General features: G+C 36.8%; 10 protein-coding genes, 2 long non-coding RNA genes and 1 other non-coding gene across 25 annotated transcripts; 5 read left to right on the plus strand and 8 right to left on the minus strand.

Annotated features, from left to right (window-relative positions):
• The first annotated feature begins 8,505 nt into the window (after positions 1-8,505).
• Positions 8,506-12,149, plus strand: LOC121988641 (neutral/alkaline invertase 1, mitochondrial-like). Its single transcript, XM_042542172.1, has 6 exons — positions 8,506-9,316; positions 9,656-9,821; positions 9,906-10,117; positions 10,562-11,055; positions 11,422-11,470; positions 11,561-12,149. Exons 1-6 carry the CDS (start codon positions 8,666-8,668, stop codon positions 11,885-11,887), a joined length of 1,899 nt encoding a protein of 632 aa, XP_042398106.1. The 5' UTR covers positions 8,506-8,665; the 3' UTR covers positions 11,888-12,149.
• Positions 12,150-12,797: 648 nt separating this feature from the next.
• On the minus strand, positions 12,798-16,641 carry LOC121988642 (gibberellin 2-beta-dioxygenase 1-like). The gene is made up of 3 exons (XM_042542173.1): positions 16,235-16,641; positions 13,599-13,992; positions 12,798-13,083 (listed from the first exon to the last, which is right to left on the minus strand). The coding sequence occupies exons 1-3, from the start codon at positions 16,615-16,617 to the stop codon at positions 12,808-12,810; spliced, it is 1,053 nt and encodes a 350-aa protein (XP_042398107.1). The 5' UTR covers positions 16,618-16,641; the 3' UTR covers positions 12,798-12,807.
• Positions 16,642-20,588: 3,947 nt separating this feature from the next.
• On the minus strand, positions 20,589-33,558 carry LOC121988643. 2 transcript variants are annotated; one of them, XR_006114064.1, is made up of 4 exons: positions 33,177-33,558; positions 31,645-33,064; positions 23,388-23,527; positions 20,589-22,040 (listed from the first exon to the last, which is right to left on the minus strand). It is a non-coding gene; the product is annotated as an uncharacterized LOC121988643 (long non-coding RNA). The 2 variants fall into 2 exon arrangements; XR_006114063.1 differs by having other exon boundaries at positions 31,645-33,558.
• Positions 33,559-34,064: 506 nt separating this feature from the next.
• On the minus strand, positions 34,065-37,474 carry LOC121988644 (pentatricopeptide repeat-containing protein At3g06430, chloroplastic-like). Of its 2 annotated transcripts, XM_042542176.1 has the most exons (3): positions 37,029-37,474; positions 36,835-36,911; positions 34,065-35,558 (listed from the first exon to the last, which is right to left on the minus strand). In XM_042542176.1, exons 1-3 carry the CDS (start codon positions 37,444-37,446, stop codon positions 34,449-34,451), a joined length of 1,605 nt encoding a protein of 534 aa, XP_042398110.1. In that variant the 5' UTR covers positions 37,447-37,474; the 3' UTR covers positions 34,065-34,448. The 2 variants fall into 2 exon arrangements, with proteins under 2 accessions (XP_042398110.1, XP_042398109.1); XM_042542175.1 differs by having other exon boundaries at positions 36,835-37,474.
• Positions 37,475-37,873: 399 nt separating this feature from the next.
• LOC121988645 (nuclear pore complex protein NUP98A-like) lies at positions 37,874-46,104 on the plus strand. 6 transcript variants are annotated; one of them, XM_042542177.1, is made up of 12 exons: positions 37,874-38,180; positions 38,677-38,958; positions 40,071-40,640; positions 40,850-41,077; positions 41,545-42,164; positions 42,249-42,336; positions 42,427-42,487; positions 43,387-43,525; positions 43,624-43,740; positions 43,866-44,040; positions 44,484-44,540; positions 45,201-46,104. In XM_042542177.1, the coding sequence occupies exons 1-12, from the start codon at positions 38,162-38,164 to the stop codon at positions 45,878-45,880; spliced, it is 3,036 nt and encodes a 1,011-aa protein (XP_042398111.1). In that variant the 5' UTR covers positions 37,874-38,161; the 3' UTR covers positions 45,881-46,104. The 6 variants fall into 6 exon arrangements, with proteins under 6 accessions (XP_042398111.1, XP_042398113.1, XP_042398112.1 ...); XM_042542179.1 differs by having other exon boundaries at positions 44,484-44,528; XM_042542178.1 differs by having other exon boundaries at positions 44,490-44,540.
• Positions 46,105-46,418: 314 nt separating this feature from the next.
• Positions 46,419-54,902, minus strand: LOC121990500 (TVP38/TMEM64 family membrane protein slr0305-like). The gene is made up of 9 exons (XM_042544618.1): positions 54,291-54,902; positions 53,267-53,328; positions 51,694-51,748; positions 51,332-51,430; positions 48,589-48,675; positions 48,088-48,204; positions 47,756-47,848; positions 47,108-47,138; positions 46,419-46,673 (listed from the first exon to the last, which is right to left on the minus strand). The coding sequence occupies exons 1-9, from the start codon at positions 54,384-54,386 to the stop codon at positions 46,501-46,503; spliced, it is 813 nt and encodes a 270-aa protein (XP_042400552.1). The 5' UTR covers positions 54,387-54,902; the 3' UTR covers positions 46,419-46,500.
• A 191-nt stretch (positions 54,903-55,093) lies between these two features.
• On the minus strand, positions 55,094-55,167 carry TRNAI-AAU. The gene has a single exon. It is a non-coding gene; the product is annotated as a tRNA-Ile (tRNA).
• A 229-nt stretch (positions 55,168-55,396) lies between these two features.
• On the plus strand, positions 55,397-59,923 carry LOC121988646 (U1 small nuclear ribonucleoprotein A-like). 2 transcript variants are annotated; one of them, XM_042542183.1, is made up of 5 exons: positions 55,397-55,579; positions 56,669-56,841; positions 57,777-57,870; positions 58,526-58,620; positions 59,463-59,923. In XM_042542183.1, the coding sequence occupies exons 1-5, from the start codon at positions 55,474-55,476 to the stop codon at positions 59,751-59,753; spliced, it is 759 nt and encodes a 252-aa protein (XP_042398117.1). In that variant the 5' UTR covers positions 55,397-55,473; the 3' UTR covers positions 59,754-59,923. The 2 variants fall into 2 exon arrangements, with proteins under 2 accessions (XP_042398117.1, XP_042398118.1); XM_042542184.1 differs by having other exon boundaries at positions 59,472-59,923.
• Positions 59,924-60,253: 330 nt separating this feature from the next.
• Positions 60,254-66,471, minus strand: LOC121988648 (DNA repair protein recA homolog 3, mitochondrial-like). Of its 4 annotated transcripts, none has more exons than XM_042542186.1 (10): positions 66,295-66,471; positions 65,448-65,505; positions 65,101-65,154; positions 64,757-64,810; positions 64,251-64,468; positions 63,869-63,956; positions 63,493-63,665; positions 62,142-62,288; positions 61,856-61,957; positions 60,254-60,935 (listed from the first exon to the last, which is right to left on the minus strand). In XM_042542186.1, the coding sequence occupies exons 1-10, from the start codon at positions 66,346-66,348 to the stop codon at positions 60,537-60,539; spliced, it is 1,347 nt and encodes a 448-aa protein (XP_042398120.1). In that variant the 5' UTR covers positions 66,349-66,471; the 3' UTR covers positions 60,254-60,536. The 4 variants fall into 4 exon arrangements, with proteins under 4 accessions (XP_042398120.1, XP_042398119.1, XP_042398122.1 ...); XM_042542185.1 differs by having other exon boundaries at positions 65,448-65,511; XM_042542188.1 differs by lacking the exon at positions 66,295-66,471 and having other exon boundaries at positions 64,757-64,861; positions 65,448-65,501.
• A 549-nt stretch (positions 66,472-67,020) lies between these two features.
• On the minus strand, positions 67,021-72,311 carry LOC121988649 (DNA repair protein recA homolog 3, mitochondrial-like). The gene is made up of 8 exons (XM_042542190.1): positions 72,124-72,311; positions 71,306-71,363; positions 70,804-71,021; positions 70,450-70,537; positions 70,080-70,252; positions 68,866-69,012; positions 68,534-68,668; positions 67,021-67,680 (listed from the first exon to the last, which is right to left on the minus strand). Exons 1-8 carry the CDS (start codon positions 72,175-72,177, stop codon positions 67,288-67,290), a joined length of 1,266 nt encoding a protein of 421 aa, XP_042398124.1. The 5' UTR covers positions 72,178-72,311; the 3' UTR covers positions 67,021-67,287.
• Positions 72,312-75,471: 3,160 nt separating this feature from the next.
• LOC121988650 lies at positions 75,472-79,713 on the plus strand. Of its 2 annotated transcripts, none has more exons than XR_006114066.1 (4): positions 75,472-76,086; positions 76,183-76,308; positions 76,530-76,593; positions 79,533-79,713. It is a non-coding gene; the product is annotated as an uncharacterized LOC121988650 (long non-coding RNA). The 2 variants fall into 2 exon arrangements; XR_006114065.1 differs by lacking the exon at positions 79,533-79,713 and adding an exon at positions 77,654-77,968.
• A 12,952-nt stretch (positions 79,714-92,665) lies between these two features.
• LOC121988651 (heparan-alpha-glucosaminide N-acetyltransferase-like) lies at positions 92,666-99,179 on the plus strand. Its single transcript, XM_042542191.1, has 13 exons — positions 92,666-92,928; positions 93,050-93,187; positions 93,388-93,469; positions 94,600-94,676; positions 95,386-95,492; positions 96,363-96,477; positions 96,714-96,830; positions 96,959-97,050; positions 97,258-97,324; positions 97,433-97,511; positions 97,586-97,677; positions 98,429-98,572; positions 98,921-99,179. The coding sequence occupies exons 1-13, from the start codon at positions 92,713-92,715 to the stop codon at positions 99,059-99,061; spliced, it is 1,467 nt and encodes a 488-aa protein (XP_042398125.1). The 5' UTR covers positions 92,666-92,712; the 3' UTR covers positions 99,062-99,179.
• A 910-nt stretch (positions 99,180-100,089) lies between these two features.
• Positions 100,090-107,351, minus strand: LOC121988652 (DNA replication licensing factor MCM7-like). The gene is made up of 15 exons (XM_042542192.1): positions 107,229-107,351; positions 107,070-107,137; positions 106,937-106,996; positions 106,634-106,863; positions 106,110-106,305; positions 105,329-105,451; positions 104,163-104,252; positions 103,873-104,015; positions 103,396-103,573; positions 102,906-103,097; positions 102,618-102,790; positions 102,333-102,536; positions 101,156-101,321; positions 100,814-101,035; positions 100,090-100,432 (listed from the first exon to the last, which is right to left on the minus strand). Exons 1-15 carry the CDS (start codon positions 107,266-107,268, stop codon positions 100,328-100,330), a joined length of 2,190 nt encoding a protein of 729 aa, XP_042398126.1. The 5' UTR covers positions 107,269-107,351; the 3' UTR covers positions 100,090-100,327.
• Positions 107,352-133,028: the final 25,677 nt, after the last annotated feature.

The raw sequence follows: 133,028 nt of genomic DNA on the forward strand, positions 1-133,028 counted from the left end.
GTGTATTGAGTAGGACCATTAGAGGTCGTTTCTTTTATACTGACTTTATAAAGAAACAAAGACCTCAGTTATTATGGAAGTGTGTGCTCTTAATCCTAATATAATAACAAGCACATATATTTGATATTTATTTCTTTAATTTATCAATGGGTGAGATTTAGTTCGATGAATCAATAAGCCCGATAAGTTGGGAAATGATATCACTTATAGTGTGTGTTGTTGATTATAGAAGGAAACTGTGTCTTAGTGATCTAGGTTGAGAATGTCCCCAAGAGGAGCTCATAAGGATTGTCATGTTAAACCCTGCAGGTGGACTTAGTCCGACATGACGATGAAGTTGAGTGGTACTACTCTTGGAGCTAGATATTAATTAAGTGAGTTGTCGGTAACTTACTTAATCAGTGGACATTGTTATCTTAAACACGGGAGATTAACACACTCATAATAAGAAGGAGCCCAAAATGTAATTTGGGATTGGTGCGGTAGTTCAATAATAGTTCTTTAGTGGAATGAATTATTATTGATGAAATTAAGTTATGTGTTCGGGGCGAACACGGGATGCTTAATTTCATCGGGAGACCAAAACCAATTCCTCCTCTCGGTCCCTATCGTAGCCTCTAGTATATAGAGATTTATACCCACCGCATACCCACCTTCTTACCCATCCAATGGGGCCGGCCAAGCTAGCTTGGAACCCAAGCTAGGGCCGGCCAAGACCAAGTGGATGGGCCATGTAGGTGGCCGGCCAAAGCTTGGGTCCCAAGCTTAGGTGGCCGGCCACTAGAATATTAAAAAGGATTTTTATTAAAATTATTTCTTATGTGGATATCATGATTTTAAAAGAGAGTTTAAAAATTAAAAATTTCCTTTTATAGCTTTCTACAAAAGATTAAGAGAAGAGATTAACCTCTTTCCTTATTTGTAGTTTAAAAGGATGGTTTTAATTTTTGGTAAAAACTTTCCTTATTTGAAAATCATCTACATGTTTAAAAGAAAGTTTAAAATTTGAAATCTTTCCTTATTTGTTGATTAAAGGAGGATTTTAAATTTTAAAAAAAACTTTCCTTTTTAACCATGTTCATGATTTAAAAGAAAGTTTAAAAATTAAATATTCTCTTTTATAAGTTTCTACAAGAGATTAAGAAAAGATTTGATATCTTTCCTTATTTGTAGATTAAAAGAGATTTTAATTTTTAGAGATAACTTTCTTTTTATCCACATGTTTAAAATAAAGATTTTAATTTATAAAATTTCCTTTTTATTAACCAATCATGAAGGGATTAAAATTATTGAAGAAATTTTTTATAAAATTTCCGGAAGCAAATAAGGAAGTTTTAATTTGTGTTTAAAATTTTTATTTGCTTGGAGAATAGGTGTGGCCGGCCATTATAATTGTGAGAAGAAAAATTATTTTTAATTAAATAAATTTTTCCTTTTCATGGCAAAAGAATTAAGGAAGTTTTTATTAAAATTTCCTTATTTGCCAAAACCAAGGATTATAAAGGAGGAGGTAGAGGAGCCTTCAAGAGGTGAACTTCTATTCTTTTTCTTTCCTCTCCTCTTTGGTTTTGGTGGCCGGCCCTATTTCTCTCCTCTCCTCTTGTTGGCCGAAACATATCTCTTGGTGGAGCTTTTGTTAGTGTCCGGATCAAGGAAGGAGAAGAAGGAGAGAAAGCAAGCCTTGTTTCTAGCATCCCTTGGAGCATGGTGGTGGTGGCCGAACCTCTTCATCCTAGAAGATGTTTTGATGGCCGAAACTTGTAAGGAAGAAGAAGGTGATTGGTGGTTTCTCATCTCGGAAGATCGTTGCCCACACAACGTCCGAGGTTAGAAGAGGAATACGGTAGAAGATCAAGAGGTCTTTCTAGAAGGTATAACTAGTAGTTTTTCCTTTTTCGCATCATACTAGTTATTTATGGAAATAATACCAAATACAAGAAGCATACGATTTTAGTGTTTCGAATTTATTTTCGATATAGTGTTCTTTTGTTTTTCTTTTCCTTGTGATTTGATTGTTCTTTTTGGTTGACCTAAAGTTATTTTAGGAAATTAAATATTAGCTTTCCATAAAAGGTTTTGTCTAGTCGGTGGTGGTTGCTCCCATATCCAAGAAGGCCATGTGCCTCGCCACGTCAGTACTGGGAACCAATTATGGAAATTAATATTTAATGGAATTAATAACTTAAGGTGATTTGGATCGAACGTGTTAAGTTCCGCAGGAGATCCAAGTCAAAACCTAAAAGAACAAATAGATTAAGTTTTGGATCAAACGTGTTAAGTTCCGCAGGCGATCCAAAATTTAATTTAAAAGAACACATTGTAGCTAGGAAAAGGTTCAGACCTTTGTACAAAATTTTTGTACAGTGGAACCTCTAGGCTTTCCGAGTAGCAACCAACAGCTCGAAGCCACATTTGTTGCACTTCGTGCTCCAAGAAGGCCAACCTCTGGCACATGGCCAGACTTTCGACCCAGAACTGTAATAAAAATAGGTTAAAGTGTGTCGGTCAGGAAATACTCAAGGAAACATAATGATCATATATATACCCAATGAACTTCTGAGTATATCCGTCTGAGAGCTCTCAAGGAGAAATGATCGTCGTGCAGGCCCGAGCGTCAACCCAGACTTATGCTAGCGGTCTTTGAATTTTGATCTGATGTTCGGGGGAGCATGACTCGACATTGTCAAGATGGCACCACTTATCCATTGGCAGGTGAATAATGGTCGTTATGTGCCTATGACTGCTCGGATCGGATGGCTCAGAAGTGACCTGTCCTTATGACTTAGGCATGGGGAGGAGCGGATAGTGGACACCTGGGTGGGTGGCAAGGACGACCGGGGTGGCATGTATATGACGGGCTACACGTATATGGTCGCCGACGGCAGAGCGAACAGTGAGCCTGCTTTTACCGCTCAACCGTGCCCTCAACGCCCTTGGTCAGATCGTCAAATTAGTTGATCGGAAATAGGCACCGACTTTCTAGCTCGGCAATACCTTTGGCATTAATCTCCGCGTCAACAAGCCTGCTTTTGCTGCTCAACCGTGCCTTCAATATGATTTAAACTACAAGAAAGGAGGAGAAATCGATTAGATTCAAAGATGGGGAGAAGAAAGAGCATACATAGGCTGAGGGGCAGCCGCATTCGGATCGGGCTCAATTCGAACACGTATAAGACACTCTCCAATATCAGCCAGTGTATGTGGTACTTCTAGCCGGCCAGACTAGAGGCTGCTTGGAGGTAGTCTGATCAACCTCGCTATCTTCCGAGTGATGGAGCCTTCATCACTTCCATCTGTCGGTCGGGAAGTCAGGTCAAGTGAAAAAATGAACAAAAACATAATGTTCTTTCCAGTGCTTATTGGAGGATGATATTTTATCAAAAAAGACGTCACCACTCGGGCTTGAAAGAGAAAGGTCCCCTGTTGGGATACTTTGGGATAATAAAAGTAATGGAACACCTGAGGTACTAAAGGGATGTTGTGCAGACGGAATAATACTACCACCCCGCACAACAACCTAAAGGAGTTGGACACTAGTTGGTGCAGGGAAATGTGAAAATATATACACACTTCGGAGAATAAAGGGTAAATGGAAAAGCGGAGGCCGACATAAAACTGGTCCTTAAAATGGATAAAAACTAGTGGGAGGCAAATGGGGTCAGTCGTAAGTAGAGAGATGACAATTTGATAGTCAGTGGGGAAATGATAAGTGAGTTTCATTTGATTGATTTCGTCACCATTGAACTTGGACCCGGTAGAAGTGTACCAAAGCCCGGAGATGAACTCAGGAGGCTAAAGAGACGAGACCATTGAAAATCGAGAAGGAAGAAGATTAAGAACTCGACGAGAGAAAGAAATAAAACGCTTACTAAGAAATATCGCCGGCGATGACAAGGAAGAAGAGAATCGACAGCAAGCGTGCGCAAGAGAGAAAGGGCGATGAGGAAGGGAAATGACGACGAATAAGTGCTTATAAACCCTGTGGACGGTCACTCTAAGCCGCCCGATCGAGGGTTATAGAAAACGAAGCCAAGATCTAGCTGTGAGATTCAAAACGATGCTTATCACATCAACCGCGGATATCCGCCTATCACATCAAGCGTGCGGTGGCAGAGAGCGAGACACGTGGCGGCTGGCAACAGGGAAGCATTAATGAGACTTAATTAAAAGACATGGGTGGCGTACTCAGCAATAATGACCAAAGATTTGCACGGTCTTCCAGAAATTAGGAGAATGTCAGCAACCATTAAAAGGCACTCGTCCTAGGAAGCAGTGAGAAGTGGAAAACTCGCTAAATGTCGTCGGCAATCATCCCGACCAGCGAAACTTGGGTCAGTGGCAGTAAGTGATAGTCGAGCGACGACTCTAAACCCATGGGAGAAAGCAGCTTCAACGTCTACCATAGTCGAGCGACGACTCTAAACTCAAGTCAATAACTAATATCCGAGCGGTGGCTCTAAACCCATGGTAGCAAGTGGTAGCCGAGCGATGACTCTAAAGCCTAGAATATCCGACCAACCATGAAGGTCACCGGAGACACTACTTGTACAGTCAGTTGGACTTATAGTATCCTTCGACTAGACTTGAGGGGAAAACTTGTGATGCGGTGGTAAAAGGTGTCTATCAAGTATAAGTCAAAGGCGAGACCAGCAGTCGACGTGGAGGTCAAAGTCAAGGCGGTCAACGTCAGAGAACCAACGAGCCTGCCAAGTTAGCTGAGCGAAAGTCGATGCCAATGTCTAATCAGTCAGGAGGCTCATCTGAGTAGATCGTTGTCCGACCGGGGTCACTACAGAGAGAACATCAGATGCTCATAACTGACCAAGCCGATCGGAGCGCATCTCCAGTCAAGCAAGAAACAATCTGCCAAATCGAGGTCCTACGGAGAAGAGTAGCTAAGATCGACCGGGTGGGGAATCCTGGCCGAGCGACTCCCCCACTCGGCTAAGCAGTGGGACCCTTCTCATATCTTGTAATATCCTTCTGGGAGATGATGTTGCTGACAATAGGGCATGGTCAACAGATAAATCGTACGATGAAAGTTTCTACTGTCATATCCTGGATTTGCATGTCCTGTTAAGGTATGGTGTCAGAGTCACTTTCTTGACAGGTTTTTTCAAGGACGGTTGGGAAACGTGCCCATATTTTGAGAAGTGTGCATGTCACCTACTGTAACACTATATAAAGGGGGGTTCATGCACCGGTGGAGATATCTGATATCTGTTATTTATGCTTGTGCTCTCATTGCTACTAGATTGTTTCATCGTCTTTCTACTGTTCTGATAACTGACTTGAGCGTCGGAGGGCCAACGCCAAGGACCCCTTCCTTGGCCTGGCACTGTTGTTTCTTGAGTTGCAGATCTGAGGGGAGTCTTCACGCGGTCAACTGAGGAACCACATCCCCAGCTAGTCTTTTTCAATGTTTTCGGACATGATCATGGAACAACCAACATTTTACCATGTCAATCTCACAACTCAACGAGTAATGATCATTGATCGATCATTGATGTTGCCCATTAGTCTGAGCTCCTATATAAGGAGGCTGTGATCATTAGATAAAAAGGTTACGCATACAAAAGTTGGAGCTTTCGACCTACGTTTCCCCTCCTCCTCTATAGTGCATCTCTTGCTCGACAGTATACCTGTGTAGCAGTCAGGCACCACCCAGTTCATCGTGACTATCAGTACTTGGTGTACACCACGGATAATCATTCTATCTTGGAAAACAGACAATCCGAGAAACTCTTAAAGCACAGCTATAGACGAGACGAATTTGTTTCAAGAAAACTGCATCCATCACAGCCTCGATTCATCTGCTCGCTCATCCACTCTGCTCGCTCATCCTCTCATCTGCTTATCCTCTACTCGCTCATCGACTCATCCAATGTGCTCATCCGCTCATCCGCTCTGCATGCTCTACCTGTTTAACCACTGAAATGTTTAAAAATATGATAGATATGTAATTTTGTTTTTGTTTAAAAAAACTAGATTTATTAAGTAAATTTATCAAAAAATAATAATAATCTAAGACAAGAAAAAAATCAACAAAACACGAACAATTCCAATATTTATTTTATATCAAATGATATGAAGAATCATGTAGCAGTAAAACTAAGGCTAATACGTGCCTTGACTCGTTATGATCTACGCAAGAATTATTTGGAGTCTCCTATGTTAAATCCAATTAATTTTATTGACTATTTTGATGATCAATTTTATTGACTATATTTGAAATGATGAATTTAATTTTATGAAAGTTTTTCGTCATTAAAATAAATTGAAAAGTACGCAAAGTCCAATATCTTTTGATCATGTAAGAAAAATTCTTATACATATATCATAGTTGTGAATCAAATCATGGATACCTAGATGATAACTTAAATATTTTATCATGGCATCATAACCCAAAGATCTATATTGGAAGTCTTATGATTATTATTGATTTATATTGTATCTGATGCATTGATAGTATAAATATATTTCTCATGTATAGATACACAGATGATAACTCTAGAGTCCGGATTTGATTCATATATGAGCACCGTCATTTGGTCCATAAAAAAGTTTACTAGAACCAACCCCACTTAGCAGAAGTAACCCCGATGAGATTATCTGCGCTTTCGCATATTTGTAGTGATCGATGACTGGATAGATATGGACGAATCTTTCAAAAATACAAAATAATAAAGCAAAATTATTTAAGGAAAAACTTATCGTTCAAGATGTCGTTCTCTGCCTTAAAAATGCAAAATGAGGAAAACATGATGGAAAAGTACATTGATATTCTCTCTTTCACAAAATGGGGAAGCATATGATTATTTATGAGTTCATTAGTAGAAAACTCCATGGCCTTGAATAATTCATGGCTGCCGCATAAAGATGACAAGAATCTATCAGATAGAATACAAAAACTAATTTTCAAAAAAAATAATAATAAAAGAAAGATTTTTTTTTCCCCTTTCCCTTCCTCTACTAAGTCATAGACCACAAAAAAAACTCAAAAGATAATGAGAAAAAAAAGCAAAATAAATGTCTTTTAAATATTAATATTTAACAAAAATATTTAAAGCATTTTTTGCAACGAAATAATAATTTTTCCCTCGATTTTAAGTTATTTGAGATATTTTATGATGAATTTAATTTCAAACACATGTTGCATGTGTATCAAACTATCACATAAATAGAAAGTAAATTTCAAAAGAAAAGAAACATATTCTTTCTTTCCCTATAAAATAATATATAGGCCAGAAATGTATCTATCTTTGGTGCGACCCAACACATCCCACACGGCAATGAGAAAAATGAGTACGGAAATCCCCTTTAAATATTTATTTTTTAATTAATACTAAGGGAGAGAAAATAGAAAATGAGCAATTTATTTGTCTAAATGTAAAACAAAATTCAATATAATTTTTATTTAATTGTAATTTTTTCTACTATCGACATATCACATATTGGTTGGTAAAGACTCAATTTATGACTTTCATTCAATCATTACAGGTTATATAATTGATGTTTGTGTTTATGGATAAAAGTCTTGTGATTTTTTTTAAAGCTCATATGTCGAAATATTTTTATTTATCATTCATTCATATGATCAGTCTGATTCTATAGCTTTTTTTATTGATGAATAAATTCGAGAAGTATACATGAACCCCATTATTTATGTTGAGTGGGAAATAAATAATATAATTGAACTCAAAAGAATTAATAACTTTTAAATTTTCATCATCTAGTTTTTTTTTTAAAAATCATAACTAATTGGTCAAAGTCCTTTTTTATTATCTCTAATTTATAAAAATATTAACATGCATAAAAATAACAAAATTTAATTTTCATATATATTGCTAAATTAATTAGTTTAATTGAGAAATATTGAGAACAAAAAGTTTGACACGCAAAGACTATTATAAAATTGGAAAAGTATACTCACGATTATAAAATAAGAAGAAAATAAATTAAAATGGCATGACCATTTTAAAAAATAAATACTCTTATCAATATAATTAAAAAGTGGGAAAAAGACATATTTTCTTCCTCTAATATTAAATTTTAATATGCAAAATTCTCAAAATTTATTCATTTCCAATATCTTCTTATCCAATCCAACTCATCGGTCCCCTTCCTTAACAGGGCCCCATTGCCAAAAATTGCTCTCCGCTCCCTTCCCGACTGCCACGTGGCGGACGCTTTTCCTTACCTAATCTCGCCGCCGCGTCAGTCGCGACGTGCTTATCCATTTCTCTCTACCCGTCCTGTGCTTCCACGTGTCTTTACTCGCCGCCGTCTGTTCTCGATCTGACGGCAGCAACGGTTTTATGGCCTTTATAAAATTCGTGGTCGGCGGCCAGTGTTCCCAGATTTTTCAGTCTTTCTTTTGTCATCTGCCGTCCGTTCTCAATCGGACGGGTAGGATCGTCTTCGGGGGCATGTGCTTCGTTTGCGCGTGGTCGGTGGTTCCTTTCTCCGCACGTTGTCTCCTTTGTTTCGCCTTATAAAACGAGGACGTAACCAACTCAAGTTACGCCTCTTTCTTCTCCGTTTGAATCCTGCGTTTTTACAGATCAGTTCATTTGTTTAAGTTTATTCTTGCATTTTGGTCCCTGTGGGCATTCAGTTGAGTCCTTGAAGTATTCGATATTTCGACTTCGGATCCTTCTCTTTGATGACTGCAACCGGCTCCATGGAGATCGCCGTCGCCGTGAGGCCCTTCGGCCGTCTCCTCGCCGCCCAGATCTTGCCTTCGTGTCCCCGGTTCCGTGCCCCCGCCGCGGTCGGCGCTTTCTTAGTCCACGGGCGCCGCTTCTCGAAGCGAACCGTCGGATCAGCCTCCTCCAGGATCCGCGCCGCCGTCGCCCCCGCGAAGGACGAGGCGGGGATCTCGGACTCGCGCCGGCTATCCACCGCGACAGGACCGTTGCAGCCCGGTGGCGATCGGGCCTTCGAGCGGATCTTCGTTCAGGGCCTCGCGGCCGTGAAGCCGCTGGTGATCGAGCTCGTGGAGCCGGAGAGGGAGCTTCTGGCGGAGGTGATGGTGGAAAAGGAGGAGGAGATTCTTGAGAGAGTAGTAGTGAAGGATGCCAAAGAGCGGAAAGAGACGGCGGATGAGAAGGAGGCTTGGAGGTTGCTGAAAGACGCGGTGGTGAGCTACTGCGGAAGCGCAGTCGGGACGGTGGCAGCCAACGACCCGGCAGCGGAAGCTCTCAATTACGATCAGGTTTTCATCCGGGACTTCGTCCCTTCAGCGCTCGCCTTCCTCCTCAAAGGGGAGACCGAGATTGTTCGAAATTTCCTCTTGCACACCTTGCAATTGCAGGTAATACCTATAAAAAAATCTGCTTTTCCATCTATTAATTACTCTATCGATCTCCTGGTACAACTTTATTCCTTTTCAAAGATTTCCTCAACTATTCCACCAATCCTATCTCCTTTATTGGCACTTTAACTCTTAATCAAGAAGAGACTCCTAGAAACAGCCTTGAATTGTGAAACTTGAAATTTTCATCTTCTTCAGCTATCTTGTTTCAATGATTTTAAGAAAGCCATGAAACTTTTCTTTTTCAATTTGAATGAATTAACATGGACGAATCTTTTTGGTATCCTTCTGATTTGAATGCAAACCATGTTTACTTTTGTGTATTTCCTTGATAAGTAGAGTTGGGAGAAGACTGTGGACTGTTACAGCCCTGGACAAGGGTTAATGCCCGCAAGCTTCAAGGTTCGAAGTGTGCCCATAGATGGAAGAAAGGATGAAGTCAAGGAGGTGCTGGACCCTGATTTCGGTGAATCAGCCATCGGACGAGTCGCTCCGGTAGATTCTGGTAGGTCAATTAATAAGAACTTTTACTCTCTAGAGAGATAAATGCTAGCAAATCGCTTTGAGGCACTGATTCCTTGTTTTACAGGGTTGTGGTGGATCATATTGCTAAGAGCCTATGGAAAGATTACAGGGGACTATACATTACAAGAGAGAGTGGATGTGCAGATTGGCATTCAATTGATCTTGAACTTGTGCTTATCTGATGGGTTCGATATGTTCCCTACTCTACTTGTTGCCGACGGCTCTTGCATGATAGACCGACGAATGGGCATCCATGGACATCCTCTCGAGATTCAGGTATATGAGTTTTAATGTTGTATCTTTTTTCAGTCGATCCTTAACACATTTATCATTCTAGTAATTTGCAACTGAAAGTTCTAAGTGAATTCGCTTATGGTTTCTACCTTAGATACTTTCCTCTTCTTGCTTTCTTCCAACTGATACTTCCAAGTTAAATTGACTGGCTAATCATTGAGGTTTAGATACAAGTAATGTATGTATGTTAGAAGCAATTTATTTTAACGGTGTAGGAAACTTATCAGTACTGAAATAAGATTATGTTTACAAGCTGAATTATTAATCGATGCATGGATTTAAGGTCAATTAAATAGTCCAAAGATTCTCTAAGCCTGGATGAACTTAAGTATACAAGAGTAATTAATCAGTTGTAGTATTGGCTAAGCTGATTCTGTGATGTTTATTTACATGACAATGTGTATTTGACAATTTTATATCATACAGGCTTTGTTCTACTGCGCTTTGCGTTGTTCACGTGAAATGATCGTCATTAATGACGGATCCAGGAGCTTGCTGAGTGCTGTTAACAAGAGGCTCACTGCTCTATCATTCCACATCAGAGAGTACTATTGGGTGGACATGAAAAAGATCAATGAGATCTATCGCTACAAGACAGAAGAATATTCTCAAGATGCTACTAACAAATTCAACATCTATCCGGAGCAAATTCCTAGCTGGCTAGTCGATTGGATTCCTGAAAAAGGCGGCTACTTGATCGGGAACCTTCAGCCAGCTCACATGGATTTTAGGTTCTTCTCACTTGGTAACCTATGGGCTATCATTTCTTCCTTAACGACTCCAAGGCAAGCTGAGGACATTCTAAACCTGATGGAGAACAAATGGGAGGATTTCGTAGGAACTATGCCTCTAAAGATATGTTATCCTGCATTAGAAAATGAAGAATGGCGCATAATTACTGGAAGTGATCCGAAAAATACGTAAGTTACAACAGCCCGATATTGCCTTCTATTTAATGAGAGTTTCAGTATTTACAGCTTAGAACTCGAATCAAATTCATATCATCCTTCATCTACAAGACATGTTGGTGATGTTGTGGATATTGAATACTACTAGTTATTCTTGAAGGAAAGATAACAAGCATCCATGAAGTCGAAAATTTTCTTTGATGATTGAATCATGATTGCCAAGTATCTTAATCTAATAACAGTCAGTAATTTGCAAATCAAATTTCTATCATCCTTCAGCAAGACTATGTTATCGATATCAAATATACTTGTTATCTGAAAGCAAAGACAACAAGCTTACATTTTCTTAATCTAATAACGGTGGTTGATAAATCGCAGGCCTTGGTCGTATCATAATGGTGGATCATGGCCTACTTTACTGTGGCAGGTACTGAAGTGTCCATCGATACTTCTCTATCATTCGTTCTCTTTCGCTTCCAATCATTTTTCTAACCGTATTGTCTTTGTGATGTTGCAGTTCACTTTGGCTTGCATCAAAATGGGCAGGCCTGAGTTAGCCCGAAAGGCTGTCGATGTAGCTGAGAAAAGGCTTTCAGACGATCAATGGCCTGAGTACTACGACACCCCAACAGCTAGATTCATCGGAAAGCAGTCGCGGCTGTACCAAACATGGACAATTGCTGGGTTTCTGGCATCAAAGTTGCTACTGCAGAATCCAGAAATGGCCTCCATATTCACATTTGAGGAAGATATGGAGTTACTGGAAGGCTGTGCCTGCAGTCTGATGAACCATCCTCGTGCCAAATGCTCGCGACGTGCTCTGAAACCGCAGGTCCTCATATAACTCGTCGAAAATACACAACCATTCTTTGATGCTTGTAGTATATATAGGAGAAAAAAAACCATACATGTAAGAGGGATCAACCTCCACACACCATTGTCTCCCCATTGAGGTATGCTCCTTTTTTGTTGAGCTACCATGATGGTGAAAAGATTTGGGCCTTGTAGTAAGAAATTAATATGTATATTTTGATAACAAAGTGATTCATATTTGCTATTCTACTAAATGTCAATAAAGCTCTGTATATTGTTGTTTTGTTTTTTTACTTCGTCCTGTTAATCATAACTTTCTATCATAATGTCACATCTAATCATTTCATGATTTCTCTTTGAGCATAAATTTCACATCTTGTCGACTAACTAAATGAGAGAAGATTCAAGCCTACTCTCATGGACTATTAAATCATGTTAAAATAGTGTTTGATTTAATAGTTTTAGTAATGTTGCTCTCTTTTGCATCAAATCATTCCACATCAAGTTATTGCTTTGGCAACAATGAAAGGCATTTAATGAGCCCACATGATATATTAATGCTTTATTGATCACTTAAATTAATGATGCATTAGTGAAGTTTATTGGATGATAGTGCACTTTAGAAAATGCAATCAAATTTCTCATTTAAAATACAAAAAAAAATACAACAATATAAACCACAAAAGAGATAAAAATATACACACCAATAAACAACACTCAATATTACAACAAAGGGTAAAAAAACATTGCACTAAAACATGGTAAGAACCACTCTTCATCTACTTCTAATTGCCAAAATTTCGGGTGATCTTAAAAGTGAGTCTTAGGGCATGCAACGCGATGTTTAGTCTCTCAAATAACAAAATAGTAATTATGCTTATACTATAATTTTCTTCCTCTAATATTCTATTTAGTCCTATAAATTGTTTTTTAGGGGAGCATTTCAAAGAGTTAAAGGAAATCTATATCTTCTTTGTCATCAGTTTCTGCAAGGAAGAGGTCAAGTCTATTATAGCCAAGCCTTAGGGTGTACATGGCTCTCTTGAACTCACCCCAAGTGAAGGATTTGTATCGCCTAGGCCAATGCGATTTATTAATCATCTCATAAAGTGGTGAAATTCTCGTCGATAGGGATGGTGCCGCGAAGAAGACGGTCGACATTCTCGATCTAGAGGAGTTGGCCAATGCTCTATGTCGAACACTTATTAGCCTTCCATTCGTCATAACCTTTAAAAAAAAAATCACACACAAATCACTATTAAAATTACAAAATTTGAAGCCAAAACAAGAATAGTAATATTGTCTTGTAATTCTTAAAAATCTCTTTTTAGGTGGATTGTAACCTTGCTTAAAGTTGATTATCCTACATCAGCAACCTTAAACCCCTAACCTATGAGGCCAGACAAAATGACCCCCGAGCAAGGAACAGTAGTACTCTGCCAACACATGCCCCTACTTTGCTATCCTGACAAGAACACCAAAAGGTGCATCACATTTCAGCATCCAACTCACAAACCCTAGTGTCGAATAAAGTTTTTAGGGTTCCAAAATCCAATCAATGCACACATGCACAAATTTAACCCCACATAGATGGAGTTCGCTGTCAAATTGCTAGCCAGATAGATTTTGTCATTTCGAAGCCCGAGCCCCTTTATTGAATGACCGCATTGAGATTTTGGGGTTTAGATTATTTTGGGGTTTGAGGTTTAGGGGTTAAAAAGGTAGAGAAAATATATACTAACCTGGAGAAGATCTCCAATGTTGACGTACAATGCGGTGGGGTCCGCTGGCACAGGGAGCCACTCCACCTCATGTTCGTCCGACGTGGAAGGCAGTCGGATCTGTAAGCCATCCACATCATTCGACCACAAGATGCTCAACAATTGCGGGTCGGAGTGCTCTCCGAACCCGACCCTCACGCTGCCCGTTCCGTTACCGACCTTATCGTCGTCCGCCGACCCGGGCAGGCAAGGGGGAGTTGGGTAATGGTTGAACCGGATCAAGGAGTCATTGTCCGTGTCATCGAGCATGCGGCTGAATACTCGGGTGTCTTGTAGCCCCAATCCCTCCGCGAGCATCTCCAGTAGCTCAATTGCAAGCTGCCTCACTTGCTTCACGTATTCATTCACCACCGCACTACAATTGTATCGTAAAAACAGTCAAGATCTTATTGAATTTTCAAAAAAAAAAACTGAAATTGTATTTTTTTTTAACCCAAAAGGTAGCCATAGTGTAGATGACAAACAACTTTAACTCAGATGTGGTGTACTTTCAGTGTGCCCTGTTTGCTCCCTCTCTCTACACTATTTCAGTGCTATAGATCATGCTATTATTATTATTATTATTATTATTATTATTATTTCAAAAATAAGAAAAATAATTAAAAAAATGTTTTTTAGGCATTGATGATTGATGATGGCTCAGCACTCACAGAAAAGGGAATAATTCTCTGATCTGTTCTTGTGTTTATTTTTGCCACTTTTGCCGAGTCATCATCATGCCAATTCGACTAGCAACATTGTGATGAAGAAAGATGGTTAGTTACAGTTCTCATTGAGATCCAAGTGCCAGTCGACCGCGGCGATTCGGCTGGCTTTCGAATGCCTCTCTAAACCCCCTAGGAATTCGATCACCTCTAACTCTAGACCGCCAATGCAAGTATCAGCCAATGCACTTCTCCAAGAAACAAGGAAACTAAACCCCATAACCCTGACGACCAATGCAAACGAAGCGAAATCACGACACAATGAGACATTGAATTGCATCGCGATGAACTAAAAGCATTGTGTAGCACACAATGGATCACATTTGGATCAAATAGACAGACAGATAGACAGACAAACAAACAAATGGATGCTAGATATTGCAAAAGGACTTCATCTCAACTCAACTCAGTGGTGGTCATATCTGCACACAACCAAGCCAGGCATGAACTCCACTAACCCTTGAAACTTTTATGTTCTTCTTTTTGATCTTTAATTTAATTTGATAGTGAATTATCTGAATAGGTTGGGATTGAGGTTTTGAGGCCCACAGTGTCCCCAAATCCGAATGATTCATGGCTCTTTAGACCAGTTGCAGCTTCTGTTGGGGTTTCCAATTTGATTTGGTTGGCAGTGAAGATGGAGAAAGGGTTGTGAGCTGTGGATTTGAGCCTCTCAACCCTTCCTTGTCTGTCCTCTCTCTGACAAGATATGACAACTTACCCCAACTCATTGTGTGTCTGCATGCCTTTTCTTAGACTCCCTCACCCACTTTCACTCTCTCTTTTGCTTCTTCTTCTTCTTCTTCATCTTCTTCTTTTTAAATTATAATATGTTATTTATAACAAAATGTTTAAAACCTAAACGGTTCGATCGAACCGGTACTATTGGTTTGCGACTCTCCCTTAGTCTAAATAAGTTTGAGGAAGGACTTAAAGTAGGGCACATCAACTTTTGTGACTATCCTTAGTTTGTAGACTAACCCTTATTTTTGATGTTCATGCCATTAAATTTATTTGTTTTCTTAATTATTGAATTATATATTGATAGTGTAGGAGTATTTAGTCAAATATGAGACGTAAAAACAGAGCATAATATATCTGACAATTTTTGTTTATAATAAATGAAAAACATTCTTTAATAAATCATTATAAATACAAATTTAAGAATCACCAACATTTATTTGTGTGGGATATATTTAGTAAATTTTATTTACACTTCAATTGGAAGATGAGTTAGGTGTTGTTCGACTTATGAAGCTAAGGCATGGAAGGCTTACCAAGCAACAACCCAAGGAAGGAAGATGGCATCACAAAACCTTTTTTTTTTTATTGTCGAAAATTAAATTAAAACAAAATAATCATAAATGTTATTCAAACCTTTTCTTGTTGGAATTTTATTTTTTGGAGGAAAAAAAAAAAGTATAGATGCTCTTCATGTTCAAATACCCACCTCCCTATTTTCTTTTCTTTTATTTGATAAGACTTCTCTTGCTCTCATCCATATGTCCATGTCAATGGGCATCAATATATCCATTCCTCTAGTAAATTATATATAAAACTTTCGCAATTTCAAGTATTTACTTAGTAGAACTTATCGGCCGGCCTTCCGCGGGGGTTCTATCGACTCCTATGTAAATCATACTCATTTCACATAGTGAACTTCGACCCTCTTGTTAGTTTTTGTTGATAGTGTGCTTAGAATTGTGCTAGAGAAGGAAAAGGAACTAGAAGTGTTATGTTTTGACTAGTTTACCTCTTGTTCTCCATTATTGAACCGACCGGACCGACTCAATTGGAGTTATAACTAGTTGATTATTATTGAATAAAGTATATTAAATCGATTTTTTTTAAATGGAAAAAGAAAATAATTTTAAGCTAAAGAAAAGTGAGGACCTGAAGTGGGAGGCGTTGAGGTTGGGGATGGAGTTCGCTTTCATGGCAACGTGGGCAGGGTGGGAGTGGAGGAGGAGGTACTCCAGCTCGCCCATGTCGCCGTTGAAGCCGATGTTGCGCACGCCGTAGCCGAGTGGTGACGGCGGCCCGGCGCCAAGTTTGTCGCCTGGAGGGAGGGCGAAGAAGCTGGCGGCGGCGGTTGCCATGGCGGCCGCCGAGGCCGCCACACCGTGGTTGACCACCTTGAAGAAGCCGAGGTCCTCGGCAGCACGGGTGAGGCGCTCCGCAGCACGTGTGCGGCGCCACGAGAGGTCGACGACCGGGAAGGGGAGGCAGGGCAGGAGCTTGTTGGCGGCGGGTAGGCGGGCAGAGGGAACGACCATGGCGCTGTTGCCGGAGGGAAGGGGAGGAGTAATGTCGTGGTGGTGGCGGAGGAGGAGGAGGAGGAGGAGAGGTGAAGGCTTTTGGGGGCTTATTTATAAGCGTTATTTTGTAATAATTTTACTATATATAGTAATATAAAAAAATAAATAAATAAACAAATTTGATTAAATAATATATATATATATATTATATGTGAAAAAAAATATAAATGTTAGAGAAGATTTGACTTATTTTGACTTTTTTAAATTATTATTATTATTGTTAATTTGACCGTATTGGATTTAAGAATTTCTGTAAATAGCGGATAAGATTTTCCCCTTCTTTTTAAATTCTTAGAAAGATTTTTTTTTTGAAGAAACATGCAAAAGACTAAAACCCAATTTAATTTAATTTAATTCAAAAAGGCTTTATAAAAGGATAAAAAAATCTATCCACGTGTATTTTGAAGTGATTAATTATATTTCAGTTAATTATCCAAGCCTTAAGCTAATTACTACAATATAGTAAAATATCTTGATCTTTCTTGTTGTTAGTTTATCACCAATTAAATTGTTGAGCCATTTCCTCATTTTTTTTAACGAACAAAATCTAATATTTATTTATTATTTATTGTTTATTTTTTAAGTTTTCAAAAATGACCTTTTAAGCATTGAAAGAAAAAAAATGATTTACTCATCTATTTTTCAATGGACAAATAATAACAACAACAATAATAAATTTATTTATTAAATATTTTTATTACTATGCATGCGTGACATTGCTTATCCACATCCACGAGGCCGACAAGAAGCCAATTCAAATTAGATTAAACCCATGATTAATTCATTATAAAATTTACTTAATTAAAATGCTTAAAAAATGACTCTCCGTTTAATAATAATAATAATCTAATCGTCGGCAAAAGCAATAGATTTAATTAGAAAAGAACTCATGTATCAAGTTTTGCTAATTGAGGAGAAACCATAGTTGAAGATTAAACCCTAATTCAAAACTTAATCGGGACCAAGCAATATTAATTAAATCTTAACACCAAAATTAATCCTCAATTAAAACTTATGGATTAAGGCAATGTCTTAAGCAACGTTACAAGCAATATTAATAGTCCATTCAATCCAATCGGTTCACTAAAAAATTAAACCATAATTTATATGATTTACACCGACCTCAAAATTAATTGACTATTTATTTTTTTTTACAATATTTATTTTAATTACTCATCAGAATATGTACTTCGAATTGATAGAAGTAAAATAAAGGGTTAATAACTTTAAGCCCCCTGAATTTTATAGCAAGTTATATTTTATCCCTCTCTATTTAAAAAACTACACTTAACCCCCCTTTGACATGAAGTAAAAAATGAAAAAAAATGTAAATGACCAAAATAACCCTAACCTAAATTAGACTTCTAAAAAAAAATTCCACAAGACCATTGAAAGCTTAACCTTAAACAAATATAATTTATATATAAGCCCAAAATTTTACTTGTTCCTAGAAAAAATATCTTCACAAAATTCATATATGCACAAATATAAACAATAGAAAGACAGCAACTCTGAAAGGAATAATTAGTCAAAAACTCATTTTATCAAATAAAAAAAATCAAAATTCTAAATTAATAAATCAAAATTAAATGAAGATGGAACAAAATTTATCATTAAAAATTAAAATGAAGACCCTTTGACGATTTAGAAAAAAAATCACCCTTTTAATTTTTGTCCAAAAGTAAATTTTCATTTCAAAACAGCTAAAAATACTTTTCGTTTCAAGAGGGTGTTGTTTTGAAATGAAAATTTACTTTTGGGCAAAAATTAAAAGGGTGATTTTTTTCTAAATAATAAATGGTCGTCATTTTGATTTTTAATGATAAATTTTATTCTATCTTCATTTAATTTTGATTCATTAATTTAGAATTTAGAGTTACTGTTTTTCTGTTGTTTATGCTAGTGCATATATGAATTTTCTGAGGATATTTTTTTTTAGGAATAAGTGAAATTTTGGACTTATATATAAATTAGATTGGGTTAAGGTTAAGCTTTCAACGATTTTGTGAGATTTTTTTATTTTTATTTTCAATTTCTTCTAGAAGTCTAATTTAGGTTAGGGATATTTTAGTCATTTACTTTTTTTTTTTCCTTTTTACTTCATGTCAAAGGGGGGTTGAGTGTAGTTTTTTAAATAGAGGGGGGCAAAATGTAACTTGCTATAAAATTCAGGGGGGCTTAAAGTTATTAACCCTAAAATAAATTGAAAAGAGAACTAAGATTTGTATTCATGATTGTTCAATATTTAAAAAATATATTATTTTAGTAAAATAAATTATAAGTAATTTTATTTATTAACTTATCTAAAATTAAACCATAGTCTTATTTTATATTGACATATATAATCAGATTTCTTAAATATGAGATAAATTTCTTAAACAAATTTTATAAGTTCTATTGACGAATTACATAAATTTAATTATAATAAAAAATAAAGATAAACAACGACCCTAATGCATATTAAATATGAGATACATGTCTTAATTAAATTTCATAAGTTAGCCACATAATTCATAAATCACATAAATTCAATCAAGAAAATATATGAATTATTATTTACCTCATAAATATTGTGAAAATTAATTATTTAATTGATTTACAACTTATCCACTTGTTGATTTAAGTGTCTCAATCTATAGATTCTCATTAGGATACTTAAGCATCAGCTCGTGGATGACATTTGTCACCTTCTAATTAAATTATAGTGCTAATCTAAATTCTTTTTGTCAACGTGACTCCTTACCTCATAATTAATTAGGTTAATCAATTAACAAGCCATGCAAACATCCATGATTAGGTATCTAAAGACTCTATTAGTAAATTAATAAATAAGATTCCAATTTGCTTTATCAATAAATTAACCAATTTATTCTAATAAAAACTGTTCCATTGATCATCATTTTTTACATCACACAAAACATGAATCACTTAGCATATTTTCTTCATAAACTAAAAACACAATATTAATGATGATGATAATGATTGTTCACCATAAGAATTCTTACTTATACTCAAAAAATAAAAAAGGCATAATAATTAGGTATTTGCTTCAAGAACTAAAATTGTATAACATGAGAATTAATAGAAAAATTGTTGATTATTAACGATCACTAATGATGATTGTTTATCATAATAATTTTATCTATATCCACAAGACCTAGAGATATGCCCTCCATATCCACAGAAACCTAGAGATATTCCCTCCGTAATTTATTCTTTTTTTTTAAAAAAAAAAAGAGAGACCAAATAGCACAAATAAGTCATTCGATACCTTTTTATCCTCTTTATATTAAACAATCCTACAGCATCCCCACTCCTTGATTAACTACTTAAATAATCATGGCTCCAATACTTAATTTACAACAATGAAACATTGAGGACCACTTCGACTTCAATTGGTATCGATCCATCACAATAAACAAATAACCACAATAAACAAAAAACCACAATAGAGTTCTTGTTTCTATAGTTATCTCCTAGTGGTCTCAACCTATGTCCGCAAGAAACTCCTTGTCATCTTATACATATCGGTAGCTGAAATCCACATGCCTTATTGTCGATATCGCCATAGTCAAAATCGCTTTTGATTGTAGTTGTTGATGCTCCTAGTTCGAGGGCGCCTAAAGGGGACAAGGAGGAAGGAAACAAGGAGAACAACAACAAGAAGAAAAAGGGAATATTAAGTTGTAGTAGTGTCTGGAAAGTAGAGGTAAGCTAAAATTGATTTATAGGAAATATGTTCATGGTTAGTGAGAATATCTTGTAAAGAATTAGTTGGATGATAATGGAATCCACTTTAGAGTTTACCTAGAATTTAGGAACATGACCTTGTATTATTGTAATAAATTAGACAAGGCAAAAGTTCTTAAATTTATTAGATTATTTGTAAAATAAATATCAAACTTTAAAATTATATAAACATACGGAACAATAAATTGAACTGAATGAAACCTGAGGCAAAACCTATGTTGGTAAAAAGATAAATGTTCAATAAACTTTAGGTTTTTTGGATTTGTCATGGAGTGAGTTTGAAGTGAACTAATTTGAGAAAATATTTTTAATTTTGACTATGTCATCCTAAATAATCAATAATGATGGACTAAATAAATGTAACTTTTATACTTACATTATGCAAGCAAATATCTCTTTCATTCTATCTCATTAAAAAAATGATTAAGTAGGTCTAACGTCAAATCTGGGATGATCGGTCCAGCCCCACGAAATTTCTCACCGGACACCTGGATAAATCGGGAAAGTGCACATGGAAGCCCATCCTGAAAGCCAACATTCTCAGATCTACTATCCATTAAGGAAAAAATCTTTCTTTCTATCTCATCCTTTTGTATAAAGGACATACAGTTGAAAATTGAGTACATGATTGAAGTAGGGTTTCTTCAAAGTGGACGAGATGAACAAAATCAAACAAATGAATCTAGACATCCATATGTTGCTAGATTTGATCTTGGTCCTCTAGGAACATAATCAATCAATGATTTGTTCCATCATATATTTATCTATTTTATTTGTACTAAATCAACTTTCCAACCTATTTTTTTTCCTTCCTAACTGCTAACTTTTTTTTTTTTTTGGTAGTGATTGGTTTGTACTCACCAATTTATTATTAAAACATAATCATGTTGTGTCCATGCCAAATGAGGTAAAATAATAATTCTTGTTATAGTTGCTGCAATAAAAAGTGATTATGCTCATCCCATGCGCCCTTCACAACTTGTTCCCAAATTATGTGAAGGAAAGTAAATCACGAGATCAACTTATAATAAACTGGCAAGTGACTAGAGGGTGGAAGAAGTTTTTCGCCAATAGCATGCACCTGCTGAGAATTAATCCGTTCCCTTGTAGCAAATATATCACCCTCTAGCCAACTAGGCACCCCTATGGGGACAATAAATTTTTTTATAGTTGAAAGTTATTTACTTCATTCAGGGAAATAATATTCTACAATTCGATTTACTGTTTCAAAATCTAAAGGTGAGCAAGAGATTGTGGACATATGAGTGTATTGAATACTCTTTACCACGACTCATTGTAGAGATACCAAACACTTAAGGTTGCACTAATCCAAATCCATCTGTCAAGTTTTGAAGTCATTAAATTAGTATTATTCCAGGATGTTCTTATAACAATAAACTATCCAGAATCAAGATCTAGAAGTTAGTAATTGAAGCAGAAGAAAATTAAGAACCAAGAAAGACAGCAACAAAGAAATTTTCAATAATACAAAAAAGAAGAAAATGGAAAATATTACTTTACCCCTATGATTTTGAAATTGTCATTTGTTCCCTAGACTGCAAAATATTATGTGTCGCCCAGTAATACCATACCGTCAGCTCCTCAGTAGCAGCAAAGGCACAGGAGAGTTCCTGCATTATAAAGATACATGTGAAGTGGATATGTTGAGCCTGAACCATACATGTGAAGGAAGAACATGTTGCAGCAATTAGGAACCTCATTGCATGAGATGCTTTGGAAGAGTTTTTGAGTCTCTAAGAGCTGAGAGACATTTAGTAGTAATGCCACATAACTACACTGAAATGGCTACGTTTACTCAGCAATGCTTCCATGGGAGAATTAAAAATGAACAGTTGGTAGTTTGAAAGCATTTCAGTCACAATGGCAAATCACACAACTCAAGTTTTCCAGTGGACCTTGTTTTCTGCCTGAAGTTTCAAGATTCAACTAAAAAAATATTATAGAACACCTAATTTAGTAGTGAGTGGTATAAAAGAACCAACTGGAGTTCCATGATTACCAAGAGTTGTGAGAAATACTAAGACTTTTTAATGGCTGTTACAAGCAGCAAAGTTTCTGAGCATGAACATTGTGCATTAAAGATAAGGAAATGCTAAGAGTTGATCGTTTGATTAAGAAGAGTGATCTGATGCAGCCATTTATTTCCCACTCCCAGATTTACCAACTTACAGAAAACAAGAAATTAGGAAGGATGAAAACTGCTGAATAATGGTAATTAATGATTCCCCGAGGATATAAAATAAATTTAAGGAATGAGTTTGCTATTTGACACAAAGTAGCATGCGACGTCACAACATATGGTACATATGGTTTTGCATCTTAAATGTCTGCTTGGTTCAACTGTACAATGGAGTGGTTATGTTGGATGACCACATTCAACTGATAATGATTTTGAAAAATGTAATTGAAGACCACATGGAGCCAATAAATACCCTTTATGCAAAACCATATGGAGATGTACTTAGATGGTGAATAAAAATACCGTAATTAGGCGATGTGAAATTATGACAAATACACACATCAAATAAGGAAGAAGAAAACCAAAAAGACGGGGTTAGCAACAATAAAACAAGATAAAATTATTTAAATATATATGATAATATAGTAACGGATAAAGCGCAATAACATAGAAGGCTCTATACAGCGGCCTCACCTAGTGGAATAAGAATTGATAGTTGTTATTGCATAAAACCCCCTTATTCTTACCAAACAAGAAAATATTACAGTTCCTAATGGGCCTTTTTTTTCAGTTTATCTCCAATGTTTGAAAAGTGTCATTCTGTTTTTAATAAAACATTACAGTTGCCATTATGGCTTGGTTTGGATCTTGAAGTTAAATACCATCTATCAGCTAAGCCGGAATATGAGAAGAATTGACATTTTAAAAAAAAATCAGAACCAAATAGCGATAAAAAGCAAAACTTGGGAAAACTTGGAAAAGGAAAACGAAAATTCACCTATAAAAGAATAAGCTAAAAAAACACTCTTGATGGTTTGAACTTAGGCGATGATTAACTCTTTTTCATCACTGCAAGCTGGCTTCCCCTAATCCCTGCCCAATGATGGTTTGACTCTCCAATGAGATAGCTGCTTGGATCTGAAAAGAACAACAGACCATGAAAATGTGTAAAGGTAGACACACCTAATCCAAGTGAAAACTCTATAAATTCATCTAGCCAACCATTTGGCTCCAAAACCTATTCGCAGGGAACAAACACAAGGTATTGTAACACAGCAGAAAAGTTCTTTACATTTCATAACTACTACACTAAATACCACCCATTTATATGTTAATAACATGTAGTCATACAACAACAACAACAATCAAACCTTATCTCACTAGGTGTGATCGGCTATATGGATCCTTTTACGTCATTGAGCTCTATCTCCTACTATATCATCATCTATACTTAAATAAATGTTATCTTGTTTTATTGCTGCTGACTAAGTTTTTTTTGTCTTTCTCTTTCTCGTTTGATATGTGTGTTTGTCATAGTTTCACATCGCTAATTGGAGCATTTATTGGTCATCTAAGTACATGCCCGTATTATCTTAAACGTGTCTCTCATAGTTTTTGCTCAATAGATGCATCTGACTTTTTCTCTAATGCTCTCATTTTTTATTATGTCTATCCTCGTATGTCCATACTATTGGTGCAATTTGTATTAATGATCTAACTCATGTTTTGATAACTGATAAGTGGATTAAAATTAGAGTGTTTTGTGATATAATTGTTTTACCAAGTGTGCTGGAGTTGATGGTTGACTTGACACCAGGCTAAAATCTAGCTAGGTCCACGGGACCAGATAGCTGGTGGGAAGTCCAGATAGGTTCGTGGGGCCCGATATCTGGCGGGAAATTCAATTGGGTCTGCGGGGCCTAACAATCAGCCGAAGTCTAGTTGGATCCGCGAGACCTGACAATTAGCTGGAAGACTTGGTGGGTCAAAGGCAAGTCAAACGATTACAAGTGATAAGTGAAGGTAAGCAACTGGAGGAGAGATCTAGTGAGGATGTGTTCCCGGTTGAGGGAACTATAAGCGTCGATCCAACTTAGGTCTATTTGAGAAACCTACATTGAGACCTTGACTAGATCTTGGTCTCGAGGAGACAAGATCTAATTACTACTCATATTTTATTACTGTGGTGCTTACAGGAGAAATATATTTTTATTTGTCTGGACTAACTCCTTTTTGCGGGAATTCAAAGGCTGAAAAAGGGAGTCTGGGCGCTCGGAGTTTGGGAGCCCGGATCAGTGTTGCCCGGGCAGGTGCCGCAGGCACCCGGGAGATCCGAACGCCCGGACCAGAAAAGTTACCCTGAAGCTGAGTTGGAGCGTGACGACTGGTCGAACCCACGTCAACAGTTCAAGCGCCCGGAAGTGGATAAACTTCGCGGATGAAGTTTCGATGAGAGTTCGCCACGTTAGCAACGGTCTAGGCGCCCGGAGGGGTTCCAAGAGCACGGAATGAGCTTATATAAGGGCCTTCGACCAGCAGCTTCAGAACATCATCTGCTACAACTTTCATATTCAAGTGCTGCTCCGAAAAGGCTCCGATGACACCGAAAGGCTGCTCCGAAGTTTGGGGAACGAGAGACTTCATTTTCCTTTCTGTTTGTCGGTAACAAGTTTTATTTTCAGTTCTTGTACTCAATCTTTGTAATCCATTTACGAACTGATAATGATTGCCCAGCGAAAGCGATCGACGATCACGAGCCTTGGAGTAGAAGTCGTCACAGGCTCTGAACTAAGTAAAACTTGACATTGTTAGCGTTGTTTTTTTATTTCCCCTTTCCACTGCGTAATTGTTTTTAACTCATAATTTTCGACGAATGCTATTCACCCCCTCTAGCGTATTTACGATCCTACACACACATCCATTTTAAGATCCTCATCTCTACAACTCTCATCTTCTGCTTATGTGCTTGAATCATAACCCAACATTTGGCTGCATATAACATAGTAAATCTAATTGCAATTTTGTAGAACTTTTCTTTAAGCTTTAGAAGTACTTTGCGGTCACATAATGTAAGTATCTCGGGTAAGTTTTGATCTGATCAACCATGTTAAGTAAGATCTTGTTGTATATAATCCTTGTGTCTAAGTGTGTAGGAATTTAGGAACATAAGAAGTCGAGCGGAAGACGCAGCTAGCGAGAAGGATGACACGGGAAGCAAGCCGGCGGGCTTGGTGCATCCGAGGGATGAGGTGCCGCGGAAGAATACACCGGCAGACGAGGACACGTGTGACACTTCCGAGGAACAAGATGCCGGAGTGAAAGATTGCTCGAGGAGAGAAGATCAGAGTTGGGTTAGGATGAACTCAACTCTGGATGGCTGGAGCATCACCCAAGCGACCGGAGCGAAAGACCGGACAAGTCAACACTGTGTTGACTTGTCCAGGCGTTTGAACTCTAGGCGCCTTGATCCCTTGGCACCGCAGGGGCGCCTCGGGGGCTATTGTTGCGGATGACGTTGAATAGCCACATCAGCAACACTCCAGGTGCTCGGACTAGTACAGGCACCCAGGCAAGGATAAAGTTTTATCCTCAGACCGTTGCGTAGCTGTTGTGAGCAGATCAGGTGCACCGCGGGGGCGCCCGGACCGAGTCTAGGCGCATGGAGATGTCACGTCAATAAAACGACTAGCTCGACCAACATGCTATAAATAGAACTGTGGTCTTCTTCATTCAAAACACCACACACTCGTACTTCTCTTGTAATTTTATTTTAAAGTGTTCGTACTTTTATTTTTGTAAGAGGTTTTTCTACCTGCATTAAAGGAGAACTTTGTTAATGCTTTCAATGCCTTGAATTAAGAGCATCCTCGGTTGTAATAGTAAAATCTCTGTCTCTGCCTTTCTTTTATGTTAACTTATTTTTGTTTAATTAACGTGTGTTATCTTTGCTGAAAAGAAAGCAAAAGATTGTAAATTCTAACCTGCAAGACAATTCACTCCCTTATTGGCCGCACCGGGACCTTCAATTGGTAATTTGTTATCAGAGCGCAGACCGCTCTAGAAGGACTAGTCGCCTGCTAAAGCAAGGAGACGAGCAAGGAGACGATGGCTGGACCAAGCATCTACCCGCCAAAGTTCGAGGGAGAGTTTATACTTTGGAAATGTCGAATGGAGGAATTTTTAAAAACCAACTTTGAAATTCTTTTAATAATCAAATACGATTTTGTAGTACCCAAAGATCAACCAGGAGAAGAAAAAGAAGAATATCTTTGGATCAAGGAGTAAAACGACTTCGTAGCCTACTGCCTCAGAAAGTTAACCGCATCGGAAGCTATACCTTGGCCAAAAACTTGTAGGAAAAGTTCCTGGAGCTTCACGAAGGCACATTAGAAGCAAAGCTAGCAAGACGAAACATCCTTCGAAGTCAGTTGACAAACCTCCAAATGGAAAAAGGAGAGACGGTGGCTCAACTACATGCGAAGATCAAGGAGCTAATCACTGGACTTATCAACTTCGGCAAATCAATAACAAATCGAGACTCAGTTCGTTATGCACTTAATATTTTTCCTAGAATTCTAGAATAAACTTCAACAGTAGATGCCTACTATATTTCAAAGAATCTAGAGGTAAGTACTTTAGAAGATTTATTCTCTGCATTAAAATTACACGATCTAGATATGCCGGTACAAGAAAAGAGAAAGAGCCAAGTCAGAACTTGGCATTAAAAGCCAACAAAAAGGACGAACCAAAGTCAGATTCTTCACTCGAAGATGAAGCGGCTTTCATGGTAAGAAATTTTTTTAAGTCTAACAGTTTTAACAAGCCAAGAAGCATCTTAGAAACAAGAGGATTAAATGCTACAACTGTGATGAAAAATGGCACATCAAGGACAACCGCCCAAAACTGAAGGAGAAGGAGAAGAACAAAAGACCAACACGAACGAAGAACAAAAATCTAAAGGCGACATGGGACGAATCGTCGTCATCTGAATCAAAGATTGAAGCCTACGCCGGACTTGCACTTATGACAAGTCACCAAGAAGACGACGAGACTTCATCAGATATGAGCATCGACGAAGGGGGAGACACTTCAGAAGAAAGCAGCGATAAAGGAAGAGCGTCTACAAAGAAACTGACTCGATAAGTGAGGTACGTTCTCTACCTTCCGATAAATTATATAAATTTATTAAAATATTTTCTAAAAGTTCTTGTAAATTAAGCAGAAAATGAAAAATTCAAAAAAGAAATTTAGAATTAAAAGTAACCTTAGTAAAATCATGTCAATTAGAAAATTTTGACAAAGTAAAAGTTGAAAATGAAAAATTAAAGGATCAAATAGAAAAACTGAAAAAGAATCATTCATACACACATGTTCAAAATTCTAAAAATTTTCAAAGGCTTAACTATATTTTAGATATCACAAAGGTCAAATTAAAAAAGTGACAAGAAATCCAGAAGGTAGAAATCTATATTGGGTTCTAAAATCATGTCTGGATTTAATTGTCCCTAATTTAATGTTTTGCTAGGTTAGAATATTCTGTTTGAAAAATATATTTTGTGTAAACTTTCTGTTAGAATTTTTTATTCAAAATTTTTAAAATAATAAGACAGTAGATATTATGTTCGAATAAATTTTTTTTAAATTATCTTTTACCGTTATCTGATTTATTTTGAATTATTTATCGAAAATAATATTTTTATAATTACAAATTATCGAGATATTATTTTTTGAGAATTTTAATTTTTATGTGGATAAACATTAAATTTTAAATATTCAAAAAAAAATTATCATGATTTTTAGCCATCAAATTCTATTTTTAAAACATTTAACTTCGAAAAATATTATTTCTGATTAAATATTCATATTGGTTAAAATAAATATTTATTTTTTGTAAATATTTTTAATCTGATCATTCTGTTTCTGGTTCACGTTAGTAAAACTTTTTGGAATTTTTCAAAATTTAAAACAAAATTTTAAATTATTCTTGACAAATCTGGTATTTAATTTTTAGAAATTCAAATATTCAAAAATAATTCTTGAATTTTTTTCTCAAAATGGGACATTGTGCATTCACCCTTAGAGATTTTTTCGATATTTACCCCTAATTTTTTATGTAATCAAAGGAGGAGAGAAATTTAGGGGGTTAAGGGATAATTAATTAATTTGCAACATTTTAGTAGTACTTAAAAAATTCATGTTTTAAAATGTCAATTTATTTTTTCAAATAAATTTTATATTTATTTTACCCTAACTTTAACTTGAGTTGATGCACATCAAAAAAGAGAAAACTGTAAGTACTCCGTGTAAGTTTTGATGTAATCAATCAAATTAAATTACGTTCTGTTGTACTTGATTCTTGAGCGGAAGACACAGCTAGTGAGAAAGATAACACGGGAAGTGAGTCGTTGGACTCGGTGCATCCGAGGGACGAGGTGCTGCAGAAGAGTATACCGGCGGACGAGAAAAGCGCGCACGGTGCTTCCGAGGAACGAGAAGCCTGAGCGGAAGACTGCTCAAGGAGAGAAGGTCGGAGTTGGGTTAGGGTGAGCTCAACTCTGGATGGTCAGAGCATCACCCAAACGACCGGAATCGAAGAGCAGACACGTCAATACTGTGTTGACTTGTCTAGGCGCTTGGACCATGTCCAAGCATCCAAACTTCAGGCGCTTGGACCCCCGAGCACTATAGGGGCGCCTCGGCGGGCCGTTGCTGCGGATGACGTCGAATGCCCACGTTAGCAACACTCTAGGCACCAGATCGGTCCAGGAGCCAGGGCAAGGATAAAGTTTTATCCTTAAACCGTTGCGTAGCCGTTGCGAGCAAATCAAGTGCACCGCTGGGTGCCCAGACCAGGTCCAGGCGTCCGGAGATGTCACGTCAGCAAAACGGCTAGTTCGACTAACAGGCTATAAATAGAGGTATGATCTTCTTCATTCAGAACAACACAAACTCGTAATTCTGTTTTAAAGTGTTCATACTTTCATTTTTGTAACAGGTTTCTCTGCTTACATCAAAGGAGAACTTCGTTAGTGCTTTCAAATACCTTAGATTAACAATCTCTCTGGTTGTAACCAAGTAAATCTCCGCCTCTTTCTTTCTTTTATGTTAACTTATTTTTGTTTAATTAACGTGTGTTGTCTTTGCTGAAAAGAAAGCAAAAGATTGCAAATTCTAACTTGCATATTCACGCCCCTCTTGCTGATTGTATCAGAACCTTCACATAAAACACCCGATGCTCTCCTTCATTTCAATCATCCTACTTGTATTCTATGTAACACATCTCTCTCAAAACCTCCATCATTTTTCAAAAATAATCCTAAATATTTAAAACTCTCGGTTCCAGACAACTTATCATCTCCTATCTTAACAATTGTCTCATTACGTCTAATATTGCTAAACTTAAATTTCATATATTCTGTCTTTATTCTACTAAGCCTAAAACCTTTCCCTTCTAGTATTTTCTGAGAAGATTCTAGTGTAGCCTTTACTCCTTCACGTGTCTTATCTACCAAAACAATATCATCTACAAACAACATGCACTACGGTAGTGTCTTGAATGTGTGCAGTGAGTTCGTCCATAATTAGTGTAAAAAGATAGAGACTTAGAGTTGATTCTTGATGTAACCCTATCATTATTGGAAATGTTTCAGTTACTCTGCTCGTACATATTTTTAATTAATTCAATATATGTTATACTAACACTTCTTTTTTCTAGAATTCTCCATATAATTTCTTTTAAGACTCCATCATAAGTTTCTTCTAAGTCAATGAGTACCATATGTAGATCTTTATTTTTGCTCCTGATATTTTTCAATTAATTATCTAATAAGATGTATAACTTTTATTGTAACTTTCCAGACATGAACCCAAATTGATTTTCAATCACCGAGATCTCCTTCCTTAATCTATTTTGTATTATTTTTTCCTAAATTTTCATGGTATGACTCATTAGTTTAATACCCGAATAGTTTGTACAATTTTGTACGTCTCCCTTGTTCTTATATAAGGGAACTAGAGTACTTATCCTCTATTGATTTGACATTTTTTTATTTTCAATATCATGTTAAATAATTTTATAAGTCATTCAACACCTTGTTTCCCTAGACACTTTCATACCTCTATTGGAATATCATTTGGTTCAACGACTTTTCTATTGTGCATCTCATTTAAAACTTGTTCTACTTCTGAAATTTAAATTCCACGATAAAAATTTAAATTTTTATGCTCATTTGACCTACTTAAATTATCTAAGTTAAGTTGGTCACCTAAACCTTCATCCTTTAATGAACTATTATCTTAAGGGTTATAATTCTATCCTCATTTCTAACTACTCCTACAACTTCATCCTTTAACAAACTATCTACAACAATACACACTCCATTTCTTGCTTTACTTTTTCCGGTGTATCATAACTTAAAACCCGAGTTCTCTATCATCTTTGTCTTCTTGCCTACCCATTTTATCTTTTGTACACATAAAATACTAATTCTTCTCCTAATCATTGTATCTACTACCTCCATTAATTTACTAGTGAGGGTTCCTATATTCCATGTTTCAAATATTAGATTATTAGTTCTCCTATCATGTTTGTTCTTATCCAACCTATGGTGTGAGAACTTTTGTCTAATTAACGTCACACCCAAGTTCTCATGGAGATACAGCGGTCCTTATCGATACAGTCGAACCCTGCAACATGAACTCTTGCATATTTAGCACTATACCCAAGTTCTGGAGATGTAGCAATCTTTACCAAGACGTTACAGTCGGACCCTGTAACGCGTTCCTTCAAGGGAACAACCTAGCATTAGCACAATAGTTTAATGGATCAATTCATTAATATTTATCAAAGTTTTAACGCTGACTGACAACCTAATGCAACTCTCCTCCTTTATTCGGGCTTAGGACCAACCATGCTTAGTTCGTCATAGGCGAAGTTAATAACATGTAGACATAGATGAAAGTAAAATGAATTCAAGTCCATAAGTATACTAAGTTCCCTATTAATATAAAAAAGTGTATTGCCAACGAAGTATGATCATTAGAAGTACAATTGACAAGATTGATATAAGTTATGGTAACTGCAGAAAATTAGTCAAGTTTAGCTTAGAAAATACATGTATCATGCATGTAAAAAAGAGTAAATAAATTGCAAGTAACATTTATTCATCTGGATGAAATTTTAGAATTAAGAACAATCCACACATACAAATGAAGAGGAATGCAGAATTTTTGTGAAGAAGTGAAGGAGGACCAACCTTTGAATGGGATCTTCAAAGATCAAAATCTGTTCCAAATGCACAACACTGATTACATTACTGAACAAATTGCTTTGTGCATTTGAACTGGTCCAATGTGAACATATGAAGCTTTGATATATAGATATCTGCAAGTCAATGTCAATCATTAGGGAGCCCATTAATTACATATGAATGTTTCTTGGCCAAAGCTGTATATATCACAGGACTAGGAAAACACTTCATTCCTCCATCATAGTCAAACAATCAGAGCACAAATCAAGATGACCTTTCTCAAGTAAAGTGTCAATGAGAATTTTCCATGCAATTTCATCGCACCTATAACCCTTCAAAAGAAAGCTAGTGAAAACTGATTTAACTTCATCAAAGCTTCCTTCTTCACAATGTCCAGAATGCTCAATGCAGTAGCTGATAAGATGCAAGATATGGCAGATGACCACATGAAACCATGGAATCAAAAAATGATAGAGCTTCTAAATACTTGTTTAGTCTACAGCAACAAATAATTAGAGGTGTATATGTATCTGCATTAGGAAGTTTAGAGGCTTCTTGCATGTGGAAGAGCAAAGCCTTAGCTTCCACCAAGCGATGCACCTTGCAAAAAGCTTCAACAAAAACTGTAAGATTTTACTATTGGGTTGCAACCTTGTTCAGAATCTTGTAAACAGCTTTGAGACTATATCGATACCCACTTTTCCCCACATATCAGCATCATCTATGAAGGTAACATCAGCTTATTTCTTTTTCAATAGGATTTCAGCAATAGGAAGTAAGTTTCATCATTGGGCTCACATGCATCTTTTATCATAATATAGAACTAGACAAAGCTTGACCAAAAAAACTCACATTTATCAATCCATCAATATATGGATTGTCAACTCTATTTCTCTTCATTTCAGTTATCATGGGAAATAAGCCTCACTTCTCCATCAAATGCAGCAACCTAAATCCAATTTTTTGTGTCACTTTCCATATAGTATCCCTGAACCAATGTAGTGTAATTGACATGGTTAGTACTGCATCCTTAAGCATCTTAGTTAATAATGTCATTGCCTTGTGCATCTTCATCTGAAGAAAAGCCCACAAACTAATTCAGTATAAGTCCTCACATTTGGCTTACACCCTCTGGACTTCCTCAAATCCAATACATGGAATGGAAGGTGTGATCAACCTTCCTAATTTTGCAGTAGCCATCAATCAAAACATTGTAAAGTAACAACATTTGGGACCAGACCCTGCTCCAAATCATCATCTGCACAATAGACCAAGATGAATGAGCTGTATGTGTGAGTATCTGGATCTAATTCATCGATAACTTTCCCTTTCTTGCAATTTGCATTGATCATTGTATTGTAGATATGAAGATTGGGAAATATATCATCTTTTTTGCATTTGTTCGTATAAGTCCTTCATATTAGCCCTGCAAGAGCCATCAGCATTAAATTACAGCTTTGGATAAACTGCGTGAAACCCGTCAGATGCAAGGATTTGAAGTTTCAAGAACCGAGTCAATTTCAGCGGTGGAGCATGACCTAATCACGGAGACAACGATCTCCTCGGCGGGGCGGTGGAGGCCGAATCTGGCAACGATTTGAAGCAGGGAAGAACAGGAATCGAAGGTGTGAAGGAAACATGAGTGTCGTTCGATCCAGCGGAAAAAGTCCGGAGCAACGCGGGGATCGAGAGGGCAGGATCGCATGAGGGTGGCGACATGGAGAGGCGTCCGGTGGGGATATGGGTGGCGGCGAAAAGGCGCTGTTTAATGGAGGCCAAGAATCGTACCATAGTGGAGAAGTACTGAGCGCCGCGCCATCCAATTAGGGATCCCCGTCGGAGGCGGTGGGACGCGCGCCGACGGAGAGAGATGGAGCAGTGGCGGCGAGAGAACGTGAAAGAACTCACAACTGCTCTGGTTTTTTTACATCATGTTGGACAGAAATACCCTTGAGAAAGTTTCAAAGGCCTTTTGTTGCACGTATATAACTATATATTTAAGATAATAAAAATAATTGGGTATATAAATATTTAAAAAATAGGTATTTTTTAAAGTAAAATTTAAACTACTGCACTTTTTAAGTATGTAATAAACTTAGATAGGTCTTTTAGTAATTGTATCAGCAGGTATTTTCTTTTGCACCCATTGCCCATAATTATCAATGGCATGGCAGTGATATGTTTATATTTTCTTTTGCAATTATTACAGTTTCTAATCATTAATGACTTACCTTATAATTTACTTGAAAAAGTATATATATGTATGATTATGAAAGCACACAAGCTTAAAAGTAGATTATTGTTAACTAAAATTATTTTTTTTACTATTATAAGAAAAATACAAGTACATTAAAAAAAAGGACATTTGCAAATTTAAATTTGAAGTGATAAATCCATTTAAATTTGCTAAATACAAACAGTCTCACTACACAAAACAATCTTTTCCATTAGAGGTCAATGAATCACCTCAAAATTTCTTTTACCAAAAAACTAAACAAGAGCATCCCAACTCTCAATGCTGTAAGCTTGTAACTAAAGATAACAACAAACAACACACCAGCATAATCTTTCAAAAAAAGTACTAGTTAGCCGCCGCAGGCATTGATTCCATTTGCTACCCCTTCTGACAGTTTATACATCTTGCCTTTTGGTTTTCTGCTTTGGCATGGCAAATTAAGGTTCTACCAAGAAAACCTGTTCTTTGTATCGAGAAGTAACTTCTCGACCGATATCAGTTAGTCATCACTTGGTCACAACCAACAAAAGCATTTCTAATTCCCTGACAGCCTGCCTGCATCCTGAAGCATTTTTCATGGAGTCACAAGCTTAGCTTCAAACTTTCCTGGATTCTCTTGCTCCAAATCGTAAATTTTATCCGTCATCCCTTCCTTTCTGTATGCTTCAACCAAGATACCAAATGTAATGGAATCTGGAGTGCATTCCCCATCTTTCATATGCTTGAAAACTCTCTCCATCTCCAGCAGATCGTCTGCTTTAGCACAGGCTGAGATCAAGGCATTATAAAAGAATGTGTTCCGCCGTACCTCCAGTCTTTCTGCAAGTTGAACAGTACTGATTACCTTGTGAAATTGGCCGGCATTACTATAACCATTGAGCAGACAACAGAAAGTCTTGGTATCAGATTTCATCCCCTCTGCTCGCATCTGATTGAAAGCACACTCCATGTTTTTTGCATCCCCGACCTCTGCAAAGGCTTCAATTATGTTGTTGTAAGTGGAGGTGGTCCATGGGAATTCCAACTTTCGCATGTATTCCATCACTGCAGTCATTTTGTCGTACATCCGTTTCTTCCCATAGGCACCAATTAAAATGTTAAAGGTTCGCGTTTCTGGTTCAATTCCATAGGCACGGAACCTTTCATACCACTTCTCCATTGCGTCAACTTGACTCATGTTTCCAAATAGGCTTAGGATGATATTCATGGTCCAGACATCAGGTTTGCAAGTAGAACTCTCCAGCATTCCCGAGAGAACTTTCTCCATCTCATCAAATTTGCCAGCCTTTCCATAGCCACTGAGAACTATGTTTTGTGTGACAGTATTCGGAGATATCATACGCTCGGACATGTCTTGATACAGTGAATCAACTAGATCAAATCTTGATGCTTCGGTGCAAGCCTTGAGAAGTGTGCTGTATGTATAGACGTCAGGTTGACAAAGAGGTAAGGTCTTCATTTTCTCTAGGATGGAAAATGCTTCATCGAGGAGGTTGCTTCTACAGTACGCTGCTAACAATGCAGTGTATAATTCAGGATTGGGTTGGCATCCTTCTTCCATCATATCATCAAAGAGTTGATGGGCTCGTATAGCTTGACCAGATTTTCCTAGAAGTATAAGGAGTTTCATATAGGTGCCTTCTTTTGGAGAATAGAATGGTTGTTCCTTCAACATATCAAAAACCTAAAAACTTATAATGTAAGTTGCAATTTTTAGAAATAATACTGTAAAAAGGAAGATGTCAATAAACTGATAATCAAATTTTAGTTTGGAGGATGCAAAAAGATAAAAGCTGAATACTTATGAAACTACAAAATTAACAATGATCTACTTGAACCAAAACTTTCAATAAGTCTTTTAACCATGGGCATATCATGGTAGATCATATAATAATACATGTACACGTTAGGATTCTCAACCCTGGTTGCAATGGTTTTGATGATATTAGCAAAGGGTTTAAGTTAACTTTGTGGTTATCTGATGTGTGCACTAATTGTGCAGGGTCTATTAACTTTCATTACTCTTTACTTTTGTTGTATTTCCTTAGCTGGTTGTAAGAGGTCAGTGATTTACTGAAGAGGAAAAAAGTAATAATGGACCACGGGTGCTTAGGCCTTAGACATAGAAATCTTGGGGGTCGTGAACCAAGTAAATCAAAAGTGTTCCAATGGAGTGCTTGGCTGAATTTCTTTAATTTCCATTGCTTATTATATTATCTCTAGAAAACTAACACTGCAGGCGAAGAGTAATATCCACCCTCTACCATACCAGCATCCAACGATCCAACAATACAAACATCACGATCAACAAATGTTATGATGTGTTCAAATTAGCAACTTAGTATGTTCTAGTTAAAATTGCTTGTACATACAGATCTCCTGGAATCAAAACTTTGAAACGTCGATAGTTATTCTAACCATGCACACATCACAATAGATGATACCATAATACATGCATAAACATCGCAATCCACAAATGTTATAACATGTTCAAGTCAACCAACTTAGCATGTTCTAATCAACATTGATTGTACATACAATTGTAGTCAACTAATACAATAATAACTTAGCTCAGATGAGCTCCAAGACGACCGCAGCAAAGGTACCTAGACCAGAAAATGGTCCATACGAGGAGCTAGATTACTGAAATATGTAGAATCTTGTTAGAGATGACATTTGAATTTTCTTTAAAAAAGTCAAGCAAACTCAATGTCTGTTTCACGTAACTATAAAAGTTTCGTACTTATCAAACTTTCTGTTCCCCAAACCATTCGTAAATTCTTCCTAAGTAACAGGAAGTTTTCCCGAGACCATATTGAGTTGTGCTAGCAATTCTTAAAAACTAGACTCGGCAAGGTTCTTTCAGTTGGTTTTCTAGTAAAGTTAAGATATTTGGAAGTGAAAGAAACAACTATTGAAATAGGAGGTGAAGCAGGAATGAGTAGCAGGAGTGGTAGTACCTTGAGCGCCTCCTGCCACTGCCTCTTCTGGATCCGGTCAGCGAGCGCCTCGGTGACGGTGCACACCCAGGCCTTGGCGGCAGCGCGGTCATCCATCTTCTTCTTGATGTTCTTGATGGGCGTCCGCGGCCGCCGCGACGGAAAGCTCTCCGACGCCCCCGGGAACTCCCCCTCCTTCCAGTGCCGCTTCTTGGGTGGAGAACTAGCAGGGGCAGAAGACCGTGGCAAAGTCGAAGAAGAAGAATAAGAAGGGCCCTCCTTCCAGTGCCGGTTATTGGGAGGAGAACGAGCAGGAGCAGAAGACCGTGGCAAAGTTGAAGAAGAAGAAGGGCCCTCCTTCCAGTGCCGCTGCTTCGGAGGAGAACGAGAACCAGCAGAAGACCGTGGCAAAGTCGAAGGAGATGAAGAAGAAGGGCGAGGGGTTCCCGATGCCCTCCTGGGCCGTGAACCTAGCGCGCACCTCAAAACCCTTGCGGAGCCATCGGCGTCGGAGGATGTCCCAGTCGTCGGTCTCCACGACGCTCTTCGATGATTCCTTCTGAGGTCGAATGGAGAGGCCGAGTGGAGCAAAGGAGAAGAAGAGGAAGAGATGAAGGAAGACGATAAGGCCATGACCACCGACGAGCTCAGCGCTGGCGCCGTCAGTGGAGCAAAGATAAAAAATGTTGCTTTTGTAATTACTCAATGGGCCAAGGCCATTGGCATGGACCGGACCGTTTCTCTCCGGTTCGGCCCACGGAGACAACACCGTGGCGTGGGAGAATAATTTCTCCAGGAATTTCGAATTTTCTATCCGCTACACGCTCCCAGATAGCAAACTTACTCCTACGGTATATACGCTCACCCACGTGTCATATTCAGTGGCCCCTATTAGTTCCCATTGGCAGGTCAGTTACTCCTGCGCCACATGTGATCATTACGTGTCACATCCACTTGGCCCGCGAGATTCCAACACTGACGTGGCCGTGTTGCGCTTCGCGTTCTCCTCACGCTCTCTCTTCGACATATAACGCTCGGATGCCCTAAAAAGCCCACCACTCCCCGTCTCTCTTGGCCCGCAAACTTCCCGTAGATATTGGTTTCATGATCCGATCGAGCGAGGGCGAGAGGAGCGGATCGCGGTTCCTCGCTCGTCTTGGTCCTTGATTTTTTTTTTCCTCTGGTATTATTGATCTCTGACGCTTGATCCTTACTGCGTTGGTCCCAAGCTAAACTGAAGACTCGAGCAATTTCTTGGCGATTTTTATAAGCTGCGCTCGCGCTGTTGCTGTTGCTGGAATCCTAATTGTTATCCCGGTTGTCAGGGAGATCTTGTCACTCGGCGGACATGTTCGGTTCCAGCAGTCGTATGCTTCGCCTCCTCGTTGCTTGCTGATAGGATTTTCTCTGCGTATTCTGTTTGGGCTTTGACGGTTTCTGATGGTGATCTTGTTTTATTGTAGAATTGACGTCTTTGATTTACCCGGATTTGGGATTATCGCATGGTGTTTCAGTGGGCGGGATATGATGTCTATATTAGTTCTTTCGTGGCATTGAGCCTTGGAGTGTTGTATGTCGTTGGCCGCTAATGTTTATTTTGTGTTATTTGGCGGCAAGATTTTAGTTTGTTTACAATATGAGTGGTTTTTTTTTATCCTTCGATTTGTATACTGACTAGAAATTAGATTCTTGCTTTTACTTACGCAGAAGATTGATGCTCTTCTCTGGACCTTAAGCCTTTTTTTTTTTTTTTGACTCGAGTGATATCATGTTTCTTTGAGCTTTATTTCACTTATTCCAGAATTTCTGTGTTCATCTTTTTTTTTTTTCTTTTGTAATTCTCCTCCCTAATTGGATATGCAGCTTTTGGTCAATCTTCAACTAGTCCGTTTGGTGCCCAGCCAATGTTTGGTCAAACAAGCTCTAGTGCTAGTAATCCATTTGCGCCTAAACCCTTTGGAAGTCCGAGTCCTTTTGGCACCCAGAGTGGGAGTTCTATTTTTGGAGGCACATCTACTGGTGTCTTTGGACAACAATCAACACCTGCCTTTGGTGCTTCATCAGCTCCGGCTTTTGGGAGTTCCATGCCTGCCTTTGGGGCATCATCAACTCCTGCATTTGGCAGTGCTTCGTCTTCATTCGGTGGTACACTCTTAATTGTAGCTAATTGTTAGATTGCAGTAAATGGTTTGGTTATTAGCTGGAGAAGGACTTCATATCCCATTAATTTTTGCTAATTTTGTGTTTATTTGTAATTGAAGTATTATCATTTTTTAAATTTGACTCATTCTTTCACATGCTGCTTTAGTATCCCTCAAGTATCGAAAGGATAATGTAAATCATTTCTGCAATACAATTAAGGAGTAATTTATTCATTTTGTTTAAAAGGTATTATGATACAACTAATAGTAGTTGCTTGGTTAGGATATTATGCTCCTCCCACCTTTTAGTCAGTTGGCAGTTGGCTATAAGTTGATCCGTGATTTACCTCCCTTCACATAACTTGAGAACGGGGTAATCACCCTTTTGTTGCAATTGGTTAGGATATTATGATTCAACTTGTAGCAGTTGCTTTGATTAGCGTAATTTGTTTTTAGAATTCAAAACTTATCATAGTTTTGTCCAATTATGGATGAGGATGGAATGGGATTCTAGCTCCAGTGAGAACTAGATCATGCATCTCCAAGTTGTATGATTATTGTGCTTAATTCTTTTTTGCATGAAATTTAAATTCTAATCGAAACTCTTATGACATTTTAATATCTCGTTAGAATTATTGTATCTTGTTTCACTGTGAAGATTTTCTGATTTGGACTATTACTGCATAACAGAGTTGCATTTATTTGATGTTCTGATTATTCTTTTTATGAGATGCTGTGATAATGATGGTTTTGTGTTGCAATTACTATCAAATTTATATCTTTGTTACTAAACACTACTTCTCAAACATGATATATCTTTATTAGGCGATGTGAAACTATGACAAACATGCATATCAAACGAGGAAGAGGAAGATCAAAAAAGATTTGGTTAACAACAAGAAAACAAGATAAAATTTATTTAAATATAGACGATGATATAGTAAGAGATAGAGCTCAATGACGTAAATGATACATATAGCCGACCCCACCTAGTGGGATAAGGCTTGGTTGTTGTTGTTGTATAGTTTTTTTTGGTGCTTCCATGTGTTTTTATATTGTTGTCGTCTTGTTAGTTCGAGAAATTCCTTGATGCGGAAAGGATTTTCTTGTTTGTAGGATCTTCTTTGTTTGGGCAGAAGCCAGCCTTTGGATCATTTGGTTCATCTCCCAGCCAATCAAGTCCATTTGGCAGTACGTTTCAGCAAACACAACCAGCATTTGGGAGTGGCCTCTTTGGTTCCACAACCCCATTTGGTCAATCAAGTCAACCTGCATTTGGTGCTACTACCACTCCAGCTTTTGGCTCTACAGGCACCCCAGCATTTGGTGCCACAAGCACTCCAGCATTTGGTGCCACAACTACACCAGCATTTGGTTCAGCAGCAACGTCCCTTTTTGGTTCCACAGGAACTTCCTTTGGGGTTTCAAGTTCTCCAGCGTTTGGCTCAACAGCAACACCATCGTTTGGTACTCCAACCACCTCCATTTATGGTTCTTCAAGTACGCCAGCATTTGGTGCATCTAGTGCCCCCACGTTCAGCTCTCCAACTGTTTCTGCTTTTGGCACATCAAATACTCCTTTCAATTTTAGTTCCACCCCAGCATTTGGTCAGTCGACATCTGCATTTGGTAGTACACCTTTTGGAGCATCACCATCTCCTTTTGGTGGTCAGAGTTCCCCATTTGGTAAGTTATTTTAACTTTTTTTCCAGAATCTATTTTCTTGACAAAATATTGTTTATCGATTTTCATATTTCTATATTAATATATTGTAGTGCTCTTAGGAGGGCTATATGTTGCTCTTGAACTTTTTGCATGCCTTTCTGCTAGTTGAGCTTTTCATTAATAATATTTCTAAGGTTTTATTTTCCTGTCCATATATTGATATCTTGCAGGTGCTCAGGCAACAACACCATCCTTTGGTAGCCCAGGTTTTGGACAATCAGCTTTTGGGGCTCAACCTGGAGGAACAAGAGTTGCATCATATAGCCCAACACCTGAAGCTGATGGTGGCACTAGTAGTCAGCCTGCTGGCAAGCTGGAATCCATAAGTGCCATGCCTGTGTATAAAGACAAGAGCCATGAGGAATTGAGATGGGAGGATTATCAACGTGGTGATAAAGGTAAATGTCAACTAGTTAGGGGTGCTTGCATGGTCATTTCTTAAGTATCTTATCCTTTGGAACTTGCATTTTCAATTTATCAATTGTTTTTAAAAGAATTTCACAACCCCAAAATTATGTTGAACATGTTATATTTGCATGTGCTATTTAAAAAGGCAGGAGAAGTGTTTTTACATTAAGAATAGTTCCTTATCTTAGCGATCCTGTATTGCTTTGAGTTGGATGTATATTTCCTACTGATGTCCCTGAGTAAAGGAATAACATCATATTATGGACTTTGGTGTCTTATTATAATGTACTCTTTATTGTTTATCCTGTTCAACTATTGATCTATGTTCTCAAGTATGTTTCAGATAGTGTATGCTATTTTTACCTGTCATAGCTTTCTTGCAGCTTTGTTTTCTATTATTTCTTTTTCTCATACATTAAATTTTCTGCTTCTACTAATGGAAATATCATTCTATCAGGGGGATCCAATCAATCTGGACAGCTTGCTGGAGCAACAAATTTTTTGGCTCCATCTCAACCCAGTCCTTTTGGTGCTACAGGCACATTTGGTCAATCTTCTGCAAACCCTTTTTCTTCTACCACACCTGCGAATCCCTTTGCTCTTAAATCTCCAAGTTTTGGTTCTTCTGGTTTTGGTTCCACATCTACATCACTTTTCAGCTCCCCATTCTCTGCTTCTTCATCAAGTCCGTTTGGTTCAACTTCTACAGCTTCCATATTTGGTGCTTCCAGCAGTTCTACATTTGGTTCAAGTTCATCACCCTCACTTTTTGGTGGGTCAGCTGCACCTGCTTTTGGATCTTCTACATCACTCTTTGGCAATTCATTGGCAGGGTCAAATTCTGCTTTTGGATCTGGCCTGGCATTTGGCAATAATCAAGCTTCTGGGCTGTTCCAGTCCTCACCTTCACCTTTTGGGCAAACATCAACTGCTTTTGGACAGCCAACTAGTGGAACCACTTCTGCTTTTGGATCAAATCTATTTAGCACTCCATCTACTGGTTTTGGTGGGAGTTTATTCAGCAGTTCAACTCCATCACTCTTTCCTTCAAGTACTCCAGTTGGATATAATATGACTGTATGTAACACCTACTTAATGTATTCATATTTCATTTTTATTATTTAGGTGCATTTTTATGATAATTATGGCTCATCTGCCCAGCCTTCAGCACTGACACCCTTCCAACCAGCTCCAGCACTCCAGACATCAAGCACATTCTCATTTGCAAATTTTGGACAGGCACAACCAGGTTTGTCTGATGAATTTCCTGTCCCTTATTAGCTTTTATAATTATTTTCTCAGACTTGATTATTCATGTTTCTTCACATTGAAAATTCAGCCTCTTCTGGTGGCTTTGGTGGTATGCCCAACATCTTCACTCAAAGCACCTTTGGACAGCCGTATGTTCCTTTTCTTTGTCATCGTGTTTTTCCGCAAGCATTTTTTTATTTCTATTTTTGCTAAGCTACTGCTTGAGCTATTGGTTCCTCGCAATATTCTGTGAATTTAGCATCCTGCCATGTGACGACTGAGCTTAGTTTTATTAAAGAAACAAGGTACTAAATGCACTAACCAATTATCCTAGTTATTTTGTCACATTCCACATCCTTGATGTTGTTCTTCTCATGTTTTTTTTTTTTTGTATCACAAGGCATGTATTTGCATTGAAGAAATAACAATAACCTCTGATTGTGGCAAAAATCGTTGTATTCATACTAACTGCAGTGATATAATAATAAGCATCTCATGCTCCATGAAAAGGAATGTTTTTGACTAAGGAAGCTTCTTGATCAGGATCATGTTTTGGCAAGTTAATGAACCAATTGAGTTAGAACTTAGTCTGATGGTTTTTGTAAGTGATTCAACTTGAAATAAATTTTTGCTCACTTAGTTGTGAATCAAGATGATCATATTTAATACTAAGAAGGAATGCAATAGGTGGCCTACTTTACCACAATAGACCACCTATTGCATTCCTTCTTAGTATTAAATATGATAAACTATTCACTGTTCAATGACTAAATAATTTTCATTATCACTTCTGTAGTCCGTGTTTGGAGGTCAATCTGATATTATCTTGTCAACGAGGAACAGGATTGTCAACATCATAGTTTTTCATGCTCTTGCTTTAAGTTCTGGGCCTGGCATAATTTCTTTAACTCTTAGGCAGCCCCTTGTTGGAATTTTAGTTTAAATTTAATAGAAGGCTAGAATGTGAGGCTTCATAAGAATGGCTGTTTTTTGTTTTCATTTCTTTATTTATTAAATTGGTAGCCTCTCCTATATGTCCATGGTTCAGTGCTGCTGGCCAGGCCAATGTGGTCATGCAACCAGTTCCTGTTGCAAACCCCTTTGGGACACTTCCGGCAATGCCTCAGATGTCAATTGGTCGTGTAGGCTCTACCCCCTCAATTCAGTATGGAATTTCGAGCATGCCGGTAAGTCCTACTTTCTTCAAAATGAGATATATATGATATGAATTGTGATTGGAAATACCATTATCATGTTCCCTTGTGGTTTTCTTTGCTGTTAACAGGTTTCTGATAAGCCTATTCCTGCAAGGACTTCACCATTACTAGTTCCACGAATTTCCTCTCAGAGAAGGATTAGACTGCCTCCAAGGAAGTACTCCCCTAAAACTGATGGTCCAAAGGTGAGAAATTAATGAGGGAAACATGCTATTTGGTAATTTGGTTGCAAGTTAGAGAAGTATAATTTACAAAAAAATCTGTTACCGTCCATAGTAACACCTCATTTGCTATATCTTTCCATCTGCAGTTGCCCTTTTTCGCTGATGATGAAACACCTTCTACACCAAAGGCGGATGCACTTTTCATTCCCAGAGAGAATCCTAGGGCTCTGGTTATACGTCCAGTTGAGGAATGGCCTCCTCGAAGTACTCTGGAAAAGGGTAGTATCTCCAAGTATGGAACAAAGTCAGCTGATGAAAATGGTAAGATAATTCTTTTTCTATTGTATTGTGTTGGAAAATGATCAACATCTCAATGGCCATGGAAAACTAAGAACTGGTTGTAATGAGGTTAAATAAACTTAAACAAAAATGTATTTAGGTAAAAATATAGATTTCGATGATATGCTATTGAAGTTTGGAAGAGTTTAGTAGGAGGTCATAGGTACAAGGCATGGAGATATCCGTGTTCTGAGTTCAAAATATATAGGGATCAAGTTGATGAGTTATTCCCTGGAAATAAACTATTCTGAAAATGAATCTGGTTGTATGCCCCCAGAAGATCGACCAAAAACATTATTTATTTAATAGACACAAAAATTTGAATATAGAGAGAAAAGGAAATATTTGTGTATGATTTTTATTGACTTAGAATTCATTAAATTTATCTTAATCAGTATACCTGATAGCCTTTTGTTCTGGTAAAGCTGTAGGAATGCCTTCTGCTCCAGCTTATAAGGAACTTGATGAAGGTAATCATGATGGTAAACTTTCTTTTAAGAGTTTGTATTAAGTAGTATTTTCATGATCGTATTACTGAGTCAGCACCAGAAATGTCCTTTTCAGGTTTCTTATAAATTACTGGATATTGCGCCATTCATGATGCATTTTGACCTGCCAAATGACCTTTTTTTTGGCAATTTTTCTTGTGTCTCAATTGAATACAGATAATTTCATTGTTTCTAGAATTATTGCTGCTAAAATATTCCAAATAGAAAACTATGTTAGTTGCAAGATTACTATCATGTGACTCTTAGATCCGCGCTAGATTGATTGCATTAGAACATATGTTTTATTTGAGAATTTAATGGTTAAGCTATTTATTGATTTTTCATATGTACTCAATATAAAAGATTTAGAGGAATGAAGTTTATCTGAAGGCAACTGATAGTGAACTACTTTTAATTGATAGCATTAGAACATAAGTTTTGTTTGAGAATGTAACGGTTAAGATAACTATTGATTTTGCATATGTACTCGATATAAAAGATTTAGAGGAATAAAGTTTAATTGAAGGCAACTTATAGTGAACTACTTTTATTTCCTATTTGGCATTTCTTGTAGTCCAGTTGAGCTTTCCTCTAATATTCCTGGAAGTAGATCGTTTTTGGGTTCTTATTCCGTGGTTATTGAAAATTATGCAGAACCTGTCACTGAAAATGGACACACGAGGGATCATTCTAGCCCAACCGCATCACCCTCTAAAGCTATACATAAAGCGAACGGCACAACTGATGATGATCATATGCAAAAAGCTACAGACTCTTATGTGAAAATATCCGGACACAGGGCAGGCAAGGCTGCAATTGTGTATGAGCATGGTCCAAGCATAGAAGCATTGATGCCCAAGCTCCGCCGAGATGACTACTATACTATACCTCGGATCCAGGAGTTGGCTGCAAAAGAGCGTGCAGAGCCAGGCTTTTGCAGGCGCGTCAAAGATTTTGTGGTCGGCCGGCATGGTTACGGCAGCATCAAGTTCTATGGGGAGACCGATGTCCGGGTGCTCGACCTGGAGTCGATTGTACAATTCAACAACCGTGAAGTGATCGTTTACAATGATGACGACAAGAAGCCTCCGGTCGGGCAAGGGCTGAACAAGCCTGCAGAGGTGACACTCCTCAACATCAAATGCATTGACAAGAAGACAGGAGAGCAGTTAACAGAAGGTCCAAGGGTGGAAAGGTACAAGGAGATGTTGGCGCGGAAGGTGAAGGAGCAAGGGGCGGAATTCATTGCCTATGATCCTGTCAAGGCGGAGTGGAAGTTCAAGGTGAAGCACTTTAGCAGGTATAGGTTTGTGGACATGGATCTGATGGTTTGAGAAGTCTAAAAAACTCGAGGGGTCTGTGATGGTGAAGCCTTGAATTCTTTCAAGTTTCCAAGTTTTGTGTTTTGTATAGGATTTCAACTTCGGGTAGTAGTGAAGTACAGGGACACTACTGTTTGGTGCTGTTCTTATGCCAAACTCTTTTTGTTCTTTTTTTTTTAAAACATGATTCTTTTGAGCTGTGACTGAAATGGCTTTGAAGTATCCATTTTGCTCTATAAGTTTACCTTTTTAAAAAATTCTTTTGAAGTTTAAAATTTGTAATGGCAATGGCCAGACATGAAATATTGTGTTTGAAAATTTATGAAAAAAATAATAACTTTTGATAATTCTAGAGTTCTATGTAGTTTTATTTAAAAATATTATATGCAATTAAGATTCTTCTCATTCAACTTTCTCAACACCACGTAAATGATATTAAAAAAAAAAAAAACCTTTTCTAAAATTTCTCATCAAACGAAGAATAAAAAGCTTGATGCAATATTGATTTATAGATGACATTTATACAAAAAAGAACCTAAACAATGGAATTTAGAGCCACAATCTATGACCAACAAAATTGGTGGCAAGGGATTTACAGATCGAAATAAGAAATTGATTTTCTTGTCGATGTCTCAAGTCTCGATCTTGATCATAAGAGGTTGCCTTAGATCTGAAGAAGGTTGCAACAAGGATGGTAGCCACGGCGATGGCGACATGATGAGGATGTCCTCAGCCTCTAAGTTCTCAGCTAAAGCCTTTTGAAGAGCAGCCTTTGCTTCTCTTGTCACGCAGACCATAAGGATGGCTGGAAAAAGAAAACACTTGGTCTGAGATGACATTATTGATCTTGAAAATTCAAATTAAAAGTTAAATTTTCAGAAAACCACGACTTGATAACCCTTCTCATTAGGGAATAGTCTCTCTATAAATAATGACTCGATCAAACTCCAATTAGGGTGCATTGAACAAAAACTGGATAATCTCGTCAACAAACATTTTGCGAAAACAAAGCATCTTAAGCAGTCTGAAAATGGGCAACCTAAGGAAACAATTACTATCTACGCAAAATCTCCAATCAAGTCTAGTGTATCCAAGACAAATGAATTGTTAAATTCACTAGCTCTGTGGATCAGTAGGTCTAGGCGAACTCAGTGTCGATCAGTAGTCATAGATACAGTTACATCGTAACACTCGAACAGTGAAATAATACTACAGGCATGGCTGAGAAAGGTTGCTTACCAGATATCACTAATCCAGCTACCATAGTTCCCTGCATCCATTTCAAACCAAAAGATGTCACAAAACAGAAAGAAATCCAGATAACTTAATAAGGCTGCATGTATAAATAACTCGCTTATGTGTTTGTTTATAGGAAGGGGAGCCTTGGCGTAGTGGTAAAATTACTATTTGCTATCATGAACCTTGAGGTCACGGGTTTGAGTCATGGAAACAACCTCTAGCAAAAAGACAAGGTAAGACTGCGTACAATTGACCCAATGTGTTCCGATCCTTCTCCGGAACTCTGCACTGGCGAGAGCTTTGTGTATCAGACTGCCCTTTTATGTGTTTGTTTATATGTATTCACCACTTGTAAGAAAACTAACACGTGGATTCAAGCTAGCATGTAAGCAACTCAAATAACAATTATGTCAATCTGCGATATAAAAGGATGTTTATTTTTATTATTATTATTTTTTTTGTTTCCAATCCAGATTTTGATAATGTATCCACAGTAACATTATATGCCGAGTAGTTATGAAAAAAAATGATTGTCAAAACAAGTGATATTTCATAGTTGCAACTTCGTGTCAGATTGCATACTGATAATAACAGGATGGGAATTAACTCATGATAATCGACAAATGAGATAGACAGCGATAAACATACCCAGTGAGCAGTTGAAGCCTCACTCCATCCATGTGTAACATCAGCTAGGTCATCCAAAGTAGTACCGACATACACCAGGACAAGAGTAATTGGCTACAAATAAGTCAAAAAAGGAAAACAAAACACTGTTTAATATTTCAGAGAAAACTATGTATAAAAGTAAAGAAGGGTAAACAAGCTAGTAATTTGAAAGTCTAAACGAGACAAAATTCAATTCCAATGTGAGCGAATGAGTGCCTCAAAATAGCCAGCACTGTCAGAAAGTCACTAGTTCAGGTGTTTCTGCACCATTAAAACAGAGGGTTCAAAAAGCTCTAGTAGGATAATTATACCATCATTCCTAGCCAAGAAGCCATTGTGTATTCTGCAAGGCCGATCGGTGTAACAGATAGGAAGTAATTCAACAAGCAAAATGGAATCAAAGGTGCCAGCCTAAGTAGCAACACAATCTGGAGAAGAAAAGACACGGATTAAAATCCTTGTTAAGCAACTCACACTATTGTCATTTATCATAAAGGCAATATGAATCAGCAATATGTTGAAATGAGGATATGCAATGTTTCATCCATAGAAAAAAATAGGTTCTTATACATTACTATCGAAAAGCCTATATGAATGCACTACGTTGCAAACATAGAACTACTCTCTCTCTCTCTCTCTCTCCATATTAAAAACAAGTACAATTTTTTTTCCTTCTTTATTCTCTGATGTTATGTTTCACTCAATTTAGCAAGTTTTTGATCAGTGAATAATAATCATATAAGGAACAACAGCTATCATATATGACATAAATTAAGATATATGGGAAAATTCTTTAAGAGTTTGGATAAAACCTTAAAGCCAGATCTCTCAATTGCTACTGCAACAGCTTGGAAATCAGGATAGTCATTCATTTTGGAGATGACGTAGGGCCTTCCTAACTGCGAAATGATATCAAAAGAGATGTTTTAACAGTGCTTTATAGTAATATAAGAAATATCAAAATTTCCATTTAACTTTAAGATTTAAAAACTTCGCAAGTAGGAATAGGCATTGGAATTCAGAAATGTAGACCGCATCATTGCAAGCATAGTTAGTACATGAGAGCAGTAAACCTACCACTAAGTAGTCCTGGATGATAAGAACAACGATTAGCATCAACGAATTAAATTCCCTCAACTCTCACTATCCTAAAAAAGAGCAGCTTAATCCATCTGAATTTGTCATCTAACCTGTTTTGGTTCCCCTTCCACTTGCAACCGATAACTATGTTAAATTTTAATTGGATCTTCTGTTGGCATCATGAACAATAACATGGATTCTCTTTAAACCTTGTCTCTTCTTTCCTCACTTTGTTATATTTCTTAAGATAGCATCATTGTTACTATGACCTAGGCTGTAACTCCAAATTATCAAACCTCCAATGTTTCCAAGGCAGGTAGAAAAGTCTCCATTATCAGAGTAAAAAAAAAAAAGGGCAGTCCGGTTCACGAAGCTCTCGCCATACGGGGTCCCGGGGAAGGATCCATTGTACGCAGCCTTACCCTATTTTTTTGCAAGTGATTGCTTCCAGGATTCGAACTCGTGACCCTTTGGTCACATGACAACAACTTTACTATTGCACCAAGGCTCCTAGTATCAGAGTAAATACTGGTAATTAGTAAATAGCAACTTCACTGAACAAGTCATGCAGTTTGAATGGTTTTTAGTCCATCGAAACAAAGTTTAGATCTGAGATTCAATTCCATGCAGACTCTACTTATGCAAAAATGGTTTGATATATATATATATATATATAATTGGGTTTTCTTTAGAAAATAGTGAGACAATCAATGACTTGGTGGACCTTGAGACCTCTAAACCATTCAATTGGAACCTCCAATTAGATTATCACTAAGGCTACGTTTGGTTGGGTGTAATGTAATATAGCTTGTAATGTAATCAAATTTGTAATGTAATATAATGTAATCTTGATTACATTACTACATTTGGAAATGTAATGTATGTAATATTTGATTACAAGGATTATTACATTCTTTTGTTTGGTATCTATTATTTTTTATCAGGAATGTAATTTGTATTATTACAAAATGACAAAAATGTCCTATGACCTCTACTAACGGTCGCCGCACTTCTGCCGGAGCTTGCGGCAGCTATCGGCCGTCGCCGCCGCCGACCATCGCCACCGCCCGCCGACCGCCGCCGCCGACCATTGCTGACCGCCGGTCGCCGACCGGTCGGCGGTCGGCCGCTCCGGGCTGGTTGGCGGCGATACCGTCAACGCGACCCAGCGCTTCGACAGCCGCCATGCCGGCAGCCGTCTGTTGCAGGTGGCCGATGGCTGGACGATCAATGACGGCAATGGCGGCGGCAACTACACCATCGTCAAGGTCGATGCAGCGGGGACGATCGATCGGAAGCGTCTGAGCGGCGCGCTGGTTGGCACGGTCAGCAAGGTCTATGACGGCACGACCACGGCCGCCCTGGCAGGGGCCAATCTGACTGGCGACGACGGTCGGCGGCCGGCGACGACGGTCGGCGGCCGGCGACGACGGTCGGCGGCCGGCGACGACGGTCGGCGGCCGGCGGCGGCGGTGGGGGTCGGGGGGCGACGGTGGACTAAGGGTATATTCGGTATTTAAATTTTGGTGGAACGATGACCTCGTAATGTAATCGGATTACATAGCATTTGCTTTGTAATCCAGATTACAAAACTTCACTACATTTTGTAATCTAGATTACATTACATTACAAGTTTAAAAGTGAAACAAACAAAATAATCTGCATTACATTACAAGGCAGATTACGGCCACGTTTGGTTGGGTGTAATGTAATCTAGCTTGTAATGTAATCAAATTTGAAATGTAATGTAATGTAATGTAATCTTGATTACATTACTACGTTTGGAAATGTAATGTATGTAATATTTGATTACAAGGATGATTACATTCTTTTGTTTGGTATCTATTATTTTTTATCAGGAATGTAATTTGTATTATTACAAAATGACAAAAATGTCCTATGACCTCTACTGACGGTCGCCGCACTTCTGCCGGAGCTTGCGGCAGCTATCGGCCGTCGCCGCCGCCGACCATCGCCGCCGCCCGCCGGCCGCCGACCGGTCGACGGACGGCCGGCGGTCGGCGGTCGGCGGCGGTGGGGGCAGCGGCCGACGGTGGGCTAAGGGTATATCGGTATTTAAATTTGGTGGACGGTGACCTCCGGCGACCGGCGGAGGCGGTCGGCGGCAGGTGGCGGCGGTCGGCGACCGGCGGTCGGCGGCGGTCGGCGGCGGTGGGGGTCGGGGGGCGACGGTGGACTAAGGGTATATTCGGTATTTAAATTTTGGTGGGACGATGACCTCGTAATGTAATCGGATTACATAGCATTTGCTTTGTAATCCAGATTACAAAACTTCACTACATTTTATAATCTAGATTACATTACATTACAAGTTTAAAAGTGAAACAAACAAAATAATCTGCCTTGTAATGTAATCAGGATTACATTACAAGGCAGATTACGGCCTACCAAACGTAGCCTAAATGCAAAGCAAAATTACTTCTGCACATCTCAACAGCAACTAAGGAAACTTACAGTTCTACCAAGCAAAAATGCAGCCACAGAACCAAGTGTTCCTCCAATTGAATCAGCAAGAAAGCCTATCGGCAACCCAAATAGATATCCACCACCAAGCTGCAAATGAGAAATCGATTATTTTTTTATCATCACTCACCAACAAGATTCAATGCTAGCTAAACAAAACAAAAGTCACCATAAATGTTTTTCTCGTTAAGTACCTACCAAAGAAAAGAGTAAATAATGAACATATAGAAAATTATTTAGCTACATTAGAGGTGCAGAGACTTGGAGACTCATGAACAAATGAACATGTACTATAACAAAAATTAACAAATCTAAGCTAGACTTTTACATCATCAAGAGAACTCTATGCTTACACTAAGTACTGCAGCTGGAACAGCAAGTATAGTTAAAGGAATATAAGCAACGGCCCTGCTTACAGAAATTTAAAAAGTTCAGTGTTAAGGATAAAGAATGTTGAGAATGACATCAAATAGAAATTTCACAAAAGAAAATCAAATTATCAACAGCATGTCAAGCAAAAGAATATGTGCGATTATTAAAGAAAAAGAGGAAGGCACAAAAACCAAGGTATGCACTTGCAATTATCCTATTAATGCTGTAATAACAAAATTGTCTTGCAATGCTTCACTCCCAACCTATGCAAACAAATGCTCCAATACAAACAATTAATGTGCTTGCACCATAACGAAGAGCATATCCATGCTTTCAACACCTAGTGAACAACTTAGATTCCTCAAACCCATCCTGGTTAAAGAGGGCAGCAGGATCATTATCCATATGCCAATCCTTGGGAAACAATAAGTCTACTGGGTGATCGTCATCTCTGCTAAACACAATCATGCTCTCTTAACTCTATCTAAGGTCAGTTTTATCAACAAATTGTTTAATTTTTAGATTCTGAAAAGACCAAAATTACAGAGTTGTCAAGTCTGACATCATCATCTCTTGATCCTCTTCTATAGAGCATATCTCTCTTGTTCTCTCCCAAACCTGGTCTAATATGCCCAGGAATTTATATAGTTAATGAGTCTCTCTCACATCCTGGATCCTGCCTCTTCTTCTCTTTTCCTACTTTTTCTTATTCCCTCTTATGCAAGGTCCAGTTGCAATATGTCTAGGCATTGATATGGTTAGTGAACCTCCATCACATACCCGGCTCTTGCTTCTTTTTTCTCTTTCCCTAGTTCTTCTCTTTCCAATCATGTTCGTTTCTTTATGGTCCTTTTCTAATCTTTGTTTCAACTTGACAAAATAACAGCTTGAGCACCACTTATTCATGTGTGCTGAGGAGAATGAAAGGGGAACAAAAAAAACAAATAATATGCTCAACCTGCTATCAAAATATTCAAACAATGATGTCATGCAAAGAGGGATTTTTGAACCACATTCCACGTGAATCCTCCTCCTCATATCATCAAAACCTATTTATCTCAGTTGAGCGAAATCCGTGGCTATATAACTAACAATATTCAAATTAAGTCAACTGTTTATTTTTTGTTACTTTAACTATAATTTCCTTAGCCTCCCTCCACCCCCTACACCTTCCACTCTAATTGAGTCAAATCTCCTAACTATAGAAACTATTGGATGTTTTAGAATGTGTCCAGATCATCTGTCTCTCCCATTTTACCATTTATTCAGACATATGAATACCATCTTCAAAAATATTTCACGCCTGCCACCATGCCAAGTGAATGCAAAAAAAAAAAAAAAAATGTGACATACACAACTGCTCCATTCTCCATTCTATACATGAAAAACTTTGTTGTAATTTGACAAGATATACTTAGGAAGATAGAATATTTATGTAAAACTTGTAGACTTTAGTCACTGAGGATTGTGCTAGTTAAAAATGTGGGCTAAAGAACGAAAAGGTTGAAACAAAAAAGAAATCAAGGAGTCAATGCTAAATACTAGTGGACTTACAACATAGCAGGTCCCCATAGACCAAGATTCTGCTTTATCCAGACCAAGAACTCCCTCAGAATCTGGAGGCATAATTAATTACAGACGTTAATGGATTGCAGAGATGAACATGGTCTAGAGTAAAATATTGCATTGTGGTTTCCATAATGCCAAAATGTGCATAGAAAAGCAGAGGTAATATTATGCCTACTGAGTAAAAAAAGCATCTTAGAATTGGCAACTTCAAATAATTTTAAATTCTTAGTCAAGTATCATAAGGTTGATCTGCTTGGATGTTTCAGCACAGGAAAAATATGTATCTACAAATAAGGTTTCAGCATCGGTGATGGAGATGTATTTTGTGTAGCATGGCATGCAATCCAAACAAGATCAAGAATGAAATATCAAAGAACTTCATCATCTAATCAAATTGTTCTATCAACGCCAACAAACTCATCTTCCAGTCCTTCCGCACAGCTGTTTGGTTCAATACATGTAAAGACCTTTCAGAAAATCTCAGTCTTTTTTAGATTAACATGATGAAGTTTAGTTTGGACCAAAATTGTCATGTAAATCGAAAGGCGTTTAGATATGAATCCTTCATAGGGTATTGGTTAATTAATATGAGATCAACAGGTAATGTCAAACTTAAGAAAGGAAATGGTAGTGCTAATCTTATTCCGACTCTTAAAACTGTTCTCAAGACCTTGTTCGTGCTTGATACTAAATTCAATCTATAGGCAAAAGAATTTCTTCCCCGAATTAGTTTCAGGACTGTTCCTGACTACCAAAGATACTTATTGGATTGTTGTTGCTGGAGAACTGTTAAATACTGTGATGGAGTGAGCTAGTTTCTAAATACCATCGCAATCTTGAGAGGAACAGTTTTTGAAAATATATTTGGCCATCCAAAGTCTGCCAAAAAATAATGAATTGAGAACGACGAGACACAAATGTTCGAATCACAGAGCATTCAGACCATTAAACACGAAGAATCAATCAATAACACGACTTTAATATTAGAGAGCACGGGTAAAAAGGTTACCTTTTCGACAGGAAGCGTAAAGAAGGCGGCAGCGGTAGCAACAGCGAGGAGCACGAGGAGGGTAATCCTGACGGCGGAGAACCAGGAGACCGCCATTGATGACGACAACGACCGCCTCTTGCCTCAGATCCCGCCGCTCCTCCTCCTCTGTCGCACAATCTTCCCTTTCTTCGCCACCAAAACACAAAGCGAAGGCCACAAGCCGAACCAATCGATCCCCATTTCTCTCTCTAAACTGGCACCTATTATTAACAAGAAACTGAAAAGATGCGCCTTTTTCGCTGGCTCTCGTCTTCGGTCATCGATTTCTTTTTATTATATTTACCGAAATGATATGTAAAGATCATCGCGCTGTATTTTCGTTGTCTACTGTGATTCCACCTTCCTTAAATAGAACAATCGAGACCGAAAAATGATGGGAAAGTCTTCTCGTGTCTCCCACCGACCTTGAAGCATCGGTTTCCGTCTCCGAGTTCAGCATGCGAAGAATACAAAAGACATTTCCTTTCCAGTCTCCTTCCTCCGCAATGTGCCGTGGAAGAAGGCCGCGCCACTGTTTGTCTATGGTGGCGCCGTCGTGTCAGCGGCGGAGAATGGACGTATACAGGAGGCGGCGCCTTCGCCAAAAAAGTATCACTATAAATGTCAATCTCGCATCAAAATAATTGGGCTCTATAAGTAAACTTTATTTGAAGGCCCATTAATGATCGTGTACGAAATATTTGGGGGAAATGGACCGATAAAGTCCAGAAGAGGCCCATTATTGATTTTTTAAATAAACAAAATGATAAAATATAAACATGTGGCCCATGCAGGTTTCGAACCTGCGACCTTCGCGTTATTAGCACGACGCTCTAACCAACTGAGCTAATAGGCCAGTTGATTCAGGAACCACTAATAATTTAAATATTATAAGTATTTTATTTATCCTTTAGATTTTTTAAAAATTTTGATCCAAAAAATTGAGAGAAAAAAAAAATAAAAAATTGGATTCATGATTTTATTTTTAGGGTGAATTTTCTAATTTTTTTTTAAAAAAAAAGAAAGAAGAAATATTGAATCATGTGATGAGTCGGGCTGAGTTATTAGATGGCAGGCCGGTTCGGGCTTTCTTAACCGGTTCAAAACCTGAATTGAGCTCACGCGGCCATCATTTCTTGCTCGAGAAGATTGATCGAGAGAGATGAGCACCGATGGCGGCGCCGCCGGTGCCGGCAGTGACGCTCCGTCAGTCCCAGCCAATATGACAATCTACATCAACAATCTCAACGAGAAGATTAAACTAGACGGTGAGCTTCTCGCTCTGATGTGTTAGACCTCCACTTTCTGGTCTCATGAACCCTAGAAAGATCAAGATCAATTTTCGCCTAATGCTATCCAGTTCTCTCATTTTTATCTTCTTTCCAAATCTCTATCATATATCGTCGAGATTTTGGCTTGTGGTTTTTTCGGTTTTCGTCTTATAAACGTTAATGTTCGAATTTTTTTTTCCATTTGTTGTTTGATGTTTGTGCATAAAAACCTGTTTAATTTTATTCTTCTGTTATATATGCCTGGAAAGGATGATTATTTTCATGCCTGCAACTTTAAATGCACGTTCAATTTTCGTTCCTACTTTTTCTTCGCTGATTAGCGCAAATGAAATTGATGCAAAGTTCACTATTTTTCTCCCTTTCTTGAGTTTATGCTTTATGATACCTCCATATTTTAGCAGTGTCTTTCTAGTTTTTCTTGCGTTTTTGTGTTGGCAAGGATTCTTTACTTGGTTGATTTATATGATTTAAGCTGCAAATGGGATTTTTGCATACGCCGGATTGACCACAGCGTGAAGATGCGGATAACACAGTTCAGTGTGTTGGACATTGATTCAACATGTTGTCAGTAGTAATAGCTTTGCAATCACTCTTATAAAATTGTTTCATGTCATGCATTCACATGCTGTGGGTGGTCTTGGGGCGCTAAACCCTAAGGCCCCTTATATACACCCCTTGCGCAAGGGGCACATTTGAGTCAGTGTATTGTTGTCCCCTATCACACCACCTCTGGGAAGTACTTTGGGATCTTCAATTTGCAACCTTACTCCGATATTATTTATCAATGAAGATGGTTATCATTCTTCTTAATAACCTGGAGAAATAGTTTGTAAAATACTTTCTTATTATATTTCTGTAATTGTTGTATAATCAACAGCAGCCTTTTGATTTCAATTATGAAATACCCACTCATATAACTTGTCTGTTCAGCATGCTTTTTTGGCTTGGTTACACAATAGCTTTATCCTATGTCATGGGAATATAATATTAAACTTGTCTTTCCTATTTTTTTCTTTGTTATTTATTTTAGTGCTTCACCAGAACTAACATATGTTTCTATTTTAGAACTCAAGAAGTCCTTGCGCGCAGTTTTTTCTCAATTTGGCAAGATATTAGAGGTCCTTGCTTTTAAGACATTGAAACACAAGGGACAGGCATGGGTAATCTTTGAGGATGTATCATCAGCTACTGAGGCACTTAAAAGGATGCAAGGATTTCCATTCTACGACAAGCCCATGGTAAGACAGTTTAATGGTTACTATCCACACATGGAAACTATTTTAAGTCTTGAGTGCACATTTGGAATTTCTTATTACTCGTGCCTTTGAAAGCTTTATATGATTTCCTGAATCTTTGACAAATGGTTAGATCTAATTCTTCAACATCTACAATTTCTATCACAAGTTTTGGAAACATCATATTATTAATGTTGTGAAATTATGATGCAGGCACAGTGACACTCTTTTTGTGGTGGATATCATGTTTGTATTATAGACATTCAATGCTATTTCTGCAATATATTAACCATTGCTGAAAAGAGAATGATAGGCTATTGATGTTCTAGATTAAAAACAAGTGTTTCTTCATGACTGCAACTGTACATTTGTTGGTGGCATTGGAAGTCTACAACTTGTTATAATAATCAGATACACCAGTTTGAATTTTCTTTGCAACTATAGTAGTATTGGAGGTAGCTATTTCTTGAATTTGCTGCATTTTTTAGCCATCATGCATTCTCAAAGGGTTGCATAAGTTCTTTCGAGGTCATGACTGACTATTTGTTAGAATTTTCATGTTGTAATGGATAAATTGATAGAACACAACTGTATATATATACATACACATCAGTTGTACATTTGGTATCACATTTTATATACCAGGCATTAGTATTGGAGGTAGCTATTTTGTTAGAATTTGCTGTTTGTTTTAGCCATCATTTTCAGTTTGAATTTGCTGTTTGTTTTAGCTATTTCTTGAATTTGCTGTTTTATATACCATTTGTTAGGATTTTCTTGTTTGTAATGGATAAATTAATAGAACATGACTAGATTTACACAGTCTAATTGTGTACTTCATTAGTTTGGCATGGATTAGCTTATTAATGTCAAAGGTATAGCTTTCTCATTAATTACAACATAGTCCCTCATTAATGACAACATTTTCGGTTATCCAGAGAATTCAGTATGCAAAGACCAAGTCCGACATAATTGCAAAGGCTGATGGAACATTTGTCCCTCGTGAAAGAAGGAAGAGACATGATGACAGAGGTAGGATAGGTCTTATATTCTATTTTCATTTAACATGTTTTCATGTTTGTTGATTCTGGAGTTTTTATCTCCATAAAATAGTTACTGAGTTTATGCTTTTAAGAGTTTAAACATAGATGATTAAAAAAGAGTTTAAACATAGATGATTAAAAAAGTGTCATTCCCACTGAGTTAAAAATGGTTCTATAGAGGTGGACACCTTAAATTCACAAACAATGGTATGCACACATCTGCATTTTGTGGCATGTACATACATTTATACATGCTTATGTGATCATATGTGCTTGCAAGAGTGAATTAGTTAAACCACTGTGGGTTTGCACACTACTTGAATGGGTGGTTGCTCCAATAGATCTTGCGGTCAATTCCCAATGGATGCAAAATGTCATGCAAAGTTAGGGAAAAAATGTCTCCTGTGATTTACCTACCTATAGGTACTGGGCCACCTGGGTGAGCGTTATTACTTTTTCTCCAATCAGTAAATCAGTTGACCTGTAGATATAGATTTGTCAAGGATCATACATGCAATTTGTTCCTAAATTAATAAATAATGTGAAACATGGTGTTATTTATGTAATTATTCATGATTTCTAATGGTTTTTTATGTTGAGGCTTGAGGTTGAGATTCGATATGTCTTGGTATTTGGTGATGCAGCTGAAAGAAAGAAGCGTGACCCACACCATGATTCTAAGCAAGCTGGGGCAGGATTGAATTCTGCTTATTCTGGTGCCTATGGAGCTGTACCACCTGTAAGCTTATTCAACTTTCTATTTTTATTGGTTATTATTTTTTTCACCAGACATAAAATATGTTCTCTAGATCTGACTTGACACGTCAATCTTCATCATCGCAAATCAAGTTGCATTTATGAATTACGATGATAGGCATAGGTGTTATGCTTATAGTGCACGATTTTTTCTCTTACCGAGTGATGGTAAACCCTTCCCATTCATGTTCGTGAGATAGCTTTGCGTGAGCAGCCATAAAATATATTCACTGAGCATTAGCAGGAAACTAATCCCATTCATCTTCTCGCCTGTCTGATCAAATGTTTTTATGTATCCATATATTCTTCAGCCACGCTCAATAAAATGTCATGCAATGTTACATTAGTATAGCACATAGACACATGCTTTTATGTCTGTAAAAGATGCTAGTAAATAAAATGCATGTGTGAGATTTGAGTTCCCTTCGATTTAAGATGTGTAGTCTAGGGAAGCAAGATTTTGATACCAACTCCATTCCATAGAGTAGATTATATGATTTAATTATGTTGTTCCTTTAATGAGATGGGGAGTTCATTATTGCGGTATATTTGTATGAAACTAAAAGTATTATGAAGGAAAAAAGAATGGTATGGTGATAATCTGCGATTGGATGTGAAATGCTTACTCATTTTTCTCATGGAAGGTATATACCTTGATGAAAATCATTGTGCAATCTTCAAGGTTGATCCATTATTATCGGTAACGCCATATGTTTTCAATTCTCTCTTGGTTATCACTGTATTGAAACGTAGAATTGAATTTGTTGAGTTAGTCATGTTTGCAATTCCTCTGGAACATCGTTTTTCTTGTCAAACTTTTTTCAGCTTTCGCAGTTGCCCTATGGCGGAGGGTCCAAGTCGATGCTACCAGAAGCACCAGCCTTGCCAAACAACATTCTCTTCGTTCAGAACCTTCCGCACGAGACTACCCCGATGATGCTGCAGATGTTCTTCTGCCAGTATCCGGGTTTCAAAGAGGTTAGGATGGTCGAAGCAAAGCCAGGGATCGCCTTTGTGGAGTATGGAGACGAGATGCAGTCGACAGTGGCAATGCAAGGGCTTCAGGGTTTCAAGATCACACAGAATCCTATGCTCATCACCTATGCCAAGAAGTAGACATGTCTTTTTTCAACCAACTGGAGGTGTTCTCACCAGCGTCTGTAGCTGAGACGCCTGCTGTCCAGTTTGAGCATAATGATTACGTTAACTCTTGTTTCGTTTTCCACTTTGTATCAACTTTAATTGTGGTTAATGCTGATGTACAATTGACTTGTAGGGGTGTTTAATCTGTCTACCAAAATCTGTTAAACTCTTTTGTTTTTTCTTTTTTGCTATATATATATATATCTTACTCATAATTAATTAGGTTAGATGACGTCAAACTTAAGATGACCAGTTTAGTTTCATAAAAATTATTAAAATAAATCAGGAAGTACTTGGGACAAATGATTTAAAAGTTCAGTATCTTTTAATTGTAAGTCATATTTGGAAATTGAACTGTAAAAGTTGAGAGACATCGGCGCACCTTTACTATTAAATTATAATCCGGCCTCTTTACTTTCCCATAAAGCTACACTTGTTATATGTACCAAATGAGCTAGTACATGAATCAAATGATGAATAAAACTAATTTCAATTTCCAAGGGAAAAAAACAAAAGAAATATTGGTGTCACAACGATTCAATACATATGAATGAGTAATGCATTGTACTTGTTATACATTTGGGGTCAACGTTCGAGAAACTTTGAGAACGCTAATCCCATTCATGCTTCGCGATAGAATGCTAGGTATGTATCCACCCGAAGTACATAAATCACCCCAGAAACTTGAAGGCTTCACCATAATACCTTTCAGCTCCTGGTAAAGTTTCTTGGGTTCCCAAGCAGAGAATTGATACATCAACCTAAGGCGGCAATAAGTTCCTCATCAGTTGTATCGGACATGATTAGCTCTTCAGATACTTCCTCATTTGTGTCGTCATCGTTCTGTGAGTCCAATTTATTGTCATCGTCATTGTTGTATAATATCTTCTGCCTCAGTTTTGTTGCTAACTCTTCTTTTACCCAGTCATTCTTAATAAGATAGTGCTTGATAGCATCTTTCCCTCTGAAGCTTTGCTCATTGAAACTATACATAGCACCACCACCTTTAGTAATGAGCTTGTGTTTCAAACCAAGATCTATTAGCTCAAATTCCCGGGAGAACCCCTTGCCGTGCTCAAGCCCCAATCGCACTGTCCTAAATGCAGGAGCATGCTTATTCTTGACAATTTTCACCGACACTTGATTCCCTAAAGTCTGCAAGATCTCAATGATATTAAGATTGTTGTCCAGATTAGGCACGTTTGGATTTTCGTTAGTTAAGAAGATCAAATATGCTTCAGAAAGCGAAAAAGAACGAAATAAATCCATCATGAATCTCTCCTCATTTCGAACCATCCCTCTGAAAAGGAGATCATGTAGTAACTCAATTGCATGGAAGTAAGTGATAAATCAGTCAGACCTATCGTGGAGTCAATTGTTTCCATCAACTTTTTGATATAGTTATGATGAATTGTAGATCAACTGAGACATCAACCCAGACAAGCTATTTTGAGAGACTTGCCCAAATTAATCTTATAGTTGCATATTAATCTCATCTATTTAAGATTAATTCTGCTGAAATCATACTTATGAAAAATCATAACTGCACAAAAACTATTTTACTAGCAAACATGAAATAAGTAGTGTTATAGGAAAAACAATAACCAACTTGCAGTTACTTTTTAAATGGAAGATTCGAGTGTTTTTATGGATGTAATTATTCTTAGCGTAGGTCAAAAATATTAAAAATAAATGTTTTCCTGCAAAAAATTAATTATGTCAAATTTTGAGTTAACATTTTTGACATTTCAAGCCATAAAAGAAAACTTGGCCAGTTTTGCGGAAAACGAGCAGGTCCTTTTGTGTGTGGGTGCGTGCGCGAAAATCAGTCAGTTTTGCATATCCAATTCGTGAACTATCAGAAACCTCAGAAGTATCCACTTTTTGTTTTTCTGATCGAAGTGGCAGTTCAATCATATTTTAGTACTAAGTTTGTCAGATCTAATTTTAGAAACGTGAATAGCAAATATGTGATAATACTCTACTCAAACTTCAGAGCTAATTTTTCATAGAAATACTTAACAGAAACGTAACAAAAAAATTAACTACAACTAAATATTGTATAATTTATTTACCTCTTGACCCATTTTAATGAAGCCAATTCGTCTGATGTTCAAGCGAACGGATGCATAAAACTTCAAGGCATTGCCGCCTGAGGCCACTTGCTTTGCTCTAACCTGCATAAGCAGCTGGATGAGTAGAAAGCAAATAGTGGAAATGTATGACAATTACTTTTTGGAATAAAAGAAAACTGGAGTGACTTAACAATGAAATCACATTTGATGTTCCATGGATGGAAACCTAATTCATTATTTTGTGAATCAAGCAGAACTTTCAATATGTTACTTTGCAAAACGGTACCTGATTAATAAACAGCAAAATTGTCTGTGACATTGATAATGAATGAGTCAACTTGCGCAAAGCTTGGCTCATCAACCTTGCTCGAAGAGCCATATGGTCATCTCCGATCTCACCATCAGGTTCACTTTTAGGCACAAGGGCAGAAACCTAGAGTAAAAAGAAAATTAGTTGGGTAATTGTCCAATTTTAATGCTAATGCAGTATCTGACATTAATTTTTAGAAAAGATTAAATATTAAGCATAGTTGAGAACAGTTTAGTGGATAATTAATTAAAGATATTACCTACAACTGCAAGATTGTTCCCAAAACAATAATGATCATAGGTATAGTACAAGAACAGGACTAGACCTGAAACGGCCTCCGTTTTGAATACCCTCAAAAGTTAATCTGTCAAGTCTCAACATTAAGTATTCATCCAATTTGATCTAGAAATGAAAACCGTGTTCAAAAGATAATAATATTATCAGCACATATGAACCATGGAAAGGCAATCTTAGGAAGTTAATCCAGGAAGTTCATATTTGAGAAACATTAAGTGTCCTAAATTCTCTTCAATAACACTGGTTCAATTTCAATACAGTGAACCTAACTGGACAGGAAATTAAGTTTAAATCAAGTGGCAAGACTGCAACCTATAAAGAACATTATGAACTAAGTTTTTGGCTTCTTCTAGAGTTTTGCACTGTGTAGAAAAAAAAACGTAGGATCCAATCGCATACGCTGCATTATGCCCACAAATCTTACATATTTCCATTTTGTCTATAGAGGTATAGTCCCAAATAGGAATGCTTGCCATCAAAATTTCTCAAATGTTGCATTGGTGTGTAACCTTCCTGATCTTTGTACCTTTGCGATTTCATTCTCTTTGTAGAATTCTTTTTGCTTTCTGTAAGACTAACAAGTTAGACATTGATCAACATCTATGCTTCAGTTTAACGAGTGCTAGAATATATAGATTTAGTCCCGCATGGCATATAATTTCATTAGGCATTGAGTTGGGATAAGAAAATCTAAAACATATTTGCTAATGAACACTTTTTTAGTTGGATACTATTCCTCTATTACAACTTAATTGTATCAAAAGTATGTCACAATCACTTTTTTGAATAAATCAGACACATAACATACTCGCTACCTGTGATTTATTTGTCTGAGATCCTATCATAGTGAGCATATAAGTCATATAGGCTATTGAAAATTTGTACAAAGTTGATGAAGGTGTCAACAAATAAAGATCAAGCATGTGAAGCGGAGAATCACATAAGTAGGAAAAATATAATTTAACACAAGAATGAAACAGATGAAATATACAAAGAATTTCACATATCATGAAAGCTCTTCTCAACTTACACTGTCGACAACCACAACATCAACTGAACCACTCCTAATTAGATTGTCAATGAGACTAAGTGCCTGCTCCCCACTATCTGGCTGTGACAAGAATAAATTATCCATTTTGACACCAATAGACTTAACCAATGCTGAATCCAGAGCACGTTCACCATCTACAAAAGCACAAGAACCTGTAACAACCAAATAATTAGTGAAAATGATAGAGAAAATCACAATTTTTTTACAAGAATAATAGAGTTCATTATCTATGCTATTTTAATTGTAAACAAATTACAAAGACATGCAGACAAGCAAAATATGAATTACAAACCATGAGATATCATTCTTATAAATGCTAATGAACGATATAATAATTAGCCAAATTAAACATTACCCCCATTCCTTTGAGACTCTGCAATAACATGAAGAGCAAGTGCAGTTTTTCCTGAAGCCTCTGGACCGTATATTTCCACAACATGCCCCTGTCAGAGACAGAAGTTAAGTATATTGATTAGTCCGGCTGAAAAATAAATTAGAATAATACAGGTCTACTTGAATATAACTGTTTTTGCATGCTACATCATTTCTTATATGCATTTCTTGTAATTGCATTTTAAAAAAAAAAAACTGTAAAACAAAGATAACTAATAAGTTAATGTTGACAACAGAATAATTATTAAAGCCCCTTCCCTAATATGTTCAAGACTTCCTTTCAGTTTTTCATCAGTGACCACTAAAGAAGCTTAAATGTTATCCAATTACACTTGTGAAGATACCTTTGGAAGGCCACCAATTCCCAATGCCATATCCAATGCAATAGATCCTGTAGATACAACAGGGACTTCCCTAGGAGCATGAGCACGACCAAGCCACATGATTGAGCCCTTCCCAAATGAATCGGTAATCTTGTCCAAGGCCTGCTGTAAAGCAATATCTTTCTTAGATAGATTTTCCTTACCAGATTCCGATCCATCTGACTTGGGCAATCTTTTAGCTACAATGGCAACATTGAAAATAAGATACAATCCGTAAGCATTAGCAAACTTTCAGGCAATCAAAGAGCACATGATTATGCAACAGTACTGTTTGCAGTAAAAGAAGATAATAAAATGCATGTTTAACAAATAATGAAGTCCAAGAGATTGATTCGAATGATTATTATTCATGCACTAATCCTCGATCAGTAGGATGGATGGCATATTAGATATTGCATGAAGAGCAATAGCTTATACAGGAACACATTCGAAATATACATAAAACCTGGAAGGAAAGCATGTATTACCTTTGGAAGAAAAGTTATCCGATCCAGATCCATCTGACTTGGACTTTCTTTTAGCTACAGTAGCAAGCATTAAAATTAAGATTCAATCCATAAGCCATCAGCAAACTGTCAGGCAATTAAAGAGCACATGCTTATACAAGAGTAATACTTGCACTAAATGAAGAAGAAATGTGTGTTTAACAAATAATGAAATCTAAGAGATTGACTCAAATGGATTATTCTCCATGCATTAATCCCTAGTGGGTAACATGGATGACATATTAAATATCATGTGAAAAGAGCAATAGTTTATACAGGAACACATTTGAAGTACACATAAAACATGGATTGAAAGCTTATAATACCTTTGGAAGAAAAGTAACCAGATTCAGATCCATCTGACTTGGACTTTGTTTTAGCTACAATGGCAAGCATTGAAAATAACATTCAATCAGAAAAACCAACAATAAACATTCATGCAATCAAAGAGTGCGTAATTATACAAGAGAAATACTTGCAGTAAATGAAGATGATGAAATGAATGTTTAACAAATAATGAAGTCAAAGAGATTGATCCTAATGATTATTCTTCATGCATTAATGCTCTGTAGGTAAGATGGATGGCATATTAAATATCTCATGAAAATAGCAACAGCTTATACAGGAACAAATTTGAGGTATACATAAAACATGGAATGAAAGTTTATATAACCTTTGGAAGAAAAGTTACAAAATTGAAATGCAGGTGCTGGGATTCCTTCTCCATATTTCTGAAACTAGAAACAAGCTAAAGATATCAGTTAGGATACAAGAATGAGAGAAGTGACATTATAGACTAGCCAGTGTTGTTTGATCTAGATGAATAATCCTTCTCCGTATTTCTGAAACTATTTCTGATTGGTATATTACTCAGAAATAGACAGCTAAGCTCTGAAACCTCAGCTTCTTGATCAGGAACTAATTTTCTTCTAGAATCAACAATGAAAATTTGTCAATTATGTTTCCTATTATGAGTAGCATTCCTCCAAATAAATTTTCTTAAAAACAAAACTAAAACCTTGCAAAGGAGAGAGAGAGAGAGAAATCTAATATGTTTTTTAATTTCATACGCTATCTATACCAACTTCTGTTTCTACAAAATTTTATGCACATTTCCAGAAAGCAAAAGAAAACTCCCAACTCTATTCAATTTGCCACGCATGCTTTTGATATGACGTGAAAGACGTAGCGCATTCCGATAGGTTACAAATAAGCCGCACGTGCTTTGGATCTATAAGCCCCATAATCATTTCTTTAGTACAGATTACCGTTGCCAAAGACGGTCAAGCAAAGTCGTCAACCAAACAACATGAAAAAAGATTCTCATCCCCTCCTTCCATTACATGTAGGGCTTATATCTACATCGTCGTCGCTAGTAACGACTGCTTCAAGGCTACCGTAGCATCAGAGCAGAATAACAAGAAGCAATTTCAACACACACACACTTCCGAATGCAAAAAAATTCAACCTTTGGCGTGAAACGAACTAGGAAAACGAAGAATCCAAATCAGGAATAGAACCTGTGAAGCATAAAGTGCTGCTCTTAAAGAAGCCCGCAGAAGAAGCCTCGCCATGTCCGTCGACCGCTGAGAGACCGAGCTCCGTGATTGACAAAAGAGGCGCAAGCAACCGATGGAGATGCTCACAAGTTCGTCGCCATCGATGGGCTGGGAAGGGAAGGGTTTAGGGTTTTAAGAGGTGTCATCAGAAGGCGGGAAGGGTGCGGCTTGACATGGGGCGAACCCAAGCGGCCGCTACAGCCGAAACGACATACGCAAGACCGTTACGGGCTGAAGAAAAACAATTGAAAAACAAAAAAAAAAAACAATCGTCCACTTTCTTTTTGAAAAAAACTATCAAAATCATAAAAACATTTTTTAATTTTTAAATTTATTTGTTAATTATTTGTTATGATAAGATGGCACCTAAGATGTTAAAAAAAAGTACAGATAAAGATTTATTTATAAAAAAATTCTATTTCAACGGCAAATATTTTTTATTTTATTTAATTGGTATCATACATCCATTTTAACTAATATTTGACCCATTTAAAATTTTTTCACTATCAGAATAAATTAAAAAGTTCTCACAATAAATAACTCATCAATTATTCTCAGATAATCATCCATTAAAAAAATTCATTAATTAATTCACTAAAACTAAGACTAAGCAAACATTTAAACTTATAGCAAAAAAAAAAACACAAGTACTATAGTAGAACATTTTAGCTAATTGAAGTATCGGGCTAAAAAGCACAAGTTCTTCCATACTCTCAATTTCCAAGAACAAACCAAATATTGGTGTCACTGAAATTCAATACATATTAATGAGTAGTTGATTGCATAAACTCACAGGAACTTTGGCAGCCCTAATCCAATCCCATTGATCGATCACGATAGGTATACATACGACGTACATTAAATGACCCACAAAACTTGAAGGCTTCACCAAAATAGTACTTCTCAGCTTCTGGTAAAAGTTTTTTGGGGGTTATCAAGCAGAAAAGTGATGCATCAAGCTGAGGCAGTAAGTTCCTCATCGGTTGTATCAGATGTAATTGAATCTTCAGATACTTCGTCATTTGGGTCATCACTTTCGGAGTTAGCTTTATTGTCCTTGTCATTGATTGATAATATCATCTGCCTCAGCTTTGTTGCTAGCTCTTCTCGTACCAACTCATTATCAATGAGAAATCGCTTGATTGCATCTTTCCCTCTAAAGTTTTGTCCATTGAAACTATACATAGCACCACCGCCTTTTATAACGAGCTTGTGTTTCAATCCAAGATTTATCAGCTCAGATTCCCGGCAGATCCCCTTCCCAAACTCGAGCTCAAATTGCGCTGTCCTAAATGGAGGAGCATGCTTATTCTTCACAATTTTCACCGACACTTCGTTCCCTATAATCTGCAAGATGTCAATGATGTTAAGATTGTTATCCAGATTTGGAGGATTTGAGTTTTTCATTAGTTAAGAAGATCAAATACGCTTCAGAAAGAGCAAAGAACAAAGTAATCCATCATGAAACTCTTGCTTCTCATTTCTAACAATTCCCTCAAAAAAGGAGATCGTGTAGTAACTCGATTACACGAACGCAAGTAGCATACATGACATCCTATCCTAGAGTTAGAGTCCATCAACTTCTTGATATAGTTATAAAACATTGTAGATCAACTAAGACATCAACCCACACAAATATTTTGTCAGATTTCTCCAAATTAACATTATAGCAGTATATTAATCAAATCCATTTAAGAGATAATCTACTAAAATTCTACTTATGAAAATAAAAATTATACATAAACTAACCTACCACAATTGATTTACTAGCAAACAAAAAATAAGAAGTGATATAGGAATGGAATGATAATAACCAACTTGAAGTTAGTTTTAAAATGGAAAATTCTACAGTTTTATGAATGTAATTATCATTAGAGTAGGTTAAAAATATGAAAAAGAAACATTTTCCTGCCCAAATTTAATTATGTCAAATTTTGAGTTAGCATTTTTTACATCCCAAGAGGGAAAAAAGAACAGTATCAAATAATTGTTTTTCTGATCTAACAGTCAGTTCAATCCAGGTTTTAAAACTATGCCTGTTGGACCCAAATTGACGTGCCACAATTCAAAACTTTGAATAGCAAATATGCAAAAAAACTCTACTCAAACTTCAGAGCCGCTTTTATGTAAAACGTTCATACAAAAACTACAGCAATGTAATGAACTATTAATTAAACTAAATATTGCATGATTTATTTACCTCTTCACCCTTTTTAACGAAGGCTATACGTCTGATGTTCAAGCGAACAGATGCATAGAACTTCAAAGCATTGCCGCCTGAGGTCACTTCTGTAGGTCCACCAAACCCACCAAATGTGGTCAGCTTTGCTCTAACCTGCACAAGTAGAAAGATAGTCACGATTAATTACTTATCCGAATAAAAGAAATCTGGAGTGACTTGAACAATGAAATCACATTTGATCTTCAATGGGATGGAGATCCAAGTCCTATTTTGTAAAGATGCTGATTTCATTTTGATTCATGATGTTATGAATCAAGTAGAGCTTAAACCTGTTACTTTGCAAAACGTACCTGATTAATAAACAGCAAAATTGTCTGTGACATTGCCAATGAATGAGTCAACTTGCGCAATGCTTGGCTCATCAACCTTGCTTGAAGAGCAACATGGGCATCACCCATCTCGCCGTGAAGTTCACTTTTAGGTACAAGGGCAGCAACCTAGAGTGTAGAAAGAAAATTAGTAGGGTAATTATCCAATTTTAATGCAGTATCTGACTCATTAATTTTGAGAAAGATTTAATATTACTTGTAGTTGAGAACACTTTAGTGGATAATTCAACAAAGATAATACTTCAACTGCAAGATTGTTTCCAAAACAATAATGATCATAGGTATAGTACATGAACAGGACCGGATCTGAAATCCGTGTGTCAGAAGTTCACAAAAGATAGGTTCATAGTCATCATATGAATCATTATTGTCAGTGGATGGATGTGCTACCGGATACTGGTTTCTAATACCCTCAAAAGTTAACTTCTCAAGTTTCATTACCAAGTATTCTTCCAATATGATTAGTGAATTTAGAAATGAAAACTGTGCTCAAAAGATAATCAAATTATCAACACATGAACCCTGAAAACACAATCTTAGGAAGTTAATACAGAATTTGAAGTTCATACTTCATGTCCTAAGTTCTCTTCAACACTGATTCAATTTCAATACAGTTAAACTTGTTTAAATCAGGTGGCAAGACTGCAACCTAGAAAGAACATTATGAACTAAGTTTCAGGCTTCTTCCCGTGTTTTGCACTGTGCAGAAATCAACTTAGGATCCAATCTACTATCCCACATCATGCCCACACACCTTACATGTCACCACATTAAAAACATAGGTACAACATAATCTAAAACATAGGTACAAATGCTCACTTTTGTTTATTGGATAGTATTTCTCCACACAATCTGTACCTCAGATTCATTTGTCTGAGATCCTATGATCGTGTATAATTTAGGAGGTTATACATCTTTTGATGGTATAAACTTATCATACAGACGATTGAAAATCTGTACAAGGTTCAGAAAAGCATCATCACATAGTGATCAAGTGCGTGAAGCAGAGAATCACATAGGTAAGAAGAATTATAATTTCACACAAAAATGGAACAAATGAAATATATAAAGAATTTCACATATGATGAAATCACTGAATTGAAGGTCCTAAAGTTCATAGGGTAAAGAATAGTGTCAGAAATTCTTGCAGCATAATAAAAAACTTCTCAACTTACACTGTCGACAACCACAACATCTACTGAACCACTCCTAATTAGAGTGTCAATGAGACTAAGTGCCTGCTCACCACAATCTGGCTGTGAAAAGAGTAAATTATCAGTTTTTACACCAATAGACTGAGCCAATGCTGGATCCAGAGCATGTTCTGCATCTACAAAAGCACAATAACCTGTAGCAACCAAATAATTAGTGAAAATGATGGAGAAAATTGCAAAATTACAAGAATAATATAATTCATTATCTAAGTTATTTTAATAGTAAACAAACTATAAAGACATGAAAACAACCAAAATATGAATTGTGATCCATAAGATATCATTCTTATAAATGTTAATGCATAATAGGATAATTAGCCTTAAACATTACCTCCATTCTTTTGAGATTCTGCAATCACATGAAGAGCAAGTGTAGTTTTTCCTGATGCCTCTGGACCATATATCTCCACGATGCGCCCCTGCCAGAGACAAAAAAAAAAGTATTACAATTAATCCGGCTGAAAAATAAAGATGAATAATAGAGGTTTATTTGAATATAACTATTTTTGCATGCTACATCATTATCTTATATGTACTTCTTGTAAAATTTATAAAAACTAACTGTAAAAACAAAGATAACTAATAAGTTAATACTTCAAGTAATATGTCCAAGACTTCCTTTCTTGTTTCCATCAAGTATCATTGAAGAAGCTTAACAGTTATCCAATTACACTTCTGAAAATACCTTTGGAATACCACCAATTCCCAATGCCATATCCAATGCAAAAGATCCTGTAGATACAACAGGGACATCCCTAGGAGCCTGAGCACGACCAAGCCACATGATTGATCCTTTCCCAAATGCATCAGTAATCTGGTCCATGGCTTGTTGTAAAGCAAGATCCCTCTTTGATAGATTTTCTTCACTAGATTCAGATCCATCTGACTTGGACTTTTTTTTAGCTACAATAGCAACATTGAAAATAAGATACAATCCATAACCATCAGCAAACTTTCAGGCAATCAAAGCGCACATGATTATGAAAGAGTAATATTTGCAGTAAAAGAAGATGATGAAATGCATGTTTACCAAATAATGAAGTCTAAGAGATCAATTCTAATGAAAAGAGCAGGTGCCATGCATGTTTAGCAAACAATGCTTTGTGCGTAAGATGCTTGGCATGTTAAATATCGCATGAAAAGAGCAATAACTTATACATAAAACATGGAACAAAAGTTTGTATTACCTTTGGAAGAAAAGTTACAAACTTGAACTGCAGGTGCCATGATTCCTTCTCCATACTTCTGAAGGAAGAAACACGCTAAAGATATGAGTTAGGATACAAAAATGAGAAAAGTAACATGACAGACTAGCCAGTCCTTATTTAATCTAGATGAATAATCTTTTTGATTGGTATATTACTCAGAAACAGACATCTAAAATTCTGAAACTTCAGCTTCCTGACCAGGAACTAATTTTAGTCTAGAAAAAATAAAGAAAGATTTGTCAAATATGTTCCCTATTATGTGTAAAATTCTCCCAAATAAACTTTCTTCAAAATAAAATAAAAAACTTGTGAACCAACAAAAAAAAAAGAGATGAATCTTATATACCAACTTCTGGTTCTAAAAAATTTTATGAACATTTCCAGAAAACAAAGTGAAAACTCCCACCTAAATACTACATCTTTCGGACATGCTTTTGACATGACATGAAAAACGTAGCACATTTTGGTAGGTTATAAATAAGCTGCACGTGCTTTGGATCTGGAAACCCTAAATAAACATTCCTTTAGAGCAGATTAGCGTTGTCAAAGACCGTCAACCAAAGAAAATAAACAAAAATAAAATAAAATTGTTCCCTTCCTCCCTTACATGTAGGGCTTATATCATAACGTCGTCGCTAGTACTGACTGTTTTAAGGTACTGTAATATCAGGGTAGAAAAAAAAATCCATTTCAGCACTCACACTCACACACACACACACAAAACTTTAAAGTGTAAAAATCCAACCTTGGCTGTGAAAGGAAGTAAGAAAACGAAAAATCTAAATCAGGAGCAGGACCTGCGAAGCATAAAGTGCTGGCCTTAAAGAAGCCAAACGGAGAAGCCTCGCCATGTCCGTCGACTACTGAGAGGGCGCAACTCGCGATAGACAAAAGTAGCGCGAGAAAGAGACGGAGATGCTCACAAGTTTGCTGCCGTCGATGAGCTAGGAATCAAAGGGTTTAGGGTTTTAACTTTTTAAGAGGTGCCATTGGAAAGCGGGACCGGAAGATTTAACATAGGGTGCGCCGCACGGAAGCGACCGCTACAGCCGAAATGATAAATGCTACAACGGAAACGATATATGCAAGAACGTTATATTCCACAAATGTAGGGAGAAAATTAAACCTAAAAAAAATGTTTTTTTAAAATAAATGAACTCATTGTTAAAAATTAATTAATTCAGATTAATTTTAAAAAATATATACATATAATATTTTTTATATTAAAAATTATAAAATTATTGAAAATATTTAAATTTATTAAAATTATTTTAGTATGGTCAAATTTATATTAAAATAATAATAATCATAATCATTAATTAGGTATTACAATGTTGATTAACTGCTATAATACTATACGCTCATTAACAGCTGTTGTATATTTTATAATATATATATATATATATATACACGTGGGATAAAAATTTATAAATGGTAATATTATTATTCAATGAAATAATATTAAAATAAAAAAATATAGAATGAAACAGGTAGAATTAGGAATGATAATGAGTCAGATTTGGATTAGATTTTATATCTTTCGTCCTCGTATCTATTGAGGATCGAATATTCATCCTCATACATATAATATTAGAAGATGGAATATCTTCTATATTAATACTTTCTAAAAATGTCAATCATATATATGATTGGTTAAAATTAAGAAGGTAATATATGTCTTTAATTTTGAAACAATTATCATTTGTCACGTCTTTATTTAAATAATATAGGTAGAAAAAATATATATATACAACTTTATTTAAATGTGAATATTTTAATTGTTTGAAAAAATATATATTAAATAAATGATTTGTCAAAAATAATTTCTTCAAAATTAATTATACCAAAATATCCACTACACCACGTTACAAAAAAAAAAATCTAGGTCTCTCGGGACACAGTGCAGCAATAAGATACTTAGTAGATAGTCAAGAGCATCACATTTCGATTCTTAGTTAAAGTATAAGTTCGGATATGCTCTCCTGAACTCACATGTCCCCTCGTCAATCAGACAATCATGGTATCCTTGAGATATGTGTAATATCCTTGTGATGTACACGATATCCTTGAGATGTGATATGGTCCATGTGGCAAGCGATGCAAAGTACGATTGCCCAAGTAGGCTCGGACAGCCCCCGCTTGATCAAACGGTCGTGTTTACAATTATAGCCACAATTCTAATATATAAGTGGAGCATGGCAGCCTACGACAATGGGTCAATTGTGGAGGTTGGCTGCCAGTTATCTTCAATGTAAGCACTTTATGAATTTATACTAGTAGTCAGTGGAAAATTTCTATGGAACCGAAACGATCACCTTCAAAATTAGTAAGTTTGAAACATTAAAATCTTGGACTTTTTTTTAAACTAACAACAAAGGCATTATGGAGATAAATTGAGGAATATGCGTCAACATTAAATTTGGTGGAAAACTCAGGCTCGGCGGCTGTGGATAATACTCATGGGCGAAAAAAAAATTCACAAGTTTACCTTCACGAGCAAAGTATTGTGTTCGAATGGTCTTGCCGGGATGGTGAAAGCTACGAAAGTGGGCAGAAAAAGTCTACGCATTTATCTTCATGAGTAAAGTATTGTGTTCGAATGATCTTATAGGGACGATGAAGATTGCGAAGGTTGATTGCTAGCGCATTTACTGATGTTGACTATGTTGGTACGGTCTTACCAAGACCAATTGTTGAGGCATATTTCCTAAATCAAACATTTCGCTTCAATACAACAATAATAATAATAACTGAGTCTTATCCCGCTAGATAGGATCAGTAATATGGATTTTTTTACGCCTTTGGATTCTATCCCTTAGTATATCATCATCTATATTTAAATAAATTCTAACTTATTTTTATTATTGCTAACTAAATATTTTTTAGTGTTTGTTTGCCTCGTTTGATACGCGTGTTTATCATATTTCACACGCCTAACTGAGGTATTTGTTGGTCTTCTAAGTATATGCTCATATCATCTTAAACATGTCTCTTAGAATTTTTTTCTCAATAAATACAATTTAGTTTGATTTTTTCTAATGTTCTAATTTCTTATTTCGTTTATCATCATATATCCATACATTCACTTTAATATCCTCATTTATGCAACTATCATCTTCTACTGATGTGCTTGAGTCATAGTCCAACATTCAACTCCATATAATATAGTAGGTCTAACTGTGATTTTGTAAAATTTTCTTTTAAGTTTTAGATGTATTTTACGATCACATAAAACACTCAACGCTCTCATCTATTTCAACCATCATGTATGTATTTTATATAAGACATATCTCTTAATTCCTTTATCATTTAAAAAAATGATCATAAATATTTGAAGCTCTCGATTTCAGTTAACTCATCATCTCATATCTTAATAATCTCTCATTACATTTAATATTGCTAAACTTAAATTTAAAGTGGTGCATAATCTCGATGTGTTTGGTTCTTGAATGATGTACTAAATTTTTTGTTAGATTAATTGAACTAATATTGTCAATCATTACTTTTGTATTTCTTAAGTTTAAGTTAAAATCTTGTAGAGCGTGCATCGTCCATAATAGTTGTGCAACACATTCTCCAATTATTATATATTTTGCCTCAGTAGTGGATAAGGCAACGCAGTGTTGCTTTCTACTAAACCAACTAACAAGTGATGGGTCAAGTAACTGACATCCACCACTTGTACTTTTACGATCTAGTTTACAACCAGCATAGTCTGGGTCAGAGTAACCTATGAGTTCAAAATTGAGTATTCTAGGATACCAAATTCTTACATTGGAAGTTCCTTTTATATATCTGAAGATTCTTTTTTACGTTAGTTAAGTGGGATTCTTTAGTACAAGTTTGGTATCTAGTAGACATGTTAACTACAAATAAAATGTCAAGTCGACTTGCAGTTAAGTATAGCAGGCTACCTATGGCACTTCTGTAAAATACTGAACAAATAATAATTAAATAACAATGTTATTTGAGGAAATAATCTTATTGGAATTTTTTTTAAAAAAATTAGAAATTTTCTGGGATTTAATCGGAGCTCGTATGACGTATTTGGAGGGGATACATTTATGGGCTTGAGAAAAACCTGTTTGGAATACCAATAAAGAGGGAGTTGATTCAGAAACTAACCTTAGGTTTAATTAAAAATACCTAAGTTTATAACCTTTTGTTTCTTTTCTCACACGTGCCCTAGCCATTCTCACCGCCGAACCCATCTCCCTTCTCCCCTCTCGCGCGAAGCCGAGCCACAACCGCCCCAACCCAACGCCGACGGTCTCTTCATCTTCCCAACCGGCGCCGCCCTCCCGACGCCTCGCTTCCTCTCCCGACTCTTCTTCCTCAATCTGACGCCTCCCTTCCTCTCATCCGCCTCGATCTGTGTCGACTCCCCCTACACATCGCTCAACACCGACGCCACTGCCACCACCCTCTCTGACCACCGTCTTCCTCCTTTAAGTGGACACTCAAGGCTTACAAGAGCCCTAGATCTGATCACTGTGTGCCGCCGTCCTTGTCGCCACCTTGTGCCCTAGATTGGGTCTCTCACCACTGCACCTCTGCACGGGTTGATCTTCGGTCGAGAGCAAGGTTCCAAGCCCTACCTCTTTTTTGGTAGGTGTTGGTACTATCGAGCCTTAGCCTCGTAATTCTTTTGATCTCGTCTTCTCCTCACCACTGTTGCCAGCAGCTAGCCGTCGACAGCCAGTCCCGATCAATGTCACAGTAAACCACCGGAAAGGAAAGAGGTCAGCGACTGATTTGGGGTAAGTTATGGTTGATATCAGATTAATAGGAATTGGAGTTGCATTTTCTGTATAGGGTTGCAGAGATTTGGGTTTGATTTCAATTGTGCTAACTAGGAGTGATCGTTCCGGCAGTAGGATTGTGGTAGCTCAGGGCACAGAGCTCCGGTAGCAGGCACCTTCAATTAGCATTTTCTAGCAGTCACTCTCTAACCATGGTCAACAGGGAAGTCTCCGACTTGGGTGAGTTTAGGATTGATTGTGCTTAGTAAATCCTATTAGAAGAAGAAATGATTAGGGTTGCATAATCTGAATTTATTAGCTGGTTTCTCTAGTTGGATTAACTATGAAAGAAGGATAAGGTTATTAAATGGGATTGGACCATAGTGTCCTAATCGGATTAGGATTATGATTAGTATTTGATTTATAATAAAACTTAGCTATACTATGCATACTATGTGCAGGACTGTGATTGAGACAGTTGTCGTGACAGGGCGTCATTTGGTTCAGACTACATATTAAAGACGGGTACCTCTGACTTATCTCCTTGATATGGTCATTTTTGATATGTATAGTAGTTTATAGCTAGTAGTAATGATTGTGTTTACTTCTACCTTGGTATGTCACTTCTTGGTTCTTGTAGTCTGCCTATATTCTTATCTGTTATGCATTCATACTTATATTCTCTTGTTTGTTGACATATTTACTCCTGTTCATAGAAATAGTGACATACATTGTCCTACTGTGTAGTAGTCTAGTTATTTGACATATCTGACTTGTGTACCTAGTTTATTGTTACCTAGATCATTGTATGGATTTATTTCCTTTTTGGTACATATTATATAAAGGTGTATACTGTCAGGATCTACATGCTTAGTGTCATGCACCATCTTGCATGATTGTATGTTGAGCGATTGCCGGCTCAATTATTGTTGAGCACATCGTAGTTACATGATATGCACACAACCACTCATGGATTAGTGGTATATCAGTCAAGGTGTGTATAGTTTGCTCTGTCAAGACTCCACTGATCCGCTCATGGGTAACGATGACTGCAACGTGTAGCGGACAGAAATCCCTCCCCTTGATTATGATACAGGGAGATGAGAGCTTAGGCTCCCCCACTATGTTTGGGGTAGGAGGATACGTGTAATCCGACAGCATCCTGTCCACTCGACCACTCAGGAGCAGTGATGACAGAGTGCATAGTTGTCATAGCCCTACCCACTCGGTCTCACCATCGCGTGTGAGTTGGCTGACTGGCGTCAGTGGTGACCATGTCATTTTTGTATCATATGCATGGAGTGTATTTATTTTTTGTGCTTGCTGCATTATGTGTGTTGCATTTTGGTAGTTACATATGATTGACATACATACAGGTGACATTTTGTATCTGGTCTAATGACCCTTATTTCCATATAGGAGGTTCTGGCGAGTACAGTTCTTCAGCCTTTTCAGTCTGCATTTCCTACTTTTGTTTAGGAAATTATACCGCATGATTATTACTGTTAGTTATATCTTATTATGCATGTCTATCCTGTATCCACTGAGTTGTTGAACTCACACGATTGATTTATTCCTATTTCAGGTTGAAGTTGTCAGGAGGTTCCAGTTAGTAGTCCCCTTGTCACAAGAGTTTACATATTAGTCTTTTGGTATTTTGTTTATTTGCTTAGAGTTGTGTTTCAGACTTGTATTGGTTTTGCACCCTGGATTTTGTATGATTTTTCTTAAGGCATTGTAATGGTTGGTCTTTTGCTTGATTGGTGGGTTTCTATTTGATATGTTTTGCTACTCGCCTGTCGGACGACAGAAGATGTGAGTTTGGATGTTGTTTTCGATTTCTTTTCGTATTGTGATGACAACCAGAGGCTGATATATTATAACTACGTGGATTGTTTCATTTTTGTATGATATATATTCCAGCCGTGTTGGTTGATCATTGTGAGCACTGAGGGCTATGTAGATAAGTTTCATATTATCACTCGTACAAGGTAGATGCTGTCGAAATTTCTTCTGGCAGAGATTTCCCCGGGGCGTGACAACTTCTATAGTATTTTAGGTCAACTGATTTTCCATTTGGATCATTATCTAAGGTTATGTTAGTTGTCATTGGAATTTTTATTTCTTTGGTATTTTTTATTCCAAATTTTTTAAGTAATTTCTTAATATATTTTTGTTGATAGACATAATTTTCTTCATTAGTTTGTTTAATTTGTAGACCTAAAAAGTAAGGCTATTTTCGACGATTTTGGAGGTTATTTTTAAGGTTGTTTTGGATTGTTTCTAAGCAATTTACAGTCCTGATTGTTAGGTTTCTTACTTTATTTTGATTCTCTGTTAATAAATTTTATTGTGTACAAGTAGCTGAATTATTAAAGCTGACATTATGCTTAAAACCATAATGATTCTATTGCTGAATTTCCAGTTTGCTCATCTATACTAAGCTAGCTTATCAATTCGTTAGTATGATAGTTGTAAGGAATTAATTTCAAAATAATTTTTTTAAGCACTGTTTTTATTTTTCCAGTGGCTCGTGTTGGAAATTAGGATATTATTTGTAACCATTATGCATGTCAAGTTTGCCAGACAATGTGTATGCATCGTGTCATAATCCGGATGTAGTTCACTTGCATACACTCTTTAAAACCTTGCAACTAGCATGTTTTGTTTACTTCATGTTGATTATCTTCTTGTAATTTAAGTGAGGCAACTTTCTTTAAAGTTATAACAAGGACATTGGTTTACCTAGAGAAGCTATTTGTCTGTCCTTTCATCCACAAGTATTGGTGAATTTGTTCTCGCTTCCTTGTTTCACCGTGATGGTTTTGCTGAAATAAGAGCTAGAGGTAGAAATCAGAATATGTGATCCTAGATAATGTTCTGTACAAATTTCTATCCAACTTAGTTTGTTGGAAGGTTAGCTTCTCCTGATTATAAATGTATCGTCTGCTAATTGCAAGTCATGCATTTGACCCCTCAGAAGAAATGTGCAAGCACATGAGAGGAGAATAAAAATGTAAGGTGAAAGATAATTTCTTTTTCAAATCCCGGTTTTGCAACTAAACCGCCTATCGTATGAATAAGTATTTGCTATAATAGTCATTTAACTTGCTCCAAGTGAAAGTGAAAGGTTTTTTTTCACAACCCCACAGTAGTAGCTTGATAGACAAAATGATTTCACTCATATCTTCTGGAAGGTTCTTATCAATTGTTTGCTGATTTAATTTTCTTTTTTAAAAAAAGAAAAAAGACAGCCTTGGCTTCTTATTTGCTGCTTGGATGTAACTAATACTTGATTTTTCTTTGCTACATGAATCCAATTGGTAGTATATGCATTAAAGCCTATTTCTACTTGGTGCACTTCCTTGCATTTGAATTTTAATAGATGTGCTTGTTTATTCCTTTTTTTTATACTATTATTGTTGTTGAATTGGATTAAAATCATTTGATTTTTGTTTTTACAGGCAGTAAATGATATCTTATAAGATGCACAAGTAAACAAATTTGATCCAATAATATAAGATATTTTGAAATTCATATGTATAATTCTCTATCTGTTGTGGGTACTATTTAATTTTTTAAACTTGACTCAGAAGTTTGTGAAATGTATCTACATATTTTTTTTTATTTAATTGTTGGTAGATTATGAATCTATTTCCATTGTTACTTATGCATATATCTTCTTAATCAATGATACTTTGATGATGTTCGAATTGATTTTATATAAGATTTTGATTGATATATAGTTCAAAATGTGTTAGTCCAAAATTTTATAATTACTTAAATCATTTAACTTGTAAATGGAAGACAACGATTTTGTAAATGTATTATTTAAATAAAACAACGATTTTAAAATGATACAAAACACCATCAAAGATAACAATTTTAAATTACTATCAAACTATTACTTTTAATTAAAAAATCAACGATTTAAAGTCATTGTTAAATTATTACTGATCGTGCTAAAAGATAATGGTCAAATCGTTGTTGTTGACTAAAAGACAACATAAAACATTTCTTTTAACAATAGTTTTTTTTAACGTATAAAGATAGGAAATTATATATATATATATATATATATATATATATATATATATATATATATATATGTTAATGTTTTTTAAATTAGTTATCAAACAGGCATAAATTAAGAAATATTCGTGTAAAAAGATAATATTATTATTGTATTTCTGTAACTCAACTTTTAAAAATTCATTAAATACTCTTTGCATCTAGATTTTTAAAATACTGAAATTACTCGTTACTTTTTAAATTATTAAATCACGTACGTGCTTATTTTCTAAAATCCTTGTTTTTTCGTTCCCTTGTTACCCTCTATTCAACGAGGCTAATAGGCAATCGATAAGTTCCCACGGCCCATGGTATAAGCGAGTTGGAGCAATCAATTCAGTCACAAAAATATGATTAAACCAATGAAGTGATCACTTGATCATAATTTCATGGGACTAAGTTATGATTATTAATTAGTCTTGATCGTTTGCATTAGCTCGACAGTGAATTTTCACAACCACTTGGCCGTAAAAATCTCAATTGCATGGTCGAGTGATTGCCTTCGTGCCAACTCGGCCGCCTATCTACAAGTTTGAAAGTCACGGAGGAAGATAAATAGCATAGGGTTAAATCATATTATTGAGGGGTATTTTAGAAAATTAATTTATAATTTGATAATTTAAAAAGTCAAATATACAATTTAGACATTTGAAAACACATGGTGGTAAATTGTCAAACTTATTTTCACGACTAATGCTTTATTCGGACATTAAGGCTACGTTTGGTTGGGTGTAATGTAATTTAGTTTGTAATGTAATCAAATTTGTAATGTAATGTAATGTAATCTTGATTACATTACTACGTTTGGAAATGTAATGTATGTAATATTTGATTACAAGGATGATTACATTCTTTTGTTTGGTATCTATTATTTTTTATCAGTAATGTAATTTGTATTATTATAAAATGACAAAAATGTCCTACGACCTCTACTGACGATCGCCGCACTTCTGCCGGAGCTTGCGGCAGCTACCGGCCGCCGACGGTGGACTAAGGGTATATTCGGTATTTAAATTTTGATGGGATGGTGACCTCGTAATATAATCAGATTACATAGCATTTGCTTTGTAATCCAGATTACAAAACTTCACTACATTTTGTAATACAGATTACATTACATTACATTACAAGTTTAAAAGTGAAACAAACAAAATAATCTACCTTGTAATATAATCAGGATTACATTACAAGGCAGATTACGCCCTACCAAACGCAACCTAACTTGGTAATAGGTAGGACGAGAATGAAGTTCGAAATACACGTAAGTACTTTATAATATTTGAATCACTCGTAATTTAAGTCGTGATTTAAGGTATTCCATCATGACACTTATATGAAATTTTTTTATAGAACTGAATTCATGGCTTTAATCAGTCATTGAAAAAGTATTAAAAAAAAATACAACTGCATGTGCATATAAAAATATAAGACATTTTGAATCTATCATCTCTTAGTTTTTTAGTGGGCACAAACTCCAGAATTAGCGGCCAATTTAAATTATTTATTATTAATATTATTATTCTGTAAATGTCCTATTATTTATTCCTTTATACAGAGTTTGAGATTGCGAAACTAAGATAGAGAATTTCACTTCTTACTCCAATTTTATTTATTTATTTATTTATTTATTATTATTATATTATATTTTATTTTTTTTACAAACTGAGTACTCTCGGTGATCTGATTTAAAGATAATATTTTACTTTAGAACAAATCGAAAGGTGCTCATAATAATCTATTAGGATTGTTAATTTGGATGAATCGGGTGAGTTTAGGTTGGATCAAAATAAGGATATTATAAAAAAATCTTAATTCGAACATAACACAATTCAAAAATCTTAAATCTAAATTCGGATAACACAACTAGCTCGACTGACCCGATAATTTTTTTTTACTATTTTTTTATAATTTTTTATTTTTATTTCAATAATTCATCACCATCATACTAACTTTCTACTATTTATTTAAAATATTTTAATTTTCAAAATAAAATTTAATATAACCCTACAAAAATCTTAAATCATAAATTCAAATCAACTACTCAGATGAACCGAATCCAACCCGATACTAACATAGCTCAAAAATTCTCAATCCTAATTCGTTATTTTTCAGATCGGTTCATTTTTTTTATACTCCCATGATTTATCTATATGACCCGCTTTCTCATGTCCCTTAGCCATCAAAAGTGATGGAATTTTATTCGATTGTTAATTTAGCGATCAAAAATTTATTCTGTCATTAATTAATAATCAAAGTTTTTCAATCATTAATTAGTAATCAAAATTTTATTTTGATGCTAATTTATGATCAAAAATTTTATTCGATCGAATAAAATTTTGATCACTAGTGGATAGTTTTATTAGTGAGAATTGAATATAAAACAAATATGATATCTAAACCAGGTCTTTGACTATCCTCTGAATACAATGAGAACTTTAACATTCGCATCAAGCGTAATAATTCATCCACAACGCTTTGAGCTACCCAAAATCGAATCCTAACTAAAGTTTGTAAAAACTTGGTCTATAACCCAGTTATTTTAGGAAAATTTCAGAATGTTAGAAGAAAATAAAAGTGCAAACAAGAGAAAAAGTTAGGGGATTTGAGAACTTTTATTATGTTATCTTAAAATGGATATTCAGATGATACTGATTAATGTCTCATGGTTGTGTAAGAACGTGGAGAATTTGATATGGCTTTTTCTTGGCAGATGTTGGAATATGCAGTGGTGATGTAACACAATCCAACCATTTCCTAACATAATCCAATAGCCAAACCCAATTTCAAGCTGAAAATTTTCAATTCTAACTCAATATTTTTGGAGTACTTAAGTCAGATTGACGACCAAATTTTATTCAGTTATTAAATAACAGTTAAATTTTTAGTTTAATTTGAAATCAAAAATTATATTTGGTCTTTAATTTAGTTATAAAAATTTATTCTGTTGTTAATTAGCTATCAAAATTTTATTTAGTCGTTAATTAATAACTGAATTTTTATTAGATTGCTAATTTACCATCGAAAATTTTATTTGATCATTAAATAGTCAACCAATAAAATTTCAATTACTAATTTAAATGACATATAAACTAGATCTGTGATGATTCTCCTAATACAATAATAATTTTAACATTTTCATTAAAGCATGTCGAGTTCGAACAAAGATTCAACTATTATGGAAAAAAATTAGAATGTTATATAAATATATATTAAAATGGATATTTGGTCCATAAAATTTTAGAATGTATAAATGACAGCTATTTACATGGAAATAATAATATCATGGAAAAAATGGATATTGTAATTAAATAAAACTAAGTAAAAATATAATTCAAATTTTAACATGATTTATTTATTTATTTATTTTTTGCTAACCGATTAATCTTAGAGTTGAACAGTTCAATTCTATAGAAGTTTCTCATCGGCACGATGATCTACTAGAAATGTCAATTTAGATAGGTTGGATGACTTCTAGTTGGAGCAAAGCAAGGATATTACAAACAAATTTTAATCAGAATTCGACCCGAATTCAAACATAAACATAATAAAAAATCTTAAATCTAAACTCCAACCTAGATAACCTGAATAATCGATCTGACTAATTTTTTTATTATTTTCTCTATAAATTTTTAATTTTATCTCAACATTTAAACATTATTATACTAATATTTTACTATTATGTATATAAAATATTTTTTTTTAAAAAAAAATTGATTTAACTCCTAAAAATCTTAAATTCACATCAATTTCAATCCAATCTAATCTTAAAAATCTAATACAAGTACAAAAATTTCCAATCCTAATCCGAAATTTTTTGGGTCAACTCAGGACGTATTAATTTTTAAACCCTATGGTCTATCTAGACAGTTCACTTTCGTAAACTTGCTACCTACAAGAAGAGACAGAATTTTATTCGGTCGTTAAATAACGATCAAAATTTTATTCAGTCGGTAATTTACAATCGGAGATTTTATTTAGCTGCTAATTTAATGACCAAAAGATTATTATAATTAATAATAGAAATTTTATTTAGTCGTTAATTAACAACTCAATTTTTATTAGATTGCTAAATTGTGATCAAAAAATTAATTCGGTTGTTAAATAGTTACCAAATAAAATTTTAATCGTTAATTTGATAGTTTTCTTAGAATAAGAATTGAATATATAAAAATCATAGATGACATATCTATGAAGAATACAATGAGAATTTTGACATTTGCATGCTTCATCCACATTGCGCCTCTAACTATACAGCATCTGAAAACCGAAGCATACCTAAAGCCCGCGGAGCTCGAACAAGGACTCAGCTATTATAAAAAAAAATCCCAAAATGTTAGGTAGAAGAAAACATAATAGGTGTTAAAAACAGAAAAAAATTAGGGGTTGTAAGATTGTGGAGCATTTGATCTGGTTTTCTTTTTTGATAGATGCTGCAATATGTAATGGTGATGTAATATATATAAATGAGAGACACTTATATGAAAATAATAATATTATGGAAAGAAAATTGATTGAAATTAAATGAAAATAGAATTCAAATTTTCACATGATTTTTTTTTTAAAAAATACAAATACCAATCACTTACATTGAAATGATAATATTTTGTCGCTATATTTACTAAAAAATTAAGTATGTTTGTTTTTTGAAATTTTATTCTCAGAAGTTGAAATATAACTTTATTTAAATATGAATATTTGGACTATTTTTAAAAATAAAATGTACAGTAGATAAATGGTTGGTGTAAAATGATTTCCTTAAATTTATTATGCCAAAATATCCCCTACACCACGATGAAAAATATAGAAAAACATTGATAGCATATACAAATATAATCTCGTATGGAGATTTATGCTGGGTCTCTAATTTTATAGGGGCCCCTAATTTATAATTTTTTAATATTAATTATATTATTTTTTAAAAGTTTATTTTTTATTTTTAATTATCTTTAACTATGTTCATTTTTAATTATTTTAATTTTATTCATTATTTTTTAAATTGTATATTTTTTAAACTTAATTGACTTTTACTTTTCTGTATTGATTTATCAAAAATGTGTACACTCATAACCACGGGTAATCTCATTCCCTCTCTTATCATTGTTCCGGGCTCTTTTCCTCCTCGCATAGTAATTTTATTTCTTTCTCCTCCCTGCCGATGGTGCTCTCAAATGGCATCTTTTGTTCTCTCTTTTCCTCAGTTTTTTTCTTAATAAGAAGGAAAGGTAGAATTCCTAATTCATTCAACTCAAAACAAATTTTTATAATATAAATATATAAAAATTGTTATTGCACTGGATCAGTTTTAATTCACATTTGTTGTGATTTCTGTTCAAAAATAATTACAAATGAAAGTAATATAAAATAAAAATTTTAGAAAAAAAATATAATTAAAAGAAACAAACAATTCCATGAGAATAAACTAATGAGATAAAATTTTCATTTAAGAATCCTTTAAAATTAATTATTTCAATTATATGATTATTATTTCTTCACTTCGTTTAAATAATTTAAAATATAGAAGATAATTTTGTTTTTTTTCATGACATATAAAAAGTTAAAATTATTTTCTGTTTTTTCAAAAAGAAAAATCTTTGAATTTTATTTTATTTTATTTTTTAAATATGAAATGTTATATGTTATTGATGATTTAGATTTATTTTTATAATTAAAAGTTTTAAAATAAATTATAAACTCAAATTACAAAATATCTAAATTTTATTAAAAAAAATCCCAATACATATATAACTTATAAAGATTTTTATTTTAAAATAAAGTAAGATTAAATAATTTAAAATTTTTATCAATTAAAAAAGATTTATTATGTGAATTCAAATATAAAATTTTAATTAGTAATTTTGCATGTTAAAAAAAGTAAATATTGTATAAAAACTTATTTTATAAAATTATTTTGTTTTTTCATAAAAAAAATATTATTAATTTTAGCTAAGGCATGGTCTCCGTAATAATTGAGACGTCCTTGAATATAACTCCCATATCTCTATAAAATTATGTTGACTTTAGGACAGATTGACGGGGGCACTGGGACGAGTGTATTTATCTTTTGCCATCATGTCTCCATAAAATTAGGAGATCTTGAAGTTGAGATGTCCCTTGGACGATTTAATGGTTAGATCTGGGGTTCGAATTTCAGTATAGCCAATATAAATAACTCTCTCATGTGTCAGTCACTATTTTAAAGATTAGTAGTCACCCGTGATTTACTTACTCCGTGTTAACCCTGAAATAGATTAGCGGGGCCTCTGAGGGTGAGTATAATTACCTTTTGCCACTATGTCTCTATAAAATTATAATGTCTTGAGATTGAAATTTGTCATGTCTGAGCATGTATTCTCTTATCTCTTAGCCACCTATACTAATGATTATGTATAATTTATTTCCTCCGTGTTACATAGATAAATTGACGAGTACTAACTTATACTAAGGATTGGCACTGTCCTAAAGACGACATATTCCTTATGTTTCATACAATATTAAATCATGAAGTGTGTCAACCATTTTTGGAGTTCTGTAATTTGGACCATTCAGATAACCATAATTTCATCTATGGTGAACCTGAAGTTTGCCTACCTCATCAAAGGTGTGAAACACCATCCTCTTTGTTAGCAATAATTTCATCCATTTGTGCTCCATCAATTCGTGGTTGGCTTAGTTGGAGGAGAATGCACATATATGCTTTGTTGGTGGCACTAAAATTGAAGCCTCTATTGATGTCATCCCCTTCCCTTGTTTCATAAACCTACAATTGAAGGAATTATCATTGTGCAAAGTTTGTAAATACAATGTGCAAACGCACACGAGTGAAACTGAAATAGAATCAGATGGGTCACCTTCATGTGTACTTCCACATTCTCAGTGAATCAAGTTTAGTTTCTTGTATAGTTCTATATTTTCTTGACAAATCAGCTGTCAAGAAAAATTTATCTTGCCAAAAGAATTATTTTGTAAACAATGAAATGAAGGTGATTTCAAGTAAAATGCTTCATGAGATATAATTTTAGTTATTGATAAATGGAAAAATAAACCTTCTTGATCCTCTATGGGCTGATTAGTTCAATTCAATCAGTCTTTTTTTTTTATAATATTTTTTCTAAGAGTCTAGTGCAGGTACTAAAATTACCACCGCTTCTAACTTTTTCAAAGATCATACTTTAATACTTAAAATGATACATTGTGATGTTACATTATTGCCACGTGAGAATACTATTTTATGTCTATTTGATTTAGTATGTTTTTGTAGCTATATGGTTATATGCAGAGCTTCACTTTATTTGACATTCCCAGCAATGGAAGAAAATGATAGTGAGACTTAGATATATATTCTTCAAGGTATAGATGATCGAAAGTAAAAAATTAGAATGAAATTCTCATCACTAAAGGAGACATTTTCATTTTATAATCAATATACACGAGAAGCCAGATTTAGTGCTAGGTTAAACAATAACAAAAAAAATAAGATGACAAATGAAATTGCCTGGAAACAATTTATATGTTTTAAAGAAGGGCATACAAATCAAATGTGGTGGAATAATCTTACAAAATGTGATCAACAGACAAGGAAAGGAGCACGTGGTGAAGTTAGAACTAGTTGTCAGTCAAAGATTTCACTTGTCAAGGAACAAACTGGACCTAATTGGGTTGTCAAAAACATCATGGAAAGTCATAATCATTCATTCTCGTCTCTTTCAAAGGTACATTTGCTATGTTCACATCGTAATATTTCGGTAGCAAATAAAGCATTGACTCAATAATTTTCAGAGGTCAATGTGTCAACTTGTCAACAAATGCGATTATTAGAGATAAAGTATGGAAGTCTTAAGGGGGTGGGTTGCACAGAAAGAGATATTATAAACTTTGAGAAAAAAAACTAAGGGATGAATAAAACAATATCGATGTTGAAACACTAATCAAATTATTTGCATCTGAGAAAGAGAAGAATCCAATTTTTTTCTTTGAACATGAGATTGATTCAGATAATAGATTTAGTAGGTATTTTTGAATGGATCATGTATTAAGGACGACATCAATGTATTTGGTGATGTAGTTGTATTTGATATGACATATAATACCAATAAATATGGGTTGATTTTTGCACCATTGGTAGGAATTAACTATCATCATTAAACAATTATTTTTTGTTACGACTTTATAAGTGATGAGAAAACTGAATCTTTTGTTTGACTACTTAACAAGTTCATAGAAGCAATGTCTAAAAGTGCACTAAACATGATCATCACTAATCATGATGGCAAAAGACGAATAAGCTAGCTTTCAGCGTCCCCGCCAACCCGTCCCAGGGCCAACACGGAGGAGGTAAATCACGGGCGGCTACTAGCCTTTGGAATAGTGACTAGCACATAAAGGAGGATGATCATCACTAATCATGATCCTACTATGATGAAAGTCATTGCCCAAGTTTTTCCTCAAACAATACATCAATATTGTTTATGGCACATACTAAACAAATTTCTAGATAAATTATATCCTTTGACTTTTCGTGACTACTATCAAAGTATCAAGAATATCATTGGAAACTCTACAACACCTAATGAATTAATTTGAGAATTTATGGAAAGAGATTATCAAATGTGCTAACTTAGAAAAAAATAATTGATTGTCATTTATGTACGAATAACGCCACAAGTGGGTGCCAACATATTTTAGCCATGTATTTTATGCTGGAATGTCAAGTAGTCAGAGATCTGAAGGCTCACATGTATTTTTCAAAAGATATATCTCAAATAAGAATTTATTTATGGATTTTAACACTCGTTTAAATAGGGCATTGAAACACCAAAGACACAATGAGTTAGTTGCTGACCGTATTGATATGAATGAGTATTTTAGAATTAAGACAAAATGATCAATAGAAATTTAAATGATTAAGCAGTACAAAAAAGAAATGGATAGAATTTCAAAATGAAATAACTGAGAGCCATGATTATTATGTACAATAAAAATATATAGAAATTGAGTTAGTGGTTTACCATGTACACATAACACACATTGTGGACATAAAAAAGCAGCATTCATAACATCCAAGTGAACCACCACATAATAAAGCTTGTACCCCAAAGATTTCTCTGTTGTTCGGCGCATATAAGGAGCTAAATCCAGGTATTCAGGAAAACGAACAGCTTTATTGAGCTTACCAAATTTATCAGACTGTAACAGGATAGATAGATACATGTAGACAAACCAATTGCATTACTATATTCAAGAAAAAACAAATTATACACCATCATTGTTTCTCGCAAGAATTACCTGAAACCGTTTCAAGACAACCCTAAAGATATCAGGGGCATCAATTATTCCCAATTTCTTTTTTGCTTGCTCATACGATTTGCAACTGAGGGGGTAAACAAGTTTACAATCACAAGATAACTCATGACTATCAATAATCAGTAAAATGCTCATTCTTAGGATGGTAAAAACCACGTACCTCAGATGAATACAACACTACTGTTTTACTGGAAGACGTGTCGATAACGGTAATATATTATTAGTATTTCCATTTTCCTGAACTCAACATTTTAAAATCCATTAAATGACTATATAATTTTTACAATTTACTAAATCCTAAACTTTTTTTTTAATTACTCAGATTGCTCACTTTAATTTTTAAAGTATTTTGTTGGTCTTCGTTCACCCTCTATATAATCCTAGTAGGAATCTTTTAGTCCGTAAATTATGGATCAAGAGATGATCTACTGTATGAGGACCTTTGATTTAGATGAACTCCATCTTTAAATAGGTGGGATCCATTCAAATCAAGGTCTAAAAAAATGGACCATCTTCTGATCCATAAATTATAAACCAGAGGATCCGTGCTCATATAATCTAATCATGTTCTCCCATCACACTGGAACATGAGACTAGATCCTCTTGTCATAATCTCTGATTATTTCTAAATCCCTTTTACAATTTATACATCGATCACAATTAAAAGTTGGTTAAAATTTAGTTGTAATTTTTTTTCTGAATTCATCTATCCATTTAGATTATAATTTTGGGTTAAGTCAAGTGACCGCCGATGATAGATGGACTGTATGATACCGAGTAGGTGGCAACCCTCTCACTGTTGGTAATCTTCGACCGCTTGACTCAATCCAAAACTTTAACCTATATGGGAAGATGAACTTAGGAAAAATCACAATTAATTTTGGTCAGATTTCGACTGCGATCCAACATGCAAATTATAGAAGGAATCAGGGTTTACGGACCAGAGAATTTGATCTCATTCTCGGTCTCTTCTCAGTTCCTTCCTTAATTTATATGTAGAATTGTAGTCAGAATCGGATCAAAATTGATTATGATCTCTTCCAAATTTATTTTTTCATTTAAATTATAATTTTAAATTCAACCAGACTATCGACGTGAATTTTATAAGAAAAATATATAATTTAGATATTTGAAAAAAATAAATTAAAAATACAATTTATGTATATTTAAAAGTGGACGTGCAGAATATTTACGAGGATTCGAACTTAGTCTTTTTTATTTGATAGTCTTTTATCATTGTATCGCAGCATATATATATATATATATATATATCTTATTTTTTAAATTTATTTAAAGAATATTTTATCCAATTATTTATTCTAAAAATACTATTATTTTAGAACTATTTTAGTATCTTTATTTTTAAATATTTATAGTAATATTGGTCAAAATTATTATAAATGTAGCATAGCGTGTCGATTAAAATTATTCTAATAATATTAAAATTGATTTTGAATAAATTGAAATTATATATATATATATATATCTTATTTTTTAAATTTATTTAAAGAATATTTTATCCAATTATTTATTCTAAAAATACTATTATTTTAGAACTATTTTAGTATCTTTATTTTTAAATATTTATAGTAATATTGGTCAAAATTATTATAAATGTAGCATAGCGTGTCGATTAAAATTATTCTAATAATATTAAAATTGATTTTGAATAAATTGAAATAATTTTGACTATTTATAAAATATTTTGATATAGCAAATGATAATTTTAATTAAACTAAAGTATTTTTATTTTAGTTATAATAATTTTCATTATTAGAATAAAAGTATTTTTTAATTTAAAATACTATTTTAATATTTTTTTAAACATAAAACACACCCGTATCCGAATGTTATTGTTTTTTTTTTTTGGGGGGGGGGATAATTAAGGTATATAAACTTTTACAAACTCAATTAATCACGGAGGATGACGTATTATTTTATGTTTTGTCAATCAGGTAAATTCGAAAATACTTACAGTAATTTATCCAACAGCCTAACCTTGCCCTAATTGGGTTTTGAACTATAATACTTTATGAATTCATCAAAGTTTTATCGTTCACCGTGCTTAAGGACATATTGTTCTAGTTCCATGGAATAAGTGCTACATTATTTTTATACCCTGCTCAATCTTATGTGAGTGACCATGGACGGCATCTGACATTGCTAAAATTTATTTTCTGTAATATCTCTTTTATCAATATACAATAATTTTTCTCTCTTATCTACATATAATTTTTCTCTCATTGCTCTAAAATTCTCACTTCTCTCTCTTGTGATGACATACAATAATAGTTGTGGTGCTAATTTTTAAAAACTAACATTAAGATAATAACTACTATGTAGTAACTATTGCACATTGTAACATCTACTATACAGTAATTACTACACGTTGTAACAACTATTACATTACTATATAATAACTGCTACACGTTGTAGCAACTATTACACAATAACTATTACACGTAATAGTTGTTACTATATAGTAACTTTTACACATTATAGTAGCTATTGTGTAGTAGTTGCTACAATATAATAGTTAATAATTGCTATATGTTTGTAGCAACTATACCATCTTAATATTGATTTTTAAAAAATAATACAAAAATAATTATTATATGTAATAAAGAAAGAGAGAGAAAATTTTAAAGAAAAAGAGAAAAGTTGTTAGAGAAAATAAGAAAAATTTTTTTGGCCATATTAAATCTCCCAGGTTCAGGTAGTGGGGCGGCATCGACGGTCGCCTCCCTTTGTCGGCGATGAAACTCTTAATATTATGGGATTCTATCAATGGAGATGGAGGATACTGTCCCTTTTTTATCATGATCATCTCTCCATACTTGAAATTTTAGATCCGTCACTAATTAATTCAAGTTAAATGTTACCCACAATTACTCGTATAAGATGGCACAGGCTGTCATTCTTATTTAAGATGAGAGCATAATTGTGATACTAAATTATGGAAGCCTTTGGGAGATTGTTTATTATGGTCTCATAGATAAACAATTGCTATATCATTTATCTATTTCAGTTGCTTTTATTGTTTTTCTTTGGCGTGAAAAAAACACACTCTCATAATTTGAGACGAGACGTTCTTTAGATCTTCGAATTGATTTATTTTTAAACTTCCAGAAGTATTTTGAAAAATGGAATTCAGCTTAGAGGGGTAAAATGAAAAAAAAAATCATTTTTTTTTTCTTTTCTAACTTCTTTCCAAGTAAACGCAGCACGAGTCATTTCTTCTGTCCTTCGAAACCAACCACCAATAGCGTAGCTATGGAGTCCATCGTCGTCGCGGTCGAGCAAACCGACCGAACTCCTCTCCTCCAATGTCCCGCCACCACCAACTCCTCCTCCGCTCCCCTCGCTGACGGTGGCGATGAGATCAGCCCATCGCCTTCGCCTTCCCCCAACTGCGCCGCCGACCTTTCCGCCAATTCCAGTCAGCGGAGGCTCGCCTCTCTGGACGTATTCCGCGGATTCACCGTCGCGGTGTGATAAACTTACACTATCTTGGGTTTTCATCATCTTCCCGAAGTCCAATTTTTTTTGGGTTCGTCTCTGTCGTTGTTTGACGACGATGATGTGCGGTGTCTGTGGTTCTGTTCCCCAGCTGATGATTCTCGTGGACGATGCCGGCGGGGCGTTTCCTTCGATCAATCATGCGCCATGGTTCGGAGTCACTCTGGCAGATTTTGTCATGCCCTTCTTTCTCTTCGGCGTTGGCATTTCGGTCGCTTTGGTCTTTAAGGCGCGCAAGGGGGAATTTCCATTTTTTTTTCTGCCCTAAATCATCCTAAATTTTACTTCTTTAGAAGTCCTTGCGGTTCCTACCTACACAGTCGGGTGTTTAACCCTCGATTGCATTTGTTGGACTATTATAATTGTTTTGGTTCTCTCCAAAGAGTTATTTTTGCTGCAACGTCTAACCAGTTATAAGGATTTATGCAGAGAACTCCAAGCAAGGTGGTTGCCACGAAGAAGGTTCTGTTGAGGACGACTAATCTATTCCTCTTGGGTTTACTGCTGCAGGGTGCATCTAACTTCCTAATCTGACTATCAGTTTTCCATGCACATTCTTCATCCTATATTGCATCTGAACGTTACTGCACACGTAGTTACATTTCTGTAGCAGTCCTTTTAGTTTTGCCCAAGTTGTAGCATCTCTGTTTCCTCCTTCCTATTGATGTAGCTGTTGGACAATCTAGCCAGAGATAGAGGAGTAGTAGTCCAAACTGAAATTACAAATCAAATCACACTTATCTGTTGAGTTAACCTGAGCAGAGACGAAGAGCTGCTCGGGATGACTGAGTTTGCTGAAAGACTGGGCTGTCTTGTATGCTAGAGTGCAAACTCCCGAGTGCATAGTCCAAGTGTAGACTCCCGAGTACAAAGTCCAAGTGTAGACTCCCGACCTGAGACTCCCAAGTACAAAGTCCCGACTGGAGGCTCCTGACTGAAGGATCCCGACTGGAGGATCCCGACTTGAGAATTCGAGAATCCCGATTGGAGAGTCCCGACTGGTGGGATGGTTGAGTTTGCTGAAAAACTGGGCTATCTTGTATGCTAGAGTGCAAACTTCTGAGTACATAGTCCAAGTGTAGACTCCCGAGTACAAAGTCCAAGTGCAGACTCCCGACTTGAGACTCCCAAGTACTTAGCCCCGACTGGAGGCTCCTGATTTGAGAGTCCCTACTGGAGAAAAGAAGATTTGGGGGCACCGGTTGTTCGTGGCGAATTGAGAAAGTACCCGATTGTTATCATGGGCAAATCACTGAGCGGAAATGCTCGGCGAAGAGAGGATTTGGGGGAACGAAGGTGGAGAAAAATCTTTGCTATTAGCTCTGTCTCTCTTGCTCTTGGTCACAACCTCCTTATATATGAGCTTAGACCCTTGCAATATTCAATGGCCGAATTAAATATTTGCACCCCGTGCGCATCCACGCGTGAGAGAGATCTTCTCCCCATGCTTTTACTCACATTATCAATGCATATGCAACAATATAAACCAACCATAATGCCTTGAAACTTCCAATGTGAGACTAAACCCATATACAAAGAGGCTCCTTTCTCCTTTTCCATTCACATATATCCAACAGTAGCAACTAGTCATATATGCTTCTTTGTAATTTTTTGTTCTTATTCATATGCTTTTGATTTAAGGTGGATACTTCCATGGCCGTAATAATTTGACATATGGAGTCGATTTAGATCGAATACGCTGGTTTGGCATATTGCAGGTAAATACAGAGAAAGGCATTGTGGTTACCTTAAGTTTCAATTGTTTATGCTTGTGTCTAATAGTTTTTTTTTTTCAAACTTTTTTTTGTTATTTGAGTTACATAAGTTGTATGATTTAGTTAGATATTATTGGAATACTATAAATGTTTAAGATATTTTGTTTTATCTAGTTTTTTAACCTTTCTTTTTCAAACATATGTATATGTTGCTAACATGTGAAATTTTCTATCAAAAGTGATTATGCTAGTTTTTCCAATACAGTTACTCCCTTAAAAATTCAATTACCACAATTAAAAAATATCCACAAAGGTATTGTTCATTGCAGTTTTTTTTCCTGGAAATAATACAGTTCCCACCTTCATCCTGTAATCATTCTAGATCTAGAGGTTAAAATTGGTTAAGTTGAATTGTTAAGTTTGTTAGCATTTTTTTCTTAAGTTTATTGTTATATTTATCTGTGTGCTTTAACCTTGTTGAGAATATGCTGCGCCAATGTATTTGATTAAAGAAAATTGTTCCAAATGCTTTCCTTTGCACAAACTGGAAGTGAAATTTACATTTGTGAACACCCTTTTATGTTCTTATAGTAGGCATTTGAGATGATATGTTACTTCCTAAATTAGTTGTTAATTATTAGCATTTCGTGTCAAATTTTACATTTTTGCTGCAAGCAAACTTTCTGATTATGATTTTTTTTTTATTTCCTAGAGGATATCTATTGCATATCTCTTGGCAGCATTATGTGAGGTCTGGCTTGTTAACAACGTTTGTGTGGATTCCACAGTGTCATATGTGAAGAAATATTACATAGAATGGTCAGTTATTTGTAGTCCTTTTATAGTACTTAACATTTGTATTGCGAGACATTTTGGATGCTTAGTAACATAGTTGATGGCATCTGCTTCCTTTTCTTCAAACACTTACCTATGCATTCTTAAGCTTCATCAACTAATCTAATTAAACCAGAAATATCTATAATATGAAACTCCTGGCTTGGCATGACAGACAAAGGCCTTTCTTCCCTTTGTCCTGAAGTATTGAGAGCCTAACAAGGTTACAGGGGCAATGAGTTTATTGAAAACACTAGTTGTGCTTACTAGATTCTCCAGCTAACTTCAGGTTAAAGCAGATACCTAAAGGTGTGGCAGCTGTCCTAATTCCTACTGGTGTTCATCAATCACAATCAACTATAATACTATTTGTTAGCTGACTTTCATAAACTGCAGCATAACATTAATATGTGCTTTTGTGAATGGCACTTGAAACATCAACAATTGCAGATTCCAACTTTTAGGGGTAAACTACATGTATCGTATGGTACCATTTAGTTTCCCTGAATTCAGCTTAGATTTGGGAAAAAATTTAATTGTGTAAATATCAAAATTTAAATTCATGCTCAACTTTTCTCTTTTATGAAGCATGCCTACAGGAATATGGGTTCATTATGATGAATAATGTCGTGTCGAAGAGCCTCTTAATTTAAGCCTGTTCTCCTAGTATTCTAAAAGTGGAAACTATTCATTTGTTAAAAAAAACAAAAACAAATTGTGATATCTTTACTATATTTTCGTTCATAGCTACTTGTTGCTAACTATGAGTTATAATTTAGAGGAAATTATTCTACCAATTATTTTAAGGGTGCACTATACAGATGCTGATGTATTCATTTCTTTCTTTGTTTACAGGATCGTTGCGATACTACTGTCTGCCACTTATGTTAGTTTGCTTTTGGGTCTTTATGTCCCAAGCTGGGAGTTTGAAGCTCCAGGAAACAATTCCACTCTACCAATTCCCTTTTATGTAACCACAACAAAAACTGTTAATTTAGAATTTGCAGTTTGACTTCCTGATTACTAGAAAGTTTAAGCATCTATCATCTTGATATAAATTATATGATTAATATAGCGGTTTTCTTGGAATCGCCTATTCTTGTTGTCTGGTAGTCACATGTAGTGGCATGTGTTTCCATACTCTCTGATCAAGACTATTGAATAGATAATCTAATAACAGATGAAACCTACATTGTGTTGCTATAGGTTCAATGTGGAGTGAGGGGTAGTTTTGACCCTCCTTGCAATGTTGTTGGTTTGATTGATCGACAATTTCTTGGACAAAGTCACCTTTATCATAATCCAGTATATAAAAGGACAAAGGTAGTTCCCTGATGGTGACTTTAAATAGTAATCAGCATTTTCTCACCTCATTTTTTGTAGTTGACATTTGTCAAATGCAAATAATCATATTTTGCTTACCCAAAAACTTGTACCCCCTTGTTCTGCAGGAGTGCAGTGTTAATTCTCCTGATTACGGACCACTCCCAGAAAACTCACCCAATTGGTGCCTTGCTCCATTTGATCCTGAGGGTCTGTTAAGGTTTGTTAAGTTGTATACAGACTGAGAAACTAGAAACTAAATCCTTGACAAATCAAGAAACTGGCTTCTTCCATAGAGTATCTGTCATATTAATATAGCAGCAAGAACAAATTTATTCACTATACATCTTCCACGACACATCTTATGTACAAGCGAGTGACTTGATATCAATACTGAATGCTATTCTCTTTCCTTGGACATTCTCAGTTCACTGATGGCTGCTGTAACATGTTTTGCTGGATTGCATTTTGGTCATCTCATAGTTCATCTTAAGGTATGATCTAATTGCTTGTCTTAATGGAGATCTTTCTTTGGAATGATTACAGTGTGAGACACATATAAACTCTTTCTTTATATAATTACGTGGCTGAACATTTTTCAGAGCCATGCTCAAAGAATGCTGCTGTGGACCAGCACATCAATTTTACTAGTGATCTGTGGTTTTTTGGTGCAGTTAATAGGTAGTACGTCCTATTGTTGGGATAGATTCATAGATCATCTCATTGGCTCTATTTTGATATTTTTTTTTTTGTAGGCATGCCTTTTAGCAAGCCATTATACACATTGAGCTACATGTTCTTGACCACAGGAGTTTCGGGCTTCCTTTTTATTCTGATGTACTTCATTGTGAGTTCCTTTTGTATCTTGCTCTATTTATATATTATCTGCAAGACTATGTACTTGTTCCATGTATATATTATCTGCTATCTTCGTCAATGCAACTAGTACTCTTTTGAGTATAAAATATGCTATGTAACTAGGAGAGGATGTGGGTCTGATTGGGTTGGTACTCAACCAAAATTTGGCCTGACTTGCGTTTTTTGGATCAAAGAAACTTGATGTGAAACTGTATCCGGAAACAAATACAGTAGTTTTGACCGAACCCAGGATAGCTCAGTTGGGTCGGGTCTATAAATGGTTTTTAGGTTACATCAAAAGAACTTATTTCATGTAATAGGTTTTATTTTCATATTAAAAGCCAAAAACCCATAGGATTTTGAATTAATGACATACATATAGTTATATGGCATTAATTCAGGTTGAATTGATTGCATTTTCAATTAAATATTCGTATCCAATCTAAGATACAAATATATAAATATTCTTGGATTTGTTAACCAACCTGAAACCAACATAATCCAAATTTTGGGTTGAGACATGCATTGAATAGGTTTTTTCCACCCCCTATGTTTGTGGTTTATTGTTGGATGCTTCAATTTTATTTGAATTAGTTGATCTGTCAACTCATCTGGAATAACCAAATGTTGATGGCTCTATGATATATGTCAATTTGCTTCTTTATAATTTTTTTCATTGTTTACATTTTAGAGACATCCATCCGAACACATATGTTGACATTTCAGTTTGTATATGACAGGTTGATGTTCAGAAGTTCAAAAGACCTTTTATTTTGTTTCAGTGGATGGGAATGAATGCACTTATAGTTTATATTTTAGCCGCCTCTGAACTGTTTCCAGCGTTCGTTCAAGGGTTCTATTGGCATTCACCTGAAAACAACCTGGTATTTTTTTTCTGTTTCTTTTAACTATTTTAGCTAATGTTGTATATCATAAAATGCTTTGCAAGAACTTTCTTTGTTCATCTCTGCTTCTATTATTTCTCCTGGGAAAAATCTGTTCATTTACTCGTATCCAAGATTCTAGTTTTGATTATTCTTTTGGAAAATTCTGACTTCTATTGATGCAAACTCCTTTTTGCTTCGAAGAGTACTGTGTGAATGTTCATCTTTCCAAGACCCAACTTTGATTATCCAAAATAGTAGATAGGAAGGAAGGAAACTCTTTCTTTGTGAGAAATTTGCTACTATCCTTTGTGTTTGATATCTTATGGCAAATGACATCCTTCACAGGTAAATCTGACAGAGTCGATGTTCCAAACCATCTTCCAGTCCAAGAGATGGGGGACTTTGGCGTTTGTTTTACTGGAGATTTTATTTTGGTGTCTTGCTGCTGGCTTTCTCCATATGAGAGGCATTTACATCAAATTGTAGTCCTAAACTTAAGCCTTCTTTTCTAAGTTCCAGACCATCTGTAAACACGTACCAAAGGTCGAATCTATTGTATCCATAAAGAAATACATTTGTTATTGATTCAATAGCTTTGTCCTCACATGGATCACAAGCTTTTGTGACGTGAGTAGAATATAGATTATTCTGGGACGTGATGTTTCAGAGAAATTAACGAGAAAACAAGAGAGAAATAACGAAATAAGAAGTAGCTCAAGTTAGATTTTATAAAAAAAAATTTGAAAAAATAAGAGCGGGAATAGAAAGCTAAAAGAGATGTAGTCGAAATGTTACTTTTAACAAACAAAATTTGATTGTTAAGATTTATGATAAAATTAAATATAATTAATAAAAATAAAAATTAACAAATAACTATTTAAAAAATCTAATTTGAATCTCCTTCTCCTATATCATTTTGTTTGCTAACCTAACCTCAATTAGTATGGTATCATCTGCAGTATTATTTCAGCGGTTTTAGGGTTTTCGTCGTACTTAAGTTTTGGAGTTACCAACAAGAAAGGTGTGAATAATTTGGAGGCTATTTGTTTTTTTTTATAATGCAAGTGTTGGGCTTTTCTAGGTTTTGCCCGATTAATGTTGGAGGTAAACTTCTTTTAGTCCTCCTATCGAATTAAATTGAAAGCATAATTTATGTATACTTAGCGGTTGACCTTCAGAATAGTTTTCATTGGGATTTTGAATTTTGATCATCTTATTTGTCCTTCATTGCCTTTCAAGCCAATGCTGAAGCACACCCAATTTCTATATGCTCGCAGGAGCAAGATTCTGGCAGTGGCCTAAACCATCTCGTAGAGTCGTATTATTTACCAGAAAAGGGAAAAAAACATCAGCACCAAAGACTAACCATGGTGTATAGAATTGCACCGGCCTGGCCTAACACCATCTATCCTTCATAAGAAGCTTTTAGAAAATTGAAAATCTTAATAAATTAATTATTTTAATAATTTTTAAATTTTATGATTATTTTTTTACTAGACCCTAAAATGTGCACATTTTAACAAATGAATTTGACTAGTGAATTTCAATTTCAACCTAGTTAGCGTACTACACCATTCACAGACAGGTTAAACATTCTACCTCAACTAGTCTTACAGACCCTATCCAAATACATTCTACCTTGAGTAGCTGATCAGAACAATTTTTTCAGAAACACAACGAAGAATCAAGTACACTTTAAAGGCTTCAAAGTCACCCAAACTTGGATTGCTCATCTCTGCGTGTAGCCATTGGTTAGGCATCGATGAAGTGGATGTCGAAGGTATTAGGATGGATCTGCCACACATTGAGCGCCGCATATTCCTCCAGGCATTGCTTCAGCTGAACTTCACTATATCCCTGGTTGTATAATTGTCACAAGAGCAAAGAGCTTAAACTCATGATCACTGTGCTTGTGTTTTAGGAAAGAAAACAATTTCATTAGACTATTACTGGAATATACCTATGCATTTTTAATGGAATAATTATTCATATCAAAACACTAATTATCATTTTCCATAACAAATCCATTCCATAAACAATTGGAGGATTTATCATTGTGGAGATTTCTCGTCTATTTTAGCTATATGACATTCTTGCAAACTGAAGCTATGAATGAAAACATGATCTACTTAATATATTCCAAGAACTAAACTAACATATTCCCTTTTCAAATCTAGCCCATGAACTGATATAAAACGTAGATATTACTACACGTATTTGAAGAATATCATAACTAACCTTTCTGGAAATCCAGTTTAGAGCTCGGGTATAGCTGACGTCCATGGTGCTGGTCCTTGAAGCTTCATCTCGCAGAATTGAATAAATATCAGAGATGGCATCTAAACCAGATTTCTGACGATCCTCCGAATACAATGAGAACTTTGACATTTGCATCAAACGTAGTGCTTCGTCGACATCACTTTGAGCCACTGTGTTGGAAAACCGAAGCCTAGCTAAAGCCTGCAAAACTCGAACACGGACTCAACTATTATCGAAAATTTTCAAAATGTTAAAAGAAAATGGAAGTGTAAAAAAAAAAAAGTTGGGGACATTTGAGATCTTTTTATTAGGTTATCTTACAATGGATATTCGGATGATGCTAAGCAGTGTCCTGATGGTTGTGTAAGAATGTGGAGCATTTGATCTGGCTTCTTCTTGACGGATGCTGGAATATGCAGTGGCGATGTAATCCTCCAGTTCCTTTGGCACGGAAGGAATGATTTTCCTTGCAGCAGAGATGTATGATCTGCAAACAAAGAAAGAAACGATTTATGATCTAGTTTAGGAACTTTTTAGAAGTGTGATTAAGAATTTGATGTTCCATTGCTGAGCATGAATATATTGATGGTGCACTTGCTATTCTTTATGAATTCCCATGAAATACTTTTATATTTGGTCATAAAAAATATTTGTTTTTGTGAATTATGATGCCTTATTCCCAAAGAATAACTGTTTTTTTACCCTATTCTAGGAATAACTATTATTTTATTCAACCATCTACAGAAGATGTATCATGAACAAGAATAGCAGATGGATAAGTCAAGTGGACCTATCAAGCTAGTCAAGTCACACGAGTGCCAGAGACAAGTCCATCTAAGCCAAGTAGGATGGTCAAGCCGACATGTCGAATAGGCCCTGGCGTCAATTGAGTTAGGCAAACCAAATGGGTTGAGTATGATGATGAGTTGATTGAGCCAATCAGACTGGTCAGGCTACCAAGTGGGGCAGATCGATCAAATTGACCGAGTTGAACAGATCGACTGGACAAGTCAAAGCAAGTGCATAAGGTAGATAGGTAAACGGTTAGGTCAGGAAATATTCAAATCAAATTGGTGGACCAATCAGTCGACTAGGAGAAACACGACAAGCAAGTCGAATGGATTGCTAAGGCTAGGGGAGGTCAATAGATTTAAGTAGGTCCATAATATAGAGGGTAAATCAATGAGCCAATTGATTTGGTCAGATTTTGAACACACCGAACCAAGCAGATTGTACAAGTATCACAAGTAGAACAGGATATTTTATTATTGTGAAAGTTATTCTATTCCTTATAGCATTCCTAGGAACCAAACAAAAATCTAAGTATCAAACAAGAATTTGATAATCTAGCAATTAAGTCATAGCTTTCCTTCTAATTGCAAGTGCAAGATATCATGGACAATCTACAATTAAACCATAAATAACAAGAGACTAATATTGTAGGCTTCCATCTTTGATGCTTCATTAAAGGACAATGATAGAGATTTTGAAATATTACCTTAACATAGATGGTTCAAGTGGTGTGAATCCAAGTGAAGGTGACTCAAAATGCTGATGCACGTGAACGACATGTCTAGCCATCTCAAGATCGCTATCCATGTCAGCACGATCCAGTATCAACCACAAGAGATCAAAACGAGACAAAAGGGCAGGTGGAAGATTAATATTTTCTGCTGGTGTCCTCCTTAGATCATATCGTCCCCTGAAAACATAGATTTCAAGTAACAAGTGGTCAAAACTCAAAACCTTTTGTTGGAACCAAAATCAAACTTTCAATCTTTACCAAGCTGGATTTGCAGCAGCAAGAACAGCTGTTCTTGCATTAAGGGATGTTGTGATGCCAGCCTTTGCAATGCTTACAGTTTGTTGCTCCATCACTTCGTGGATCGCTGTTCGATCTGATTCTTCCATCTTATCAAACTCATCAATTGCGCATATGCCCATATCAGCCAATACCTGACAACCAATGATTTCACTACCTTGAAGTGAAGAATGAAGTTGACAATAACAAAAAAGATACATAAAACGTTCCTATAAAATAGGATTAACTACAATAACTTCAAATGCCTACCAGTGCTCCTCCTTCGAGTACCATTTCATTTGTAACAGGATCTTTTTGAACAGCTGCAGTTAGACCAACACCACTACTTCCTCGGCCTGTAGTATACACTCCCCTAGGTGCCACATTGATAATGTGTTTGAGCAACTGACTTTTTGCTACTCCAGGATCTCCCATCAAACAGACATGGAGGTCTCCTCTTATCTGCACATAGAAGGTATTATAAATCTAAGGTTTCGTGTGAATGAATCAGACATCATGAGGACCTCAAATTTGAATAGAAGATATCACATTATCTTTTATACAATTGCAAAAGGAGGATACATAAGCAGTTTATTTCAATTCTTAAGCCATAATATTTAGGAAAAATAGTACTGCTAAAATAGTATCAAAACAAGACGCAAGTTCCAAAGACTGAAAATGATTGAAATCCAATCACTAGGTTTATCTGATTATCTGTCAAGACAACTACAATAACTAGTTTCCAACTTTCCACACATACCTTCATACCATCACCGAGTTTACGGTGTGGAGCACCGACAAGCAGTAGTAGAAGAGCCTTTTTGACATCTTCATGACCAAAAATCTCTGGTGCCAATGACCTCGACAATTTGTTGTAAACATCACCATCCTCAGTTAGTCTTCTGATCTCTTCCTGTTCATTATCTTTAAGCTCGTATCTGTTTTAAAGATCAAATAATTAAACAAAATTAGGAAAAAAAATTTTAAGAATGGCTGAATTTTTTTTTTCAAACTTTCACGCTTTAATAATGAAGGTTAGTATTTAACACAACATCTCCAATTGCAACAACACATGAAATTTTATAAATGAATTGCATATCTAGGTTCACATGTTTCAGCTAACTTAGTTCAGGGACGATTGAATGTATCTTGTTCTCCAGAACTAGACAGCCCAGCAAGAGTAAAATCTCAGAAATTGAAAGTTAGATGAAATAATGTTCAAGGTACAATAACTTACTCTTCATATTTCTTCTTGAAGTGGGAAATGGACATAGCCTCCAAGTATGTATCTGCAACCAAACCTGCACGAAGGGCTCTGAAACCCGTGTAAGGAATTGGAAGGAAAATTCCTGACAACTCAACCACATCACCAGGGGAAACCTATCATGGAAAATGGAGGCACCATTAAGATGTGAGAAGAGATAACATTGTATGGACAAATTTCAAAACCTTTCAATGAAGAAAAATAAAAAGTAGGATATAAAAATCTTAGTCGTCACATGGTATTAAAAGACAAAATATGCTAACCTTTCTGGTAAGTTCACCTCTGAGATGAACAGTTAAAGAACGAGGAATATGGCCTTTTGGGACATGTTCTGATAATTCTTGGATTCTTGCCTACATGTAAAACACAATAATTAGTTCATCAATGAAGAACATGCAACAAAAAAATGAACTAAGAATATAAAGACAAGGCATTAAGACTAGACAATCTGTGATCATACCATTAAACATAAAAAGCAATTCAATGAAATCATAGTTAAACTTCTATTATTTTGGGCAATTGAGGCCATATGAAGCATATTGGCAACTGTCTATATCAGGTTATGTTGATTGAGATAGAGATCTTTCCATCCAAAAATGAAAGCAACACACCCTCTTAACAGTCATTTTGGAGCACCACACTTGTCGATGTGGGAGAAATGAGTGTGGATCATCCTAGCTTCAATATGGACCATCACGACAGGCCTAACACTAGTACCATGTTGATTGGGGTGGATCCCATTCCATTCCAAGATTAACAGATTGAAAAGACAATGCAAATTTTCACATTTCAACAAGTTCATATGACAATATTCCTCCACTCCAAAGCAAAGCCACAAATGACAAAAGGAAAGAAATACTCGAAGGAATCCTTGTTAGAAACAAGCATAGATCAAAATATTAATACAAACCATTAAAATTGAATACTTATAGAACAATGATAAAGGTGAACTATTTGTGCCAAAGATGAGTGCAGAAGAAGATGACCAGTCATGAAGAGAAAGATCCATAAGAAAAATCAGAAAGTAACCAAGCATAGGTTTCCTCCAAAACGAATAGTATACAAAAGTTTGTAGCCTAATGTTAATAATATTTCATAAACATTCCTGCTTTTTAGCCACCTCGGCCCAGATAATTTCTCATTTCTGTTCCAATAGTTCAGTAAATGAAAGGTCAAGAACTTTAATTTAACTAAATTTCCTTCATCAGAAATGGTGATTCTTCACCTTAACTAAGACAGAGAAAAAAGATCCTGATCTGTTAAATCATTGATATAAGAGCAACGATGGTGCAAGTTCAGCATAATTAGTTTGTACGTTCTAATTAATCTATTCAGACAACTCCACCTATTGGAATAAGGCAAGGCTTAGTTGTTGTTGTTGTTTTAATTAATTTGGTGTTTCCTTACTATAATAAGACAAGAAACTTACCTCTTGGAATCTTAAAAACTTTGAAGCTCTTAGCTGAAGTATGAGATTCCCTTTAGCCTTGTTTATTTGGCAGCGGGTTGATGGGCATTCAAATAAAGGCATGAAAATGCGGGCAGTCACTTCCTGACAGTGAAAACACAGAAAAATAATGAAGAATAAATGGAATTACAAATGATTACTAAAGGCAGTAACTATACAGGATATATAAAGCTGTCTCCAATTCAAACTAATATTTCAGCATCGAAATAGAAATCCACACAGAAATCATTGTTCAACAAATTAAAAAAAAATGAATTCACCAAAGCAGATGACTTCTATACAACATCCTCTAGCATCATCCTTCTAAAAAGGATGCACAAACTTTGTTGTGAAGGATGGAAAATTTGGGTACAAAGTTAGTTTACAACAATAATAATTTGTGAATAAAAAGGGAAAAATAGCATGGATGGAATATCATCAGTAAACTTTAAGAGAAAGAGAATTAGAAAGATAAAAAGTGCATCAGTGATATATAAACCATGTTCAATGTAAAAAGTAGGATACTTGGAAAATTCCTAGAATTGTCTACCTCTAAAGCAATAGCATTCCCTCCAGTGAAAACATATCACCTATGCTCATTTTGACAATCCTTCCCAGAAGAAACGTGCACAACACTGCTGTATTGAATGAGAACTAATACCTATCATCTTTCCTAGATAACAATCACTCTATGTGCGAGACAAAGTAAAATCAGAAGCTACATGAGAAACTGAAAGTTCGTCAAATGTGCAGAATATTATACCTGATAAATCTCGAAACCACAATCCTCACAAGTATAAACAGCAACTTGCATCAGAGGTTTAACATCTGAACATCGTGTTATAATGCCAGAAATCATTACGAGTTCTCCAATATGTTCTGCCTTGACTTCTCTTATGGTTGATGGGATGTCCTTGGATGCATTCTTCATGTCCTTGGAAATTCTTATATATACTTCACTGAAATTCAAAATGATATTTTTGTGGAGAATATGGAGTTAATTTAATTAATCAAAAAAAAAACAAGAAGCATTTAATGCGCGGGAATAAGGTTGGTAAGTGTACCATTAACAAAATTCCTTGATCAAGGGTCTAAAATTATCTACTTTTTTAGAACAAAGAGTTCTGAGCAAAGTTTGTTATCATAGTAAATTTGCTAATTCAACTCCTTCGAACTAAAGAATTTCTCCTTCTCCCATATAAGAAATGTAGACAACAGATCTCCACTGACAAGAATTTACAAAAAAAAAATTAAAGGGAAAAGGTCCCATAACAAGCAGTGACTTACAAGAAACGCTTGATCTCAGCAGGCATTTTCTTAAGCGGATCTAGGTTATCTTGGCTATCTGCTCCTTCATCGACCCTTTGCGTCATCAGGACATCACAATCCTCATCGACTGAGAACACCTCAGTTGGTTGAGGCATGATCTCGTCAATGGCCTCCGCGAACAAGTTAATGTAGCGCCGGGTATTATGCTTTACCCTATTCCAGAAATCCTCATCCGAATCCTTACAGAACTGTCCAACACCGCAACCAATCAAAACCTGGAATTTGATCTTACAGATATGAAAAGAAAAAGAAAAAAAATACAGTATAAATGTCCTCGAGGTCGATATAGATCGCACGCATCTTACGGTTGGCCGCATCTTGCTGCAAGCAACAATAACAAAATTCAGGGATTGGCAATCGACACGGAGGAGTAAACGAAAGAGACGGGTGTTACCAGTATATCGAGGTACTTGGGATCACCTAGGGAGTCGGAGTAGTTCCTGAGGAAATCCTTGGCGAGGGCTAAACGGGAATCAAGGGGTAAAGGGAAGGGAAGTGAGATCGAACTGCGAAAAGGCCCAATAGAGGTTGGCACAAGGGGCAGAGGGAATACCTTTCTCGGCGTCGTAATCGATGCTCTTGGAGGCAGCCATGGATTCGCGAGAGAGGAGGACGAGGAGTCCGGAGGAGGTAAGAGAGAAACGGACAGAGGAAGTATAGGGTTCGTCCTTTGGCGGGAACCGGGAGTAGAAGACGTGGTTTCGGCGGGAAAGAAAGATGAGCGATCGGCTGTTGGCAATAACACAGCAAACGCGGATTGACGACGTAGGACCGCTCGGTAAAAATGAATTTAATAAGCAGATTTTAGGACATGTTTGATTCAATTTTAATATTTTTATGATATATTTAAATTTTTTATTAATTATGTTTTCAATTAACTAGTTGCATCTAAAAATTCGGTTAAACCCTGACCGAACTAATCTAACTAAAAAGTTCCATTTGATTATTTAAAAATTTAATTTTTTATTTAAAAAAAATCAGTTTTTAAACTCTTAATTCGATTGAAACAAATAAACTTATATTACCGGCTGAACTATAGTTGCACATTAATTTGAATTCATCAATGTTTATCGATTCACTTTGTTCCGTTTTGTTAAATGATTGATGAGTTCAATTAGTTCTAAAAAATTTTGATTTGTATGATTTCAATTTAATCAATTCAGTCCGTCCGATTTTGAATCGATTGATGAATCCCAATCGCATATAATTTCTTTGCTTCATTTCATACATAAATAAGATTTAACTCAATTAGAAACCCTCTACGCAATTTTGGTTTGATTTAATTGCCACTGATCAACCACCAATAATAACAATTGTTTTATAAAATAAAATGTTTATTATTAGCTTCTAAATTTTATCATTTCTTTGAAAATGTTTTTCATCTAAAACATTAACAATTATTTTAAAACTATTGACCAATTGATGTAAAAAAAAAAAAGGAAACACATACCCAAAACCTAAGTACATATTGATGTGACGATAAAAGGGATTCATCAAATGACGGTTAAGGGTAAGAGAACACTTACCATGGAGATTAAATTTAAGATGATCAATATCAAGGAGTTAACAGACTCACCTATAATGCTCGAGCGGAGGTCGATTACAATTACCGATCGAGGTATGCAAGGTTTGATCGGCGAATGGCTTGTTCGAACATAACGCTACGACCAAATCGTCAAATGCTCAGTACGGATTGAGGATCTAGACCGGACCACTTGCCCGATCAGGCGGTGACCAAATACGAAGCCTAACTGTCGCAGGGAAGAGCCGCCGAGGCCGTCCAAGCGAAGGAGTCCCCAGGCGAGCGGCCACCCTGCTCGACCGAGCAGCAGGATCATTGATGTGTCTCTTGATATCCTTCTGGGAGATAGTGCCGCTCACACAAAACATGATAAACAGGGGAGATCGTATGGCGGAATTTTCCACGGTCTCGTCAGAGATTTGCATGACTTGTTAAGGTATGATGTCAAAGACACTTTCCTAATAGGTCCTTTCATGGGATGATTAGGAAAGTACGCTCATGCCTTGGGGAGCGTGCACGTTGCCCACCAGAGTATTATATAAAGGGGGTTCATATATCGACGGAGATAGACGTTATTTACTATTCACGCCTGTGTTACTGTTACTCCACTTCACTCCATCTTTCTGGTGACTGATTTGGGTGTCGGAGGACCAACGCTAGAAACCCCTTACCTGGCTCGGCATTGACGTTTCTTATGTTGTAGAGCGGAGTGGATTCTACACGTGGTCAACCCATAAGCCACATCCCCAGCTAATCATATTCACGACTTTCGGACATGATCATATAAACGTCGTCTGTGGGAACGTAGCCTGCATCCAATATGTGAAGATGGAGAACGCTAGACAACTTATCACGGTGACTTTAACAAAGGAGGAGTTGGATATGTTGATACAAGCATGAGCATAGAAAATGGTGGAGTAACAACAGCAACAGACATTAGTCGAGTGTCAGGTACATGAGCCTACGGCGTCAGCCGCAGGTCAACGAGTTGGATACAAAGATTGAGTCAAACACGTATCCGTTCGGGACCAGAATAAGAAGTCGATCGGCACATATGGGGAGGTGCCTAATATAAAGGGTCGATCCCCTTTCATCGTACCTTGTTCCAGACTCCATCAGAGGAACAGTGTTGAGCGGAAAGGGAACTAGGATCTTCTTTGGACGACACGCCCGTTCGGGACGCACGGAAAGGTAGGGGTGTAAATGAGCCAAGCCGCTCGTGAGCTATTCGAAGCTCGATTCGATAAAAGCTCGTTTGAGCTCGTTTAATTAGGCTCGTTAAGATAAACAAACCAAGCTCAAGCTTCACAATATTCGGCTCGTTAGCTCGTGAACATATTCGTTAAGCTCATTAATAAGTTTTTAAATAAAAATAATAATAATTTTGATATTGAATTTATAGATTTTACACTCTATTTAAGAAAAACATAGATAAATATATTAAATTTATTGATTAGAATAAAATTATAAATTATAACAAGAATATAATAATTTTTTTAAAATATATAATTTAATTTTTAATGAATATTTAAATTTATAATTTATATTTATTAAGCTCGTTTAGGCTCGATAAAAGCTTGAATAAGCTCGTGAGCCATGAATATATTCGTTAAATAAAGCTCGAGCTCGGCTCGATTATAAACGAGCCAAACTCAAACATCTAAGAGTTCGGCTCGGCTCGGCTCGATTACACCCTTACGGAAAGGGAAAGCACCAACAGCTAATGATTTGCCCAAACGGGTTAACCGACAGTTCTCCCAAGCGATCTTGGACGACCCTCTACCCAGACATTATGTCTCGCTGGCGATCAGGGAGTACAATGAAACGACCGATCTGGACGACCACATGGCGAAGTTCGATAACACGACCACGTTCCATCAGTACACCGATGGGGTTAAATGTTGAGTCTTCCTCACCACTCTTTTTGGATCAGTGCAATGCTGGTTCAGACGCCTGCCGATCGGATCACTTCATAGTTTTAAAGATTTTCGAGTGGCGTTCTTGCACCACTTCGCTAGCAGTCGCCACTACCAAAAGACAAGTATGAATCTGTTTGTGTTGAAGTAAGGACCCAAGGAGGCACTGAGAGTTACATCAAGCGGTTCAACTTGGTGGCCATGGATATCCTATCGATCTCCTCAGAGATATTGATAAATGCTTTCACACAGGGGCTTACCGAAAGAGAATTCTTCCGCTTCCCTCATCCGTAGACTGCAAAAATACTTCCACCACATACTCAAGAGGGCCACGAGTATATAAACGTGGAGGAGCCCCGGGTGGCAAGAAGGAAGGAGGTGCCTGCTGAATCGACGACAGCACCCGAGCAAAGACCAGCGATAGCTATCAACCACCAAAGAGGCCCCGAGCGGGAATAAGATAGCCACACCAGGAGCTAAGAACACATGTGTGTAGGAGAAGTCTAGATAGGCCAACGGGGTGATCGAATATTTGGCGGGAAGTCCAGCTAGGTCAACGGGCCAACCGGATAGCTGGTGTAAAGTCCAGATAGGTCAATGGGGCGATCGAATATCTGGTAGGAAGTCCAGTTTGGTCTGCGGATTAGACAACTAGTAAATTGGTAAGTAAAGATAAGTCACTGGAGGAGAGTGACTAAGTGAGGACGCATTCCGGTTTGAGGGGACAGTAGGTGTTTGTCCAGTTTAGGTCCATTTCGGATCCCTAAACTGAGACCATAACTAGATTTTGGTCAGGAAGACAAGATCTAACTCATAAATCTATACAAATTGTTCATGCATATATTTTACTAACCCTATGTTGTAGAGACAAATGTAGAACATCGAATTCTGCACGCGTGGGAACTAACAGAGCTTGATTCCGAATTTGGAATCAAAAGATATGGCCTCCGGAAGATTGTTGTGTCAAACTAATAGTCGGAGGTGACTCAGAGCACTGGAGGCGCCTCAGAGCACTGGAGGCGCCTCAGAGCACTGGAGGCGCCTCGGATCAGCCAGATTCGAATAATAACATATCTTCGACAAAGATAAGACTGAATTCTTCTCATTTGATCCAAATTTTAGGATCTAATAAGCTTTGGAGACCCCTCCAAAGGGCTATAAAAGGAAGGGTTGAGCAAGCTTTAGCGACACAATTTCATACTGAGCTTCTACAATTCTTCTACTACTTCAACTATGATCTACTGCTGCTGCGCTACTACTCCGCGACGTCCGACCGCTGCCGACAGACAAACACCAATACAATAGCCTGTTCAGATTCCTATCTATTATAGTATTGGTAACGATTTTTATTTACTGTTTACCTTTCTTACTTGAAAAAAGAAAGTGTAGGTTGTTACATTATCCTACGTTCATCTTGTATTCGATTACCTCTTCCGGGGGTTCCAAAAGAGGGCTTAGTAGATTACCCATCGATAGGTCCGTGAGACTTTGAGTAGGAGTTGCCGAAGGCTCCAAACCAAGTAAAACTGATCGTGTTTTCTTGTGTTATCGTTCTTTTTAGTTTTCCGCTGCATTCGTACTTTGATTTTAAAATCGAAAAGATGAGTTTTTGAAAACCATGTGACCCCCCCCCCACGCGCATCTCGATTCAACACTATAAACTTTTGTCTACGTCAACAGTCGAGCGACGACTATAAACCCTCGTTTACGTCGACAGTCGAGCGACGACTATAAACCCTCGTCTACGTCGACAATCGAGCGACGACTATAAACCCTAGTTTTAGTCAATAGTCGAGCGGCGACTATAAATCCTTCTCTACGTCAACAGTAGAGCAGTGACTATAAACCCTAGTTTTCATCAACAGTCGAGCAACGACTATAAACCTTTGTCTACGTCAAAAGTCGAGCGGTGACTATAAACCCTTGTCTACGTCAAAAGCCGAGCAACGGCTATAAACCTGAGCTTACGCTGCTAACAGTCGAACAACGGCTATAAACCCGAGTGTATAAATAAGGCCAAGCAGTAGTTGCAAAGCAGAGAATAAAGTTAATAGGCCAAGCTGTGACTAGAGGTAGCAGTTCTTCGCTAAAATAAGGATGTTCGTGTTGGAGTGTATACTGAAAGCCTAAGCTTTTGTAAACATTTGTTTTGAATAAAGAATCACATTTTATCAAATTATCTATATTTGTTTGTAGTTGTTCAATTAATTTATATTGTAGATAACATAGCATGTGGTGTCACATGCAGAAGATAATGTTATCAGTACCTTATAAATTATAAACAGTAGCTCACGACTAAAATGAAAAGGAACAAATCATTAGAAGGTCGTAGTGTAATTAGGTATCAGTTTATCTTGACTGTATAATTACACTAGTACACTTAGAGTGTATTGAGTAGGACCATTTGAGGTCGTTTCTTTTATACTGACTTTATAAAGGAACAAAGACCTCAGTTATTATGGAAGTGTGTGCTCTTAATCCTAATATAATAACAAACACATATATTTGATATTTATTTCTTTAATTTATCAATGGGTGAGATTTAGTTCGATGAATCAATAAGTCCGATAAATTGGGAAATTGTATCACTTATAGTGTGTGTTGTTGATTATAGAAGGAAACTGTGTCATAGAGATACTAGGTTGATAATGTCCTCAAGAGGAACTCATAAGGATTGTCATGTTAAACCCTGCAGGTGGACTTAGTCCGACATGATGATAAGGTTGTGTGGTACTACTCTTGGACTAAGATATTAATTAAATGAGTTGTCAGTAACTCACTTAATTAGTGGACATTTGATATCTTAAACACGGGGAGACTAACACACTCATAATAAGAAGGAGCCCAAAAATATAATTTGGGATTGGTGCGGTAGTTCAATAATAGTTCTCTAGTGGAATGAATTATTATTGATAAAATTAAGTTGTGTGTTCGGGGCGAACACGGGATGCTTAATTTTATCGGGAGACCAAAATCAATTCCTCCTCTCGGTCCCTATCGTAGCCTCTTATTTATAGAGTACTATACCCACCTATACCCACCTTCTATACCCACCAATAGGGGGTCGACCAAGCTAGCTTGGGAACCAAGCTAGGGCCGGCCTAGGTGGCCGGCCCTAGCTTGAACCCAAGCTAGTGGGGGCCGGTCAAATTAAATTAAAAAGGAATTTTAATTTTAATTTTTATTATGTGGAAGAAATAATTTATTAAAGAGAATTAAAATTAAAATATCTCTCTTATAAAAGATCTACAAAAGATTAAAGAAAGATATTAGATCTCTTTCCTTATTTGTAGATTGGTGAGATATTTTATTTTCTCTTTAAAAATTATTCACATGATTGTAAAATTAAAATTATAGAAATTTCCTTTTATCAACCATGAAGAGATTTTTGAAGAGAAATTTTATTTTTTAAAATTTTCGGAAACAAATTAGGAAGTTTTAATTTGTTGATTAAAACTTGTCTAAATTGTTTCCCCTTGATGTGGCCGGCCAATATAGATTAAATTGGGAAATTTTATTTTATTTTTCTCAATTAAATCATGTCAAGGAAACTAAGGAAATTTTATTGTAATTCAATTTCCTAATTTGCCTAGGCCAAGGAATATAAAAGAAGGGGTGAGGGTGCCTTCATGAGAGACAACCTCTATTATTTCTCTCCCTCTTTTGTTCCTTGGTGTGGCCGGCCATCATCATCATCTCCCTCTCTTCCTCTTGTGGTGGCCGAACCTCTCTCTCCCCTTGGAGCTCTTGCGGTGGCCGGATACTACTTGGAGAAGAAGAAGAAGAAGAAGGAGAGAAAGCTAGCATCTCTTAGAGCTTGGTTGGTGTTTTGATCTTCTTCCTTGGTGAAGCTTCCTTGTTGTGGCCGAACCTAGCTAGGAGGAGAAGAAGGTGGTTGGTGGTTTCTCATCTCGGAAGATCGTTGCCCACACAACGTCCGAGGTTAGAAGAGGAATACGGTAGAAGATCAAGAGGTTTTTCTAAAAGGTATAACTAGTATTTTTTCTTTCCGCATCATACTAGTTATTTTTGGAAATAATACTAAATACAAGAGGCATATGATTCTAGAGTTTCAAATTTGTTTTCGATATAGTGTTCTTTTGTTTTTCTTTTCCTTGTGATTTGATTATTCTTTTCGGTTAACCTAAAGTTATTTTAGGAAATTAAATATTAGCTTTCCATAAAAGGTTTTGTCTAGTCGGCGGTGGTTGCTCCCATATCCAAGAAGGCCATGTGCCTCGCCACGTCAGTACTGGGAACCAATTATGGAAATTAATATTTAATGAAATTAATAACTTAAGGTGACTTGGGTCGAACGTGTTAAGTTCCGCAGAAGATCCAAGTCAAAACCTAAAAGAACAAATAGATTAAGTTTTGGATCAAACGTGTTAAGTTCCACAGGCGATCCAAAATTTAATTTAAAAGAACACATGGTAGCTAGGAAAAGGTTCAGACCTTTGTATAAAATTTTTGTACAGTGGAACCTCTAGGTTTTCCGAGTAGCAACCAACAGTTCGACCCATACTGAAACAATTACTTAGACGTTTCAGCAACTAATTGCATTAACGATCGGGAAAGCAGGGAATCATACTTCGAATCACAAAATGTTGGATAGCTTCACAGGAGATGAACGGCAATACATAGACACTACTATGAAAATTTGACTACTAAGAAGCACCGAACGGGCGCGCTGGCATTCATACTTAGAAAATTTTACAAGCTGCCAAAGGCGATACAAGAAATGGTTATTCAAGATAATCCAGCACGTCATCTGGCAACGACTCGGTCAGCTTACCCCGATTAATGATCTTGCTGGTCAGTGCGGTAGGGATATAGCTGTCGTCCTTTAGTTGGTCGAGGATCCCATCAATACCAAGGTTGAAGAGGCAGAATGCTCGGTCTGTGAGCCGGTCGTTGAAGGGTTCCGAACGGAGGTAATCCTGCTTGAAAACCTCGAATCGGCTAGGCCCTCCCTCCTAATAAATTTTGAAGGCCGTTCAGGAGACCTCCGACTCGGCTTTTAAAGAAGCCACTGTTAGGATCGATGGTCGCGGCTAGAGAGAGGGGGGGTGTGAATAGCCGACCCCAAATCTTCGTTTCTTTCTATAAGTTGACGTTAGCGCAGTGGAAAATAAAACAAAGAAACAAAGACAAGAAGATCAAACCTCAACACGCAGCGATGTAACGAGGTTCGGAGATAAACTCCTACTCCTCGGCGTGTCCGTAAGGTGGACGAAGCCTATCAATCCGTCGGTGGATGAGTCCCCGGAGAACCGGCTAAAATATATACTCCTTCTGGGTGGAGAAACCTCGCCACAATCTTTCTTGCACCAGCAAGAATAGGAGTACAAGAATACACAAGAAGAAGCAATAATATGAATGTAAAAAACAAACAATCTTGCCTTCTCGTCGGCTGTTGATGAAGCAGCAACTTCACGGGCCAAATACAGCAGCAACTGTTGGAGACCCCAGCCGAGGAAGCAGAAGCAAGAGGTAGCAGCTGAGGAGAGGAAGAAGAAGAAGTATTGCTGTAGAAGCCCTCGATCTCCTTTTATAACCTGCACTGTAAAGAAGACAGCGAAAAAGACGGAGATAGCCGTTGTCACTCATAACGGCTATACCTGGACCGATCAGGCTCCACCCTGATCGGTCCGAGGCCTCCCTGATCGGTCTTGGGGACCGATCATGCTCTATGCTGATCGGTCCCCAGGCCGATCAGAATGCTTTCACAGAGAGTTGCCCAACTCTCTGTGCGTACCCTGATCGGTCCCGGGGACCGATCAGGCTTCCGGCCCGATCAGTAAGCTCACAGAGGCACACTGATCGCTTTCTGATCGGTCTCCAGACCAATCCAGGTCTTGGTTTTTGCCCAAACCAAGTCCAAACCAATATCCGGTCAACCTTGACCTCTTGGTACATCATGCTTAGCATCCGGTCACTCCCTTGACCTGCTAAAACTCCCCACCAAGTGTCCGGTCAATCTCTTTGACCCACTTGGACTTTTTTCTTCGTGTCAAGTATCCGGTCACTCCCTTGACCTACTTGACCTTCTCAACACCAGATGTCCGATCACCCTTGATCCATCTGGATTTTCCCTTGCCCGGCTTCACTCACCAGGACTTTCACCTAGCTTCACTCACTAGGGTTTTCACCTGGCTTCACTCACCAGGATTTCCAATCTGCCCGGCTTCACTCACCAGGACTTTCCAACTGTCTGACTTCACTCACCAGGACTTTCCCACTGCCTGGCTTCACTTACCAGGACTTTCCCACTGCCTGGCTTCACTTACCAGGACTTTCCCACTGCCTGGCTTCACTCACCAGGACTTTCACCTAGCTTCACTCACTAGGGTTTTCACAACTGCCTGGCTTCACTCACCAGGACTTTCCCACTGCCTGGCTTCACTCACCAGGACTTATCCGTCTGCCTGACTTCACTCACCAGGACTTTCCACATCCGGTCCAGAGAACGAGCTACCGAGCCCTCTCCGATTTCCACTTGCCAAGTTCCCATACTTGGACTTCTCTGTGCCAAGTCTCCATACTTGGACTTTTCCCGTGCCAAGCTCCCTGCTTGGACTTTTCACCAGATGTCTGGTCAACTCACCTCGGGTCAACCAGGTCAACCTTGACCACGGGTTGCACCCACAATCTCCCAAACTTGTATCCTTGTCAATCATCAAGAAACAACTTTTCTGTTCACGTCAAACATAACTCGTCAAACATCAAAACACAACTCGAGTCTGGTCAACCAGGTCAACCTTAACCTAAGGTTGCACCAACAATCTCCCCCTTTTTGATGTTTGACAAAACCCATAATCAAACCCATAATCAAGTTAGGTTAACCTGATAACCTAACTTAGGTTTTCCAATGTTCTTCCCTGAATATTCTCTAGACATTCTCCATTCTCCTCAAACTCCAATGAGACATTCTCCCCCTTTTTCACACACATCAAAAAGAGTGAATCAAAGTCAAGAGTTTCTTCCTAATGAAAGTCTCATACCTTTCATTGAAACTCTTAATTTCCCCCTTGATACTAAGGTCCAACAATTAACTTAGTGATAATCTCATATCACTCAAGTCTTTAGGAGTAAAAACTCCCCCTAAAAGTCAACTCCCCTTGACTAATAGGTAAAATTCCCCCTAAAGGTCAACTCCCCCTTGACCATTGCACCAACAATGTCTTGGAGAGTTTCAAACCTTCAAAATACCAACTCCCGAGCTGAAATTTCAGACAACCAGTCGAATTTCAGCAATTTGGCACGCTTAGGTCAAGGTTGACCTGGTTGACCAGACTCGAGTTAACTTGACTCGAGTTGTGTTTGACAATGTTTGACGTGAACAGAAAAGTTGTATCTTGATGATTGACAAGGATACAAGCTTGGGAGATTGTGGGTGCAACCCGTGGTCAAGGTTGACCTGGTTGACCCGAAGTGAGTTGACCAGACATCTGGTGAAAAGTCCAAGCAGGGAGCTTGGCACGGGAAAAGTCCAAGTATGGAGACTTGGCACGGAGAAGTCCAAGTATGGGAACTTGGCAAGTGGAAGTCGGAGAGGGCTCGGTAGCTCGTTCTCTGGACCGGATGTGGAAAATCCTGGTGAGTCAGGCAGTTGGATAAGTCCCGTGAGTGAAGCCAGCAAGGGAAAGTCCTGGTGAGTGAAGCAGTGAAAACCCTAGTGAGTGAAGCTAGGTGAAAGTCCCGTGAGTGAAGCAGCAGGGAAAGTCCTGTAAGTGAAGCGGTGGGAAAGTCCTGGTGAGTGAATCCAGCATTGGAAAGTCCCGTGAGTGAGCCGCAGATTGGAAATCCCGGTGAGTGAAGCGGTGAAAACCCTAGTGAGTGAAGCTAGGTGAAAGTCCCGTGAGTGAAGTGCAAGGAAAATCTAGATGGATCAAGGGTGATCGGACATCTAGTGTTGAGAAGGTCAAGTAGGTCAAGGGAGTGACCGGATACTTGACACGAAGAGAAAAGTCCAAGTGGGTCAAAGGGATTGACCGGACACTTGGTGGGGAGTCTTAGCAGTCAAGGGAGTGACCGGATGCTAAGCATGATGTACCAAGAGGTCAAGGTTGACCGGATATTGGGACTTGGTTTGGGCAAAACACCAAGATCTGGAGACCGATCGAAAGCGATCAGTGTTGCCTGATCGGTCTCCGGACCGATCAGAGCCTGATCGGTCCCCGGACCGATCAGGACATGGCCAGAGTTGGGCAACTGATCGACTTCTGATCGGTCCGGGACCGATCAGGAAGCCCGATCGGTCCCCAAGACCGATCGGAGGCTGACCGATCGGTGGAGCCCGATCGGTCCGTATATTATGAGTGACAACGCCTATCTCCGTCTTTTTCGCCTTCTTTGCGGTGTTATAAAAGGAGATCGAGGGCTTCTACAAACTTCTTCTTCTTCCTCTCTCACCGCCACCTCAAGCTTCTCAAAGCTTCTTGAGCTCTTCTCTGATTACTCAGTGGGTCCAACAGCTGTTGTTGGCTCCGTGAAGTTGCCGCTTCATCAACGAGAAGGCAAGATTGTTTGTTTTTACATTCATATTGTTGCTTCTTCTTGTATTCTTGTACTCCATTCTTGCCGGTGCAAGAAAGATTGTGGCGAGGTTTCTCCACCCAGAAGGAGTATATATATTAGCCGGTTCTCCGGGGACTCATCCACCGACGGATTGATAGGCTTCGTCCACCTTACGGACACGCCGAGGAGTAGGAGTTTATCTCCGAATCTCGTTACATCGCTGCGTGTTGAGGTTTGATCTTATTGTCTTTGTTTCTTTGTTTTATTTTCCGCTGCGCTAACGTCAACTTGTAGAAAGAAACGAAGATTTGGGGTCGGCTATTCACACCCCCCCTCTCTAGCTGCAACCATCGATCCTAACAAGTGGTATCAGAGCTTGGTGCTCTTCATCTGGACTAACATCCTAAAGAGCAAGAAGATGGCCATGAAGGAAGGATTCAGCACCAACAGACCACCCTTCTTCGATGGAGCAAATTTCTAGTATTGGAAGAGCCGCATGGAGTATTACTTCAAGACTAATATCTCCATGTGGTTCTCAGTTAAGGAATGATTCACACCACCGAAGGACGAAGAAGGTAAGGAACTCGATTCATCAAGGTGGTCTATCGAACAAACTCGTAAAGGGCAAGCCGATGCCAAGGCGGTAGTCACCTTACAATGTGGGATTGCCAAGGACCAACTCGTCAAGATAGGTCCATTCTCGAGTGCAAAAGATTTATGGAACAAGCTTATCGAGCTCCAAGAAGGAACTCGAGATTCTCGGATAGCCAAGAGGGACCTATTCTTGAATCAACTACAAAATCTCACCATGAAGGAAAACGAAACGGTAAGTGAACTACATGGGAGGTTCAAGGAAATCATCAATGGTCTACATTCCGTAGATGAACGCGTGGAGAATCGCGATCTAGTAAGGTACGCTCTTAAAGCCTTTCCAAGGAATGCCTTGTGGTCATCTATGGTAGATGCCTACAAGGTTTCCAAGGATCTTTCCATTGTTAAATTAGACGAATTCTTTTGTGAAATGGAACTTCATGAACTTGCTAACAAAGGTCAAAGAGAGAAAGGTATTGCCTTAGTTGCAGGACCAAAGAACAAGGATGGAAGAAGAAAGAGGGAAAAGAAGAAGGAGAAAGAGATTTCTTCATCTACATCCTCCTCCGAGTCTGATGATGAAGGCGGATCATCATCAAGCGAGATGGCCAACTTCGTGAGGAGAATTATGAGAAGAAGCCGAAGATACAAAGGAAAAGGTAAATCTAATGATCAAAATATCGATAAGACTAATGTTACATGTTATGAGTGTAGCAAGAAAGGTCACTACCGGAGTGAGTGTCCAAAACTCAAGAAGGAGGAACGGGCCAAAAAGAAGGAGGAAAGAGCCAAGAAGAAGAAAGCTCTCAAGGCCACTTGGGATGAATCTTCCTCAAGCTCATCGGAGGAGGAAGAGAAGAAGGAGAAGAGTACTCGACAATTGTCACTCATGGCAAGGGAGGAATCCGATTCCGGGAGTGATGGGGACGCAAGCACTTCAGCCGCGGCTTCATCATCTTCAGATGATGAAGAGGTAACCTCTTCTCACTTAGAAAAATGCTATAAGACTATTACACATTTGTCTACCTTGCTTAAAAAATCAAAAACAGAAAATAAATCATTAAAAGAAGAAGTAGAAAACTTGAGGGCCCTTAGGGAAGATGAGGTTGATGACCTACATATAGAGGTCCTTGAGGATGAGAACAAGGCCTTGAAGGGTGAGGTTGAGAAACTTAAGAAAATGCTTGAAAAATTCTCAACTAGCTCTAAGACCCTAGACATGATTCTAAATGCCCAAAGGGCGGTCTACAATAAGGCTGGGTTAGGGTATCAACCCAAGGAGTTAAGTTTTATTTCTCTAGTGTCTAGAACCCAATTTCATAGATCGCATGTTTCTAGGGTTCATGAGACTAGGAAGAAGGTAACAAAGGCATGGGTGCCTAAGTCTTTCATTGTAGATGCATTAGGTCCCAAGATTTGGGTACCTAAAACATCTATCTTTCGTGTCTTGTAGGCATTGGTAAAGGGGGAGCGTCTATCAACTTGGTTTGTTGATAGTGGATGCTCCAAGCACATGACCGGGGACAAGTCACTATTTTCTACCATTCAAAACAAAAATAGAGGTAATGTGTCATTTGGTAACAATGGTAGTCTTAAGGTTATAGGAGTTGGAGACATTCATATATCCGAAGGCCTCCAAATCAAGAATGTCCTTCTAGTCAAGGGGATGACTTTTAATCTCCTAAGTGTCAGTCAATTGTGTGATACGGGTTACACAATTGAGTTTCATTCAAGTCAATGTCTGGTCAAACACATTGACACACTTGACACGGTACTAGTAGGCACAAGAGTAGATAACATTTATCAAATTTCTTTTAAAAGTGCTACTAATGCCTCTGCTAAGTGTTTCATGTCAAAAGAAGAAGAATCATGGCTTTGGCATAGGAGGTTGGCTCATGTGAACATGAAGAATATTAGAAAGCTGGCCAATAAAGGATTAGTGCGAGGCTTACCAAGCATCAAGTACCAAAAGACAAAACTATGTGATGCATGTCAAAAGGGTAAGCAAACAAAAGCAACTCATAAAGGTAAAAGCGCTGTAAGTACCTCTACTGTTTTAGATTTACTGCATATGGACTTGTTTGATTGTAGTAGTGTCATTTCTTTGAATGGTAGTAGATATTGCTTAGTGATTATTGATGATTTTACTAGATATACATGAACTTTCTTTTTGAAAAATAAGGATCAAACCATAGATATTTTTATTTCTTTTTGTAGAAGAACTGAAAATGAAAAATCAACAACAATTAAAACAATTAGAAGTGATCATGGTGGAGAATTTCAAAACCATAGATTTTTAGAGTTTTGTCAAGAAAAAGGATATAGGCATGAGTTCTCTACTCCAAGGACCCCACAGCAAAATGGGGTTGTGGAGAGAAAGAACCGAGCTTTGCAAGAGGCTGCACGAAGCATGCTCAATGAGTACTCACTACCGAGCTACTTGTGGGCTGAAGCTGTGAATACAGCTTGCTATGTGCAAAACCGAGTCCTGATACATAGGTTTTTAGGAAAAACTCCTCATGAACTTTGGTTTGGGAAACCCCCTACAATTAAACATCTTAGGGTGTTTGGTTGTAAGGTGTTTATCTTGAACACCAAGGATCATCTTGGAAAGTTCACGGCTAAGGCTGATGAAGGGATACTGGTCGGGTACTCTCTCTTCAGCAAAGCCTATCGAGTCTACAACAATAGGACTAAATTGATTGAAGAGTCCTCAGATGTAGCATTTGAAGAAATTCCTAAATCGAATGATCAATCAAGGGATGTAGGAGAAATTCAACTTGAACTTAGAAATCTAAGTTTGAATGATCAAAATGAAGAAAGAGTCGAGGTTGACTCTGATGACGATGAGCAAAGGCAACAAAGGGCTCAGTCGATCATTTGCCCGATATCGAGTCTCTGCCTGTGTCTAGTGAGACCGTTCATGAGGCACCGCCAACACCAAGGCAATCTAGGATAGCCTCTAGTCATCCCCAAGACCAGATTGTGGGAGACATCCAACAAGGGGTTAGGACTAGATCATTCTTTAGAAATGAGTCTAATGAGGTCGCCTTGATCTCAGAAATTGAACCAAAAATAGTTGATGAGGCATTGCACGATCCTGACTGGATCATAGCTATGCAAGATGAGTTAGGTCAATTTGAAAGGAGCCAAGTGTGGGACTTAGTTCCTAGACCTAAGAAGACCACCATTATTGGAACTAAATGGGTCTTCAAAAATAAGTTAAACCAAAAGGGAGAAGTCGTGAGAAACAAGGCGAGACTTGTAGCCAAGGGCTATAGTCAAGTCGAAGGCCTCGATTATGATGAGACTTATGCTCCGTGGCACGATTAGAGTCCATTCGTTTAATGCTAGCTTTTGCTGCACATAGAGGTTTCAAGCTCTATCAAATGGACGTTAAATCGGCCTTCTTAAACGGATTCATCAAAGAAGAGGTCTATGTTGAACAACCACCAGGGTTTGTGAATACCGAAGCTCCAAACCACGTGTACAAGCTCAAGAAAGCTCTTTATGGGCTTAAACAAGCACCTCGAGCTTGGTACGAAAGGTTGTCAACTTACCTACTAGAAAAGGGTTTTGTGAGAGGTCAAATAGATCCAACACTATTTCTGCGTAGAGATGGTGAAAATATTTTTGTAGCCCAAGTGTATGTCGATGACATAATTTGTGGCTCAAATAACAAGGGCTATTTGAATGAATTTATTTCTCACATGGAAAGTGAGTTTGAGATGAGTCTAGTAGGAGAATTGACATTCTTCCTTGGACTTGAAATCAAACAAACTCGAGATGGAATTTATGTCCATCAGACGAAATACACTCAAGAGATGCTCAAAAAATTCAAAATGAGTGACTCTAAGGAAGTATCCACTCCAATGGCGACAAACACTCGTCTTGACAATGATGAGAGTGGGAAACCAGTTGATCTAACGCAATATAGAAGCATGATCGGTAGTCTTCTATATCTCACAGCTAGTCAACTTTTTGCTGTGGGCATGTGCGCTAGATATCAAGTTTGTGCCAAGGAATCTCATTTAACTGCAGTTAAGAGAATTCTAAGATATCTCAAGGGCACAATTAGAGTAGGACTGTGGTACCCTCGTACGGAGTCTTTTGATTTGATAGGCTATACCGATTCCGATTATGCTGGATGCAAATTGGATCGGAAAAGTACTAGTAGGGGTTGCCAATTTTTAGGTTCATCGTTGATTAGTTGGTCAAGTCGGAAGCAACATTGTGTTGCTCTCTCCACGACCGAGGCTGAATACATTGCCATGGGAGAGAGTGTATCACAATTGTTGTGGATGATTCACACTCTAGAAGATTATGTACTTTCATATAAAGGAGTGCAAGTGTTGTGTGACAACATTAGTACAATAAACCTAACGAAAAATCCAGTCCATCATTCAAGGACCAAACACATTGAAGTGCGTCATCACTTCATTAGAGATCACGTAGCTAGGGGAGACATTGCACTCATATATGTCGAGTCAAAGTCAAACATAGCCGACATTTTCACCAAACCCCTTCCGGAAAATGAATTTAGTCATTTAAGGAGAGAATTGGGAATGTGTTTGGCTCAATAGGCCATTAGGATTTCATCATGATCAATAAGGACAACTAAAACTATAAGAGAAATTGGGAAATTAATTTGGGCAACTTGGGGACATCTCACATAAACTATAAGGTTTAACAAATTGTTTTTGTTTGCTAAATATGGGGTGAGATGCTAGGATCAACCAAATTATTCAAAATGTATCATGCATCCCTTGAATAATTAGGTTGAAGAGACATAAATTGAGTATGGGGAAGGCCATTACATAATTCATGTGTATTTGGCTCCTAGATCTTACTCATATATTCCAACCAAGGAATCTTGGTTGGACCTGTGTCTAGAAATCATCTAACCTTGTTCATGTGTTGATTGATACCCTTGATTGATACCTTCCTGATTTTGATTGAAAATAGGATAAGTTGGTGAAGAAATTTTGACATATTTTGACAAACTTGTAACTACTCATAGCAAGGATATATTTTGAACCGATAGCCTGAGTCAGATTTATTACCTTAGTTTCAGCAAACAAACAAAACAAACTTCTCTGGTTTTGAAACTTTGAGATTCAACATATTTGTTATGAAGTGTCTGAAACTTTCGAGTCCTAAATAATTCCAAATCATTAGAGCTCATCATTAGGAAATATTCATTGGTATCACTGAATATAATCTGTGGGCTCTTCAGATCCTAGGTTCTGAACTTGGAAGTTGTTGAACTAAGTTTCAGAGCTTTCGATACAAAATTCAGAGACTGAAATCACTGATTATCAGACACTGATCGGTCCAGGGACCGATCAGGATGATATCTGATCGGTCTCTACGACCGATCAGGAGAGTTCCACCTCTCTGTTCGATATCTGATCGGTCTGCAGACCGATCAGGGGTTCTGGCACGTATCACTAGTTACTGATCGACCTCTGATCCACCTCTGATCGGTCCAGGGCCCGATCAGGAGGCTCCCTGATCGGTCTCCACGACCGATCAGGACACTCCCTGACCGATCAGGACGTTCCCTGATCGGTCAGGATTTCTCCTGTTCGGACAGCCGTCCGATCTTATGATCTGATCACCCTCTTTAACTTCCCCCAATCCTTCGTCCTCTCATTTCACGCCGAAAACCCTAGCCGAACCACTCCTCAGTCCCGACTCTTCTCTCCATCTTCTCCGAAAGCCTCAAATGGCGCCCAGGTAACTTCCTTTCTCCCCGAAATCTGTTCATTTTTGGCATTTTAGTTTCTTTTCACAGTGTATCTCTGTGTGTTGTCTCGGTTCTCGACTCTGTGGCTCTCGTGGACTCCCATTTGCCCCGACCATGTCCCATTTTTGACCTATTTAGGAAGAAATCAGCCGGTGAGGGTACGTCTAAGTCATCTGCTGAGAAATCCAAGTCTCAGGCACCCTACCGACCTCAACCTTCCTCTTCTTCAAGATTCCCGAACCGACAGTTTGAACAAGTGTTTCAACAGAGGACATTCAAGCTACTCCCATGTCGATCTATGGATCGAAAGTACATGGATGAGTTTTGTCCCTCTGTATCCGAAACTCTGGCATATTACAAACTTGACTCGTTAGTCTACCTAGAAAGGGACATCAACTATGACCTAGTATCTGAATTCTACAACAATCTTCATCAGACCAGTGATGGTGCTTATAGAACCAGAGTCGCTAAGAGAACTATCGATTTCTCCGTCGTAGGATTCTTTGGGTATCTAGGTTGCCGAATGTGTTCAGGAGATCCTTTTCCCATTTATCCTGATTTACCAGACCCATTACCTCCTCCACTTGATGTATCACCTGACACTATCTATGAGTATTTCTTTGGACACCCTAGACCGGATAGACTGGATGAGTTGGATGTCGAGTTTCCTACTTTTGCGGCTCTGAGACTATCTCCTCCTGACTATATTCTTTTTAAGATAGTCACAAACTGTCTTCTTCCAATCACATCCAAACCTCTAGCAGAGATCCGACCATACCACTGTCTGATGCTTTATGGTTTGCATCGGTGTCTCGATTTTGATATCATGTCGAGCATCTATTCTTCGATCATCTCATATACTCAGCCTAGCAGCTCCACTATTTATATGCCTTATGGGCATATAATTACAGATTGGCTCGAGACCCTTCTGATAGATGTGTCTAAGGGTAGGATAGTGAAGATGGTCAGACAGGTGCAGACTTGGGAAGCGGGCATTTTCCAAGTCCGGTATCTTGGGGAGGGTCGGTGGAAGGATGGGAGAGGTCCGGGAGAGTTACCACGCACTTCCTCGACAGTTCGCTCCTCCTCCGCCGATGAGGCCGATCCCGATCGCTACCGGCGATCGTGAGCTAGAGAGCCGCTTGATCAACACGATGAGTTGCCGTCTGCGAGCTCCATGAAGCTGCGTGTTCGGATCGACCGCCACGATGACTTACGCGGCAGACGCAGCAATGCTGGATGGCCAACTACCCACCTCCGCAGCATTTCTCGGGTCATCCACCTTCGAGCTCCAGCATGCCGCCTCAGGGTTACATGCCTCCAGCAGATGATGATGATGTTCCTCGTTGTGAGGATATTGATTGATACATTCTGTGTGTCACTTTGCCTGTCTGTGTTTTGGATGCTATTTGTTGGATATCTTTGTCTGACCTGGATACTTATGCTACTCATATATTTTTGCTATTCATTTGTCTATTTCTTGCTTTTCCTTATGATGTTTCTATGCAATGACTTGATTGTATCTTATCTCTTTCTTACTGTCATATAATACACTTAGAGAGAACTCTAGGTGCATTAAGAAAAAGACAGTATGGGTTAAGGGGGAGTCTTTTGAGTCTTATCACCCCATTCACACCTTTTCGGTGTTTGACAAAGGGGGAGAGGATATCTAAGTTTAGAGATGTATGAATGTTTGATTTTAGGGGAGAAGATAACGGGGAGGATCTTGATTCCCGTTATTGACTTCCTTACATCGTGGTGTATTCATCTTAGGGGGAGGATCTTGATTCCCCTAAAATTATGAAAAAAAAAAGAACATTTCTGATCTAAACTTAAATCGTGTTGTCAAACAACAAAAAGGGGGAGATTGTTGATACAGTCTGACCTGGCTGTTGTTTTGATGTTGACACGGATTTAAGTTTGTATCAGATGTTAATTAAACTCGGTTTGATTAATGATCAAGGTTGATCAAGTGGAAGGGAAAATTCCAAGTTGGAAACTTCAAGCCCGGAGAAGGCTCGGTAGCTCGCTCTCCTGACCAGGTCGAGAGGGCTCGGAGCTCGTTCTCCGGACTAGGTCGAGAGGGCTCGGTAGCTCGTTCTCCGGACCAAGTCGGAGAGGGCTCGGTAGCTTATTCTCCGGATTAGGTCGAGAGGGACCTAAGTGGACATTCCATGGTACATTGGATCGGTCGGCACCGATCCAGGATACATAAGATGATGGATTGGTCCGATCGATGATACATAAGATGGATTGGTCGCAGACCGATCGGTGAAACTAAGTTTCCATGGATCGGCCGGTGACCGATCAGAACACATCGAGTGTAATCTGATCCTCAGATCGATCGGAAACACTCAAGAGCACATCGAGGTAACCGATCGATCTTGGAGATCGATCGGAGATGGTATTGCGAAGAGAAGAAGGCGGGGATCGGTCGTGGAGACCGATCCACTGCCCGATCGGTCTCCACGACCGATCGGGACCCAGACTGATCAGATATGTCCTGATCGGTCCATGGATCAGCGTGACCGATCCACACACAATCGATTTGTTCGATGTTTCTGCGATTCCTCCACTGCGATTCATGTGATATAACCCTCTGTGCTGTTATCTTTTGAGTTTGCAGGATCACAGGTATCATTCCAAGCCTAATTTCAAATTAAGTCCATAAGAGGAATACGACAAATGGCCTTCCTGCTGTGATTCGCGGCGCATGGTGCATTTGAAGCATCAACGGCTACTGGTGTGATCTGGCTGCGATCCGCTTGACTCCTGGTGATTGGTTCGAGCTCAGAAGACACCAGTGAAGACTGTGATTTCATTGGTGTGAGTTCAGAGAACCAGGTAAGGAGGAAGAGGGATTGGCTGCAGCGATGATCCTGTTCAGTTTGACCACGATCCGTGACAGCAGAGAACAGGGGCTTAAGAAGCAGTAAAAAGTGAAAGGAAAGAACAACAAGAAAGCAAGAAAGTGAAAAAAGAAAACAAAACGTTCTGTTGATCGTTGAGGTGTGCTAAGTTCTTGAGCTCTCGGGTGAGAAACTGCTATCTGTGAGTTCTCTGTTTCCACTGATCCTCGCGTGGTTGTAAGCGTTAGTTCATTCTTCTTTACCACCGAGCTCTGTAAGTCTTGTGCTTTAACATATATATTTCTTGAGACTTTGTGGAGAGCTTACTCCATCGAGAAGGAGGATCTTTAGCCGGAATTTATCCGGGGTGCGATCTACCGAAGATCAGGGGTCGTCCACCTTACGGACACGCCGAGGAGTAGGGGCAAGTTATCCCCGAACCTCGTAAATCCGTGTGTTAGTGTGCTTGTTTCCTCTTTGTTTTAGTTTCCTAATTCCGCTGTGCTAACAAGTTTCTTTGTAGAAATTTGTGTTTAAGTTTTTAAGAGGCTATTCCCCCCCCCCCCCCCCTCTAGCCATCTAAGATCCCAACAGCCACCTCAGTATCCTTAGCGGTGAACTGGGCCCCGCACCGTGCCTTGCTCAACCGATCTGCTCTCCTTCTCAGCAAGTAAAGCTGCCTCAGTCTCCTTGAGATTTTGAGTCAAAACCTGAGTCTCTTTATTCCTAATATCTAGGTCTTCAATGACTCGGAGCTTCCTAATGTTAGCAGAGTTGATCTTCGCTTCAAAGGAGTTGGCTTGCTTATTCAGCCGCTCAATTTGTGAGGCCTGCTCGGAGCTCTGCTCCAGGTCAACCTTTGTTGTAAATTACAAATATTATTACGAATAGAGGTCGAATTTAGAATATTTGCTCTTCTCAAATAGCAAAGTAACAAATATTATTGTGAAGAGAGGTGTTCAATACGATATACTAAATTCTAAATCCGTATATCATATACCGTATATCCTATTAAAATTACAGTATACTAAATTTTTCATATATTATAAATTTTATATCATCTATACTAAAATTATGATAGCGGTATGGATTTTCAGTGTCTCGATAATATTAGTATGATTCAATATATTTTGATACTGTACGTACAGTGTATTGAATTCTGAGTATTTTACTCCAACCCTAATTTTCAGGCTTTGTTTTCTTCACAAAAGTCTATACTTTTCACCACAAGAGGATCATAATATAATCTAAAAGTTGGCAATTCATCAAATAACAATATCAGCTATATTGGAATTTTTAGGATTTTGGTTCAGATGTAACAGCCACAAATTAAGAGATTATGATAGACAATGACATAGCTGCAAAAAAAATATGTTTGATAGGCTTTTTTAAACATATTACAAGGGGTTCTGCTAGCTATTGGCTCAGACCTTAATAGCCAAGGTGTCAAGAAAGAGTAAAGTAGCGATTGAAATTGGATGTGTCGAGTTCAGATTCAATGGGATTCACTCTAACTGAGTCTAGTTCGGATAATTTAGATGAGTCCTCGTAGGTTTGCCCGAACTGCCCACACTTTGATCCAATTATTTCAAGGGATGAGAACTTAGAAGAGTTAAAGGGTTAAGATAAGTAATGGAATGTAGGTGAGAGCCCTAATTAATGAGTTAAGGTGGATTTAAGTGAATTATTGTTCAAAATAATACACAATGAGATCAAAGAATGTTAGAATGGAGAAAATACATTTCCTTGCTCCTGGTCTAAGGCTCTAAATAGTTGGAGCTTTAAGTATTGTAAATAAATCAAACGTTCGTAAATAAGTTTGGTGTTTGACCAAGTAACAGTTTATTTATGTTCGTTCAATATACATAAGATTAATTAAATAAATAATCTTGAACGACTCATTAAACTAAACAAACAGACTTGAACACATATGTGTTCAGCTTATTAATGTTTATAAACAACATTCGCGAAGAACGTTCGTGAACAACGTTTATGAATAATATTCGTGAACAATATTCATGAATCATGTTTATTAATAAAATATTTATCAATATGCTAAATAAATAAATAAATAAGGTTGAATTATCAAGTTCAATAATTAATCAAACAAGCAAAAATTTCAAACAACCAATTGAACTTTGAATTGAGAGCTCGATAACATTTAAACGAATCAAGTTCAAGTTAAACTTCAAATAAGTTCAAGCTTATAAAAAATAAACTAAATCAAAGTTGAACAATCATTTCAAAAACTTATTTTCCTTCGGCTCAGCTCAATTGGTTTACCGTCGTAGGAGCTTTGTGCCTTTTATAGGCTCAGGGAGTGAGTGCTCAAGCAGTACCTTTTGCTAGGTGTTGCTTAGGAATATGTGTGTGTTCCTCTTTCCTATCGTACCAAATTTGCCTACCTTGATTGCTGGAAGTTTGGCTCTGGGAGAAGCTCATCCTAAAGCTGACCTTTTTACTGCATTTTACACTATTATTCATACAACAGTCCATTTTCCGTACTGTGATTTATAACCAATTAACATCTAAAAGGTAACAAAACAAGTATATCGACAATAAATAAGTTTTAATTTGAGAAATATATTTTTCAACAAGAATTTATCCAAGCAGGTTTAGCAACAACTCTAATGAATAAAGGGTAGAACAAATTCTCTAATTCAGCATATGCATGTTGACTTCATAGAAGACACAAATTTGATGATTCAAGTCCTAAAACAAAATTATAAATGGTGTTAATTCAGTTTTTATCTTCTCTACTTGATAAACTATAACAACAACAATTTTACCAACAATTATTGAGATCCCCAATCCATTGAAACTCTTGCTCAAATCATCATGACTTGTGTAGTTCCCATCCATTTGTCTTAAAAAAATGGATTTCAATTTCGAAAGATTGACTTTGCTTCACTTGATACTTTGGATCTACTAAACCCCGACTGGTGAGCCATGGTTGTTTTGATGTGTTGTCAAATAAGACAAAATTAGGGCTTGTTATGTCTCTAACTTGTGTATCTAGTCATGCCCATGATTCGAAGTATGGTAAAGAGTGGAACGACACACTAGAGGGACATGAAAGGATGAGAATTATCAGAGATAGCATGTTGGAAATTAAATTTAATTATGAATAAAGATAAAATATGATGAGATGATAATTATTGATGAAAGTTTGTAAGACAAAGATAGAATATGATGATGTGTCATTTCTTGATAAGAACGAGAGTTCGTGATAAGAAGATAAAATAGAATATGATGAAGTGGCAATTCTTGATAAGGATAAGGGAATATGATGAGGTGGTAAAAATAAAAGGTCTAGATTCAATGTATTTAAGATTAGTAGTTATCTAATAAGTCTATAAATATGTAACTTTTCCAATGAGTGAAAACAAGTTGAGTTCTTTTTTTATTCTCCTCTCCCACATAGAGTACATTTTTCTCCCATAATTATTATTTTTTTCTTATAATTCTTCTTCCAACAAAGTGATATTAGAGTTATGGCTAATAGAGGTATAATTTCCTTCCAAGTTATAATACTCAAGGCGAGTAATTATGATAATTGGAGTATCAAGATAAAGGTATTTTTTTTGAGCTCATTGTTGGACTGCTAGTGACCGACAAGAGTGGGGTGAATTGCCTATCAACAATAAGTACAACACCCTTTCCGTTCTTTCAACTCTAATTAAAAGCAACAATAATAGTAAATTAAATTAATAACTAAAAAGATGAGACACAGGATTTACTTGGTTATAATCTAGGTGGTTTGTTAATCAAAGGACAATGAAAAAACTCTAAAAGATCTCCTTTGGTGAAGGTAGAGAAGCCTCTTATACTCGTTGATTGCTCAGACAGTTGCTAAGAAATGAATACTAGAGTTGATACCTATTTCCTAGGTTCAGGGTTTTTTTTTAGCTCTTGTAAATCTTATCCGCAGCTTGAAGGCGCCTCCAATAGAGATTCAAGGTGCCTTCAAGGAACGAAATTTTATCTACCGAGGATAAAACATTATCTTCGCCAAAGTTCACCTCTGTCAGGTTTAAGGCGCCTTCAATCAAGGTTGAAGGTGCCTTCCATGGTGGGTTGAAGGCACCTTCAACCCTGTTGAAGGCGCCTTCCCTCTGAAAGGCGCGGATGCACCTTTAATCCCTATTGAGGGTGCCTCCAGTTGCTTTGCAGCTTCCTTTTAGCTCTTCCGCTGCTTCGATCGACTGGGTGATTTAGTCCATCCGGAATAGGGCTCATCCAAATCCAATTTTCCAGCCTTCTCCTCAAGTAGGCTTCTTCCCCGACTTCTCGTCCCTCGAACATTGCGTACGCTCTTCTCGTCCACCGGTGTACTCTTCCGCAGTACCTCGTCCCTCATATGTACCGAGCTCGTCGACTCCCTTCCCGTGCCATCATTCTCGCTAGTTACGTCTTTCACTCGACTTCTTGTGTTCCTAAGCTCCTACACACTTAGACACAAGGATCAAATACACAAGACCTAACTTTAACTTAGTTGATTACATCAAAACTATTATGGTGTTCCAACAATCTTCCCCTTTTTGATGTGATCAAACCCAAGTTAAGTTAGGGTAAGTCACAAAAAAAATTTTACAAGTAAAAAATTTTTCTAAGTAAAAATTTGCAAGTAAGAAAAATTTGCAAGTAAAAAAAAAAATTCTAAGCAAAAATTTGCAAGTAAAAGATTTTCTAAGCAAAAACTTTGCAAGTACCCTCTCGCTAGACTTCTTCTTCCTTCTCCCCCTTTTGATTACATTAAAAAACAGGTTCATTAAAAAGTCTAAGGAAAAAAAAGTTTAAAAAATATTAAGGTGTAAGCCCAACAATTTCTAACTGTTAAAACAAGTATAAGTGATGAAATAAAAAATTTTAAAATAATTTCTGATAGAATTTTGGCAAACATTGAAAGCATTAGTTAATTTAAATGCTTAACAGTTAGTCCATTAAACATTAATTTCATTAATTGACTTCTAGGCTATGACGTGGCACTAGACCTTTTTGATTATTGGAGCAATAACCACTTTTTAGACAAAACCTTTTAAAGAAATTAAACATTCATTTTCTCTCTGAAAGCTCAAAAGAAAATTCAATCCAAATATAATTTTGGAATCCAATATAGGTTCCTTCCTACCGAGTTAATTAAAAATTTGAGGGGTATATAACTTCTGGGGGTTTTTCTAAGTTGACCCCTATGAAATCGTAAATA

This window comes from Zingiber officinale, chromosome 6B (assembly GCF_018446385.1).
Source record: "Zingiber officinale cultivar Zhangliang chromosome 6B, Zo_v1.1, whole genome shotgun sequence".
Taxonomy (NCBI): domain Eukaryota; kingdom Viridiplantae; phylum Streptophyta; class Magnoliopsida; order Zingiberales; family Zingiberaceae; genus Zingiber; species Zingiber officinale.

Coding starts and splice junctions, on each gene's coding strand:
- LOC121988641 (XM_042542172.1), top strand. CDS start 8,666: ATGACTGCAACCGGCTCCATGGAGATCGCCGTCGCCGTGAGGCCCTTC. Junction 10,118..10,561: donor GACATCCTCTCGAGATTCAG/GTATATGAGTTT, acceptor TATATCATACAG/GCTTTGTTCTACTGCGCTTT. Junction 11,471..11,560: donor GGCCTACTTTACTGTGGCAG/GTACTGAAGTGT, acceptor GTGATGTTGCAG/TTCACTTTGGCTTGCATCAA.
- LOC121988642 (XM_042542173.1), bottom strand. CDS start 16,617: ATGGTCGTTCCCTCTGCCCGCCTACCCGCCGCCAACAAGCTCCTGCCC. Junction 13,993..16,234: donor CTCAACGCCTCCCACTTCAG/GTCCTCACTTTT, acceptor ATACAATTGTAG/TGCGGTGGTGAATGAATACG. Junction 13,084..13,598: donor ACATTGGAGATCTTCTCCAG/GTTAGTATATAT, acceptor TTTTTTTTAAAG/GTTATGACGAATGGAAGGCT.
- LOC121988644 (XM_042542175.1), bottom strand. CDS start 37,446: ATGGCCTTATCGTCTTCCTTCATCTCTTCCTCTTCTTCTCCTTTGCTC. Junction 35,559..36,834: donor AGTGGCAGGAGGCGCTCAAG/GTACTACCACTC, acceptor ATAAGTTTTTAG/GTTTTTGATATGTTGAAGGA.
- LOC121988645 (XM_042542177.1), top strand. Junction 42,165..42,248: donor CAGTTGGATATAATATGACT/GTATGTAACACC, acceptor TCATCTGCCCAG/CCTTCAGCACTGACACCCTT. Junction 43,526..43,623: donor ATGGAATTTCGAGCATGCCG/GTAAGTCCTACT, acceptor TGCTGTTAACAG/GTTTCTGATAAGCCTATTCC.
- LOC121990500 (XM_042544618.1), bottom strand. CDS start 54,386: ATGGCGGTCTCCTGGTTCTCCGCCGTCAGGATTACCCTCCTCGTGCTC. Junction 48,205..48,588: donor TTGAGAGATCTGGCTTTAAG/GTTTTATCCAAA, acceptor TTTCTTCTCCAG/ATTGTGTTGCTACTTAGGCT. Junction 46,674..47,107: donor AGCTGGATTAGTGATATCTG/GTAAGCAACCTT, acceptor TTCTTTTTCCAG/CCATCCTTATGGTCTGCGTG.
- LOC121988646 (XM_042542183.1), top strand. CDS start 55,474: ATGAGCACCGATGGCGGCGCCGCCGGTGCCGGCAGTGACGCTCCGTCA. Junction 56,842..57,776: donor CATTCTACGACAAGCCCATG/GTAAGACAGTTT, acceptor TCGGTTATCCAG/AGAATTCAGTATGCAAAGAC. Junction 58,621..59,462: donor CCTATGGAGCTGTACCACCT/GTAAGCTTATTC, acceptor AACTTTTTTCAG/CTTTCGCAGTTGCCCTATGG.
- LOC121988648 (XM_042542185.1), bottom strand. CDS start 66,348: ATGGCGAGGCTTCTTCTGCGGGCTTCTTTAAGAGCAGCACTTTATGCT. Junction 65,512..66,294: donor CAGCACTTTATGCTTCACAG/GTTCTATTCCTG, acceptor GCTTGTTTCTAG/TTTCAGAAATATGGAGAAGG. Junction 65,155..65,447: donor TTGTAACTTTTCTTCCAAAG/GTTATATAAACT, acceptor TTGCCATTGTAG/CTAAAACAAAGTCCAAGTCA.
- LOC121988649 (XM_042542190.1), bottom strand. CDS start 72,177: ATGGCGAGGCTTCTCCGTTTGGCTTCTTTAAGGCCAGCACTTTATGCT. Junction 71,364..72,123: donor CAGCACTTTATGCTTCGCAG/GTCCTGCTCCTG, acceptor TTCTTCCTTCAG/AAGTATGGAGAAGGAATCAT. Junction 69,013..70,079: donor ATGTTGTGGTTGTCGACAGT/GTAAGTTGAGAA, acceptor TCTACACTCTAG/GTTGCTGCCCTTGTACCTAA.
- LOC121988651 (XM_042542191.1), top strand. CDS start 92,713: ATGGAGTCCATCGTCGTCGCGGTCGAGCAAACCGACCGAACTCCTCTC. Junction 93,470..94,599: donor CTTGGGTTTACTGCTGCAGG/GTGCATCTAACT, acceptor TTTTGATTTAAG/GTGGATACTTCCATGGCCGT. Junction 94,677..95,385: donor GCTGGTTTGGCATATTGCAG/GTAAATACAGAG, acceptor TTTATTTCCTAG/AGGATATCTATTGCATATCT.
- LOC121988652 (XM_042542192.1), bottom strand. CDS start 107,268: ATGGCTGCCTCCAAGAGCATCGATTACGACGCCGAGAAAG. Junction 106,864..106,936: donor ACCTCGAGGACATTTATACT/GTATTTTTTTTC, acceptor GGTGTTGGACAG/TTCTGTAAGGATTCGGATGA. Junction 102,537..102,617: donor GCTGCTGCAAATCCAGCTTG/GTAAAGATTGAA, acceptor CTATGTTTTCAG/GGGACGATATGATCTAAGGA.